The following is a 112,633-nucleotide window of genomic DNA, read 5'->3' on the forward strand; positions in this document are numbered from 1 at the left end:
GCCTTTCTTCATTGTGAACCTTAGCTTTCCTCACTTCATCTTTACAGGCTTGGGCTATTTGCTGATATTCTGCATTAGTTATGTCCCCCTCTTTCCACTTTTTGTACTTATCTTTTTTTTGTCTTTCAATTTGTCAGAAAGTTCTTTATGCAGCCATGCTGGTTTCTTTTGGGAGTTGTTATTTTTCTTCTTCATTGGTATTGTGCTAGACTGGGCTTTTGTAATCTCATTTTTTAAAATTTCCCAAGCTTCTTGAGTTGTTTTCCCCTTGAGGATTCTCATCCATGGAATTTTTCCCAAGCTCTCTCTAAGTTTATTGAAATTAGCTCTCTTAAAGTCCAAGACTCTAGTTTCACTTTGTTCTACTTGTGTTTGCATAATGTTGAATTCCAATATTGCATGGTCACTTGCCCTCAGGGTTCCTGTGGCTTCAACACTTTCTATAATTTCCTCTATGTTAGTGAGAATTAAGTTCAATATGGCTGATCCCCTTGTTCCACTTTTGGGAAACAAAGTTGTCTGCTAGGTTGTTGGTAACCTGTTGGATCTTCCACTTGGTGCAGAGTTTGTTTCCCAGTTGATGTCAGGGTAGTTAAAATCTCCCATTACTATTGTGGTGTGCTTCCTACATACCTTAGTTAGCTGACTAGCAAAAAGTTCATCTACAATACAATACAATACAATACAATACAATAGCAGAGTTGAAAGGGACCTTGGAGGTCTTCTAGTCCAACCCACTGCCTAGGCAGGAAATCCTATACGATTTCAGACAGATGGCTATCCAACATCTTCTTAAAGACTTCCAGTGTTGGGGCATTCACAACTTCTGGGGGCAAGCTGTTCCACTGATTAATTGTTCTAACTGTCAGGAAATTTCTCCTCAGTTCTAAGTTGCTCCTCTCCTTGATTAGTTTCCACTCATTGCTTCTTGTTCTACCCTCAGGTGCCTTGCAAAATAGTTTGACTCCCTCTTCTCTATGGCAACCCCTGAGATATTGGAACACTGCTATTATGTCTCCCCTAGTCCGTCTTTCTATTAAACTAGACATACCCAATTCCTGCAACCGTTCTGCATATGTTTTAGTCTCCAGTCTACTTCCTCTGCTTGGTTGGCTGGCCTGTAGTAGAGACCTATGGCAATGTCATTCCCCCGCCCCAACCTTTAATATTGACCCAAATGCATTCAAGGTAGTTCTCATCACTGTTGTGCTCCATTTCTGTAGAGATGTAGTTATTTCTTTCTCCACCTCCTCTTTTATTTGGTCTATTTCTTTTAAATAATTTAAATCCTTCTAGCTGTATGTTCCATTTGTCGGTTTCATCCCATCAAGTTTCTGTAATGGCAATAATATTGTATCTGCCCTCTTTTACTTGAATTTCTAATTTGCCCTGTTTATTCCTCATACTCTGTGCATTGGTGTATAGACATTTGAGTCCATTTTGATTGACCCTGTGTTTACTGTCTACATAACCTGTATTATGCCTGACTGCCCCTATTTTCTTGCCACTTGTATGATTCATGCACATGGTATGGCAATCACTATTAAATGCTTGGTTTTGCTTGACAGCAGGAGCGATAATCTTACCCGCACAAACATCTGTGTTAGATGCACTGATATCCCTATGAATTTTAGATTGCTGGGGACAGAAATGTTCTGTATCTATTAATTCTCTGTCCCCGCTGTTCAGTTTAAATGTTTATACAGAAAATCTGTGAATTTAATGCCAGGTAACTCAGTCCCTTTCTTGGATGGGTGCAAACCATCTCTTTTGTACAGTTTTTCATTGGACCAGCTACAGGCATCATGACTAATAAAACCAAAGCCTTCCCTTTTACACTACTCCTTTAGCCACACATTAAACTCTGCTACATGCTGGTCCTTCCCTTTTTGTTCCTTATATACTGGTAAAACCTCTGAAAAGATAAGCCTACAACCTATACTATTAAGTTCATACCCCAAGTTCTGGAAATCATTCTGCACAGAAAGTACATCTTTCTAGGACAGATCATTAGTGCCAAGATGTATAATAGCATCAACGTCACAGTTCTTACTTGCATTCTTGACTATCTTAAGAATACGCCTCTTGTCTCTGCTGGCAGTAGCAGCTGGCAGACACCTGACTGCTTTTAAAACCTCCATATTCTTTCCTAAAATTACATCCATTATGATTGAATCACCAACCAGAAGGTGACTTCTCTTTCTGCATACCTTGCTCTTCTGCGACTGATGTGTGGTACCTGGTTCCCCATTTTGCCTTTCTGAAGGAAGTTCTTCATTTTGGACCACGATCCCCTGCTTATTTGAGTCATCATTATCACAACTACCTTGGCCTATCTTTTTAGTGTCCCCATTAAGGTCAGCAAGGGCACTATATCTGTTTTGCTGGGTCACTGTCAGCCTCCGCTTTGCTACTGCTTCAGCTGCCATTGAAACGGGGAGGGGGTATGGTATTTGGGAGTGGAATCATTGTTGGGCTGGAGGAAGTTTCTAGACTCTGAACTGACCACCTTACTGCGCATGTGGAGGAGGAGTGTTTCCCGCCAAGGCCAACGGTCCAGCATTCCATCCTGGTGATGCCTTTCGAAGTTATCTCACACCTGACATTTGGGAGAATTATGATTGGACTGTGCATGGGGATGCCAAGGGGAGGGGAATGAATTATACAATATAATATTCGCTTTCGCGCCTAATTAACCAGACTTAGCTTAGCTTTGCAACTGTTCATTTATAATTAGTAAAAGTGCACTTGATTTCAACAAATGGAGTCCAGTGGTTTTCTTTCCTGATTACTGAATGAAGAAATTCTGAAAATAATCTAAGTGTCATTTTTCACCCAACCCGGAGCTACAACCTACCGAGGGGGGTGTCCTCACAAGAAGAAATGTCTTTGCATGTGAGTGACCAAGAAGAAGATAAGGGGGCGATTGAAGGACCATCTTTAACTGAAAGGCCGGCTGGGCTAAGAGTGGAAGAGCCTACTGTTCGTCCCAGATGGACTTTGAGTGTGGGACAAAAAGAGGAGTCGGAGGAGTTGGATGCTGGAGTCACGAGAAGGAGACCAAAGAAAAAGTCAGCGGATTGGGGTGATTCTGGGGAAGAGGATTACAAGCTGTCCCACGCCATGAGACTCCTCGAGGAAGCTTGGTCTGAACGCAAAAGCCATGAAAGAGCAATGGAAAGGGAGCCGGCTGAAGATCTTGAGCAAAGGTACTCGACGCATAGGTTAAGGGAGGGTGAAGAAGCCGAGAGGGGTTGGGCGCAAGAAAACCCATTACCAGCCTCCCCCCTCCAGCTAGGGCCGCTCAAAGAGTGGGGGGGGGCAGGCGACATCGAATGGCAAAAGTCCCTCCCTTAACTGTAAAATACGATGGAGATCCTAAGAGTTTAGGACTTTTTATCATTCAGGTCTGGAATTATATGGAAATCTATGGACCTGATTTAGAGACTGATGAAATGAAAGTAAGGATGGTGTTAATGTCCTTAGAGAAAAAGGCAGCCGAATGGATGGTGGGCCTACACAAATGCAATTCCCCTCTCCTGAGGAATTTTAATGACTTTATGGCAGCCATGAAGAGGAGGTTTGATGACCCGCTGACCGAGAGACCCGGGCACCTGAAATTTATGGCCCTGAAGCAGGGAAATAAATCGGTGGCAGATTATGTCCAGGAATTTCAACAGTTGTCAGCCTATATGAGGGGGTGGTCGGAAGACGCTTTGCTGGATCAGTTCGCTGAGGGATTGAATGAAAAAATATACCAGCAGTGCAAACAGACGCATTCCCTGCCGGGTGACTGCTTGGTATGAACACGCGGCAGATGTTGAGTTGGATTTGGCCAGGCTTCAATGCATGAAAGAGGGAGAAGCGGAGAAATCCCCCCCAGCAGCTCCAAAAGCCCCTCTCCGACCCAGAAGTGAGGGAAAAGGGAGTTTCACCAGCAAAACCAAGCCTTTCACGTGCTTCCGCTGCGGAAAGGAAGCCCATCGCGCCATGAGTTGCCACGTAAAATTGGCTGAGACTGCTCCACCCCCTCCCCGAAAAGAGGGAAGAGCAAGTAAGGCCTCGGGCAAAAAGAGAGAGGCTGCGTGCGCCGCTGAAAATGTTCCCCAGCATTTTCAGCCAGAGGAGGAGGGAGGCGTTAGCTCCAGCTCATCTGACGAATCAGATGAGGAACAGTCTCATCGCTGGGTAAGTTCCAGAAGGAGCCCCATGCTTATCCCAATTGAACTAAGAGTGCCACCTTCTGGCACGACTGAAAAACTTTTAGCTCTCCTGGATTCGGACTGTTCTCGCTGTACGATAAGTCCTGAAATGGTGGAAAAACTTGGCTTAAAGTTAAGGACTTTGAAAACCCCTATTGTTTTTTGCCAAATTGATGGTTCTATTGCAGGGGGTGGTCCTGCTCATTTTTCTACTGAACCCATTGAGATGAGAATGGGGACCCATCAAGAATTAATCACTTTTATTGTGGCACCTTGCATGGACCGGCCCCTTATTTTGGGACTCCCCTGGCTTCGTAAGTGGAACCCTCGCATTAACTGGAGAAAGGGGTGGTTACGTAATTGGACTAGCACACCCCATGAACGGGAGGTTGAGACTCCAGATCCTGCTGATTCTAACCCCACATTGGCAGCCAGAGGGCAGGAGAGGATCGAGGGGGAGGAGAAAATTCCGAAAGAATATTGGGATCTAAGGGGAGTGTTTAGTGAGAAGTCTTCTGATAAACTCCCCCCCCCCAGACCCACTGATTGCACCATTGATATTTTGCCTGGGGTGAAGCTTCCCAAGCCCCAAATATATTCAATGTCCCTTAGGGAAATGGAGGAAATGAGAAGATTCATTGATAAAAATTTGGAAAGGGGTTTTATTGAACCGGCTAGACCCAAGGTGGCGGCTCCTGTGCTATTCAGGGAAAAGAAAGATGGCTCCTTCAGATTATGTGTGAATTTCAAAAACTTGAACTGCATCTCAGCTCAGAACCTGTACCCATTACCACTGATGAAGGACATGCTGGCCCAACTGGGTAAGAGCCGCATTTTCACTAAACTGGACTTGAGGGAAGCATACTATAGAGTCCGTATAAAAGAGGGAGGCGAGTGGAAAACAGCTTTCAACTGCCCCCTTGGCTGTTTCCAGTTTCGTGTGATGCCGTTTGGCCTACAGGGGGCGCCTGCGGTCTTCATGCAGTTGATTAATGAGGTGTTACATGACCATCTTTACAAAGGTGTTATCGTATATTTAGATGATATCCTTATTTACACGGAAACACATGAGGAACACGTAAAGCTGGTTCGTACCGTGCTGAAGAAACTTCGGGCCGCGGAGCTTTACGCCAAATTATCCAAATGTGAATTCCATCAGGAGAAGGTTGACTACCTGGGCTATCGTATCTCCCATGCAGGTGTTGAGATGGATCCCGCTAAAGTCAAAGCGGTCACTGAGTGGGAGGCCCCTCGTACACGCAGTCAATTGCAAAAAATTTTGGGGTTTGCCAATTTCTATCGCCAGTTCATCCCCTCTTTTGCTAAGATAGCTCTTCCTATAACTAACCTTTTGAAGTCCAAAGGTGGGGCGAAACCCAAGCCTAGCAAGCTGTTGGATTGGACCATGGAATGTCAAGCTGCCTTTGAGAAGTTAAAATGGCTTTTTGCCGAGGAACCTGTCCTCAAACACCCGGACATGGACGCGCCTTTTGTGGTTCAAGCTGACACCAGCGACGTGGCAGTGGGGGCCGTATTGCTTCAAGCCAACAGTCAAAGTAACTTACAAGCCTGCGCATACACCTCTCGCAAACTGACTGACACGGAGAGACATTGGGCCATTTGGGAGAAGGAAGCGTTTGCTGTTCGTTGGGCTTTAGCCACTTGGCGCCATTTTCTAGAAGGCGCCAAACACCCGTTCGAGGTGTGGACTGACCATAAAAATTTGGAAGCTTTGAGAACTCCCAGGAGACTTTCTAAACAGATGCACTGGGCTCAGCATTTCAATCGTTTTAATTTCACCCTGAAATACATACCGGGGGGGGGGGAAGAGAATTTTATGGCTGATGCTTTATCCAGGCTTCCTCAGTACAACTGTTCTAAACTCAGCATGGTCCAGCCTGTCATTCCCACGGCGAGCCTTGCTGCTCCAGTTGTTACTAGGAATCAAGCACATTCTAAAGTGGAGATGTCCCAGGACTTTCTTTCCAATCTCAAGAAAGCCCTCCCTGATGATGATTGGTTCCGGCAGCACGTGAATGAATGTACTATGAGGGATGAGTTGCCCTGGATTGGGGCAAAACTTTACGTTCCTGCGTCTCTTCGATTAATTGTTCTTCAGCGGGCTCATGATTCCTGGATGGCAGGGCATTTTGGTTTCGTAAAAACGCTCCATCTTGTAAAGAGACAGTTTTGGTGGTCTTCTTTGAAAAAGGACATTGAACGTTATGTTGCCAGTTGTCCCGTTTGTGCCACTGCTAAACGCCTGCCAGGGAAACCACAGGGACTGCTCCAGACTGTAGCTCGCCCTGTCGCCCCTTGGAAGGAGATCTCTATGGACTTCATTGTCAAACTTCCTGAGAGTCAGGGACACACCATTATCTGGGTGGTTACCGACTTGTTTTCCAAGCAAGTCCATTTCATCCCTTGCTCCAAGATTCCTTCTGCTAAGACTCTGGCTAAGATGTTCATCTCCCACATTTACCGCTTACATGGGGTGCCCGACCACATCATTTCGGATAGAGGTGTGCAGTTCACCTCCATGTTCTGGAAGGAGTTTCTGAAGCGGATTGGCTCCGCCCAGGGCTTAAGCTCCGCCCACCACCCTCAGACTAATGGAGCTTGTGAGAGGACTAATTCTGTTCTGGAACAATATTTACGTTGTTTCATCAACTACCAGCAAGATGATTGGGTGGATTTGTTGCCGCACGCGGAGGTGGCTTATAATAATTCTGTGCATAGCAGCACTGGCTTCACCCCTTTCCGTGTGGTGTTTGGCCAGGATTTTTGTGCCCATTCCTGAGGTTCGTCGTTAGCAGCCCCAAGTATCGTCTCTGTCCGAGTGGAGTGATCGCCTTCGCCTTTAGCTCTCCAAACTTTGGATGCTGCGCATCACGCACATAAGAAACAGGCTGATAAGAAGCGGACTAAGCCATATGATTACAAGGTTGGTGATCAGGTTTATTTGTCCACCAAGTTTCTTCAGACTCCACAAAAGTCAAAGAAGTTAGGGCCTAAATATGTTGGCCCATTTCCTATTATGAAGATCATCAATCCTGTTTCTGTTCGGCTGCAGCTGCCTAAACACCTCAACCAGGTTTACCCTGTTTTTCATGTTAACCTCATAAAGCCTGTTTGCACTTCATCGTTATGTCTGCCTGTTCCTCCACTGCCCCCTCCACTTTTGATTGAGGGTGAACATTTCGAGGTTCGCGAAATTTTGGACTCTCGTAAACGCCGGAATTGTGTCCAGTACCTGGTGGCTTGGAAGCATTTTCCCCCCTCTCACGCCGAATGGGTGGACAGGTTCCATGTTCGGGCCCCTTAATTACTCCGCAAGTTCTATTCTGCTTATCCTGACAAGCCCTGATTTGGCTGATTTCCTGACACATTTTTTTTCTTTTCTCTTTTCTCTTTCTCTCTCCCCTTTCCCCCTTTTTGTGTCTTGTTGTTCATCTGTTTGTTTGTGTTTTCTCGTTTCTGCAGGTCTGACCACCTTTTTTTGGAGGAGGGCCGAATATCAGCCTCCGCTTTGCTACTACTTCGGCTGCCATTGAAACAGGGAGGGGGTATGGTATTTGGGAGGGGAATCATTGTTGGGCTGGAGGAAGTTTCTTGACTCTGAACTGACCACCTTACTGCGCATGTGGAGGAGGAGTGTTTCCCGCCAAGGCCAACGGTCCAGCATTCCATCCTGGTGATGCCTTTCGAAGTTATCTCACATCTGACATTTGGGAGAATTATGATTGGATTGTGCGCAGGGATGCCAAGGGGGGGGGGAATGAATTATACAATATATTTGCTTTCGCGCCTAATTAACCAGACTTAGCTTAGCTTTGCAACTGTTCATTTATAATTAGTAAAAGTACACTTGATTTCAACAAATGGAGTCCAGTGGTTTTCTTTCCCGATTACTGAATGAAGAAATGCTGACAGTCACAGCAAAAGCTTTGTGTTTATGGTTCACAGCTCTCAACCTGCCAGATCCCACGGTTGTCCAGACTGCTCTTCTCCTGCAAGATCTTTGTGGTAGAGGGGGCTGATAGCGTGGCATCTCCATAGAGTGGAATGGCCGAAGTAGACACCTAGTTTCTGCTTGGAGAGCAGAGATTAGAGATTCTAGATAGGTAATCTGTCTATGTAGACTAGTAATTTGTTTACAAAGGGGACAGGTCTAAAGGGCCTTCAGAATATAAAAAGGAATGGGAGGAATCAAATCTAACTTTTGGGGAGGGAGAATATTCCACAAGGGAGCACAGTAACAAAGAAGACACATCTTCTGGGACCAATTAAATCCTTAGCTGAAGCCACAGCATGCCTTCTCTGCCAGATCAGATGGGGTGGATTTATGTAAGCAGAGAAAGGCAGTCCTTCATGTTTCACGTCAGAATTTTTCAATATTTTTCCATACCATACATTCATGTGTTACGTTCACTATTGCTTTCTAAGAAAAGAGAACATATTCAGCATCGACCAAAATCATAGTCATAGCTGTTTTCTGAGGGTCAATAGCTGACGATTAAGATCGCATTTCTCACATTCAGCTAACATATTAAGCCCTAAAATAAATACCAATTACTTTCTCCTAATGGCACCAGGTTAAGCACAGTAACTATTAAATGATATCAAAAACCATAAATGAATGTATGCCTCAGCATGATTTCTAAACATATTCACAACAGTGAGGAAATTTGCACATACAGGTAGCTACTTGCAGATTGCGATCCCAAAGAACTCCATAAAAATGTAGATGCAAGGAGAATGGTCTGCATGACATTCAAGGGAACCAGCACAAAATTATATTTATTCCCTACCAATGGTGATAAAAAACACAGTATGTGCAGACTTCTTTTCAAATACTGTATATTTGAAACTTAGAAATGAAAGAGATAATTAGGATTTTTTGTTCAGGCCTGAAACAACTCTCAATGGGGCTGAAAACTTGCAAATCAATCTCCCATGGTAGGAACAATAAGTTCCTTGTTCCTACCTTATTCTTATCTAACAGCTAGACTTTGAAGGAATGTAGATATTAAACTTTGCAACAAATTATTCAAGGTCTATAATACTAGCCAGGATATCATGTACAAAGTCTGTTATCATTCACAAACAAAACCTCCCGAGTTTGGAACATTATTTCACTCCAAACCAAATTTGCAGCATCATGCAGAATAGTTCATATTAAGGTATTTATTTAATTATAAACTGGAACAGAATAAAAGGATCTGTTGAACTACAATGCTAACAGCTTGATAAAAATTTCTCTTAGCTTCTTCAATTATCACATTAAAAGCAGAATGCTGGCCAAAGTAATATAATTTATAACTAATTTAATCATGAAAAAATAAGCTGGTTTCTCATTTTTATCCCAAATTATTATATATTTTCTAATCATAATTCATTTGCATTTAGTACTATTACCAGACTTCACCACACTTTAATAAATCCCCACAGTACTCCTGTGTTACCTTTATATCAGTAACAGTAGAAAACGTTAAAGAATTAAGTTGCCATAGGGCAGAAGGTACCATCAGAACTGGAATAGTATAGAAACAAAAATATCATAATTAACGGCAGGTATTCTTGGTTTATTTTATATTTTAGCAGCTATAAGTTAAAACTAGTCTGCATTTGGAAGTGACCATGAGAAGTAAATGAAGATATTATCTAAAAACTACAAATAAACTTTTTAATTCTCAGAAAGCGTTGCAAGAAAAGGAGTGAAGGGCTTATTTATATATCTATAATACTGGAAAATTTGTTCAAATAAATTGTACTATATTCTACCATGTTCTTATTTAACCTTTAAGTAAGGTTAAGCACTTTAAAGATCATATCAATTATTTTCAATTACAAAATAAAACCTCCAAAATGTAACATATATTTCACTCAAGTAGCTTGGAATGCATATAATCTACAATGCATTGGGGGGGGGGGAGTTTTGTATGGTTTTTTAATTATATGTTTGGATGCCTACAGGAAAAGATGCCCCATATTTGCAGCATATTAAATATAAAATGCAGAATGAGCCAGATATCAAAAGTATTATTCCATCTATCAAATATCGCAATTCATTCTTGACATGCTTTTAATCCACCAGTACACTTTGTGTGGAGGGGTCAGGGAGACAAAACAGGAAGTAAAGGTTTCAAACCAAGAGTTCCTTTATAAAAGTTCAGCTTTTTATCTCGTGCTTATTTCAGACAGGAAGGAAAGTTTTGCAGGTTACAAAGAATTCTGAAAAAAATGACTCTAAATGCAAAGTATCAATCAATGCAGTGCTGCAATTTTTAGACAAAATTAGACTTAATTGGTATAAAATGTCCAAAATACTCAAGAGTGGCTCCTTTACAAACATATTATTTATAATGAATACATTGATACAGAATGACTTATTTAAAAAAGCAAGGCAATATTTTATAGACATAACAATCAACATTACAATAATTCAGAAAGTACATTTGTGCCGGCTGTTTTACACGCTTTTATTATTCAATTCACAAATTATTGTGGACTCAGAATCAGGCAGAATTATGTATCATTCTGCTTAAGACTGCAACATTGAAACAATAAACAATTTTTTCAGATCTTTACTGAATAAAAAAAGCCATCAGGTTTTTCTTGAAGATATTATCATTAGCAATTGTCCCATGTATGCCTTTTAATGTTGGTATAGTGTGCAAATTACTGCCAAGTGTATACCTAATTAAAAGTAAGTTCTGACATGCTGATTAAAGATACAAAGCTAGTGCAATATAGGCTTTATAAATGGTCTTTTGCATTCCGGATTTTAAATAATCAGAAAAAAGTCCCATGTGTCCCACCTCCCCCCAGATATGTGAAGAATATAAAACCATTACAAGGTTCAGTTTCAAAAATTGTCCAAATGAAAGATTTGATTTTAAATTCTCCTTGTATTGATTGCAAGTAGATCTCTCTTCTTAGAAATGTCTGGCAAACTATTTTAGGGTGCAAAATTCTCTTCCAAAACCTGTGGTGGAATTCAATGCTGTTTTTCTGCTGATGGCTGTCCTCCAGAATTAGGGGAGAATTATTAATTACCTTGAAGATCTCACTCATAATCAAAATGTCCTGAGATGGGGATGCACTCCAGAGGAGCAATGGGAGTTCTGGTGGAGATTGGCGACAGCAGTGGAGAAAATCCTGTTTTTCCAGCAAAAATTCATTCATAATCATACAGCATCAGATTTGCAAAGATAAATTTTAAGAACTTCAAATGATTAACCAAATGCTTAAATAGCCATCAAGGAAGTTGAGGAAAACCTTTTAAGACAATGACACTGTTTAATTCTGGTTCCACCACAAAACCGCGGAGGACAAAATCGCGCTCGACGAAAGCGTGCATTTGACGTCATCACAGCGTGACGAAAACATCGCGCTGTGATCGAAAAATGTAAAAATAAAGCGAAAACCTTACCCTAACCCCCCCAAACCTAACCCTAAACCTAACCCTTAACCTAACCCTAAATCTAACCCTAAACGTAACCCTTAACCTAACGCTAAACCTAATGCTAACCCTTAACCTAACGCTAAACGTAACCCTAACGCTCTAAACCTAACCCTAACCCTTAACCTAACCCTAACCCTTACCTTTATGTGAATCGGCTTGCTTTAATTTTAATTTTATTTCAATTCTTAATTTTTTTCGTTGCGCTGTGATGACGTCAAATGCGCGCTTTCGTCGAGCGCGATTTTGTCCTCCGCGGTTTTGACGGGTCACGTTAATTCTTTTTCTTTAACTTGTTCCTGAATGTAGCCTATTAGTTTTTATTAAAACTCTAAGTATGATCTACCACAAAGACATATAAACTCATTTTGAAAAGACAGATAGTTCCAATTAGTATTTCAGTGTTCTAATTTATTCCTAGGTAGTAGGACTGAATTTTATATTTCTCAAAGTATCATGAAGAAAATATAACAGCTATAATATTTATTATAATAGCTATAATCGGGAGTCAAACTATTTTCCAAGGCACCTGAGGGTAGAACAAAAAGCAATGGGTGGGAACTAAACAAGGAGAGAAGCAACTTCGAACTGAAATTTCCTGACAGTTAGAACAATTAATCAGTGGAACAGCTTGCCTCCATAAGTTGTGAATGCCCCAACACTGGAAGTCTTTAAGGAGATGTTGGATAGCCATTTGTCTGGAATGGTATAGGGTTTCATGCCTAGGCAGTGGGTTGGACTAGAAGAACTCCAAGGTCCCTTCCAATTCTGCTATTGTATTGTATTGTAATATAGCTATTATATTATAATTATAATAGGCTACTGCAATAGTGCAAGTGAAATTGACATTTCCTTTCTGTTCTATTTGCCATTAAAATCCTATTAGCTACTATAGCAGCCCAACTTAAGACTCATCCAACAAAGTACTGTATATGATATTGACAACTATGCAATTACATGCAAATAGGTGAGACTCATTTTGTTCCATAGGTGTCGAAAGGTGTGGAACCTTATTTTAATCTAAGAGCTGTACTTGACCTTTGAACTATATGTGGAAGACATTGAAGCCAAAACAAAACTGTGATTTAATATATTTAAAGATTTTTGATATGATCATTTCTCATATATTCAATAACCTCCCTCTGCAATATTAAAATTTAATAGCAACTGTTGAAACAGGCTTGAGAATTTTTTCTGATATTTAAGAAATTTAGTTAGACATTCTGAATAAATGTATGGCTGTTTTCATAAATATGAACCATGATTTATTTGGATTAGGAGTTGTTGAACAGATACAAAACATAGTCACTATTCTATGAGTCCAGTTGATTTCTTTTTGTCAATTTCTTTCCAAAAACCAGAAAAATGGGTAAACTGCAAAAAAAAAAAAAAAAAAAAAAGGCAAGCCATAGGAAGTGTGAGCTTTAAACTCAAGTTCAATTTCGAATTGTATTTTGTGGAAAAAGAAAGTTGCTGTTTCTTAATTGAGATGGATTTACAAAACCAAAAATTAAATCCAGCTATAAAGTTTATTATTATATACAAACCTTATTTAAAAAGTTGAACTAATCTTCATTATTGGAAGATATGTATTGTCTGCTATCAGAATCTTTCAGAGAGACTTAATTGAATACATCCTAATGTTTTACCAAAAGGTGGATGAGTATTATTATAAAATCTACAGGTAGTCCCTGCTTTACAACCATTCATTTAATGACTGTTCAAAGTTACAAGGGAAAAAGAGATGATTAGTTGTCACACTTATGACCATTGCAGAATCTCTCTGTTACATGATCAATATTCAGGTGCTTAGCAACAGTCACACATTTACCATAGTCTCAGCATCTTGCAATCATGTGATCACCATTTGTGAGCTTCCTATCTGGTCTATGACAACCAAAATCAATGGTATAGCTGGATGGAGGTTGTAAGTTATGGTCATATGATTTCTTGCTTAATGAATACAAGTAATTTGCTTAACAACTGCAGCAAAAAGATCAGAAATTGGTTGCAGTCGTGTGATGCTTCACTTAACAACTGCACGGCTTAACAGCATATTTTCAAATTCCCTATTGTGGTTGTAAATTGAGGACTACCTGTATAGTAAACAAGGGAAAATAAAATTCTCTACAGATATAGCCTTAAATGTTTCAGTAAAAATCAAATAATCATAGAATTTCCTCTCAAATCCGATGGCACCATACTTTTCAGGAATCATAAATTCAATTTGTAAAGTAAAAATTAATTTTTTTGCTATATATAATGCTATTTAGCCAATAATTATATTTTCTTGTAAATTTATTCTCATTTAACAAAAACTAAATCTAAGCCAGAATTGGGAGTATTATGATTTCTGTTCCAACTATCAGAATATATTTCACAATATATTCTAACATATGAGTGATATTAATCAATTATACTATACTGAAACAGGTTTTTCAGTTTCACTGGTTTTTTAAAGCTGATTTCAATCTTTTTTATAAAAAAAATCAGTGAACAAGTAAAAATAATTTCTAACATGCAAGTGATTTTTTAAAGAAAAATAGTCAAGTAAGCCTTTCAACATGAACAATTACATCAATATATTTACAGATTAAATTATACATTTAATCTGCCACAATTCCACTAAGTGGTAGGTGAATCCTGCCTACTATGAGTGTACTATCCTACTTTAACTCTGTAAAAATTTACTGAAATATCTTCAATCTTTCCTAGAACAATATTTTAACACATGGCTAAACTCTGATTTTAAAAAGTAATAAAAGCAATTCATTGGAAGATGATTATTTCCACCTAAAATAAAAGTGCATGTGGGCAACATATTAAATATACACATACTAAATAAAATGGAACAAGTTTACAGCTTCAGCAAAAAGTAGATTTTAATCTTTTAACCACCACTATAAGCATCTTTGTATTTTAACACTTCAGTATTCAGACAGATTACTTATAGTTATCTGCAACTATACATCATTATCAACAAGTATCTAGGTTAATTATATATTCATATATTTACTTTAAAATAAGTGGTGGAAAATCAATGGTATGAATTCAGCTATATTGTTTAATAGAACTGATAAGATTGGATTCCTTTTTCCACATTAGTTTCCTGTTGACCTCTGGTCTGAGTTTCTCCATGGAGTTTCCCAATATCTGAGAGACAAAGGAGGACACTCTTATGAAAGACACTGTTATCAATTATCTTCTTTTTTAGCAAACGATCCCAAAGACTTGTCAAATTCAGCAATTCCCTTGATGAGAACCTTTTAAGCCTGCTTCTATCAGCCCAACTAGATATGTGTTTAGTCTGGATCCAACCCAATATTTTGCAAATCCACTGACATCTAAAATAGCCCTTAAGGTTTTATATCTGTACCTGCCTTTCTTGGAGAGTTCTTACTTGCCATAGATCAAATTAATGAATGCTAAAATTAATGTTACAGATGAAGGTATAAGTTATGCCTACTCAATCTAAAGAAACATCCACAACCATTAAAATCAATGGCTCTTACAAAACAATCTTGAGAAATATTTACTCAAAGCGTATAGGTGTTTATGAGTGAAACCTTCAGTGAATTGTGTTGATTTCAAAAGGATAAGTAAGTATATCTAATGATCTCTGGATTGTGCCTATCAAATAGACATTAATAGCAAAATAAAAAATACAAAACCTTTTTCCATAGATGAAAAAATTCTCTGACATCTATGATGTATAATTTAAAGAACATCCCCTTTTTAATTCTAGTATCCCTTAAGCAAACCCATCATAATCAATTGACAATGAAAATAAATTTATCTCAAATGTAATTGCTATGTGAGCATCCAATTCGAAATGGCAGTAGCAATCAAGTGCAGGAGCAAAAATCACTGCAACATCATTAGCCCTTTGTACAGCCCTGAAATAAACCGCATGTTTTCTATTCAATCACTTAATGGTTTTCTACTGAGCAATCACATTCTAAATACAAATGAAAAAAGTGTCCTTTTTTTCCAAACACCAGTCTTTAATACTGAGATTGATAGGATGAGGTTAAAAGAATAAATCATGGTACTGAACTGATTATTTTGAAGCAAGTGTCCCATCTTTACAGGGAAAAGTGCATTTAGTTCAGCAGCAAAACAGCACAGCATGAAGATATTGTGCTTTGATGCAGACACTCCAGAATAATGGGAGGATGTACAAGGCAAGGCAAGATATAAAACCAGAGTAACATTGTCAACCGACCATAAATTTTACGTATACTGCAGGGTTTCAAAAAAAGACACATTCATTAATTGCACAAAGACCAGGAAAAACCCTTACAATTATTTGTTGCATTTCAGATCCATCATTGACGCAATACTAAATCTTAACAGAACATGATATTTTTTTTACAAATTTGTCACTTCTTTAAGTGAAAAATGTTGCTTATGCTAAATGAGACAACCATAAAATAATTGCTTCTTCAGTATGATATGCTTATAACTGATGAATTCAAAGGAACTCAAGCTTCTGTTGGACTTATTTTTTTTCACGAATTGCTTATATTTTTGCAATAATACGAATCAGTCAATAAAAAGCCCTCAGCAGAAGAATACAACTTGTAGATTCAATAAAACAGAGTAAATCCCATCCCACCCCAATCCAGTGACATACCCTGACTGTAAACATACAAGACCATTTGTTTTAAAACTTAAAATAAGTTAAATGACTTTCCAGAATAAAGGAAAATACAAATAATTCCAATATTTTTTTTGTCACAAAATGTGATCCACAAGGAATTACAAAATAATTTGTGTGACTAAGTTGCTTTTTATCCAACAGGAAAAGGCTTGGTTTAAAAATATTTTCCCTTAAATTGATCAGCAGTTAATTGACATTATTTTCAGTGAACTGGTACCCCAAATTATCCAGATAACCATCAAATTCACTAAAGAAAACTTTAACAAGCATTTATAATGAAAAAAAATCTAAATGGCTATGTTTCCTCTATGAGCAGGAACACATACGTATGGTCTGAAATTTGCCTGTTTTATATTATTTATGTTTTATAATATAATATACAATCTATATATTATATTATATATACACACATACACAATACTAACAGCGCAGTTTGCATTTAGTAGAGTGTATGGGACAATCAATTTTTTATCCACACTGGGCACCATGTAGCCTAGATACTATATACATAATGACACCACAAAAGCCATTTATATTTTGTACATCATCGGGGAAGTTATCAGTCAGACCATGGCTCGATATGGTCCTTGCATTTTGAGAAACTGGATGATAAAGGAAGGTCCACCTGCAACAATCTGAGCTGGAAGGGTACTGAGCGGACAGTTCTCAATGCTCATTATAGATAATTTGCTGCAAAGAGCCAGTTCAAAAGGAAGGCTGTTTAGATGTGGATTATCATTTAGATACAGTTCTTCCAGATTTTCCAGTGTACCTGCAAAATAATGAGAATTTTTGAAACCAAATATATTAATCATAAAATAACAATAAGTGACAAAGAAATTATTACTGGGTTGTTCTTCTGTCCGTTAGCAAGAACAGCAAACATATCATCCTTTGCATCTAAACAGGTTCACTGAATTCAAAGCACATTTCTAAGTTTGCAGCAGTTTTTAATGCTGGCATGAAAAGAGACATTAATATGAATTTAGAAGGGATAAAGCCAATGGTGTGCTGGAACTGGCTTATACTGGCTTATGAGAAGAGATTATTAAATTTTGGGGAATTTGCAAAACATTTGACAGCAGATGTGAGATATAACACCTAGTGTGCCGATCAGTTGTTTCACAGTTAGTGGGACAGTGCAACAATACCAATGAACTCTTATTATATTTCTTCAACAACCTAAAGCCACTTTCCGCTAGAAAAGTATATTTCTTTCCTTACTGACATCCCAACTTTGAAATCTTACTTTAATAGACCATATTAGGACAAATGACAAAAATTTTCAGACTTGCAAATTCTAACTTACATTTTCAAAACATTACAATGAAACAAAATCATGCCTGTGTTTGGGAAACTTGAGGATATTAAGCTGTGCTAAATGCCAGAACTGATATTAAATGAATCTTAAATATCATGATTATTTCACATTCTGTGTGAGAAGTGCAAATTTTTTTCAAGGACTGTTAATTGATGATGCATGATGAGACTAGAAGTCTAGCAATACCAATGGTTTTTTTCCCCTGAAGACTACTACAAATGATGCAAGTTGTTAGCAAAACTACTCATATGCAAAGTGGAAATAAACAGCTTGGCAGGCATAGTAGAACTTTAAAATACAACCTTTGTAGTTCTTACATTCCAAAGATTGATCTTATGAGTGGAAAATAACTTAAATATAATAAATACTGCCAGATGCTGATTTACATTGATATATTTCAGCAACATCTCAACTTCAGCAACTGTGGATTTCATTTCTCAGGATTCCCTAACCATCACCCAATGTTCACTGGGGAATTCTGACAGCTGAAGTCCACACAGCTTAAAGTTGCTGAGGTTGAGAAACACCATATCAGAATACTAGCTTATGGATTTATGGATCTTACCAATTTCTTCAGGAAGTTGTGTAAGAAAGTTTTCTCCCAGCCCAAGATGTGTCAGATTGATAAGGTGACCAATTCCTCTAGGAAGAGTGCTCAATTGATTATTTGTTAGGATCAGCCTCTGTTTAAGGAATATATAATGAATCATAAAATTAATACCTCCCGCCAAAGAATTAACAAAAGCAGGTATCTTTTTATCATTAACACAACAGCCTTTTTCTCCAACTGTCAACAAATAATGGCTTGGGGCTGCATTACTCCAAAATATTATTGAACATGACATATGAACCAGAACTGTCAAATATTCTGTAATCTTTCTCATTTTTTATATATTACTTTATTACTGAGTATAAATTCTTAATTTTTCACCTATAGGGCACTCAAAGCAGCTAAGTTTACAAAAGCACTAAACATGAAAGTAACATAAATTAGAAAAACCTGCTAAAATTTCTGATGAAGAGAAAGGCTTTAATTTCTTTTGTAAGGCTGAAAGTCTGGGATTACATTTTATGCCATTCTATTTTTAAAAATATTTTTTTTACATGTATACAGTAAATGCATTTAATAGGGAGCAATTGAGCATCTTTCTTAATTCTCTTACTTATGTGTCAGGAGGCATTCCCACATAACATAACAGAGTGTGCTCAGCATCAAATGGCAACTAATTTATACATGGCAGTTTTTCTTTAAAAAAAATACATGAAATCCAGTATGGTATAGTGGCCAAAGATACCAGGTGAAAAAAAAAATTGACACAAAGGCAATCAATCAATCAATCAATCAATCAAGAAGGCAGGAAGGTATTTATATACACTTTGAATTGGACAAAACATGCTATATCATGTAATTATTTTACCTGTAGATCTCTAAGGTATGCTATTTCATTTGGCAACAATTCCAGCTTATTTTCCTCTAGATCCAATTCTCTCAGTTTCCTCAAATTTCCAATGCCATGTGGGAGGTTTCTTAGAAGATTATTTGACAAAACAAGAACCTACAATAAAAGTAACAGAACATTTAATGAACTGACAGCTATACATTAAGTAATGGCAGAATTAACTAACTATTTTTTAAAAAATAAAGAGCTAGAGACTGTTCACTATTAAACTTTAATGCCATATTGGCTCCAGCAAATATGACTTGTGAAGTAAATAAATATTCTTTATTGGGCAAGAATGAAGAAAACATTTTTGGGAAACTATACAAGATCTATGGAAGTATCTAGATTTTTACATTCCTGTCAACAGATTTACACACACACACACACACACACACGCACACATATATACACACACACACACACACACATATAAAAGAAACAGACATTGTGATCTCCGGAACTTTAAAATATGTTAGCCACTGCTAACATTGTCAAAGTGTATTTATTTATTTATTTATTTATTTATTTATTTATTTATTTATTTATTTATTTATTATTTATTTATTTATTATTTATTTATTTATAAAATTTATAATGTACATTATTTTATATAAAAGCCATTAAAGAGATACCTGCCTCTATATAATGTTAATCAATTTGGGCATTGCGCATGTGATAGGCCCATCCACCCACCTCCCACCTGTAATTAGCTTTGATGTTTCTACATCAGGCATGTTAATCGATTCTCCTATTCCCTTCCTCCCTTATCGAACATAGCTTAAGGCTGTTCCTCCCCAGGAGATAACTCTGAGCTGTCTGATGTTGATTTAACAGCATTCTCTCTGGCTTCCTCCCATACTTCCTCCCTCTTCTTCTGTTCTGGCACATCTGATATATTAACCAGCTTCATTTGTTGTTTTGCCTGTGATCTTGTAACTGACCCAGTTCGTTCCTCATTGTTCATATCTATTATAGCTTGAGGTAATTCTGCCAGGCTCCTCGGCATTCGACCGAGGCTGGCTATGTCTCATAGTGCATATCTGCATGTCCAAAGGGGTGTGTGTGCTGTCGATCTCCACTCCCAGATAGAGGTTAGTCTCTGCTCATCCTGCTGGATCTTTCCTGGTGCCTGGAAATTGTACCTTGTTGAGCCCTTTGACTCAATTTCCCTCTCTATTTATCCATCACTACTGAACATTCAGAACAGCCTGAAAATGGCTGAAAACGGCCAAAAAACCCAGGCCACACACACACACACACACACACGGATTACTGAACTTGCAGGTTAAGATAATATAATAGCTATATCTTCTCTGTCCTAACATAAAACTAAGTCATAATGTGCACAGCAAAACAACTCTGATGTGAGACAAATCTGGTATAATCCTTCCAAAATTAGGTTGTTTCAGAGTATATTTGTTAGTTTAATTATTAATTATCAATTATCAATAAATATATCAAGATTGGTCAGGTTTATTAGAATTTGTTTAGCTGGTCTTTTATATTCTATTTTTTACCACCTCAAGAGAAACAAGTCCAGATACATCCTCAGGAATTTTGTTGAGCTGATTTGTAGCTAAATTGAGTTCCACCATACTGGTCCATGTCCCAAAATCCAGGGGAAGTGATGTCAGCTGATTGTCCTGCAATTTAACATAATAACATAATAAAAGTTTAAGGTTTTTTTTTTTTTTTAAATTAAGGATAATAAATTGTAAATGATATTCAGTTAAATAGATAAAGAACATAAATGTCACTATATTCTCACAAAGAAATAATCATTACAAGAGTTTGGAGTTGTTTTTTGAAGAAACATTCACAATGCAATTTAGCCAAGGAGAGTATGCATTCTACATCTTCAAAAAAGAAGGCATGAGGAGTATCAATACTGATTCTGAGAAAAGAACCAGTTTAATATAATTGCAGTCTTATCACTCATATAACTGCAACTTGTCTTTGTTAGCTTTTCTACTTTCAACCATCAACAATTTAAATTAAATATGTGCTGCAACAACTTTTAGCTAGATTTAATTAATAAATAACCTAAATACCACTTTAATATTTAATTCATTTGTTTTTAGTTTTAAGCAACAGACATTTCCAAAATGGCAATCTAAGCTTTGTACTTTTATGGAAAATACTCTTGTATATTTGCAACTCCCTAATTTTAACATCATTTATCACTTACGTTACTACATAAGAAAGCCTTGATACTAGTTTTATAAACAATCCTAGGAAAGTTATCCTACAATATCAGGTATACATGGTATCTGGCACAATTTTCTTTGGCTGCACTTTCATACAATATTTTATTTTACACTAGAAAATTCATATTCCTGAAACAAAGCCTCACCTTCATGTTCAGCTTACTTAATACTTTTGCTCTAGAAAAAATTCCAAAAGGAATTTTGTTAATGCGGTTATGTTCCATATTGAGAGCGTAGATAGTAGAGAACTGTGAAGGGCCACCCACAGGGTAAGATTGAAAACAGTTCCTTGCCAGAGTTAGACTAGTCAGATTCACAAGACTGGATAAGAGACCCTGCGAGAGCAAAGTGAACAAATCAAATTATATACTTTATGTACTCTAATCTCTTTGTACGTGAATAGTTACTTTTCTCTTATATGCAGCCTAGCTATCACGATCTGTTCAAAAAGAAATGTCTTTAAGAGTGATGCTGTCTGCTTTTGAAAATACTTTTAATAGCTGTAATGTTTGCATTTCTGACAAGTCATACCATATGTTAGCCATTTGTTAAGCATTTAAGACAACTCAATCTCTGACAGAGTTTACTTTACCCCCTTGCAGACAGGTAAAGTTTTATGAAACAAAAATTAATTAAGTCATTCTCCAGGGGGAAAAATTAAGCTTCAATGTCCCATATAAAAAAGGAAGAGGTGACATGCCACTCTTTTTAATTGTCACGGGATTCTTGTTCCAGTTCTAAGAAATCTGAGGCTACTAGGGAAGGTGTAAACCTTTAGCCAAGGAAAACAGATTATCCTTGCTTGAATTTTAAAATGTATAACTATAAAGGGTGCAGAGATATTAAGCATATGAAACACCTATCATTTATTTATGTCATTTTTAAGGAGAAAATATTATTCACTCCAAATGCAGGGTAGGCTATCCAGCTGTTCATTCCAAAACTACAGTGAAGACCTTGCTTAGCTGACATTCAGGAGATCTTTAATGTTTCCCAAAACTAGCTCAAGGCTATCATACCATTTTGAAATGCACAAGTATTTCGATGAATGTATTTTTGTTAAAAGAATCCCAATATAAACAATTTATGAATAGAGTTGGACAACCACTTTTTCCAGCTAATATTTTAAGACATGTTTACTCGGTGGGCATTTCATCATTAAAAATTTAGTGTTTTTTGCAATTCTGCAGTTTTCTTTAGAAATGCATTTTCTTTCTTCTGCAGCCAAAGTGATATGCTTTAATGGATTACACTACTTCACTAATAAGTGGCTCTTTTCAGCGACAGTTATAAATTATATACAGATCAGCACTTAAAAATGCAAAATTCTATTTGTTAAGAGTGTTTTAGACTGGGAGCCCATTTATAAAGCAATCTGATTTCCAGTCAGTTTCTTTTGTATGTTTAATTACATACACTTAAGTAACTTCCATAATGTTCTTGGGAGGGGACATTAATTACTAAGCAACTTTATCCCATTAGCAAAGTCTACAAGCAATATTTACTTATTCCCAATCAGTTTTAGTATTAATAATTTATATTATATTTGATGGATTTCAGTGCCTTATTTCTAGATCATTTCTTATTCAATGCCAATTCCAATCATTCATATCAACATTATATATCACTTTAAACTGAAATATTAATCCATATTTATTTGCATTATATAGATGTGTAAGTAACTTTACAATTGTCATGTCAGATTTCTTCCCCTTCACATTATTTTTTGTGGAAATTGAATGCAAATAAGTGAATTCACATATCTGTACTTTCTGATTCTGTGCAACTGAACACCCACAAACTGAACAATTACCAGTTCTATTCAAAGAATCATATGTTTGTAACTAAGAAACAAAAAATTATATCTAGGGTCAACAACACAGAGTTCCTAATGCATTTGCAGAATAACCTAGTCAATTCTTGTTTTATATATAATTATTATTTTTATTGATGTATTTTTTTTAAAAAAAATTAATATGAGTAATGCTTTAAAGTGAAGATGATGGGGACATGTCCAATCTCCAGAATAAAGCTGTATTATTTGTAATAATAATATTCCAAAAACTAATTTGGAATAATAATATTCCAAATCTTGGTTTATAATTTGGAAGTATTTGCTGATTATCTTGATTTATTTTAACAAGCATTTAATATTGCCTTTTTAATGTTTTAATGCAATTTGTACATTGTCAAGAAATCTGCATGAAGTCGAGGTCAACTCATGAAGATGATTATAAAGGCTACTAAATTTGAAATTTTTTGTAAATTTGATTTAGTTTCATTTATCACATTTAGAAACTACCTATCTTCCTAACATAGAAACCTTAAGCAGTATAAATCTTTATATCTCAATCATTCAGTGTCTTTTGGCAATGTTAAATAAATCAAAAGCTTCTTCCCTCACGCGCTCCTGTTTACTTTTCAAGATTAAACTAACATAATGAAGCCCGAACAGAATCAAGTATTCATTTTATTAATAAAATAAATAAGCAAATTATGTCTCAGACCTTAATTTAGTATTATAAAATTTATGATGAAGAAGCTTTCCTTTACTTTACTCAAATTGAATAATTTATTTTTATTACAGGAACTCCTACTTCTCAAGTGTCTTACCTCTGGCAAAGTAGAAATAATGTTATTTTCCAAATTTAATTCATCAAGTTTACTGCACTGTGCTAGAGTCCTGGGTATTGCTGAGAGACGGTTATATCTCAGACCAAGGCTTTTCAAAGTAGATAGATTTCCTGAAAACAAAACAAAATATGTAAGAATCTTATGTTTAGAAACTCCTACTAGCTGTATTTATTCTTGGGTAAGGATAAGTCCCTCTTTTTCTTTTATTACTGTTTATTGGAAAAGGCATACACTTTTCACACAAATATATTAACATCTTGAGCACTAGGATAATTTTCTAACATATAAATATACAACTCTAACAAATTCATCAGTATTTCAACAATATTCCATTAGTAAAGATAATTTTCCACCATTGTGCTTTGCTTTCATTTCTGGCTTCCCAGCAATACTTTAAATGCGTAAATCTAAATGCTTTGTTTCTTTTTAATCATTACTGGCTGTCATCACCACAATACTTTAGAGCAATTTACACATTTTTAGATTACAAGATAAGCATTTCCTTATGAGAGGAGGGGCAACATTAATAGCTTTCAAAAGCAGTGAGACTAAAAACCTTACAAGTGAACTTCATACCAAAAGCTAATTAATAAAAGATCTTCCATTGTCTCCTGAAAATTTTTGCATACACAGAAAATTGCTTCTGAGTGTATAGATATCATTTCGTGCAATAATAACTCCTGGGGAAACACTGTCAAAGTAAACTATTTTATGTACAAAAACCTTAGTTTCACTCATGTGACTCAGGTAATAAAAACTCAAGGTATTAATTGGTTTTTAAAAGTGTACTAATGCCAGGTACATTTAGACACACTACCTAAAAATGGTAAATTCTGGAAGCACAGCTAAAATTAGGGGAAAAAAATTAGACCTGCCAGTTCATAGCACAACTTTAACTTTAAAATATGTCTGCAGATAAAAGCTGCACTAAAGCACAGAATACATATCGGTAAATCCCCCCACCCCATTGGGGGTTGGAGAAAGGACAAGCAAAGAAAAAATACACCCAGAATCTTAACAAAAGGATGTTCATGACACATTGAACAGACCTTGCCTATTTTGACTATTTATGACTGGATTGTCTGCCAAGATCACAGATAAAAGTCTAAAATACAAATGAACTAAACCACATATACATGAATATAGTGGAACTTAATTTTAACAGACTAATGGGGAGGAATGGTTTGTTGTTCATAAATGTGCACTAAATATGAAACCATCATTGCAGCAACTTACATCTGTTAAATACAATATTCAAATGGTATCCTTTTAATTATTTGTACAATGAAATAATCACCCAAATGCCATAACCTGGTGCAGTGCATGAGAAGGTCTGCTAAATCAACATTTTGTTATATTGTTTATGCCTGAACTAACTTATCTTACCCTTTCTGTTAACAGGGAATGCTTCAGAGAGTATGGGTAGTAAATTAAAATTAAAAATTAAAGCAAGTATAGAAGGTTTTCCTTCTTTTACATAGTTATTTTACTAACTTTGATTCAATTCACCAAACAATGATGGCAACAATGATCAATATTTATGGGCCCATAAATATATGGGAAACCTATTTAGAATGTAAGAGAAGTAAATGCTAAAATGAATGAATTTATGCATGCATGATTGAATTAATTAATTAATCTGTATTGAAAGAAATGCAGTTATGTCTTAGCTTGACAATTAAAAAAAAAGGAGGATATAATCAACAATGTTCAGATCTAGTGGACTGATAAACACACTTGATGAAAAGATTCAGTGGAAAAGTGGAAAATACAAGAGTGATGTTAATTTCTGTATGAAGGATAGATTCAGACAAAGAAAAGTGAAAGAAACAAGACTAAAAAAGAACAGCCACAGGAACAGATAACTCCATGTAAAAAAAAACTGTTGCAAATGTATGATGAAAGATATTCTATGCTTATGTATACAGAGAAAAAGATAAGTGCAAAGAATGTAGTCAAAGAACAAGGAACAATTTTAAAAGGCACAACAATACTGAGAAAGTTTGATGGGAGTTTAAAAAGTTTCAGAAATGGAGGAAAACAGCCAAATGAGAAGGCTCCACTAGAATGAATGGAATGACAACTAAAAATTATGAGATGACTTGGGGTTACACTGATATGAGGAAATGCTGGAAAGAGTATTGTAGAGATTTGCATAAATGGATGATTTGCAGAGTGGAATCAAAATAAAACAAAATCAAAGTTACTGTCCTTTAGAAAAAGAAATGCTGCTAAAACCCTGAAAAACGCTAACGTTGCAGCTGGCAAAATGTTAAAATATGAATGTGGTTTGTTTATAGTAGTTGTGATGCTTGTTTAACAGGATTGTAAAGCCTTCTCCTATGCCTGGAATGAGAAGAATATAATTACTGTTCTCTTATACAAAGAAAAAGATAATAACAGAACAGAAAACTTACAGACGAATTAGTCTTGCATGTGCTAAGGAAGGTATTTTGTAAAATTCTCACCAAAAATCTATGAGACCTAACAACAAGCAACAATTTGGAAAATTCATTGAAGCCTTATTCTATGGAGGGGATATACAGATCAGATTTTTGTAGTCATTGCTATTTGTGACAAATGTATGAGTGTGAGAATTTTTTTTTTTTGAAAGAGAAATATAGTATAGTTGAAAGTACATATTTGAAAGTTATATATAAATGGTGAAAAATGAGAGCAAGAAGAAGGCTTAGTTCTTGGGCAAGATCATCTACTCCATGTAGTATATTCTTGTTCAAAGTAAGCCAATGGACAGTCATTTTCTGAGGCTCCATTCTTCAGGAGATATATCCAAGGAACCTTCCCAGTTATTGTATTTTTCAGAGTATAAGACACACCTTTTTCCCTCAAAAAAGAGGCTGGAAATCTGAGTGTGTCTTATATACTGAATACAGCATTTTTGGCTTCCCAAAATCACACCCCCGTTTGCAAAAATGGCCATGCATAGCCTTTAGGAGGCTTCCAGAGTGCTGCTGGGGCTGGGGAGGGCAAAAATGAGTGAAAAATGGCTTCTCCCCCAGAGCACTCTATCAGCCTCCTAAAGGCTAAAGGACAAAAAAGGGTCATTTTTGGGAGGTCTGCAGAGTGCAATTTTTTTTAAAAAATTGTCTCTTCAAAATCTTGCTGCATCTTATACTCTGAAAAATACTGTATGTTTTATGTGTTTTTATTTTATTTTAAATTATTTCATTCAGATTGCATTTTTAGTGTGTTTCATTACAAACCATTCAGAGAGCATCAGTTTTTAGACTGTTTTCTTTTTTAAAAAATACATAAGTAAAATCACTTTTTGAGTTGGACATCTCACTTTCCTGGAAGCATATGCTTTTCTGTTCATGAAAATTAATATTTCCTTCACTAAAGTCTTAACATAATTACAAAGAAGCCATCACCAAGGAAAAGTTTCTACCTCAAAGAAGAGAGACATGTTTAAAAATACAAGTAATATTACAATTTCAAAATCATTTACATAAAATATCAAGTAATTTTATTACTATTACCATATTAACTGTATCAAATATTATATTTGCAATACATGGGAATGAATATGGGATCTATATATTTATCATAAATACAAAAATAAATTGATTCTTGTTCAGAATGAAAGGAGGAAATGATAAAGTATAAAACAGGTAAGTATCTAGAACAAAACAAGCAAAACAAAACACCAGAGAAATAATACTTTAAAAAGTGAGTAATATCCCTAACCCTAACCCTAACCCTAACTTATATACCCAAATCCTAACTTTGGATATATCTGAATTTAACAATTCTAACCAATAAAACAATCCTTCTATATTGAAAAAAGAGAGGGTGCCTAAATGACTTTTCATGCTACTTGCTTCTCATTGCCTTATGTTTACTACATACTATCTGTGACAACTTCATTAAGGCTGCGAAATGGCTTATTGTTTGTTAAAATATAGCAAGCAATACAGGTAGCCCTCGACTTACAGCCACAATTGAGCCCAACATTTTGGTTGTTAACTGAGACATTTGTTAAGTGAGTTTCGTCCCATTTTACAACCTTTCTTGCCACAGTTAGTGAGGTGAATCAGTGTAGCTGTTAAGTTAATAACCTGGTTCTTAAGTGGATCTGGCTTCCCCATTGACTTTGCTTGTCAGAATGTTGCAACAGATGATCTGTTAAGTGACTTTTGTCAGTGCTGTTGTAACTTTGAAAAGTCTCTAAATGAACTGTTGTTAACTCAAGGACTACCTGTACATAATGCTTATCTATCTTTATATACAATCATAACAATTTTTCACATTAAATAGCTCTTCAAACACAAAAAATAGCCACTTCTACTTTTACAGACTCAGCAACAATCTGTCCAGTCTGGTCTTGTTTGTCATATTATGGATACTTTGAGAATCAGAGCCTGAAACATTCTTGCTATGACTATAAATGTTTGCTGCTGAGAAAGAAATGTAAATCCTTGTCAACTGGTTTCCAAATCTCAGCATGTTGCTGAAAATATTTTTTCATATCATTCTCAGCCTGAGGGATGTGTCCATTAGTATCTGGTAGTTATTTTCTAGGAATACACAGGCAAAGTATTATTTAAAGGGAAAATACCTGTGACCTATCTATCCTCTGTATTGTTTTAGGATTTAGGGGGGAGGGGAGAAAAACCAGAAAATCCTGATATTGGCAGGATAGTCATAACAAACAAGCTAAGCTACTAGTGAAGACAAGGAATTGTTCATACAAAATTAAAAATTGTATTTGGCTACCTAGCATAACATTAGTAATTCAGAAAGAGACTAGGTACTAAAATAACAATGAGGCCAAAGCAACATTTTGCTCAAGTGGTTTAAGAGGTATCTCTTTTCTATTTGGCCTGGATTTGTTCTGAAATAAAGAGCTCTTTTGTCATTTTTTTTTTTAACTTAAAGATTCGAGGTAAGTATAATTAGGAATCGGGCTCAACTCCTTGTGACTGAACTACATGTTTCTTGATGCTGTTTTGCCTTCAACCACTTTTGGGAATGTTTTTCCAGGTCTTACTTCTGCCGAAACGCCTAATTCCTAGAAACCTTCTTTGAATACTAAAACTAACCCTGCATGGCTTCTGATATTACAATTCGTATACATAGCTGCTAAAAACATCTATGTCCAGGCCAAACTTCAAACAAAAACAATGAATTGTTTTGTATTCATTAGTTTGAAAATACTGAGATATAAATTCTCCATTCCTCACCATTGGCAAGAAATGAATCTATTTGGCAATATTTTATATAAATGTGCATATTATTGTTTCCTCAAAAGAAACAAAAATACTCTATCAACCTCGTATGAAAATGAATTGAAAATATTTTAAGTACAGAAAAAATATCCAGAAATTGAGAATTGAGTATTTTCCAATCCTATTTTGCAATCACTACATCTTACTATATAATTTATAGATTTTCCTACATTAACTGCCTTTTCATATATGAAAACTGCAATATTTTAAATGGATCTTACAATGCAAATCCATGCATGTCTACAATAATAACTAAATTTTAAATGAACTTATTGCAAATGATCAACAAGACACCTATGATCAAATTGCTCATTTACATAATTATAGGCATATATGAATTGTTAATTTGTTTATTTAAATTTTAAATCTAGAAAAGAGCCAGTTTGGTGTAGTTACAATATTGATCTAGAAACCAGGCAATGGTGAGTTCTAGTCTATCTCAAGGCATAGAAATCCACTGTGTAATTTTCAGTCGCTTTCTTAGCCTAAACCAACTCAGGGTTGTTGTTAGAAAATAGGAAAAGAAGTATGCCTTGAGTTGTAAAAATAAAGGGAGAATATAAATAAATGAATTACTGATATTTTTACTTACCTATAGTGTCTGGAAGGTCCAAAAGTTCATTGTGCTGTAGATCAAGTTTGGTGATCTGTGTGCAATTGCCAATCTCCTTTGGAAGATGTTCAAGCTGATTGTGGGCTACATCCAGCGTTATGAGGTTACACAGCTCACCTGACAATGAACAAAGTCACATTGCTTGACATTTTGTAATAAAACGGGATAGAAGCTTTTTCATTATTTAAATAAATAAGTGTAAATGTCTAATATTGTCATTTCATCTGATAGATCATAAAGGATTATGGCTAAGATTAAGAAAACACAAACAATATAAAGACAAACATCAAGTAATACAACTTTTTAACATTCTTGAATTTTATTGTTTGCTTTTTACATCCCATTCTATTGTATGTTTTGCTTGCTCATTTTATTAGAATTAAATAAATAAAATAATTAGGCATTACTAGAATTTATTTTAAAAAATCCAATGCAGCAGAGGTTGTTGTTCGAACCCAAACACTTCAACTGAGTTTTAAAACTCTGTACTATAGAGAACTTTTGTAGGAAAAGACATGTTATTGTGTCCTGAAGTTCCAAGATATATCTCCATAGTTTCATAAATTCTTGTAATAATGAGGAAGTTGTATACAAATAAATAAAATGAACATTTATATTTGTAGTAAAAGGAAATATTGGGTTAGAGAAATGCTGCCATGTTCAACTTATATTCCACTTTTAAATGTATAATTTTAAAAATTAAAGTAATTCATATTAATGGCATAACAAAACCAAAAAAATACCTACCTTATTTTATGTTAACTATTATTATTGTATTTTTATTATGTAATTTTTTTATCATTTAAGATTTTAAAAAGAACAACTAAGACAAAAGCATCTTGCAGTGTTCTTTTCTTTTGAAGGATTGCTTGAATAATTCAGATGATCCCCAAAAAGTATTCTTAAAAAAGATATCCAAACAAGAGTACAAACAAGTTATATAATTAGAAATTATATAGACCAACTTATATTCAGCTATACCAAGCATCAATAAAATAAACAGAAATCCTGTGTCAGCTATTAAACACAAAAACTAATAATCACTTGGCAATACCTGATAATTTAGCCTTTTTAAAATTGTTCTGCAGAAAAGCAATAAGAATTGTATCTAACAGAAGAATTGGCCAATTAGCTGGAATCCATCAGAGGCCCAGGATAAGCCAAGTCAGGAATAAAAATAATGTGCAATTTGACACTTATGGCAAGGGATCAATGATATTATTCCTCATTTTCAGATCTTGCACCATCTGATCCAAAGTGAACACTAAGTCTAATCCATCCAAGAATCAAAGTTGAATAAAGGCTGAGATAGAAAGGTAATGGAAAGTGAACTCTGGAACCTGACATCTCCATGTCACTAGCTCTTATTTTTCCTCGATTTACTTCCTCTTCCTCTTTTTTCTTGGTGCACATTTTCTCACATTCACCCCACACAAATCCACTTCTCAGACAGAATTTCTTCCTGCAGCAGTTTATTTGATGCAAAATAATTCAAAACTTCATAAGCAATATGTAAAATATCCAATAGTCTTGTTTGTCTGTAAATTTGGTCTGTTTATCTTAATTTAAAATTTTTTAACCAGAGTGACATTTTAATGTTTCTCATGATAAAGCCTGTACTAAATCATATAGGGGAAAAACAGACTGTTTTCAGAAGCAAAATAAGTGAACACAAACAAACTTGAAGTAGACAGAAAAACATGAAATTAAGCCAAATGTATTAGTTTCACAACAATGACTGGAAAAACCAGAAACGATTTTTCCACAATACATTAGGATTAGAAATTAGCAGAAATACTTTTACAGTCTTAAAGTTTTAACACCAGGTATTATATTAATTTTCTATTCCTGGTAATAAAGATCAAGGCCCAAGGGTGGGTTTCAAAATGTTTTACTACGGGTTCGGTGGGGGACATGTGACTGAGTGGGGTGGCCAACCTGTCATCACTCATGCTATCTGCTATCGAGGGCAAGTGAGGGAAGGAGAGGGATCGAAGAAAGAAAGAAGGCACACTATAAAGCAGCCCCAGCTACCAAGGGCGAAGGAGAGCACCTTTGCCCTGTGCTATCGTGTGCCTCCTTACTTTCTCCGGCCCCTCTCCTTCCCTTGCTTGCCCCGGCGGCACCCTGGCGATAGCAGCCAACCGAGGAAGGAGATGCGTGATAAAGCAGCCGCCACCACCAAGGACGAAAGGGAGTGCCTTTGTCCTGTGAAATCGTGCACCTTCTTTCTCAGGCTCCTCTCCTTCCCTCGCTTGTCCTGGTGGCACCCCGGCAATAGCAGCTGAGTAAGGAAGGAGGTGTGCAATAAAGCAGCCCCCGCCACTAAGGGCAAAGGGGAGCGCCCCAACGAGGGAAGGACGCACCAGCCAAAAACCACCCACCCGCATTCAAACCAGCCTGCTCCTCTCTCCAAATCAGCCAGCCTCCTCTCTCCCCGCACAGGCCTTCTGGAGGGAGAGGGAAGGTCTTTCCCAAGACCCACTTCCCTTACCGTTGCCTGCTCACCCATCACTTTCCCAGTTGACCAGTTGTGCCCTGGGTTGCAGCCGGTGGGGAGGAACCCCACCAGCAGAGGCTTCGCATGGATGGTGAGAAAAGAGCGTAGCAGCGGGAAAGGCTGACTGTCCCCCAAGCTGGCTCTCGGAGGAAAGAAGCAGGGATGCCAGCCCGGGGCTCGCTCCCTTATCGCTCTGAACATACACTGAATACACCCATATTTCTTTCTTATTTTTTCATGCTTGGTCTGTTACTCGCTATAATTTATTATTATTCTATTCCACTCTTCATTTTTGCTGTTTCAACATAATAGAAAATTTCATACACAAATATGGAAAACATTAGATCTTAAAAGAGGGAAATTTTGTCCATTTTTTTCTTAAAAGAAGCCATAATTTTTATTGTAACCTATTGTCAGGATTTTTAATTTTAAACTATTCTCCAAACTATACATAGAAGAGAAAAATTATGCTATCTGTGCTATCAAATAAGTTAGTTAGTACAATTAGCTAGGTAGTATTAAATCTATTTTTCCAAAAGCAGCAGCAAAACTACTCAAGCAATCTCAAGGTTTGCAACTTATTTCACATGCAGTTGGCTGATACAATAAGAATATGTTATGGTTTTTAAGAATGGTTTCTTTATTTCTCAACCAAATAGTCTACCTGTGTGAAATATTACTCTTCTCCGCCTACCTATGTTTCCTTAGTTCACTGCAATCTTTTCCTAAACTGCACCCTGCTTCCAGCACAATTTTTTCCCTGATGCTTCTAAAGCTTTGGCGAGTTCCACTCTACTCCCAAACACACTGTGCAAACTTAAGATGGCTATGGCATCTTACGATAGCAAAGTGCAACTATGACTAGAAATCATAGTTGCACTTTGAAACAAATCCATTGCAATGATTATCTTTTACTTATAAACAGGGTAAGTTGGGTCACCTGAAGGCTGAAGATGTGTATAAGAATAGACCTGTATTTATGGGCACAGCATTGCTGACTTCTGAGTTAAGAAATAAGTATTTTCAAAAGGAACTACATATATAGCAATGACACAAATCCCAAAAATATCCCACAGTTTTAATTTATGTCGTTCAATCCTAAAGTAAACATTAGCTTCAAAATCAATTTTAAAAAAATGGATATGTATCATGGGGGAACGTAATGGCTCAGTGGTTAAAAATACTGAGCTTGTCAACTGGAAAGCTGACAGCCTGGGTTCAAGACTTGAGTACCACACAACGGGGTGGGTTTCTGTTAATTCTCCAGCATCTGCCCACCTAGCAGTTCAAAAGTATATAAATGCAAGTAAATACAGTGTTTCCCCGAAAATACAACCTGTCCTGAAACTAAAGCCTGGCCACATTTTTCGCGTGGGCAAAAATATAAGCCCACCCCTGAAAATAAACCCTTTGGACAAACACCTCTCCCCCGCCTCCGGCGAGGTAGAGCACTGCTCACCAACATAGCGGTTTCCTGAAGGCGCCAAGCCGCAGGAGCGGGGGGGAGAAAGGCGCTCACATTGCTTGCCGCCTTCGGGATACCACTAGGTTTGGGAGTGGTGTTCTGCCTGGCTGGAGGGGGGAGTTGCCCAGCTATCCTTGCAGCAGCAGCTGCTGCTGCCGCCGCGCTCCAAGCATCTTCTCCGGTTCCAAACTCCCAAAGTCGGCTGCTGAGTCTTCCAGCAGCGGCCGCTCTAGGAGTGCGCTCTATGGTTGTGGGCTGGCTGGTGGAAGACTCTGTAAGAGAGTCTTCTGGACAGAGAGTCTTCCAGCAGCCAGCCCACAACCATAGAGCGCACTCCTAGAGTGGCCACTGGTGGAAGACTCGGCAGCTGAGTTTGGGAGTTTGGAACCGGAGAAGACGTTATGCTTGGAGCGCGGCTGCTGCAGGGAGAGCTGGGCCCGGACAGGCTAGGAGGCATGCCTGCTGGAGGCAGAACAGCGCTCGAGCAACCCCCTTCTTCAGCCCGGCAGAGCTCCATGCACTGACCTAGGGGGTATCCCTAATGTGCCAAGCCCCGAGAGCTGGGGAGTGGGCAGAGCACCACGTGTCTTGGCACCTTAGGGATACCCCCTAGGTCAGTGAATGGCACTCTGCCTGGCTGGAAAGGGGGGTTTGCCGGGCAGTTGCTCATGACCTTGGTCACCTCATGGCTGCTTCACCCCTGAGGCTGTGCCCGGCTCTTCGGGAGCTAGTTCGCAAGGGAGCAGCCGCCCAGCAACCCCAAAATAATAAGCCCTCCCCTATAATAAGCCCAAAGCCATATTTTATAAGTAAAAAGAAAATAAGACCCTGTCGTATTTTCGGGGAAACGTGGTAAATAGGTATCACTTTGATGGGAAGGTAGTGGCATTCCGTGCACATCAATGTACAATCACACTGGCACATGGCCACAGAATGTTTATGGACAATGCTGGCTTCCTTGGCCAAGAAACCATGTTGGTTCCCTAGAATCGGATACAACTAGACAGTGAAAACTTTTACCTTTACCTTTTTATGTATTATTTCAAGTGAAATAAATCTATAAGACAGGTTAAAAATTGCCATTCATTATAAATCGAATATTGAATGTGCGGTAAATTTTACAAATCTCAGGAGGATGGAAGGCTGACTCAATCTCGAGCCCCATCAGGACGATCTCCAGTGTGGGGGCAGAGTTAGTCTGCAATACTGCATTCCAACCACTGTACCAGGCTTAATTATTATCAATATGTTTTAATTGCTACAACTTTTTTTCATTAATAGCAGACATACAATAATACCAATGTATACAAGAAATAAGCATTTCATACAGGATTTTAAAAAATCTTACCAATTTCTGCAGGGAGTTGTTTGATTTTGTTCTCCCGTATGCTTAGCATGGTGAGATTGGACAAGTTCTTGATATCCTTTTCCACTGAAGTGATACGATTAAAGCGCAGATAAAGTGTAGTGAGGGAAGTTAGCCTATACACCACAGGAGGAATCTCTCTCAATTTGTTATGCCGTAGATCAACCATACGAAGCTGTTTCAAGTTACCAAGAGAGTCTGGAAGGCTGGTGAGTGAGTTCTCACTTAAGGCCAAAGTTTCCAGATTCACAAGACAGCCTACCTCAGCAGGTAGTGACTGTAACTTATTTCCATATAAATAAAGTTCTGTCAACTGGGTTAACTCTTTGATAGATGATGGGAGCAGATGTATAGACCTCTTAGCCAAGTCCAAACGTACTGAATTTTCTTCCCGACATTTGTTTAGCTCTTTGATCACCTCAGCATTACTGGATTTTTTACGGGCACCTGGAGCTGGGTTGGGCCTTTTTATTGTGTTGTCTACTGAAAAAGCCACACCTGGCTGTGCACTACTAGAGTCCTTCTTCCCATCTTTGGCTTCCTTCCCTTTGGTCTTAGATTCTCTGTCTTTAGTTTCTTTCCCAAATCCACCAGAGGCCTTGGCCTCTTTCTCCCTTTCTTTTGCTGAAGACACTTTGGGATCTTTCTCCTTACAATCTTTTTCTTTTCCAAGACTACTACTCATTGTTCCTCAGTTTAATTAATACCACTTGAAATCCAACTTGAATTTTAGTTAACAAAATCCAAAAAAGGAATTAAGATGATTCATTCACGGTTGTTATACAAGGAGGTTTAAAAGACAAAAGTGTGGTATAGAAGTAGCATAGTATTTATCTGCTACATGTTGGATCCAGACAGCTTCAATATCAGAAAACTCGGCTATTGTTGGTTAGATAGTCAAAAAAATCTTCATTAGAAGTTCTGTAACATAAGAAGAGAAAAGAGACAATAATGCATAGATGCTCTCAAAACCACATATCAATTTGCTCTGCAAAAAAGGATATAAAATCACAGTTCATAACAATTCTTCTTTAATTGTTTATAAGGAATGAAATATATATTTCCCAAAACTGCACTAATGTAAGTTAGAATTGCTATTTTAATTGCATAAAAACCAAAAATCTTCACATAAGTAATCAGCTGACAAGATATTTCAATGAGGCTCCCCTACCTTGCTCTAAACTGGTCTTATTTGTTAGAATGCTCTGATATTCTGGAATGTAGCTGTACAACAATCACTTTAAAAGTACCGTAAGTTGAAAATCTGGAAGAGTAATGCAGATTTGGGGCCCCACAATAACTCTTGTAATTAAAAAAGCATGGAAAATTTATAAAGCTTAAAAAAAAAGAAGTTTAGCATTCCCTAATCCCACTTAGGTTTTAAACTAGTGCATTTCTTATTGAAAATATTTTAATTCAAATACAATTTCAGTAAGTAATGTATTTGAAAAAGACATGGCGGGAGAACAATAATTATTTTCTATTATTTCAAATCACAAGCAAGGATGTGGGTGTATGTATGTATGTATGTATGTATGTATATATTTATTTGTGCTGATAAATAAATAAAGGGAGACTAGTATAGATCTATTTCAAGCTATTTAGCTCTCATCAGCTAAATCCCACCCTTACTGGGATTTGAACCTGGGCTATATTACATACTAGGCAGACTTCTTAGCCATTAGGCCACAGGCTCTAATACATACATACATACATACACACACACACACACACACACACACACACATATATAAACCCTATAAATAGAACTGGATATAATATTTAGTGAGGTCTACACACAAGCAATGGATAACAAGTTAGAAAAGCAGATTAGAAAAGCAGATGATCTATGTGATCATCTCTGAAAGAGGTTCTTTTGTGAGCTACCATAGAATTGCTTCAGATATCATAGTCTTGTATTCATCTCAAAGCTCTGTAGGGATGCATGACACTGTAAGCTCCTACAGTATGAGAAACATCCATCAGAAGAGTAGCTCAACTTGAAGATTTTTCTTTATTTTTAAAATATAAAGACACAAATAAAAAGATACAGACCAGAATTTCTAGAAGACAAAACCATATTACTAACAGACATATTTAGGCATTACAATGTAACATACTGATAGCACATTCTGTGTTTTAACATAAAATGCAAGATTTTTCCTGGTATTTTTTTTAAGAATATAACAAGTTATTTTTCATCTACAATAAGCTGGTCAGGTCATTAAATTAATACATGCTACACAAAATATTATAGTCCAAATTCTGTTTCTGAATTTGCAATTCCAAACTTAAACTTCATCCAGTTACCATATTTTTTGGAGTATAAGACACACTTTTCCCCCCTAAAAGAGGGTGAAAATTTGGGTGCATCTTATATACTGAATGTTGCCCCACCCACCCACTGGCCCCCTTACTCTTTTGCCTCTGCCTCCCAGCAATTTACCTCCTTGTAGCAAACAGGGGCTTGCGGAAGCGGGAATAGGCTATAGCAATCCCTGCAGCCTGAAACAGCTGATGATCGGGAGAAATTGAAATTGAAACTTGCTGTTTGCTCCATAAGGCAAATTGCTGGGCAGCAGAGGCAGATATTTTTTTATTTTTAACAGCTAATCAGGCTGTTTGCTACAAGGAGCTAAGTCAGTAACTATAAATGCCTATAGAATGTTCAAATTATTAGACTTATTTTTTAAAGACTGCTTTATTATTGTTCTCAACAGCTTAACAAAATGAAGAAGCCTTTTAAAATAAATGCTTGATCTGCAGAGACCAAGTACTATTGTATCTTCTTTTAAATAGCAGAGAATAACTATAATTCCAGAAAGCACCTCAATTTTAACAGCATCTATTAAAGTATAGTCTGAACTGTAACACTACAAACAGTGTATATTGTCTGTACTGTTTGCTGTTTTTTGCAAGGAGGGAAATTGCTGGGAGGCAGAGTCAGATATTTTTCCCTTGTTTTCCTCCCCAAAAGCTAGGTGCGTCTTATACTTCAGAGCGTCTTATACTCATAAAAAATACGGTACGTCTTTGGTTTCAGTTAGTGTGTCACAGAAGGAAGTATACAGTCTGGTCCTAAACAATTTATTTCCAGTTTAGACTTAGGAACTAATCTGAGAAGTATTTAGAGTGCAATCCTTTTATTCTGCATTACCTCGTTTCGAGCAATTGGAAACAGTTTGTACACCATCCCATGTGGTTTCTCAGCACGTACCATTTTGAGTTCTTTATCACAGTTGTCATGGTAATCTGTGCTGCATTACAATTTTGCATAATCTGTTAAATCTTGAAAGCCATAAATTGCTATGAGTGATGGTCTTATCTACCATATGATAACACCCACATTACAAAAATGCTAGCACTAGTGACATATTTGTTGATGGAAGGGAGTACATGAAAAGGTTGACTAGAAGCCAAGTTGCACCAATTTGAGTTTTTTAAAGCAGACACATTCAAGAATATGATTAGCAAAATGAAAAACTGACTCACACAAAGAGACTTCTTCCCTAATATGCATTTCTAGATTCCTGGTCACAGCACAGTTGATTTCATTTTTCTCTTTATTCCAAGGAGATAAATATAAAAAAAGCCAAGCTAGTTCAGAGCAAAGACTTATCCAGCACAATATTCTTTAGTTAATTAGTTAACACCCAGGTATCTCTATTAAGCCCACAAAATAAGGAATGAACACCACAATGAACTCTTGCTTTCTTTTCGACCAATATGTTACATGAAACACTTGAGATTTGAGAGATTTGAGAAGTTTATTTATATGCCACCCTTTTCCCTGGGGGGACTCAGGGCGGCTTACAACTCGAAAAGGGGGGGGGAAACAAACATTTAACACGTAGGACAGTACGTCATTAAAAAACACAACATTCATACCATTCGGGTGGGTTACAGTCTTTAGCCCGAGGCCTGACGGGATAGCCAGATTTTGGGGGCTGTGCGGAAGGTCTGGAGGGTGGTGAGGGTACGAATCTCCATGGGGAGATCATTCCATAGGGTCGGAGCTGCCACCGAGAAGGCTCTCCTCCGCGTGGTTGCCAGTCGACATTGACCGGCAGATGGGACTCGGAGGAGGCCTAATCTATGGGATCTAATAGGTCGAGTGGAGGTGATTGGCAGTAGGCGGTCTCTCAAGTACCCAGATCCACTACCATGAAGGGCTTTATGGGTGACCAGTAGCACCTTGAAGCGTACCCGGAGATCGACAGGTATCCAGTGCAGCTCGCGGAGGATAGGTGTTATGTGGGTGAAGCGAGGTGCACCCACAATCGCTCGCGCGGCCGCATTCTGGACTAGCTGAAGTCACCGAATACTCTTCAAGGGCAGCCCCATGTAGAGCACATTGCAGTACTCCAGCCTAGAGGTCACAAGGGCACGAGTGACTGTTGTGAGAGCCTCCCGGTTCAGGTAGGGGCACAACTGGTGCACCAGGCGAACCTGGGCAAATGCCCCCCTGGTCACAGCTGACAAATGATGTTCAAAAGTCAGCTGTGGGTCCAGGAGGACTCCCAAGTTGCAGACCCTGTCTGAGGGGCGTAGTGTTTGACCCCCCAGCCTGAGAGGTGGAATACTTGCCGAATTAGTCGGAGGGAAACACAACAGCCACTCGGTCTTATCTGGGTTGAGCACGAGTTTGTTAGCCCTCATCCAGTCCCTAACAGCTTCAAGGCCCTGGTTCATCACGTCCACCGCTTCATTGAGTTGGCACGGGGTGGACAGATACAACTGAGTATCGTCCGCATACTGGTGGTATTTTATCCCGTGCCGCCGAATGATCTCGCCCAGCGGTTTCATGTAGATGTTGAAAAGTAGGGGGGACAAGACCGAACCCTGCGGCACCCCATATGTTAGGGGCCTAGGGGTCAATCTCTGCCCTCCAACTAACACCGACTGCGACCTGTCCGAGAGGTAAGAGGAGAACCACTGCAAAACAGTGCCTCCCACCCCCACCTCCCGCAGTCGTCGCAGAAGGATACCATGGTCGATGGTATCGAAAGCCGCTGAGAGGTCAAGGAGAACCAGGATGGAGGCGTAGCCTCCGTCCCTGGCTCTCCAGAGGTCATCGGTCAATGCGACCAAAGCGGTTTCTGTGCTGTAGCCAGGCCTGAAGCCGGACTGGAATGGGTCAAGATAACTAGCTTCCTCCAAGGACCGTTGGAGCTGAAAGGCCACCACCTTCTCAACAACCTTCCCCACAAAGGGGAGGTTGGAGACTGGACGATAATTGTTAAGAACGGCTGGATCCAAAGATGGTTTCTTCAGGAGGGGTCTCACCACCGCCGCTTTAAATGCGGGGGGAAAGACCCCCTCCCGAAGGGAGGCGGTAACAACCGCCTGGATCCAGCCCCGTGTCACCTCCCTGCTGTTAGCAACCAGCCAGGAGGGGCACGGGTCCAGTACACATGTGGAGGCACTCACAGCTCTCATGGCCTTGTCCACGTCCTCAGGGGCAACATCCTGAAACTCAACCCAGGGATGGTCTACCAGATTATCCCCTTGTGCCTCGGCTGGATCTGCGGAATCGGAGTCCAAGTCCGACCGAAACCGAGCAACTTTGTCCGCTAGAAACTGGACGTAATCCTCAGCCCTACCCTGCAGGGGATCCCCCGTATCCCTCCTATTTAGGAGGGAACGGGTTATCCTAAACAGGGCGGCTGGGCGCGACTCAGCGGAGGCAATCAAGGTGGCAATATAAGTTCTTTTCGCCGTCCTAATTGCCCTGATGTATTCCTTGATGCAAGATGTTAGAAGTGCTCAGTTCGATTCGGATTTATTGGATCTCCATAAGTGCTCTAGGCGTCTCTTCCGGCGCTTCCTCTCCCGGAGTTTCTCGGTGAACCAAGGGGGCCTCCTGGATCCGCTGCCTCGGAGCGGCCGTAGTGGCGCAATCCGGTTAAGAGACTCCGTCGCTGCCGAGTTCCAGGCAGCAACCAGAGTCTCCACCAGACTGTGGGCGAGGGTATCAGGAATAACCCCAAGCTCCGTCTGGAACCTCAAGGGGTCCATAAGTCGCCTGGGGCGGAACCATCTGGTCGGTTCCTCCTCCCTACAGTGGGGGTTTGGTCTCCGAAAGTCAAGCCTCAGTAGGCAGTGGTCTGACCACGACAGGGGTATGATCTCACTACTCCTCAGACCAAGATCACAAGTCCACTGCTCCAAGAGAAATACGAGGTCGAGCATGTGACCCGCTGACTGGGTTGGGCCCCGAATTACTTGGGTCAAGCCCATGGCTGTCATGGAAGCCATGAACTCCTGCGCCCCATCAGAGTGTTCACCGAGCGAAGGCAAATTGAAATCCTCCAGAACCATAAGCCTGGGGAACTCAATTGCCAGCTCGGCTATTGACTCCAGGAGCGAGGGGAGGGCTGCTGCAACGCAGTTGGGAGGCAGGTACGTTAGCAGCACACCCACTTGACCCTTGAGGTCCAACTTCACCAGCAGGGACTCACACCCGACAAGCTCCGGAGCAGGGATCCTACGAGGTGCTAGAGACTCTTGGATAACAATGGCCACACCTCCACCCCTTCCCTGGGCCCTCGGCTGATGAAGCACCTGAAAACCCTCTGGGCACATCTCTACGAGGGGGACTCCTCCTTCCGGGCCCAGCCAGGTTTCAGTAATACATGCCAGGTCTGCCCTCTCGTCTAAAATTAAGTCCCGGACGAGGGGAGCCTTGTGAACAACAGACCTGGCATTTAGCGACAACAGCCTGAGACCAGGGTCCTGGTTACTCGCGCCATCTGGCCTTGGAGTGGGACTCATAGGGCCAGAAGGAGGGATCTCTGTAACGTAGCGAGCCCTCCTTCCCCGGTAATGGCTAGCCCTAAAGTCCCCTCCCTGTTACGACCGTAATGCTCCGGCCCACTCCCGTGTCCGCAATTCCCCCATCCACCCCAATGGCCTCCGCGTGCCTCGGCAGGTCCTCCGAATCAAACACACTCATTCGTTCACCCAAGCAGTCCCCACGTAATGATTAAAAACACAAAAAATACAGCAACAATAGGTAATAAAAAAGTGGGATCATTCACTCAATCACATGCATATCAGATACATATCCCATAGAAGAGAAGGAAGGAAAGAAATACAAGAAAAAAGAGAGGAAAAAGAAAGAAAGATTGCGCAGCTGTTAAAAGTGCAAGTTCAGGTCGGCGTTTGAGATGGTTGAAACAACTGAAGTCCAGCTAATGATGGCCAAAGCAGCTAGAGTAGCTGAGATAGCAAGTCCAGCCTCCCTGGGGTTGTGGTTAGATAAAATTTGATGTTTAAAGGCCCAGCTGAAAAAGGGCCAGATGACCAATGGGGGAGATAGATAGAGGATCCACAATGTTATTAACAGGCAATAGGATAAACTCTCCAAATCCGCCAAGGGAAAATGTCCAGACAAACAGGGCTCTGAAGAAGGCGAGAGTAATGTTAATTTAAGGGCTGAGCCACAAGGGAAGGGGGGAGGAGAGCGCCCGGAGGGGCTATGGTGGCAGCAGTTGCAATCAGCCATCCAAATCCAAGTCACCCAGTCTTTACGGGTGCCCAAATCGTCTCCACCTCCTCCGGAATGATGGCAATCCAGGAAAGTCCCCAAGAGTTTAGCGAGCCGGGCGGATATAACCACAAGATGTTGCAGGCGCCCTAAGGTGGAAGAACTTGCAAGTTAGGGTTCCAAGTTATCTTTAAAGGCATTGCCATGTGGATTGTGTTGCAATAATCCAGATAGCTGATGATAAATAAAGGCATGAATCATTGTAGCAAGGTTGTATCATCCCAGGTGGAGTTGCAACTGGCATGCTAGTTGAGGCAAAGACAAAAGCCAAACAGCTTCTGCCAACTGTTTCAAGAAGACACTGAAGTCGTGGATTTCCTGTTTCAGGGATAATGCTTACCTATACCATTGGAGCCACCAAGAAACCCTAAAATGAACAAACAGTAACTCTTTCTTGGTAGAATTGAATTTTAGTCTGTCCTGGCCTAGATTAATAATTTATCAAGTAGCAAACTGATGGAATCAAACCCTGAACTGCAGGTAACCATTCTCAGTGGCTTCGTGTATTTATTAAACAAGGAAACTGCCTCCAAGCAATTTCTCCTCTCCTACGCCAATTGATGGGAACCTTCCATTGAGGAAGGAACAATGTCACTGCAGAAATTGTCTTCAATCTTCAACCCCAAGTTGGTCTAAAAGGTTACCATGAGCAATGCTTCTAAAGGCCACAATTTAATATATTTTAGTGCCTAAAAGAAACAGGTTAGATGCACCTCCAATCCAAGTCTACAAAGATTATCCACTGTGCAACCAAAGCTCTTTCCATCCCATGCCTAAATTCTGATAAAGATGCAAATACACCACTTCCGAGAAAAGGAAAGGTTGAAGACTGACAATAGTTGTATAAAATCACTATGAGATGTTTTGGGAGTTGATAATATACCATGAAGCATGTTTCAGTAAGTCATGACACATTAGAAAAAAGTTGATTAAATACCATTTCTTGAACAGTAGCCAGTCTAGTGCAACAAACCAATAACAATCCATTATCATGGATGCCAAAAGTGAAATGGAATGTTTCTGTCTTCAGACTTCCACAAAATCACACAAGTCAGCACCTTACTGTGAAGCTCAGCAAATTCAGATTTATATCTTAGATGCATAGACATGTATAGGACTGCGCTGTAATCAATCACATTAACTGCCTTTCTAGCTGCCAGTTGTTTGCTTCAGTGAAAAAGTGCTTTTAACACATGTCAGATCTGCCCCCTCAGCAATGTAAAATTTCATACTTTCATCACTTCACAAATTCTATCCATAACTGCTAAAGAATCTGAAAACAGATTGATTTTATTTCAAGAAACAAGAAAGACCCTCCAGTTCAAATCTGAAAGAAAGACAATATCCTTCTATTAGCATACAGCCAAGTACCTAGACTAATATACAATTAGCAGTTGTGCCAATTCAGGTATAGGCAAAATATACTTTTTCAAAAAAGGACAGAGTTTATATAGAAACATAAATTAGTAAAAAAATCCTGTAGAATTTTCTTACTAGGAAATTTTTGGATCATAATTTGTAATAAAGCATGGTTTTTACACACGCTATTCAATTTTTGCTTCAATAAACCAACATAACTATCATTTTTGAGAAAAAAATAACTAACTAAATTGCAGGAGAAATGTTGTTTATAAAAATCAAAAGAATAAAAACAAAACAAAATTATAAAATTATAAAATCTGTATTCTTTCTAACTGTTTATTTTACACAGCAGTAATGGTGAATAAATAGAAATGTTAAAATGTTGATATCCATCACAACAAGGAGTGGACAAATGTCAAGAGAAAAAAGAGCCTATAACATATGCAACTATTAAGCATTATTTGAAAATGTGTATCTTTACAGCACAGATATTCAACCTGTGATCTGCATGCTAGTATTCCTCCGTGTATAATACATATACATTGTAGGGAGACAGTTATGTTAGACACAGTTCAGAATTAAAGAACATATAACACTTGGAAAACATTATTATTGTTGCATGAAGTAACAGATATTTTTCCAGTATTGTTATAAAGGCAATTTTAATATATAAATGTCCAAATAATTTCTGTTACTATTGTCAGGTTGAGAAATGTTTTTAAAAAGCACAGAACAATATACAAAGTGCTCCAAAATGATGCTGATATAAAACTGTTATATAAATAATACACACAGTTAAAATCCCTCTACAATAAAAACATATTCAATTAGTGACAGACATTTAAAATACACATAAACAGACATGCATTCTACCAATTGCTGTCATTTAAAATTTAGAATTTAGATTTTACTTTTTTTTAAAAAATAAGATTGCAACATACAAAAGTGCAAGATTTGAATTCCTGACTACATAATTTTGCTATGTAAAGATCCAAAGACCATGAGAAAAATCACAACTTTATCAGAGATATTGTAAATAAAGAGAGGGATGCCTATAAAGGGATGTTTATAAATAAATAGTTCTTCCTTACAAAAATACTGAACATAATAAAATTTGAATATAACTGAAGCAAGCATGTGCTTGCAGGCTTTTTATTATGTAATTAAATTTATTACTATATGAAAGGGTGAGAGTGAAAAAGATGCAAATTCAGCTACAAATTCAACTTATATTTGTTTCCCTGGATAAAAAAACCTGCAGAATGAATTGTTTTGAATAAACCTGTCCAAAAATGAAGATACAGTGGAACCTCGGGTCACGAACACTTCCAACCACGACCAAATTGGGTGCCAACCATAAAATCCGCTAAATGTTTCACTCTGGTCGTGAACACATCTTGGGGTGGGGTGGGGGGATCAAACACAGCTACAGCAATTTTCCCTGCCGTGGCAATTTTACATTATGTGGCAATTTTTGGGGAGGTTGCGCATGCACAGTCAGTCTCGCTTCTAGTCACAACCAAATTGGGTTGCGACCAAAGTCCTAAACGGATTATGGTCGTGGCCGGAGGTTCCACTGTACATGAGAAGGGACACTGTTAGTACACTAAACAAGGAGTGTTGGTAATGATATTTTAAAAACTTGAATACTGATTATTATAATGCCACATTTAAAAATTCCAATCAGCTTCAGTATGTTCCTTTTGTAATAGAATTTTCCTTATTTTACTTGCCATTTTCTTCAGGCAGTCCTCAACTTATGATCACAATTGAGCCCAAGATTTATGTTGCTAAGTGAGAAATTTATTAAAAGAATTTTGCCCCATTTTAGCATTTTTCTTGCCACATTTGTTAAGTGAATCACTGCAGTTGTTAAATTAGTAACAGTTGTTAAGCGAATCTGGTTTCCCCATTGGCTTTGCCCATCAGAAGATTGCAAAAGGGGATCACATGACCCCAGGTCACTGTAACCATCATAAATATGAACCAGTTACCAAACATCTGACTCTAAATCACATGACCATTGGGATGCTGCGATGGTCATAAGTGTGAAGTCATAAGTCACTATTTTCTATGCTGTTGTAACTTCGAAGATCACTAAGTGAATTGTTGTAAGTCGAGGACTACCTGTATCTGGTGTTTATAAAATGATGTCTGGCATCTGTGGAAACCAAATAAGCAGACTTTAGAAGAGCCACATATCTTAAGAACTAAATGACAAAGATTTTAAATTCTGTAGATCACAGAATCAAAGAAAATGTCATTATTTTTACAAATTTATTATTTTTACAAATGTATTATTTTTTATTTAAGTTTATTGTTTTTTATTTAAAGTTATTATTTTTTATTTAAATCTATTGTTAATTTTACAAATAACTCAGGGTGGCAGATATATTCAACACACTTTCCTCCTATTCTCCCCACAACAAGCCTGTGAGATGAGTTGGCCTAAGACTGACTTGCACATCACTTTTAGGGGGGAGGGATGCAGGAATAGGGAACTAAAAGTTTTTTTTTTAAAGAAAAGGTTAAATAACAATTTAACAATGATTCTTAATTTCAAGTGCATCATTCTGAAATAAACAAACAATGTATTCACCTGAAATTAAGACAAACATGCATATGAAACCATTTTTGTTTCAAACTCTTACCAAAATCTATTTGTCTGCTTTTCTGTATCTCAGTGAATTTAGATTCTTCAGATATTTTAAAGGTAGGGTCATTGGGAAACAAACCCTTAGTCTTTCTTTTAATATAAATTTAATATTATATACATTAAATGTTAATATTCTGCAATCAAAAGAACTCTGAAAGGATCTACCAAATAATCTAATCTTTCTCAATCATTAATAATGGTTAAGCAATGAAAGATGTAATAAATACAAGGTTGTTGACAGGTGTCCATCCAGGTCTTGATTACATGCTGCCTCTTGTCTTTCACTTGTTCAAACAGCTCTTACTCTAAGGATCTCTCTTCCAGAGTTTAACTGAAAATTAGTTTCCTGCCATTTCTTTTAAGATTCTTAGATCATTTTCTTATTTACTGTCACAAGTCAGACTCCTTTATCCTTTATTATGCATATCTGCACATTTCTCCTTGTATGTGTTCCTCTGGACAAACTGCAGACATGTTGATTCCATCCAGCTTTGGGTCTCCTGGTTTTCCCCCCCTAAAGTGGAACCATTTATAACAATTTTTAACAGTAGAGGCTTAAGGCAGAATAGTACAGCAAGCACTGAGACTTGTTAGCAGTTTGGTCCATTAATGAGCACCCAGTGAATACAGCTGCTCAATGGCACAGAATCAGTTTTCTTCAATCACACTTAGTTCTGTCTATTTTCATTCTCTACAAGTCCATTCAACAAGTCAAGGGAAATTAATTATGTAAAAGGGTCAGAATTCTGTCATATATCTGTGTATCACCAAGATATAGTGATGAGAGAAATACAAAGGGTTCACAAACTTTCCCTCATCATTATCACTATTTGAAATTTGAACAGCCACGAAATGAAGATCACGTTCAAAAATGATCTGTATGGTGTGCCTCATGGGTGAGTACCAAAATAGTCCAAGAAAAGCTTTTGGAAGCTATGAGATCCTGAACTACATCTAAGATAGTCAAACATGAATGTCCCAACACCAATTTGAAAAACACCTGTTGCAGAGAGATAGCTTCCTTAACTATTACAACATCCCCTCTCACTGATGTACCTAATAACTAGTTGATGATGTGGATCTGACTGCTCCCATCATGTCCTGGCAGATCTACGTATGAGGTCAACATTTAATTTAATAAAAAGTTTTTAAAAATAGAATTCTTTTATTAGACAATCATTTGGCTTTTAACAGATCCTTGTTCAGACACCGAAAACTAATTTCTGTAATATAGACAAGGGCTACAGAACTCATGCTCATTGACTACATTATTAAAACTCATAATATCAAATGCATCCTAATTCCCCCACTCTACCCACACTAATTGAAAAGAGGCACCAAGTTTACTGGAGGAAGGTATGAAACTTCCAGATCTTCTTACTATTATTCAGAAACTAAAACAAAATTAAACAAGTCAGTGATTGTAATGACTAACTTAACAGCAAAAACTCATTTGCAATTAAACAGATTTGTATCTTTGCACTTGCTCATAAGTAGGTGTATTTGAACATTACCATATTTTCATTCTTTGTACTTAGACATTTAACTATAATTTGTACATTTTCATAGAAAAACACCTAAGCATACTTCAAAAGCTATATTTTCACTATGTCAACATAATTTCCATTAAGATTGTATCTTATATGAAATGTATTTCAGCCCTTGGAATTTCATGACTTGCATAAATGTATATTTTATCACAGGTTTTTTCAATTAAAGCACATCACAACATGCTACCCCACAGCATTACCAGCACAAATTGCTAAGTAACTGTCTCAAACCAAGTTCATTTCATTTATTTCTTCCACATAATGTAAGTTCCTAGGGCAATTCTTGCTGTCTCTAAATAACATAGGAACACAGACAGAACAATGGCATTGAATTAGAAGCTAGATTCCTCTTCCTGTTCCACAAGCCATCAAGAATGAGAGTTCCTCAAGCCATCAAGAATGAGACAAATTGTATTTGTCTCCAACAAATACAATTTGTTTGTAATGAAGCTGAACAGTAAAGTGTGATTCAATTTCTAAAAAACATTACTTTAAAATTAGGAGTATAACCCCCCCCCAAAAAAATTTTTAGAAGTTTCATAGGGAGGAGTCTTGGGGGCGCAGCAGTTAAAATGAAGTACTGCAGGCTAAGTCTGCCCACTGCCAGTTCGATCTTAACAGGCTCAAGGTTGATTCCGTCTCCCCATCCTTTCAAGATCAGTAAAATGAAGATCCAGATTGTTGATGCAATATGTTGACATTTGTAAACCGCTTAAAAGTGCTGTAAAGCACTGTAGAGTGGTATCTAAGTCTAAGTGCTACTGCTACTGCAATTGCTTTCATATTCTGAGAGTTCCTTTGAATTGCGAGATGAGTCACTCATACATTTCATAATAAAAATCTGACAATATTCTTTTTTTTTCTTTAGTGTTTAACATTTATATCAAACCTAAAAGACATTACAGGTAGTTTTTGACTTATGGCCAGTCATTTAATGACCCTTTGTAATCGCTATAGCCTTGGAATGAGTGCTTTACTAGCCACCATAAAATGTCACGCTGAGGGTGCCCGTCACATGATTGCATTTTGGGCACTTGGCAATCTGTTTGCATTTACAACCGGTTGCCAAGTGCCCTACGATCATGTGATCACCAATTGCAATTTTTCTGCCACCTTCCTCAGAAAGTCAAGAAGCCATAAGGGAAAGTTGCAAGTAAAGAGGATACTGAATTTGAGGTTCATTCCTCCAGCACTTCAAGAGATGTCCCCTGTCTTCCATGCAGGGAGGAAAATCCTTCCACATCCTGAAGGAGACCTTAAATCTGGCAAAAATGCTAACAGCAGGGTTCTTGTGATAATTCTCCCCAGTAAGGGAGAATTAGCCTGCTGAACGACTGCAACTGGTACAGTCAGGATGGCAACTCTTGAGTAAAGTGGTCATGTGGCATCTCATTTAACAACTGCTTCATTCAACAAACAAGACTGTGGTTGTTTCAGTCCAACTGTGGTTGTAAGTGGAGGAACTACCTATGCAAATTCTTAGTAATCCTTAAAATTCCATAACTTCAACCAATATTATAAATATATTTATCTATGATAAATATACATTGATGTTTGGCAATAATCTTCCACATTTTGCATTTCATGTGTTTCTTTCACATCACTTTTATTTCAATTCCATTTCTTGTCAAAAATTCTAAAGAACTAATATTTTTCAAACAAAATCTTCCGCCATTACAGCCTTTTTAAAAGCTGTTATCCATTCAGAATTCAAGAAACTAACATCATACATAGACATTTTAAGTAAGTGAGCAAAGATGCTTATCACCATGGAGACCTTTGCACAGTTTCTTATGTTCCCATCAGACCTCTGTGACATACACTGAACTAAAAGCAGCATTTTTATATATTTTCAATTATATTCTCCACAGAATCATCATGGCAAAATAAATCTGTTCTTATAACTCCATGTCCAGTTATTTCTGGACTAAAATAGCACTTGGTATTACCTGAACTGTATTTCTCATAAGCTTGTGGAAGGGTCCAGGATTGGGTTATTCTCACGTTCAATCTGCCCAGAGACTGAGTTAAATTTGAAGCCACGCCTCTCTGCTTCCTGTGCCTGGCTCCACTTTCAACAAAGGTCTCAGCTCCATGGAAAACCTGTAAACAAGGCAGAAGGGAAAGGTCCCTACATCCCCAGACTCACTCACTACCCCTAAGTCCTACAGAAGCTACATCAGGGTGGGACCTGGACCCTTCCACAAGCCTACAAGAAATACAGTTCAGATAAGACCAACTGCTATTCTCCGTAGGAGCTTGTGGAATGGTCCAGGATTGGGAGATGCCAAAGCTACCTACAAGGGAGGGAACTAAGAAGCAGAAGGCAGGGCTTTCAAAACCCTTTGCAAAACCCTCCGACTGAATGAGGCTTCAGCTGAGGAATAGGCATCAAGCTGATAGTGCTTAATGAATGGCAAGGGAGATCCAAGTAGCCGCCTGGCAGATGTCCTCAAACTGAGCCTGGGAAGATCAGGCAACCGAAGTTGCAGCGTTCCTTGTAGAGTGCGCAGTTATGCCGGCTGAAACCGGAATGCCCCGTGCCTGATAGGCATTGGAAATAGCTGACCTGATTCAACTTCCAATGGTTGATGGGGTGACCATAGCCCTTAAGGAGGAAGGACGACAGGAGACAAAAAGCTCCTCCATTCGACAGAATGAAGCGGTACGCCTAAGATAAATGCACAGCGCTCGCCTGACATCCAATCTATTCCAAGAATGCTCCTTGTCCCTTGAAGGGGCTGGGCAGAAATCCAGCAGCACCACTTCCTGCACCCTGTGAAAGGGCAAATTAATTTTTGGCAAAAAGGAAAGGTCCAAACGAAGAACAACCCAATTCATATGAAAAACACAGATATCAATTTCTTGTTGACGGGAGCTGGTCATTTCGGCTCCAGAATCTTGGACACGTTTAACTGTCAGATGAGCCATCTATCAGCCATCTGACAGCTTGTTTACCTTTTTCTTCGGGCCAGAAAATAAGGTGAGCTTTTTGCCGGGCATTGTACCAGCCAAATCCTCGCAGATTGCCTCTGGGAGGGGGGGGTGTGGCCAGCCGACGGCAGAATTGCCTCCGTGCCAGGAATTCCAGCTGCATTAGCAGCACAAAGCAAGACTCAAATCCTCAGAACAAAACTTGATTTATTGATTCCAAGACGAGCGGACCCCGTTCATCTGGATCTTTAATTGTTTGTATCATTTCTTAGCTTCAGTTTTTGTTTTTACAAGAATTCCTTCTGATATCTTGCTTTCTAAAGAGATACCCAAAATGGCGCCGAGCAGCTTCGTAACACTGCTTGAGTTTTGAATTTCTACGGAGTTTAAAACCTCAAAGGGAAGGAGTGATTTAATACTAAATTAATCAGTAACAGCTGCACAAACTAGCACAGACTTATTAATTGGTTGAAGAAGATTAAGACCTGGAATGGCTTTTAAGCAACCCCCCCCCCCCCGGCTGCAAAAGTTCGTCTGTCCCTGGCACGAAACTACAGTCTCCATTTCCTCCCCCCACAGGCGAGCTACTGACTAAAGAATTTTTTCAGAACGAGCTGGCCGAGGCATTTAAAAATTTTGCAGCTACGATGGAAATAAAACTTAAGGAAGAGATATTGGTTGCGCATAAAGATCTGTCTGATAAATTTGAGACTCGGGTTTGAAAGATCAGGGAGGATATGGTGGGGGTTATAATTTGTTAACAGACTATGTCTCGGAAATTGAAGACAGATTAGAAGATCTTAATGATGCCAAGACTAATATGGTATCGAAAATAGACGTGGTGCAACAAAAAGTTGGAAATGCTGAAAAAGAAATTATTATGCTACAGTATAGACAAATGGAGTTTGCTTTAAGAATAAGAGGTTTGCGTGAAAACAGTCAGGAGAATTTGAAACAGATTCTCTCAGAAGCCTTTGATAATCTGTTGGGAAGGCCAGGGGGAAATTATGATTGGCAAATTGATAAGGTTTATCGTCCTAACTTCTGGCTGGCGAAACAGAAGCAGCTCCCAAGGGACATTGTAGTTTACTTTACTACAAGAGACATGAGGAATATGATATTGCTAGAGTCCTATAAAACTAAACTTCAAATTGGGAGTCAGGAAGTGATTGTTCTGAAAGAGCTTCCACCTCAAATGTTAAGATCCAGGAAAGACTATGTTTTTTTAGTTGAAGAGCTTAAAAATCGTCAGCTACAGTTCAGATGGGAGGCACCAGTTGGACTTTCATTCACCTTTGAGGGGCAAAGATACCGTCTTAAATCAGTAGGGGAAGCTCGGGACTTTTACCATAATATCTTGAAGGTTGGACATCCTGCCCCACCTGGACCTAGAGAAAGAGAACAAGAAGGACAAGATAGACAGCAAACTACACAACTATCAACAAGGATGGATCATCTCTCTTCCTGAGAAGTTCAAGGCGCCAAGGAACAAAGTCAAAACCGTGTGATTACCAGACGAATGGATCAACAATTAAAAAAAACAACAATCAATTAATTACCAATGATTTGTTTTCTAGAGTGAAGAAGATAAAGATATGTGCCAGATTTTCATCAGTTCATAACCCAGTTTGGATGGAGTTGGGTAGGGTGATGCAATCAAGAAGGGGTTGGGAGATTGAATGAAAATTTATTTAGACATGAGAAATATATTAATGAATGTAAAAATTGTTAGCAGAATACTTCGTTTTTAATATGAATAAGGGTACATCTATGGACTGAATGTACAGCTATAGAGATTAATTTGATTTTGCACTTAATAACTTTAGTTAGACTGTCACTGGCGCAATAATGGAAGAAGGAAGACTTCCCTATAATTCAAGAAAGGACACTGAAAGTCACAAATTTAGCCGAGGGGGCTAAAATACCTGCATATCTTAAGCACTAATTAAACGAGAGATATAAATGAGACTGGGCAAAATGGACTCATTATATACAAAATAAATATGGATAAACGAGATGGGGAAAAATGGATTGATTATATTCAAAATAAATAAGAAATTCCAGATAGCTTATGATTAACACCAGGACTGATATAAATTGTTTAAAATTAGTTTAGCAAGGAGGAGCTAAGCTCAATATAAAGAAGTTATCAATTTTTTTTACTCTTTTTTCCAATATATTTTAGATTGTTTTTGTTAAAGATTTATACCGTGTATGGGTTCTGGGAAGTCGGGGGAGGAAAGGCTGGGGGGGTTAGGGGGGAGGGGAGGAGGGGAGTTTGACGAGGGGTGTTAGACTTTAATGTAATATGATTGCACATGTATACTGTTTTTTCTTTTTCTTTTTTCTTTAAAACTACGATATGTCAAGTATGGAAGTATAAATACTATCAACATAGATTGGAGTTTGCTCAGAAGCGGAAATACACCAATGAGAGGAAGAGTGGGAAACAGAGGGGAGATGGAAAGAGAGGGAGGGGAGAGGGTGAGGGGGGAAGATGAGGAGGATAAGGAGGAGTGGAATGTAGAGAGAAAGATGGGAAGAGAGGGATAGGAGAGATGGTGAGGGGGGAGGATGAGGAGGATGAGGATAGGGAGAAGTGGAATGCAGGGAGAGGAGAGGGAGAGGGGAAGGGGAAGTAGAGTGGGAAGGGATGATGGAGGGAAGATAGGAAGTAGGAGAGAGGTAGAAGAGGGAGGTGTATGGAGAGCAGAAGAGCTAATAATGGGTTTTCATTTTTTTTATTTTTTTGGGTGTTGATGACAAGAGGAACTGATGTGATCATTATTTGTTACTATATGATACTGGCTATGTATAGTGTACATGTGATTGTATGTTGTGAAAATGGAAATTAAAAAATATGTTTAAAAAAAGAAAAAAAAAGAAAAAAAAAGAAAAACACAGATATCAATCCTTGAAGACAAGGCACTCAACTTCAAGATGCATCTGGCGGTGGTGACCGCCTCTAGGAAGACCACCTTGAGTGTGAGGTACTGTGTACTAACTGTCCTCAACAGCTCAAAGAGTTCCTTTGTAAGGGGCCGGGCAGAAATCCAGCAGCACCAGAAACAGATCCCATGTGGGAAACTTGTGGATTGCCGGTGGCCTGAGATTAGCGCCCCCTTGAGAAAACTTTTATCACTTGATATTGAGGCCTGCTCCCCTCACCCCTTAGTACTGTGGAGAGGGCCGCCACCTGCCTACACATGGTATTGTGAGAAAGGGCTTTCTCCAACACATTCTGCAGGAACTCTTAATATCTGAGGGGCCGAGGCCAAGGCAGGGACCACATGCGCTCCCCTGCAAGAGGCTGCTCCCCTCCCAGTTCCTGAAGGTGGTCCACATGGCGTTATAGATATGCATGGTGGACTGCCTGTGTGATGCCTCAATTGTTCCGATTACCCTACTGGAGAAATTGGCTGCCCTAAGTTGTTCCCATTTAAGTGCCAGGCTGTCAACTGGAGCCACTGCAGCTCCTGATGAAACAGGACCCCCTGACACAAGACAACCTCCCCCTTGGGAATTCTCCAGTGGGGGGGGGGGTATTGAGAGGTCCAATAGATCTGCAAAACATGGTCTGCGGGGCCAAAAGGGTGCTATCATAACTACCTCCGCTCCCTCTGTTTCCACATTCCTCAGGACCCTGGGAATGAGGGTAATGGGTGGAAATGCATGAAGGAGACCCTCCACCCACCGGCAGCACAGTACGTCCATGTCCTCTGCTCCCTGAGCTGGTAAGCGGAAGATGAACCTAGGAAGCTGGGTGTCGGTTATTGACACGAAGATATCCACGATCGATTGTCCGAAAGTCCGGGAAATTCAGCAAAAAAACTCGGCCTGAAGTTGCCACTCCCCGTGATCGACAGTGGCCCTGCTGAACCAGTCTGCCTGCTCGTTGTCCATGCCGGAGATGTGTTCCACCATCAGAGGTAGAAAATGACATTCCACCAAGGTCCCCAGTCTGAATGCCTTGTGCCACCGATTGGGTGCCCCCTTGCTTGTTTATGTGACACTTGGCAGCTACATTGTCAGTGTCAACACAGGGCAGCTGGTGACCTGTGTCGTGAAGTGCCTGAGAGCCAGGTGGACCGCTCTCAGTTCTAACGAGTTGATATTGTGTTTTAAGTCCACCAGCGACCACTGACCTTGTGCCAGCTGAGAGTCCAGCAGAGCTCCCCAGCTGAAGAGGCTTGCATCTGTGGTCAGAGTGAGGCACATCAGATCCTTGAAGACTGAGCCCTTCTGAAGAGCTGGTGACAGCCACCATCACAGGGACAAGAGGACCTTGATCTTGAATGACGCATCACAGGTGCCGTGGCGTTGATGGGGAAGCAGCAGCTACTGCAGTGTCCGACCATGGAGGCGAGCCCGTGGCACTATAGCAATGCAGGAAAACATTTTCCCCACCAACTTGGACATAAGGAGAACAAGAACAGGCCATTCCCTATGGACCTGCCTCACCAACTGGATAATGCTCTCCCTACGCTCGAAAGACCGGTAAACCTTACCCTCTGCTGCATCAATAATAGCACCCAGGTGTTGTAGCCTATTTCAAGGAACCAAATTACTCTTTGCAAAGTTTATGGAAAACCCATGCTCCTGCAAGGTTCGAATGGTTAAGGCGAGGTGCGACCCTGCCTGCTGGGATGAAGACGCCTGAACTAAAGTATCATCAAAATAACACTGAATTCTAATTGGTACTGATCGTAGGTGTGCAGCCAAGGTGGCAAGAACCTTGGTAAAGGTCTGAGGAGCTGAAGTGAGGCCAAAGGGAAGAGCCCTGAACTGGTAGTGGATGCCCCTAAAGGAAAACCTCAAAAACTTCCTATACTCCTGAAGGATCAAAATATGAAGGTATGCCATTGTAAGGTCCACCAAAGCCATAGTCTTCTGGCCTAATCAACGCAAGAATAGTCTTTAAGGAGGCTATTTTGAACCTTCTATATACAATGTGCGAATTCCAAAGTTTAAGATCTAAAATTGCTCTCCACCCCCTCCCCAAACTTTTAGGAACCACAAACAAATTGGAGTAGAACCCCAATCTCACCTGGTCTTTGGGAACCAGCTCAATAGCCTGAATCTCAAGAATGTTTTGAATGGCCACTTTCATGAGATTCCACTTTACAGGATTCCTTGAAGAAGAGAAAACCTGAAACCTTTTTGGGGAGTAGGAGATAAATTCCAGATGACGGCCAAATTTAATAGGGCCCACTGGTCGGTAGTAATGGAATCCAACTGGGGGATTCCAAGCAGAGGCAGCTGCCAATTGGAGGATTTGCTCACTTGCCTCTGCGAAAGGAGTAACCACCTCCCCCACGAAAGGGCCTCTTGTTCTGGGGTTGGTATCTGGACCTATCTTGAGGATATGCCCTGTATGTCTGCCTAATCTTTTTTTTTTTCATTTTATTTTTTATTTTAACAAATATTTATTTTATTTCTTTTAAAAAAAAACACAAATATTTCATCATTTGTCAATCATTAAGACATTGAAGTACAATTTTTTTTGTGTGCCCCTCCCTCCCTCCACCTCCCCAACCCCCCTCCTCCTTCCCCCCCCCCGACTTCCCAGAACCCGTACACGGTATGGATTTTTAACTAACACAGTCTAAAATCTATTGAGAAAAAAGAGATAAAGAAATTAATGACATTCTACATTGACCTTAGCTTCTTCTTACTGAACTAACTTTTAACAGTTTAAATGATTTCTGCTTAACCTTTTGGCAGGTCCACCATATATGATAATATGTAGCATCGAGAAAACCACACCTCCCTTCCTTAACCTTTGTATCGTCTGGGTTCATTGTTAACTCCAGCTCTTTTCTCTTAATTTCCTCTTCCAGTTCTGTTCGTTTTAACCCTTGCTTATTTCTATGTGTTTTATTTATATTCATCAAGACTCCTCTCATATACGCTTTGCTTGCATCCCATACAAATTCCATAGATGTACCCTTATTCATATTCAAAACAAAATATTCAGATAGTAATTTTTTACAATCATTAATATACTTTTCATATCTAAATAAGTTTTCATTCAATCTCCAAGACCTTCTTGCCTGCACTACCCTTCCCAACTCCATCCAAACTGGGTTATGGTCCGAAAGGACCCTAGCCGCAATCTTTGTTTTCTTGACCCTAGAAAGCAAATCATTAGTGGTTAGAATAAAATCAATCCTTGAAAGGGATTGATGCCTGTCTGAGAAGAAAGTGAAGTCATATTCCTCTGCGTTTCTTTCTCGCCAAATATCTCTCAATTCAAAATCATCCATAATGTCAAAGAAAGGTTTGGGTAACTTTGCTCGCATCTTAGTATTTAGGCGGGAAATCTTCTTATCTCTCTTAGTATCTATCACTCCATTCCAGTCACCCAATAGTATACAGCTTTCATATCTTTTCTTAAGTATACAACTATACCATTCTTCTTTTCCATAGCGGAAGCTACAAAATGTTGACCAAGTTTTGAGTTGATCAAATATTTTTGATCAGTTGACTTGATATGAATTTCTTGCAAACAAATTACATTGTTCTTAAACTGTTTGAGATAATGAAATATTTTCTTCCTCTTCTGTGGAGAATTCAGTCCGTTGACATTCCATGTTAAAATCTTAGTTGTCATCTTTGGTTGGTTGAAACATTTTTAGAGCTTCCTGCATGGCCTATTTAACCTTAGGTCTAGCTCCTCCCACTGCTTCCAGATTTGTTATTGTAGTTCCTTGATCGATGGCCGATGATTGTTGATGCTGTTGCTTTTTAGCTTGTTTCTCCATACGTCTAGTAGTCATACGGCTAGGTTTTTGTTCCTTGTCTGGTGGTTGTGTAGTTTGCTGTCTATCCTGTCCTTCTTGTGGTCTTTCTCTAGGTCCAGATGGTGCAGGGTATCCGACCTTCAATATATTATAATAAAAATCTCGGGCTTTCCATACAGAGTTGAGGCAGTACCTTTGCTTATCAAATGTAAATATGATGCCAAATGGTGCATCCCATCTATACTGTATCTGACGATTTCTGAGTTCTTCGACCAAAAAAGCGTAGTCTCTCCTGGCTCTTAACATTTGAGGTGGTATCTCTTTCAAAACAATCAGGTCTTGACCACCAATTTGAAGCTTAGTGTTATAAGACGCTTGCAGTACCATATTTCTAAGCTCTCTTGTAGTAAAATATATAACGATGTCTCGAGGAAGCTGCTTCTGCTTTGCCAGCCAGGAGTTAACGCGGTAAGCTTTGTCGATTTGCCAGTCAAGGTTGGTCCCTGGTCTTCCCATCAAGCGGTCAAAAGCTTCTGATAGGATCTGTTTCAGATTCTCCTGTTTCTCCTCACGCAGCCCCCTTACTCTTAATGCGAACTCCATTTGTCGGTACTGTATCATAATAATTTCTTTTTCAGCATTTTCCACTTTTTGTTCCACCACCTCTGTTTTCAATGTCAAGTTAGCATTGGCATCATTAAGAACCTCTAGAGTATCTTCCATTTCAGAAATATGTTCTGTTAATACAGTTACAAGTCTCAGCATTTCGTCTCTAATTTTACCAACCTTAGCGTCAATTTTCTCATACAGCTCCTGTTTAAGTCCTTTTATTTCACTTTTGATTTCTTCTTTCATTTCTTTTATTTCCTCTTTTCTCTCCTGCTTTACCACCTCTCTATTATCTCTAAACTTATCTTCCATTTTAATTGTCAGTGCATTAAGAGCCTCGCTTAGATTGCTCAGGAAAAATTCTTTCGTTAACACATCCCCAGCAGGGGGCATAGGAAGCGGAGGCTGCAGCTTTGTGCCAGGCACTGAGGATGTGCCCCTGGAAGTAGAGTGTGACGACTTCGAGTTAATATTTGGTTTTGAAGCTATTTCAAAATTTATCTGTCTGCAGTTAATAAAACTCTATTGCCTGAATATGCAGCTTTAAGTAAAGAGGCTGAGTTCCCCTTTTATTTTGAAGTTTAAGGCTTGGCAAAACTTTCAGTGAGTAAACATTGTAACAAGACCGTTCAGCAGATTCATCACCATTTAACTTCCAGATAAGCAAGATTAATGAAGGAGTGAAATTCTTGTAAAAATGAAACTAATTAAAAAGCTTCTGCTGGCCTATTGTGAAACCAAAACAAATGATAAGCAATCTCTTTTGTTTTGAATTCTTGTGAGAATTAACAAAAAGTGTTCGTTATTACCGGAGAAACCAGCCTGCTCGGCGCCATTTTAAAAGCCTCTAAGTAAATAATTTTTCGGAGGAGAAAAAGAAAAGAAGCTAAAATGTTGATAAACAATTATTGTCCACGCAAACGGATTCAGCTCGTGATAAAATTAAATCAAACAAAACTTTGAACTGAGTGGGGGAGACCTACTTTGTCCCGCACAAGGCAGTTTGAAGTTCCCAGCACGGATAGCCGTTCTGCCTTGGGCTAGCCCCCTTTTCCCTGCAAGCACAAAAGCTGCAAAAATCGAAGAGCATTTGCCAGCAAAACAATTTCTTCTTTCCTTCTTGCCTGAAGGATAAGAAAACCTGATAAGACGTCAGATGGAAGATCCTCTAAACAGGTACGTAGCCAGGAATTCGGAGGCAGCTGATTTTTTTCTGCCACCACCAGCAGGCTCCTCCCAGGAAGTCCTATATCTGCCTAATCTGTTGTCTATCACTATGGGATGGAAAATATCTGGATTGCTGGTCCTGTGATCAAAACGAAGGTCTACAGTAGTATGGGGCTGGCCTCTGGTCCAACCGCTTGGCCGCTGTAGGAAAAACCTTTTTTTATTCTTGTCTTCCATAATAATGGGATCCAGAGATGCTCCGAATAACTGGGTCCCCATATAGGGAGAGGTTGCCAGCCGCCACTTAGTCTTGGCATCTGCCTGTCAGTTGCGAAGCCACATCTGAAGGTCACCGAAGTCGCCAAGGCCCTGGATGCATACTTCACTGCATTGAGTGTGGCATCTGAAGAAAACTGAGTAGCAGCAATTAATTTGTTTAAGTCTTGCTGCAACCTTTAATCATTTGGGGGAATATGCTCTTGCATCTGACGCAGCACAGCAACGTGGTTCGATTAAAGAATGAATCTGAGGCCGCTGACTTAATGGCCCAGGATGCAGCTTGAAAGGTCTTTCGCAAGGTAAGCTCAGCCTTTTTATCCTCAGACTTGAGATTATCGGTGATATATCCTGAGACAAGAGAAGGGGAAGTGGCCAGTGCAGCCAGAAGAGGGTCTACAGCTGGCATTTGCAGTGCCTAAGAAAATTCTAGTTCTAAATTGTAAAACCGCCCTTTATTACCCCCTGGGGTGGGAAACGCACCTGGTTTCTCCCATTGGTTTTTTAGCACATCAAGAAAAAGTTGAGCGGGAATCTCCTCCTTTGCAGCCAGAGGCTCAGAAAAGAGATCTCCTCCCCCCTTCTTTGGTAGCTGAGAGGTAACTGGTTCAGAAGATTCCTCACCTAAATCAGCAGTGGCCTCAGCCTTGCTTAAGAGAGATATAAAGAGCTCAGGAGAAAACAGCCCTGAAAAAGCTGGAGGCTCTGGGACTCACTCTTCATCATCAAGATAAATCTAGGTCAGGGAGAGGTCCCTCACCCCCCACTGACCCTTCACTGGCCAATAAAGGGGAGGCTGGACTATCCTGAGTCAGGTGTTGAGAGTGTGGTTGGTCTATAACACCTCATGGGGTCGTTCAGGAGAGGGTTGCGGCCTCTGCTGTAGGCCTGTGGCAATGCCCTGAGATATAGCTTGGGCTATGAGTTGCTTGAAATAGTCCAGAAGCTCAAGCAACATTGGAAAGCTGGCAGAGGAGGAACTCCCAGAAAAAGGAGCCTGTAGTGCCAATCTGGGCCTAGTTGGGACCAAGTGAGCAAAGGGATCCCCAGCCCCCTCCCCTGGATCCCCTGAGGAAAGAGGGGGAGATAATGAGACATCATCTCCAATAGACCCAATATTGTGTCCAGGGGACCTATTAGATGGGCCTGGAATGGGTGATTTCTTGAGAGGGGATCTAGATCTAGGTGAAGAAGGGCTAATCCTGTCCATTTGGGATTGTCTCTCTGCCCTCTCCACCCTCTTCCCCAAGGCCTTGTGCCTTCTAAGTTCGTCCTTTTCCAAGGCCATGGAGGGACGCTTAGGTGCAGTCTTCTTGGCCCTAGGCGAGGTCGTGGGCCTAGATCTGCTGCCCAAGGTGGAAGGAGCCTCCTCTCTCTCGCTTGCAGAGTCCGCCATTTTGTTCAGCCCCATGCCACATGGTACTCACAAGATGCCCAAAATGGCGCCCGGCTGCCTCAACGACATTAACTTCTCCTTGGACGGTGTCCGGTTCTCTAATCGTCTGCGGAGCTTGTCCCCTGAGGCTTTCCAAAGCCTCCGAAGCTCCGACACTCCACGTGGTCTCTGATGCCAATTTCCACTTCGCCTGCTTGCTGGTGGCTACCTGCAAGCACCAAGGCCGTCTCCCGTCACACAGGAGCTCAGCACTCAGCAGCAGCTGGAAGAAAAGTCTCTTGTGCGGCTGCCAGCCACCCAACAAGGTGCTGTTCCACAGCGGCGCTTAGCGGCCTCCACATGGCCTTTAGGGAGCCAAATCAGGCCATCCACCAGTGCCTTTGACTCCCTACCTCCAATGGCTAAGATCAACTGCCGCACTTGCAAAGAGAAGGCCAGGAGAGGTAAAGAGGGGAAAGGATAAAGGGTCCAGGAATGAGGTAAACTAGTCCAACTCTCAGGAGCCAAAAGAAAATGTGTCTCTCTTGGGCCAGACTGAGTTGAAAGTGGAGCCAGGCACAGGAAGCAGAGAGGCATGGCTTCAAATTTAACTCAATTTCTGGGCAGATTGGACATGAGAATAACCCAATCCTGGACCCTTCCACAAGCTCCTAGGGAGAACAGGAGTTGTTCTGAATGATAGATTCCTTCATCAGATTCCTCCATATGTCTTCATTAATGCATCACCTCATGGTTTACTAAATATTGGATTTGCATGTTAAGTCACTGATTAAACAGAATAGAATAGAAGGGACTAATATATTTATGCTTAAAATAGTATGTGGTGCCTTCTTTTCATTGGCAACCAAATCTAAGAACTTTAGTTAGCCTTCAATTTTCTCAACCATAATTATTTTGCAGTACCTCTGATTAAACATAGTGAATGTCCTTGTCAAACAGTCAAGGAAAAGTTTTCATTAAAAAAAAAACTAAAAGAGGTTGGTCATGCTGGATGTCATAGCTGGTCAAATCTTTTTAACTGGGGAGTAAAGAGGAGGGAACAATTTGCCAGTAGAGCAAAAAGACAACAAAAGAAGGAGCAGGGGCACAAAAGATCAGCTCCTAATTGATAAAATGATATTAGAAAATTGTAAGAACAGAAAAACGAATATGGTCTGGATTGATTACAAAAAGGCATTTGACTTACTGCCACATAGTTGGATCATAAAATGCTTAGAAACAACTGGCATTAGCAAAAATATTACATCCTTTACTGAAAAGGCGATGAAACAATGGAGAACTGAGTTGGCAGTAGGGAATGAGATCTACGGAATGGTTAATATCAAGCGAGGAATTTTCCAGGGTGATTCACTTTCACCTCTTCTCTTCATCATCGCATTGATCCCACTATCAGTAATCTTTTAAAAAAAAATGAAATTAGGCTACCAAACAGCCAAAGAAGCTGAAAAAATTTCGCATTTACTATATATGGATGATTTGAAACTGTATGGAAAGTCAGAAATAGAAATCCAATCATTGACAAACACAGTCCGAGTATTCAGCACCGATATTTCAATGCAGTTTAGCATGGAAAAATGCGCTACTGTATCCATAAAAAGGGGCAAAATCACTACATGTGAGGGAATTGAAATGCCCAATGGCCAACTAATTAAATGCAATGAAAATGAAGCCTACAAATATTTAGGCTTTCTGCAGTTGGATATCATCAAGCATAGGTACTTACCTGATACGCCTCTTATCATAGTGGGGGGAGGAGTATCCAGAATGGGTTGACCTTGTCCTCTCATGATTGGATGAGTCAGATAAGCTCTTTGGGCAATGCCCCCTGGCCAGCAGATATTCCCCATATTTGACGAAGAGCTCTATCTGACTCATTGCACCATTCACTCCAGACTCTTAATTCAGTTCTTAGCTTTTATCGTCTTCAACATCAATATTTATATAACTTCATAAAACAATGAACATAACACTTAGTTGTACAAACATAGTCAGGGAGGGACTGGATACTCCTCCCCCGACTATGAGAAGAGGCGTATCAGGTAAGTACCAACGCCCTTCCTCCATAGTGAGGAGGGAGGAGTATCCAAAATGGGACGTACCAAAGTCTGCACGTCCCTAGGGAGGGAGACCCTGAGGCCCCATGTACCCCCCTCATGCCAGTTGAGGCATGGGCCCCGCCCTGTGAACCGCCTGCAACACCCTGCGGCCAAAGAGGCTTCTGCCGAGGCAAAAGAGTCCAGTTTATAGTTCCTAGCAAAGGGAGAGGGGAAAGCTGATGTGGATGCCCTGAAGATTTCGGCCAGGGATGTCTGTGTGGCCCAGGCCATGGATGTGGCTGCACTCCGCGTGGAGTGAACTGTGATATGATTGATGTCTGTAAGCCCTGTGATTGGTATACAGTGGCGATGCAGGTTCGCAACCACCTGCCTATTGTGGTGGAAGTCACCTCGTTACTGGTTGGAAGGAGACAAACAAAGCTTCGGATTTCCTGTTCGCCTGGTTCTCCTGAGGTAAATCCCCAGAGCCCTCCTTATGCCCAGAGTATGCCACTTCTTCTCCAACGGGTGGGAAGGGTCTGGACAGGAGTTGGGCAAATCAGTTCCTGGGCTCGATGGAAGCAGGGGCCCACCTTGGGGATGAAGGACGGATCCAGTCGTAAGCCCACCCTGTCTTGGTGGAAGACACAGAGATCCTCCCTGGTGGACAGAGCTTGCAGTTCGGATATCTGCCTGGCGGAGGTGATGGCCACCAGAAAGGCCACCATAAGAGTCATGAACTTAAGGGAAACTGTTCGTAAAGGCTCAAATGGAGCGCCTGTTGGAGCGTCCTCTACCCTGTGTAAGTCCCAGGAAGGGTACCTGAATACCATGTGCGGTTTGGGGTTGGAAGCCCCCTTGAGGAATTGCCTGACCATAGGATGGTGAGTCAAGCTCTGGTTCCTGCCACGCAGGAGAACTGACAAGATGGCTGAAACCTGTCTCCTAATCGTGTTAGAAGCTAACCCTCTGTCCCGGCCTGCCTGGAGGAAGTCCAGAATCTGAGGCACTGAGGCCTGGATAGGATTGTACCCCAGGGAGTTACACCATGAGGCAAAGGCCCACCACATAGAGCCATAAATACGCTCTGTGGAGGATGTGCGGGCAGTCTGGATAGTCTGCATCACCCTGGGGGGGAAGAGGTCTTTCCCCAGGATGCTCCGCTCAAGAGCTAAGCGGTCAGCTGGAGCCATTGAGAGTCTGGGTGCTCCAGCGACCCCTGGTTAAGGGATATCCCCTCCTGGGGGATTCTCCAGGGCCTCTCCCCTGAAAGTGACTGGAGATCTGCAGCCTCTGGGGCCAGTGAGGCAGCAACAGAACCCCTTCCGCCCCCTCCCGAAGGATTTTCCATATGACTCTGGGGATCAGGGGTAAGGGCGGAAAGGCATACCGATGACCCCTGGGCCAGGGGCTTCGCAGAGCATCCACCCCTTCTGCCCCCCATGTCTGGTACCTGGAGAAGCACCTCGGGAGCTGAGCATTGAGGGGCATGGCGAATAAGTCGAATAAGTCGGCATGGGGACTGGCCTGTCTGACCCTTTTCCCCCGGCCATAAGGGTGCTATGATTCTATGGCTAGGATTAGCGCAGAGATATTCTGAATGTAAACACAGACGGAGTTCAATGGTCAGCCACTAGAGTGCGTGTAAAGATGAAGTGAGGGAAGCTAAGGCTCACAATAAAGAAAGGCCTGCCGCAAAGGTAAAATAATAATAATGATAATAACAACAATAACAACAACAACAAAAATAATAATAATAATGTAAAGAACAAAAAACTACTGAAGGCCCAACAGATGAAACAAGAATACAGAAAAGATGTGATAAAATCAAGAATGGAGAGTTGGCAGAACAAAGCACTGCATGGCCAATTTCTGGGGGGAAAAAAGATAAAGTGGACAGTGAACAAACTTGGTTATGGTTAACAACAGGTATATTAAAGAAAGAAACAGAGTCACTAATCCTGGCTGCACAAGAACAAGCTATCCGCACAAATGCCATTAAGGCCAAAATCGAAAAATCCTCTGATGATGCCAAATGCAGACTTTGCAAAGAAGCTGATGAAACTGTTGATCACATACTCAGCTGCTGTAAAAAAATCGCACAGACTGATTATAAATTGCGGCACAATTCAGTAGCACAAATGATCCATTGGAATTTGTGCAAAAATTTTAATATTAAAACAGCAACAAACTGGTGGGAACATCAGCCTGAAAAAGTCACCGAAAATCAGATGGTCAAGATCTTGTGGGATTTCCGTATACAAACGGACAAAATACTGGCGCATAATACACCAGACATCACACTGGTTGAGAAAAACAAGGTTACAATCATAGATATTGCAATACCAGGTGATAGCAGGGTCGCCGAGAAGGAACATGAAAAAATCGCAAAATACCAGGACTTAAAAATCGAAATTCAACGAACATGGCACAAACCAGCAGTGGTAATTCCAGTGGTAATTGGCACACTGGGTGCTATTCCAAAAGCACTGGAATTACATTTAAAACAGTTAAAAATTGACAAAATCACCATCAGTCAAATGCAAAAAGCCGCACTGCTTGGAACTGCACGCATATTATGAAAATACGTTACGAAGTCCTAGGCCCCTGGGTGGGGCCCGACTAGTAACCAATGCCAAATCCGGCGAAACAACTGGCCGCTGTGATACAATTGTATAATAATAATAATAACAACAACAATAATAAAAAAAAAAAAAAAAAACCTCCGCCATTGCCGGTCCCAAGCCCGGATGAGAAAGGAGGAGGGTTGGGGTCAGGTTGGCATCTGGTCCCGTAAAAACAAACCCGCCAACCCATACAATATGGTGAAAAAAACGAATAAGAATTCCATACCGCATCGGTCGTCGCGCGGGTTAACAAGGGCCGCGGCGGATGTTGGGGTCCCTGGACATCCGTCGACAAGTGGGCTACAAGTGGACCAGCCAACAAAATGACAAAAATATAGTGCAGATGAAAACCGTGCCATAATGGCCTGTTACTACAACTCAGAGCCAGAAAAAAGAGGTTATTTAAAGCGAATATATGAATTATGGAAAGAACAATATCCAGATTCAAATGTTAGTGAACAACGACTAGCAGATCAAAGGCGATTTATTATACGGAATAAAGTGTTTAGTGAAGTTGAACATGAGGAAATTCATGCAAATTGCAAAACCCAAAAAACAATATCACAAGCGGAAATAACTGATATTCAAGACACAACTAAAGACATTATAGTAGAACTCCCAGAAGAAGCTCTCGGGATGGAAATAACATCACTGCCACTAGAACCAGTTATCACTGAACCAACTGATGAACTAACTCAAAAACAAAAAGAATTGAAGGATAAGATCATGGAGCATTTTCTGCTTAATGAGGAAAGGCAACGTTTACCATCACTAAAAACTGTGCCTAAGAAAATTTTGGCCCCTATCATGAAAATGGTTAATGCAGTGTTTTCAACAATTGAACCGGGATCCATCTTGGAAACAAACCAGTTAATGTACAGCGCAGCTGTAATAGTCACTAATGAACTAGGCATTAAAATTAAAGTACCTAGTCACACAACAGAAAAAGCATCAAAGCCAAAGTGGAAAATCCGTTTAGAACAAAAAATCAAAAAATTAAGGGCAGATGCTAGTAACTTAAAGAACATGCATGAGCAACGGCTTAAAAACAACAAAATCATAGATCGGCTAATCAGAAGATATAGATTGGATACAAGAAACATCAATGAAGCTGTAGAGATTGTAAAACAGCAGATAACAGCAACAGCTAGAAAAATTGAAAGATACGAGGCACGAATCATCCAATATAAACAAAATCAGCAATTTCGATCAGACCAACGGCGTTTTTATCAAAGTCTTAATGTGAATGGTGACACCAAAAGTGAAAAACCAGAAAAGCAGGCCACAGTTGAATTCTGGAAAGAATTGTGGGGAAATGCAAAGGATTACAACAAGAAAGCAAAGTGAATACATGACTTTGAGAAAAGCATTGGCAACAAACAAATGCAAGTATTAGAAATAACAACTGAGATGGTCAAAAATCAAGTTAAAAAGGTAAAGAATTGGACATCACCTGGAAAGGACCAATTACATGGTTTCTGGCTCAAATATCTGACCAGTTTACATGCAATATTGGCCAGGCAACTGAATGAAATTTTACAAAAGGGCCAAATTGATGAATGGTTGACAACTGGAAAAACATACTTGATTCAGAAAGATGCAACTAAAGGAACAACACCTGAAAACTACAGACCAATAACATGCTTGCCAACAACCTTCAAATTACTCACAGGCATTATTGCAGATAACATGATGGATTATTTGGAAACAAACAACATCTTGCCAGTAGAGCAAAAAGGCAACAAAAGAAGGAGCAGGGGCACAAAAGATCAGCTCCTAATTGATAAAATGATATTAGAAAATTGTAAGAACAGAAAAACGAACTTGAATATGATCTGGATTGATTACAAAAAGGCATTTGACTCACTGCCACATAGTTGGATCATAAAATGCTTAGAAACAACTGGCATTAGCAAAAATATTACATCCTTTACTGAAAAGGCGATGAAACAATGGAGAACTGAGTTGGCAGTAGGGAATGAGATCTACGGAATGGTTAATATCAAGCGAGGAATTTTCCAGGGTGATTCACTTTCACCTCTTCTCTTCATCATCGCAATGATCCCACTATCAGTACTCTTAAAAAAAATGAAATTAGGCTACCAAACAGCCAAAGAAGCTGAAAAAATTTCGCATTTACTATATATGGATGATTTGAAACTGTATGGAAAGTCAGAAATAGAAATCCAATCATTGACAAACACAGTCCGAGTATTCAGCACCGATATTTCAATGCAGTTTAGCATGGAAAAATGCACCACTGTACCCATAAAAAGGGGCAAAATCACTGCATGTGAGGGAATTGAAATGCCCAATGGCCAATTAATTAAATGCAAAGAAAATGAAGCCTACAAATACTTAGGCATTTTGCAGTTAGATAACATCAAGCATGGAGAAGTAAAAACTATTGTCAGGCGAGAGTACACCAACAGAGTTAGGAAAATTTTGAAATCTAAATTGAATGGTGGAAATACAATCAAGGCCATAAATACCTGGGCAATACCAGTTATAAGATACACAGCTGGTATAGTTAACTGGACACAAGCTGATTTGGACCTTTTGGACCGAAAAACCAGAAAACTAATGACAATGCACTACAGTTTACATTCACGTGGTGATACTGATAGACTATACCTGCCACGAAAATCAGGTGGCAGAGGATTATTACAAGTGAAGCAAACAGTTGAAGAAGAAAAACATGCACTGGATGATTATTTAAAAGAAAGTCAAGAACATCTATTAATCGAAGTAAAGAACAAAAATCTACTGAAGGCCCAACAGACGAAACAAGAATACAGAAAAGATGTGATAAAATCAAGAATGGAGAGTTGGCAGAACAAAGCACTGCATGGCCAATTTCTGGAAAAAATAAAAGATAAAGTGGACAGTGAACAAACTTGGTTATGGTTAACAACAGGTACATTAAAGAAAGAAACAGAGTCACTAATCCTGGCTGCGCAAGAACAAGCTATCCGCACAAATGCCATTAAGGCCAAAATCGAAAAATCCCCTGATGATGCCAAATGTAGACTTTGCAAAGAAGCTGATGAAACTGTTGATCACATACTCAGCTGCTGTAAAAAAATCGCGCAGACTGATTATAAATTGCGGCACAATTCAGTAGCACAAATGATCCATTGGAATTTTGCAAAAATTATAATATTTTTTTTTTTGAAGGTTATTTTTTTTTTATTTTTTTTTGTCATCATTTGTCAATCATTAAGACATTGAAATACAATTTTTTTGTTGTGTGTACCCCTCCCTCCCTCCACCCCCCCATCCCCCCTCCTCCTTCCCCCCCCCGACTTCCCAGAACCCGTACACGGTATGGATTTTTAACTAACACAGTCTAAAATCTATTGAGAAAAAAGAAATAAAGAAATTAATGACATTCTAGATTGAACTTAGCTTCTTCTTACTGAACTAACTTTTAACAGTTTAAATCATTTCTGATCTTAAGCATAGGCTAACTGGAATTTCTTAGTCCCGTATTTATTTTGTATATAGTCAATCCATTTTTTCCAGTCTCGTTTATATCTCTCATTTGAATGATCTTTGAGGTATGCCGATATTTTAGCCATTTCGGCTAAGTTTGTTACTTTCAATGTCCATTCTTGGATTGTAGGCAAGTCTTCCTTCTTCCAATATTGCGCCACCAACAGTCTTGCTGCAGTTATCAGGTGCAGAATCAAATTGGTCTCTACCACTGTAAAATCAGTACATATACCTAGTAAAAATAACTGAGGAATAAACTTTATCCTTTTTTTAAAAACATTTTGCATGACCCACCATATTTTTATCCAAAATGCCTTAACCTTTTGGCAGGTCCACCATATATGATAATATGTAGCATCGAGAGAACCACACCTCCAACATTTAGGCTGTACATTCGGATACATAGAAGCCAACTTTTTAGGATCTAAATGCCATCTATAAAACATCTTGTAAAAATTTTCTCTCAGATTTTGAGCTTGTGTAAATTTCACATTTCTTACCCAAATTCTTTCCCATGTATCCAACATTATTGGTTCCTCAATATTTTGAGCCCATTTTATCATACAATCTTTAACTAATTCTGTTTCCGAATCCATCTGTATTAATACATTATATATCCTCTTTATATGCATTAAGCTTTGATCTCTTATTTGTTTAAACAGATTATCCTCAACTTGAATAAAGCCAATTTTTGATCTATTTTCCACCTAGCCTGTAATTGCCCATACTGGAACCATGTTTGAACTACCTTCTCCTCTTTTAATACCTCTAAAGATTTTAATTGTAATACCCCCCTTTCCGAGGTAAGAAGCTGTCTGTAAGTAAATCTGTCCTGTTTTTGTGCTGTATTCATATTTTCAATTGCATGTCTAGGAATTGCCCACATGGGTATCTTGTCATTTAATTTATATTGGTATTTCTTCCAAACCCGCAATAAAGCATTTCTCAAAATATGACTTTTAAAGTTCTTATCCAATTTTTTGTTGAATAACAGGTAAGCATGCCAACCAAATACCAGATCGTGTCCCTCAATGTTCAATATTCTATCATTGGTTAAATGAATCCAATCACTAATTACAGATAATGCCACTGCATCATAATATAGTTTTAAATTAGGTAGTTTCAATCCTCCTCTCTCGCGTACATCTTGCATTATTTTCATCTTTACCCTCGGCTTCTTTCCTGCCCACACAAATTTGTTGATACCCTTCTGCCATTCTAAAAGGTTCGCATCTTTTTTAAGTATAGGTAACATTTGGAAAAGAAATAAAAATTTTGGTAAAATGTTCATTTTCACTGCCGCTATCCTGCCCAGCAAAGATAAGTGCAATTTCTCCCATTTTTTCATCTCTGTCTGTATGCTATGCCAAAGTGGTTCATAATTATGCTTATATAATTTCCCATTTGAAGTTAAAATGTTAACTCCAAGATATTTGACTTTTTTAACTACCTCACATCCTAGCATCACTCCTAATTCTTCCTTTTGTTTAATATTCATATTTATAGCTAATATTTTGGTTTTTCCTAAGTTTATTTTAAAGCCAGACACTTGACCATATTGATTAATCGTATTCATTAAAACCATACTGGATTCCTGCGGTTGTTCCAATATTATGACCAAATCATCCGCAAAAGCGCGGACTCTATATTCTTGCTGCCTAATCTTGATCCCTTTTAAACCATCCAAGCCCCGTATTTTATTCAACAATACTTCCAAAGTTATAATAAACAATAATGGGGACAAAGGACAACCCTGTCTTGTACCTTTTCCAATTTGAAAAGAGTCTGTTAAACTTCCATTGACTATGATTTGTGCTGTTTGCTGTTGGTATATTGCTTTAATTGACTGTAAAAAATTATCTCCTATCTGCATTTTTTGCAATATCTTCAGCAGAAATTGCCAGTTAACTCGATCAAAGGCCTTCTCAGCATCCAAAAATATAAACGCAGCAGGGATCTGGTTGTTCTTTCCCAAATATTCTAATGCATTAATAATTAATCTGACATTACTTTTCATCTGTCTCCCTTGTATAAAACCTGTTTGGTCCGTATGTATCAATTGTTGAATGACCAACATTAACCTATTTGCTAATATTTTAGTAAAAATTTTATAATCTACATTCAGTAATGAAATGGGTCTATAATTTTTGGGTTGAGTAGTATCTTGATCTTCTTTGGGTATCAAAGATATAAACGCTGTCTTCCAAGATGGAGGGACTTTACCTTCCGTTTGAATCATATTAAATAATTCTCTAAGAGGTTCTACCATTTCTAACTGTAAGTTTTTGTAGTAAACCGCTGTCAAGCCATCTGTACCTGGTGCTTTCCCTGGCTTTAATTGCTTAATTACCTGCAGGATTTCCCCCGAGGTTATTGGTTGATTCAATTTTTGCCTGTGTTCTTCTCTAACTGAAGGTATTTTCTCCTTGTCTAAATATTTGTCTATGTCTAAACCATTAATTTTATCCCCTTTATACAGTTCTGTAAAAAATTCCCAGAAAGCCTTTTGAATCTCTTCCTGTTGGAACACCTCCTTCCCTCTGTAAATCAGTTTAGATATATTTCGAGTTTTCCTTTTTTTCCTAATCTGATAAGCTAACCATCTGCCAGGTTTGTTTGCATTACAAAAAGTATTGTGTTTTGCATATAATAAATTAGTAGCTACCTGGTCAGAGATCAACATGTCAAATTGAGATTTTAATATGTTAATAGCTTCCTTAACCTTTGTATCGTCTGGTTTCCTTGTTAACTCCAGCTCTTTTAACTTAATTTCCTCTTCCAGTTCTGTTCGTTTTAGCCCTTGCTTATTTCTATGTGTTTTATTTATATTCATCAAAACTCCTCTCATATACGCTTTGCTTGCATCCCATACAAATTCCATAGATGTACCCTTATTCATATTCAAAACAAAATATTCAGATAGTAATTTTTTACAATCATTAATATAGTTTTCATATCTAAATAAATTTTCATTCAGTCTCCAAAACCTTCTTGCCTGCACTACCCTTCCCAACTCCATCCAAACTGGGTTATGGTCCGAAAGGACTCTAGCTGCAATCTTTGTTTTCTTGACCCTAGAAAGCAAATCATTAGTGGTTAGAATAAAATCGATCCTTGAAAGGGATTGATGCCTGTCCGAGAAGAAAGTGAAGTCATATTCCTCTGCATTTCTTTCTCGCCAGATATCTCTCAATTCAAATCATCCATAATGTCAAAGAAAGATTTGGGTAACTTTGCTCGCATCTTGGTATTTAGGCGGGAAATCTTCTTATCTCTCTTAGTGTCTATCACTCCATTCCAGTCACCCAATAGTATACAGGAACTATAGTCCCACTGTACTAATTTAGCATGAAGATTTCTATAGAATCTATCTTGCTGTTGATTGGGAGCATAAATTCCCAAAAGTAATGTCTTTTTCCCTTCTAAGATTAAGTCTAAAGCAATATATCTTCCGAAGGGATCTGCTTCTATTAATTCAGCTTTCATATCTTTTCTTAAGTATACAACTATACCATTCTTCTTTTCCATAGCAGAAGCTGCAAAATGTTGACCAAGTTTTGAGTTGATCAAATATTTTTGATCAGTTGACTTGATATGAGTTTCTTGCAAACAAATTACATCGTTCTTAAACTGTTTAAGATAATGAAATATTTTCTTCCTCTTCTGTGGAGAGTTCAGTCCGTTGACATTCCATGTTAAAATCTTAGTTGTCATCTTTGGTTGGTTGAAGCATTTTTAGAGCTTCCTGCACGGCCTGTTTAACCTTAGGTCTAGCTCCTCCCACTGCTTCCAGATTTGTTGTTGTAGTTCCTTGATCGATGGCCGATGATTGTTGATGCTGTTGCCTCTTAGCTTGTTTCTCCATACGTCTAGTAGTCATGCGGCTAGATCTTGGTTCCATAGCACCTTGCACTTCTAGAGAAGAGAGATGCTCCATCTTGTCTGGTGGTTGTGTAGTTTGCTGTCTATCCTGTCCTTCTTGTGGTCTTTCTCTAGGTCCAGATGGTGCAGGGTGTCCGGCCTTCAATATATTATAATAAAAATCTCGGGCTTTCCATACAGAGTTGAGGCGGTACCTTTGCTTATCAAATGTAAATATGATGCCAAATGGTGCATCCCATCTATACTGTATCTGACGATTTCTGAGTTCTTCGACCAAAAAAGCGTAGTCTCTTCTGGCTCTTAACATTTGAGGTGGTATCTCTTTCAAAACAGCCAGGTCTTGACCGCCAATTTGAAGCTTAGTGTTATAAGACGCTTGCAGTACCATATTTCTGAACTCTCTTGTAGTAAAATATATAACGATGTCTCGAGGAAGCTGCTTCTGCTTTGCCAGCCAGGAGTTAACGCGGTAAGCTTTGTCAATTTGCCAGCCTTGGTTGGTCCCTGGTCTTCCCATCAGGCGGTCAAAAGCTTCCGATAGGATCTGTTTCAGGTTTTCCTGTTTCTCCTCACGCAGCCCCCTTACTCTTAATGCGAACTCCATTTGTCGGTACTGTATCATAATAATTTCTTTTTCAGCATTTTCCACTTTTTGTTCCACCACCTCTGTTTTCAATGTCAAGTTAGCATTGGCATCATTAAGAACCTCTAGAGTATCTTCCACTCCAGAAATATGTTCTGTTAATACAGTTACAAGACTCAGCATGTCGTCTCTAATTTTATCAACCTTAGCCTCAAATTTCTCATACAACTCCTGTTTAAGTCCTTTTATTTCACTTTTAATTTCACTTTTAATTTCTTCTTTCATTTCTTTTATTTCCTCTTTTCTCTCCTCTCTATTATCTCTAAATTTATCTTCCATTTTAATTGTCTGTGCATTAAGAGCCTCGCTTAGATTACTCAGAAAAAATTCTTTCGTTAACACATCCCCAGCAGGGGGCGTAGGAAGCGGAGGCTGCAGCTTTGTGCCAGGCACTGAGGATGTGCCCCTGGAAGTAGAGGGTGACGACTTCAAGTTAATATTTGGTTTTGAGGCCATTTCAAAATTTGTCTGCCTGCAGTTAATAAAACTCTATTGCCTAAATATGCAGCTTTAAGTAAAGAGGCTTTTATTTTGAAGTTTAAGGCTTGGCAAAAGTTTCAGTGAGTAAACGTTGTAACAAGACCGTTCAACAGATTCATCACCATTTAACTTCCAAATAAGCAAAGTTAATGAAGGAGTAAAATTCTTCTATTGTGAAACCAAAACATGTGATAAGCTATCTCTTTTGTTTTGAATTCTTTTGAAGTCTTGTGAGAATTAGCAAAAAGTGTTCGTTATTACCGGAGAAACCAGCCTGCTCGGCGCCATTTTAAAAGCCTCTGAGTAAATAATTTTTCGGAGGAGAAAAAGAGAAGAAGCTAAAATGTTGATAAGCAATTATTGTCCTCGCAGTAAACGGATTCAGCTCGTGATAAGATTAAATCAAACAAAACTTAGAGCAGAGTGGGAGAGACCTACTTTGTCCTGCACAAGGCAGTTTGAAGTTCCCAGCACGGACAGCCGTTCTGCCTTGGGCTAGCCCCCCTTTCCTTGCAAGCACAAAAGCTGCAAAAATCGAAGAGCATTTGCCAGCAAAACAGTTTCTTCTTTCCCTCTTGCCTGAAGGATAAGAAAACCTGATAAGACGTCAGATGGAAGATCCTCTAATCAGGTACGTAGCCAGGAATTCGGAGGCAGCTGATTTTTTGCTGCTTCCACCAGTAAGCTCCTCCCAGGAAGTCCGCAAAAATTATAATATTAAAACAGCAACAAACTGGTGGGAACATCAGCCTGAAAAAGTCACCGAAAATCAGATGGTCAAGATACCAGGACTTAAAAATCGAAATTCAATGACTATGGCACAAACCAGCAGTGATAATTCCAGTGGTAATTGGCACACTGGGTGCTATTCCAAAAGCACTGGAATTACATTTAAAACAGTTAAAAATTGACAAAATCACCATCAGACAAATGCAGAAAGCCGCACTGCTTGGATCTGCACGCATATTAAGAAAATACGCTATGACGTCCTAGGCACCTGGGTGGGGCCCGACTAGTAACCAATGCCAAATCCGGCAAAACAACTGACCGCTGTGATACAATTGTATAATAATAATAATAATAATAATAATAATAATAATAATAATCTGATGAAACTGTTGATCACATACTCAGCTGCTGTAAAAAAATCGCGCAGACTGATTATAAATTGCGGCACAATTCAGTAGCACAAATGATCCATTGGAATTTGTGCAAAAATTATAATGTTAAAACAGCAACAAACTGGTGGGAACATCAGCCTGAAAAAGTCACCGAAAATCAGATGGTCAAGATCTTGTGGGATTTCCGTATACAAACGGACAAAATACTGGCACATAATACATCAGACATCACACTGGTTGAGAAAAATAAGGTCACAATCATAGACATCGCAATACCAGGTGATAGCAGGGTCGCCGAGAAGGAACATGAAAAAAATCACAAAATACCAGGACTTAAAAATCGAAATTCAACTACTATGGCACAAACCAGCAGTGGTAATTCCAGTGGTAATTCCAAAAGCATTGGAATTACATTTAAAACAGTTAAAAATTGACAAAATCACCTTCAGTCAAATGCAAAAAGCTGCACTACATGGATCTGCACGCATATTACGAAAATACGTTATGACGTCCTAGGCCCCTGGGTGGGGCCCGACTAGTAACCAATGCCAAATCCGGCGAAACAACTGGCCGCTGTGATACAATTGTATAATAATAATATAACCCCACCACTACCACCGCCAACAACAAACATTTATATCAGTCATTTAATAGGCTCTATTCCACTCTGGGTTCCCCATGCCCACAGGCAGAACATCTTCAGGACCTTCCAAAAGAGTGTTAGAATGGGGACCAGTCTAATTTTCAAAGGGATTATATTCCAGAGGGAGGAAGCCATCACGGAGAATGTCGTTCTTCTGGATCCCGCTAGATGTATCTCCTTAAGGGATGGGACCCACAACATTTCTTGCCTCCCTGCTCTAGTGGGTTGGATAGATATGACTGGCAAGAGATGATCCCTCAGATAACCTAGCCCAAGCCACAAAGGAAGGGTTTTAAAGTTGACAACCAGCACTTTGAATTGCACCTGGAAACAAATCAGCAACCAATGTAGCTCCTGCAGGACAGGTGATAGATATGCACAACAAAGTCTGCACAAAACCATGCAGGCCACTACATTTTGCACCAACTGGAGCTTTCAGGTGCTTTTCAAGGGCAGCCCCATGTAGAGCGTGTTGCAATAGTCAAGACGGGAGGTGACTATTGCATGGGTGACCCTGAGTAAGGATTGTTGGTCCAGGAAAGGGCATAACTGTGCAATCTGCAGTTGCAGAAAGGCCCTTCTGGCCACAACTGCCACCTGCTCTTCAAACATGAGTCACGAGTCCAGAAGAACCCCCAGCCTACACACTGAGTCTATTTGGGGCAGTGCCACCCGCCAAAATCAAAAGTGGCAATTCTCCATGGACCAAAGAACTCCAAACCTAAAGCTACTTGGTCTTGCCATGGTTCAGTTTCAACCCATTACTCTCCATCCAGCCGCTAACAGCCTCCAGGCACTGCGAGAGAGGTGTCATGCCAATGCTTAACTCACCACAGGCTGACAGATACAGCTGAGAATCATCAATATATTGATATCTCAATCCATGGTGATGGATGATCTTACCAAGTGGCTTCATATAGATATTGAATAGGAGTGTAGAGAATACCAACCCCTGTGGGATCCCGCAAAGCAGTGGGCAAGGGCCAGATCTCTCACCTATTAACACCAACTGAGAGTGGCCATGAGAGCAACCACAGAGGAAGGAAATGCTCCAGGATAGCACAGATTTGGTATTAAATTTAGTGGTCATTATTCATGACCACTAAAACTGAGCAAAAAACAGGATTGGATGAAAAAGAAAGCAAGATCCATTGCCACATAGAAACTTGCTTGTGCAACAATGGATAAAGATCAAAATATAAGAAATCAATTTTCAATTTAAACAACATAATAAAAGATCTGAAAAAAGAGAAATGTTATGAAAGTATGCTTAGCACACTGATTAATAAGTCAAAACAAAATGGAAGTTTGCCAAAAGCAGCAGAAAAATTACTATCCTAAAATGCTACCTAAACAAATAAAGAGTGCATAATTCTTATAAACAATTCAATACATTTGATATAAAACTAGTCTGCAACATTCTAGTATTACATGAAGGGCAGACATCTGGATTGCTCAATTATGAAGTATCTTCATAAATTAAGTTTGTATTATTCACACTGTGTTATTCTTAGTGCTAATTTCAGATTTTGACTGATGTAGAAAAGAATGAAGAAAATTCTGTACCATCTGCATGCCAGGAACACACAAGTATTTTGACAGACATTTCAACTAAAAAGGTCCCAGAACATCACCTGAATGAATCTAATGTAATGAAAAAAATGACAATCTATAATTTTTTAAAGAATTCTTATCAACATTTATAAATATGTAACAAGAAAAATCCAGTTACTTTTATAAACTGGATTACAATATTATTTTTGTCCTCACTATAATCACTATTTCATGTTTGCATCTATACAACCAGTTTTTACTCAAAAATATTACCAGAGGAAAAAAGAGCTGGAGAGTTGTCTTCAAAAGCTACATGTACCAGTAGTAGTTACACAAGTACTGTTGAAGAACAATTGTAGCTAACACAAATACCACCTAAGATGGGATGAAGTCATCATGTGTTATGCAATGCTTCTATGGATAGCCTGCATAAATAGCATCAAAACATTGGATTTGATACTTGCTTAATCAGGCACAGAAATTGTACATGTGATAAAAAAAATTGAACTAAAGTAATGATGCTATTGGACAGAATGCAGTAAAAACTAAAAATACATAATTATGGCTTTCATCCAAAACATCAGATAACTAAAACTACGGTATATAGATTTATATATGATAGGACATGGTGAAGGGACTTAAGTGGCAAATTAATAATAGATGCCCAGTTAAAGGATACTTTGTTTACCCAGCAAAGCAATTATTTTTTCAAAATGTTTCTGTTGTTTTATAGTTTTCAATATACAGATAGTCCTCAACTTATGGCCATAATGGAACCTACCCATTACAAAGTTAAGTACAATGCTAATACATGACTACTCATTAGACATACAATTGGTCTCAACAGACTTAAGAGTAGCTTCCAATGTAGACTAAAAATCTAGCGTCATACATTTGAATGCCAATAAAGTCAAATTTTGCTTTTCCCAACTTTTTATAACAGACTGCTTACTTTCCATTTTCACACTGCATCTGGCCTTTATTTACAAATTGTTCTATTTGTTCCCAGGTTCCTTTCCCATGTTTCTAATGCAGTCTTTATAAATAGTATCAAAAGTATCTTTTAAAAGTACACCTTAAAGAGACTGCAGAATCAGAAGAGATACTTGCAGAACACTTGGAAGAGACTAACAACTCAGTACCATGTTTCCCCGAAAATAAGACAGGGTCTTGTTTTCTTTTGATCCCTGAAATAAGCACTTGGCCTTATTTTCAGGGAGGTCTTATTATTTTTGAGGTGCAGGAGGCAGTAAGCGTGGTCATCTCATGGCTGCTGTGTTGCAATATTTTTAGGGAGGGCTTATTTTTGGCGGGAGACCTTATTTTAGTGCATGTGCTCAAAAATCCGATTGGGTTTATTATCCAGGGAGGTTTTATTTTGAGGGAAATACGGTATATATTTTGAGAAAATATGTTATTACTTACAAGAATCCTTCAACTTGATTTATAATTGTTTACCTGAAAAATTCTATTGAAACTAAATCCCAGTTAAAAATACAGAGGATTGGAGCCTAATATTTGTGGGTAGCAGATTCCAAACTAAATACAGAATTTTTTTATGTAAAGGACCATTGACTTACCTGAAGGGTCGTTTTCAGGGCGCTGCGAAGGAGAGTCCAAGCAAGGGTTAAATACAGCCAAACTGCCCAGAGCTGAATTAAAAATTTAAGCCACGCCTCTGTTGCTGATTATCCTCAGATTTTTCAATGAAGACATGGAACTGTTGCGCGCTGAGAAGTCCAACATTGGATCAACAAGAAACACAACTGGAACAAGTCCAACTGGAACATCCAAGGAAACAAACGCGATAACAGTGGAGCCAGACGCCAGGGTGGGGTGGACTCTCCTTCGCAGCGCCCTGAAAACGACCCTTCAGGTAAGTCAATGATCCTTTTCCAGGGCGCTGCTCAGGAGAGTCCAAGCAAGGGACATACCCAAGCTAAATGTCACTAGGGCGGGAAGCAGAAGCAGACAGGATCTCTCCACTGGAATGAATACCCTGCAACACACGCCTCCCAAAGGCCCCTTCCGCTGAAGCAAACTTGTCTAACTTGTAATTCCGCACAAACGGAGATAAGGAAGTCCATGTGGCCGCCCTGCAAATCTCCTCAATGGGAGCCCGCGTCGCCCAGGCTGCAGTGGTGGCAGCACTTCTGGTCGAATGTGCCATGATGCAACTGGGTGCCGGTCGAGACTGCAGAACATGAGCGAGAGCGATGCAGGCCCTAAGCCATCCGCCAATCGTAGACGAGGAAACCTTCCTGCCCTGAGACGACGGCTGGAAGGATACAAATAACGACTCAGAACGCCGAAAACTGGCCATACGTTTGATGTGACTGTGTAGCATCCTGCGAACATCCAGTTTGTGCCAGCGCTCCTCGCGAGGATGTCTCGGATGCAGACAGAAGTCAGGAAGGATGACCTCCTGGGCCCGGTGGAACCAGGAATTAATTTTTTGTACGAAAGAAGGATCCAGACGAAGGACCTCCCTCAGCTCCAACCAGTTGATGCTGTGCAATGCCTCTGCCGAGGACCACCTACCCTGAGCTATCTGGTTGCGGAAGTGGGCCCCCCAACCGTACAGACTGGCAACCGTCGTGATGGTGAGCTGGGTTGGCTCCTTGAACGGAGACCCCTTCGTCAGGGCAGGAGACAACCATCACCCGAGCGAGCGACACACCTTCACGGTGACCGGAATGAGTCTCGGTGAGCTGCTCTCGTTGGCCTTTGATAGGGCAGCAGGAGCCACTGGAGGGGATGAGAGTGAAGACGCGCCCACGGAACGATGGATAGGCACGATATTATCTTGCCCAGGAGCTGCGCATGTGCGAGATTAGAGATGGCTGCTAGGCGTTCTTCTCCGTGCAAAATACCAACTTGCACCTTCTGTGAAGGGGTCCTCAGGGACGTCCAGAGTCTGGGGGATCCGAAGAGTCCAGACCTTTGCGGGGGCCGCCGTCTTCGGGCGGCCCTGGTTTGTTCAAACGCCAGAGGTCTGTGTGCTGCCTGTGCTGCTCGGCGGTGGGGGAGGCGATGCCACGCTGGGAGCGGCGGTAGCGTGCTTCGGTGTTTTCCTTTTGTGGCGGCGTCCTTCAGCGTTTTCCAATGGCTCCGGTGTCCTCGTTCTGCTCGCTGCACCTCCTGAGGACTTTGTTTGTTTGCCATCGCCCCGGAGTGTGAGCGGACGGACGGAGGAATCGTTGGGACTGTTGGCTGCGCTTCCTGGGGGCTCTGCTCGGCCGCCATCGCCCCGGAGAGAGAGCGGACAGATAAAAATATTGCTGAGGGTGAGAGTGCTGGCTGTACCTCCTGGGGGCTTTGCCTGGCTACTATCGCTTCGGAGAGAGAGTAGATGGACAGAATTATTGCTGGGACTGAGAAAGTTGGGCGGCTGGCTTTGCCTGGTGCCGCGGCAGTCCCTCCGGATGGCTCTCCTCCTTGTTTGGCATCGTTTTCGCCCCGCCATTGCCCCCCCTCCCCCGCTCTTGTTTGGTCAGGTGGCTCCTCAGAGGCGACTCCATCTTTGCCTGTCCCCACTGCTGCGAAGCTTCCCCCTGTGTTTTCTGCCTGGCACTGGACTACTCTTCATTGTGGCATTCTAACATCCGGCCTCTTCTTGCCACGGCCTTTGGATTCCTAGGCTTGCTGGCACACCTCCACCTGGCTCTGACTATTGCCACTATTACCATCTGTTACTACCCTTGGGCATTGCCCTGGACAGTGCCTGCGCAAGAAAGCCCTTTGCCATCTTTGACTGTTCCGGACTTGTTGGACCTTTCAAACTTACAGAAGAAGAGGGGGATATAAGACACTCCCCCATATATCTTACTTGAACTGCAACTGGTCTCCAGCTATTCTAACCATCCTGAACGCTGAGAGCCAGTTATGTTATCTGATCTTGCACTTTTAATCAACTGCGCAATTTATCTTCTTTCTCTTTCTTTTCTTTCGTCTTTTCTTCTTTCTTTTTGTACAGGATATGCATGGGATATATATGTGATGAATGAATGTCCCACTTTTTACTATTTATTATTGTTGTAATTTCTGTGTTTTTAACTGCTACGTGGGGATTGCCTGGGTAAGTGCATGAGTATGTATGATTCGGAGGACCTGCCAGGGAATGTGGGGGGCACGGGGGTGGTTGAGGGGACCAGAGACACGGGAGAGGGTCGGAGCATTACGGTCGTAACAGGGAGGGGCAGATATGGCGGGGACTTTAGGGCTGGCCATTACCGGGGAAGGAGGGTTCGCTACGTTACAGAGATCCCCCCTTCCGGCCCTATGAGTCCCACTCCGAGGCCAGATGGCGCAAGTAATCAGGACCCTGGTCTCAGGCTGCTGTCGCTAAATGCCAGGTCTGTGGTTCACAAGGCTCCTCTCGTCCGGGACTTAATTTTAGACGAGAGGGCAGACCTGGCATGTATTACTGAAACCTGGCTGGGCCCGGAGGGAGGAGTCCCCCTCGTAGAGATGTGCCCAGAAGGATTTCAGGTGCTGCACCAGCCGAGAGCCCAGAGAAGGGGTGGGGGTGTGGCTATTGTTATCCGGGAGTCGTTAGCACCTCGTAGGATCCCTGCTCTGGAGCTTGTCGGGTGTGAGTCTCTGCTGGTAAAGTTGGACCTCAAGGGTCAAGTGGGTCTGCTGTTAACGTACCTGCCTCCCAACAGCGTTGCAGCAGCCCTCCCCTCGCTCCTCGAGTCGGTAGCCGAGCTAGCAATTGAGTTCCCTAGACTTATGGTCTTGGGGGACTTCAATTTGCCGTCGCTCGGTGAACACTCTGATGGGGCGCAGGAGTTCATGGCTTCCATGACGGCCATGGGCTTGACCCAGGTAATCCGGGGCCCAACTCACTCAGCGGGTCACATGCTCGACCTCGTATTCCTCTCGGAGCAGTGGACTTGTGATCTTGGTCTGAGGGGTAATGAGATCATACCCCTGTCGTGGTCAGACCACTGCCTACTGAGGCTCGACTTCCGGAGACCAAACCCCCACTGTAGGGAGGAGGAACCGACCAGGTGGTTCCGCCCCAGGCGACTTATGGAGCCGTTAAGGTTCCAGACGGAGCTTGGGGTTATTCCTGATACTTTCGCCCACAGTCCGGTAGAGACTCTGGTTGCTGCCTGGCACTCGGCAGCATCGGAGACCCTTGACCGGATTGCGCCACTACGGCCGCTCCGAGGCGGCGGATCCCGGAGACCCCCTTGGTTCACCGAGGAGCTCCGGGAGATGAAGCGCCAGAGGAGACGCCTAGAGCACCTATGGAGGTCCGACAAGTCCGAATCGAACCGAGCAATGTTAACAACCAGCACCAAGGAGTACATCAGGGCACAGGGCAGCGAAAAGATCCCACATTGCCACCTTGGTTGCGTCCGCTGAGTCCCGCCCAGCCACCCTGTTTAGGATAACCCGTTCCCTCCTAAATAGGAAGGATACGGGGGAACCCTTGCAGGGTAGAGCTGAGGATTATGCCCAATTCTTAGCGGACAAAATTGCTCGGTTTCGGTCGGATTTGGACTCCATCCCCGCAGTTCCAGCCGAGGCACAAGAGGATGAGGTAGACCACCTCTGGGTTGAGTTTCAGGATGTTGCCCCTGGGGATGTGGACAAGGCCATGAGGGCTGTAAGTGCCTCCACCTGTGTACTGGACCCGTGTCCCTCATGGCTGGTTAACAGCAGTGAGGTGACACGAGGCTGGATCCAGGCGGTTGTTACCGCCTCTCTTCGGGAGGGGCACTTCCCCGCCGCGCTAAAAGCGGCAGTGGTGAGACCCCTCCTGAAGAAGCCATCTTTGGATCCAGCTGTCCTTAACAACTACCGTCCAGTCTCCAACCTCCCTTTTGTTGGGAAGGTTGTTGAGAAGGTGGTGGCCTTCCAGCTTCAGCGGTCCTTGGAGGAAGCAAGTTATCTCGACCCCTTCCAGTCAGGCTTCAGACCCGGTTACAGCACAGAAACCGCTTTGGTCGCATTGACCGATGATCTTTGGAGAGCCAGAGATGGAGGCCATGCGTCCATCCTGGTTCTCCTCGACCTCTCAGCGGCTTTCGATACCATCGACCATGGTATCCTTCTGCGACGACTGCGGGAGGTGGGAGTGGGAGGCACTGTGTTACGGTGGTTCTCCTCCTACCTCTCGGACAGGTCGCAGTCGGTGTTAGTGGGGGGGGCAGAGATCGACCCCTAGGCCCCTAACATATGGGGTGCCGCAGGGTTCGGTCTTATCCCCCCTACTATTCAACATCTACATGAAACCGCTGGGTGAGATCATTCGAAGGCACGGGATAAGATACCATCAATATGCGGACGATACCCAGTTGTATCTGTCCGCCCCGTGCCAACTCAATGAAGCGGTGGACGTGATGAACCGGGGTCTTGAGGCCGTTATGGACTGGATGAGGGCTAACAAGCTTGTACTCAACCCGGAGAAGACCGAGTGGCTGTTGTATTTTCCTCCCAACAATTCGACCAGTGTTCCATCGCTCAGGCTGGGGGGTCAAATTCTACACCCCTCAGAGAGGGTTTGCAACTTGGGAGTCCTCCTGGACCCACAGCTGACTTTCGACCATCATCTGACGGCTGTGACCAGGGGGGCATTTGCCCAGGTTCGCCTGGTGCGCCAGTTGCGACCCTACCTGAATCGGGAGGCTCTCACAACAGTCACTCGGGCCCTTGTGACCTCTAGGCTGGAATACTGCAATGTGCTCTACATGGGGCTGCCCTTGAAGAGCATCCGGCGACTTCAGCTAGTCCAGAACGCAGCCGCGCGAGTGATTGTGGGTGCACCTCGGTTCACCCACATAACACCTATCCTCCGCGAGCTGCGCTGGCTACCTGTTGATCTCCGGGTGCGCTTCAAGGTGCTACTTGTCACTCATAAAGCCCTTCATGGTAGTGAGTCTGCGTACTTGAGAGACCGCCTTCTGCCAATTACCTCCCTGCGACCAATTAGATCACATAGATTAGGCCTCCTCCGAGTTCCATCTGCCAGTCAGTGCCGACTGGCAACTACAAGGAGGAGAGCCTTCTCAGTAGTAGCTCCGACCCTTTGGAACGATCTCCCCGTGGAGATTCGTACCCTCACCACCGTCCAGGCCTTCCGCACAGCCCTTAAGACCTGGCTAGCCCGTCAGGCCTGGGGACAAAGATAACTGCCCCCACCCGAATGATGAATGAATGTTGCTTATTATTTTACTTTATGTTTTGTATGTGTTATTGTTTGTATATCCCTTCCCCTCATTTTATGTAAGCCGCCCTGAGTCCCCTCAGGGAAAAGGGCGGCCTATAAGTGTTAATAAATACTCTAAAAATACTCTGTGATAGCAGAACGATCTTGGCACAAGGAGAGCGCTGTACCTACATGGCCACCTCCCTGAGGCTCTGCACCCTCTCTGGTGACAGGAAGACCTGGCAGGCGACAGTGTTGATGATGGCCCCTAGATGCTGAAGTCTGGTCGTTGGGTGAAGATGGCTCTTTTCCAAGTTGATGGAAAAGCCGTGACTCCGAAGAACCTGCATAGTGTACTGCAGATCCTTGACTACCTGATGGGGGGTATGACGACTGGATGAGCACATCGTCTAAATAGCAGTGCAGCCTTACTGGTCGTGACCAGAGTAATGCCGCCACTCCTGCGAGAACCTTGGTAAACATCCTGGGGGCCGATGTCAGGCCGAACGGCATGGCCCGGTACTGGTAGTGGTGACTGGCGTAAGTGAACCTCAGGTATCTGTGGTGGGCTTTTGCGGATGGGTATGTGGAGGTAGGCCTGTTTTAGGTCTATGGAGGTTAAGATGTCTCCAGGCCTGATGCAGCCCAGGATCGACTTGAGGGACTGCATCTTGAACCTCCGATAGGTGACATGATAATTTAGCTGCTTTAAATGTAGGATCCCCCTCCACCCTCCGGAGTTTTTGGGGACCAGAAACAGGATGGAATAGAACCCTGTCCCCTCCTGAACATGAGGTACCGGCTCTATGGCCTTGATCTCCCTGAGATGCCTTATTTCCTGTTTCATGAGGGATTTTTTGACTAGGCACGAGGGAACAGGACACCTGATGAAATGACGGGGAGGAAGAGAGAGGAATTCTAGGGTGAGACCCAGTCGGATCATTCGCAATACCCACTGGTCCGACGTGACCTGCTCCCACTGGGCGTGAAACAATTGGAGCCGCCGTCCTATGGGAGCTGATTCCCGACAGTCACTTATACTTTCTGAAAGGGCGGAAGCCAGATCCCCCCCGAAAGGGTCATCTGGAGTAATGCAGTTGGCGACCCCTATCCCGAAAGGACTGATGGTCCTGGGACCTGTCTGCCTGCTGGTGGAATGGGTGATGCGACTGAGCAGAACTGGAAGAAGGTTCCGAGTTCCAAAAGGACTGCCTCCTGTAGGAGTAAAAGCCCTTCTTATCGGATTTCTTAGAAACCGACGGCATCACCTTCTTTTTGTCCTTATTTTCCACTAGGACTGGATCCAAGACCTCCCCGAAAAGCTTGACCCCTTTGAAAGGGGCAGAAACCAACTTCCACTTGGAAAGTATAACCACGTTCCAATGCCTCAGCCACAAGAGATGCCTGGTGGTGACATTTGAAGCCAGGGCCCAAGAAGCGAACTTAGCCACACTGAGGGTGGCATCAGCAGTATACTCAGTGGCAGCCATGATTTTATTAATCTCCTGCCTTAACTTGGTATCCTTAACTGGAACCCTCGCCATTAACTGCCTCAACCAGAGGAGAGCGGCCCTGGAAAGAAAGGAAGGCGAGGCAGATGTCTTAATTGCCCCTGCGGCCGCCTGGTGCGTCTTATGACAGGCATTCTCAGATTTCTTATCCTCAGCCTTAAGACCCTCTAACAAATCAGGTGGAAGCACCGATGTTGAGGTGAGGGCTACTACCGGAGGATCGATAGGTGGCAGCTTAAGCAAATCCTCCAGGCTGGCATCCAAAGTGTACAGCTTCTTATCATTGCTAGAGGGGGTAGCCATGGTAGCAGGCTGGGCCCATTGTTTCTGAACCAAATTAAGAAACATCTTGGGAATAGGAATGATCTCCTGGACTGAGACCGGTTCCTCAAATAAATCCCCAGACAAGTCATCCAGTTCAGCAGGAGCTTGAACAGGTGGAGTGGACCCCATACGGGTGGTCAGCTTGGCCTTGTCCAAAATGGTTTTGAAATTTGCAATGTTAAATAGTCCCGAAGAAGAGGGCTTTTGAGCTGCTGCACCTTCCTCCCCTGAGAATTCAGTCTCCTGAACAGGCAGAATGTCATCCCCCTTCTCCCAGTCCGAAGCCTCGGAACCTGAAGCAGAATGGGGGCAATGCAAAGAACGTGGAGGAGAAGCAACCATGGGAACCGGCTGGGGCTCTAGGTGTTTAGTCTTGCGGGTGCGTTTGCCCTTGTGCAACATGCCCGCTTCGATGCCCTGGGAAATAACCCTGTTGATAACCTCCTGCATTTCCACTGAAAGGTCAGGCCCAAGATCCTCCATGGGCTGAGCCCTAGGTTTAGGCCTTGAAGGCGGAAGTTGAGGGGCCAAGGGGCCGGGGGCAGGGCCTTCTTCTAGATCCAAAGGGCAAGCGAAAAGATCAGCTTGATCTATCATCGAGGGCCCTGGAGATACTGCCCTAGACATGGAAGCTGTGGGGGGAAACTCCCGGCCCTCATCCTCGTTGTCTGAAACAGGCCTTGGCTGGGCCGGAGGAACCTCCATGGTGGGCTCCTCAGGAGACACTGATTGGGAGGGCTGCGTTTGGTGCTGGGCCTTGGAGAATTGCTTTTCAAGGGCCTTTTGGCGACGCAATGCATCCTTGTCTGGCCCTGATCCCTGCTTAGGGGCTGGCCTAGAGTATGGTTTGGAACCCCTGATGGCCTCCCTGGCAGCCATGCCAGCCTGCCTGGAGAAAACCCTGGAGGAACCCCCTGCCTGGGTGGAATCCTCAGGAGCCTGCTCAGCCATCCGTAATTGTGGGCCAAATATAATCAGGGGCTACCTCCACTCACCACCCTGCAAAAGCCCTGCAAACCAACAGACGCTCTGAAGAGACGAGGTGGAGTTGCAGAAGCAATATCCAGCAGGTGGAATAAAGCGCGAGTATTAACAGCTCCCAGCACTGCAGGAATGAAGCTTGTGACCAGCGGCCCCAATCCTTGCCGCTCAGGTGAAAGGACGCACGCCAAATTGCCAGCCAGGCCGGACAAAGAGTGGCTCCTTGCGGCTCTTGCTGTGAAACAGGCTGCAGGCAACTGTGGCACAAGGTTTAAAGCAGAAACCGAAACTATAAATAGCTTCAAAATGGTGTCTGGAAAGAAACTAATTACTTTAAAAGTTGCCGCCAAGCAATCCAGAGCTCTGAGGCTCCACAACTGCACGCCGGCCACTCAAGGCACGGACGCCAAGCACAGGAGCCTCAGTGGGGCTTCCCCCTCCCCAGCGAGGGTCGCAACAGCGCTGGTGTCAGAACTCCGACCCCTGCTGCTTGCCCCAGCAGGTTCCTGCGTTCCGAGCGATGCCTGGGAGTTAAACAGGATGCCGGAAGAAGAAAGAGTGAGCCAGAAATGAATTAAAGAATTCTAAATACACTCACTCAGCCTGTTCACACCCTAAATTAAATAATACTCACAATAAATGCTCAAGAGAGTCCAAGCTAGTAAATAACTGAAGAGAAACTTTAAGCGCGTTAGCTGGGCTAGCTGAATTGAAAAATCTGAGGATAATCAGCAACAGAGGTGTGGCTTAAAGTTTCAATTCAGCTCTGGCCAGTTTGGTATTTAACTCTTGCTTGGACTCTCCTGAGCAGCGCCGTGGAAAACAAGAGCTAGACACTAACTTGAAATCTCAGAAGTTAATATCTGTTATTAAAGAATGACAAGAAAAGAGAAGAAAACCTAACCATGAAATCTGTCAGTTGCCCAAATCAATTTACTTTACAGATTGCAAAACATAATTCAGTTTTTCTTCAACTATACAGCACAGGTGTCAAACTCACCATGTCACGTTGCCATCACGTGGCATTTCATGACATTTTCCCCATTCGCTGAGCTGGGGTGGGTGTGGCCTGCATGTGATGCATCCAGCCTGCAGGCCACCAGTTTGACACCCCTGAAGTATAGGCATTAAGACACATGGTTTTTAGATTCATGCAATACTATTTTCAAAGGATTCTGATCTCTGCTGAAATTGGCATCTGCTATGTCAAGAAAACCACCCTATTTTGAATTTAGATAATCTTCAGATTTAGATAATCTTCAGATATTTAGGTCTACAAGCCTCATAATCATGAATATTGGCCATTCTCAAATTTTATGGAAACCAAAATACTAAGGGCACTAGATTCCAGCTTTGACTAGTTTATAAAATTGCCCTTCCCAAGAGTAAACACAATGGGGATGTAGGAAGCCTCTAGAGGGAGAAAAACGGCCCAAGGGGAACCCAGAAGGCCATTCCTAGAAAGCCTCTGGAGCCTTGGGGGGGGGGGGGAACGGACATACTGGGCCCACTGGAAGTTGGAAAAAGGGCACATGGGCAGGGCAGCAGGGGGGGGTCACTCACACATGTGCAGGGAGCATGGCAAAGAAGGCAGTAAATCATGTGGTGGGCATGCAAGCATGCGGGATAGTGCATGCATGCATGCTTTTGGCACCCAAGGCGAAAAAGTTTCATCATCACTGTGCTAAGTAATAGCAGCCTTTAAATACTAATGAAAAATCAATCTCAGATTGATTTTTAATAACATACTATGATTTTAAATAACATACTATGAAAGTCAATCTCAGATATTATAGGTTTGAAATGTATTCAATGTAATTACAACTGATGAAATGTCCCATGTTTGATGGAAATGCCTTCATGCTATCTGCCAAATTCAAATTTCAGGATGTTATACAATAAAACAGAGGTAGCCATGACTGGTTAAAGATGCTCAGCTTGTCAGCCTGGATTCAAGACCTGAGCGCCCTGTTACGCTTCCCCAGCTCCTGCCCACCTAGTAGTTTGAAAGCAATTGAGAGATCGGCAAACTGAAACTTGACAATCTCAAATTTCATAGACAATTTTCAAAATGGGGTGGAATAAGCTTCCTCTAATCAACCGGTTTCAGAGAGGACTTGCTGAGAGACTAAGAAATGAATTAGTGAGACAAAGCATTTTTACCATTTGTATACATCTCTCCTGATCATGGACCTTGGCAATGGTTTTGAAGCTCATTCCAGATTTATCAACATTGGTAGCCCTTTTCTGAGGTCCTTAGAATATTCTTTTAATTGGGGTATGATTTATTTGCATTAAACTTGTCATGAAAACCAGAGTTTGATAATGAGAATCTTCAGAATTTTTCTTTAAATAACAGAGAACTCTTTAGCTTATGCATAAGTAACATCCAATTTATTTCATTAAGAAAAATTGTTATCTTTGGGTTACACATATTTTTTCCAAACAAAGACTATTGGCTCAATATATTGGATAAGGTCCATTATACTGTTTTGGCGCTGTCCATTTAGCAGAATCTATTAATGTGATGTTGGGATGTAAATGAATCTCTGGCTCCCCTTTTTTTAAATTACTACAATCAACAGTACGGGGAAGTGTCTTTATAAACTGAATATAAGTTATAGCTATCCATGTATCAATTTATTTTTTGTTACATAGGATACGCAATAAAATTCTGTGTTTTGAAAAACTTATAATATTTTAAAGTTGCTTTCAATTGTTTTCAGAACATATATTTCCAAGAAAAAAGTGTCATAAACAATTACAACTGCAGGCTGGTAAAAATCCAACATTAACATTGTATTCTTCAGTACAGATTAGTCTAAGTTGAAACAGTTCTGTAACAGCAGGAATACTTCATGACATGTAATCAGTGATAAATTGTTTATAAACAAATGTATTATTTCGCAGTGCTCCCCGTACTATTAGACATAAAGGTCCTTTTCCAGAAATTCTAAGCATCTTTTATAATTTTGAAAGAAAATATACTGTTCCTCCTTCAATATAAATAGTATTTCCACTAAACCCATTATAGCTTTAGATATACAAATTACTGCCATAAGTGATAAACATTTAAATTGGATTGTAAAGTAACTTTGATATCACTTAAGAGTTTTGCCTAAATGGATTACTTGAAAATCAACAGACCTCCAACATTACGGACTGCAGAAAGAGCACTGCTAGCTTTAGTTTTCAAAGAACTTCACTTTTACTATGGCTGAATTACTATGAAATATCTAGACCTCACAGTCTAACACAAAAAAGTTAACTCAGCTCTGTAAAACTTGTAAGGGGAAAGGACCACTTGATAAATTAAAAATAATTGTGGGCTGCAAAGGCATATCTCTACCACAACAATCAACTGTTTGGCAGCTACCATTGGAGGATCTTGGCACTATGTTTTTCAGAGTGATGGCAGATCCTTCCTGCCAGCAATATTTAGTGGTCATGATTTTTAAAAAAATTGCTGGCAGTATACAGAAGGCCACTTGGTGGACAGCATGTGGTCAGCGGGCTGCATATTGCACAGGCCTGGATACTCTTCCTGAAGAGAGAAAGCAAGGCTCAGAAAAACTATTACTGTACACTGAAATTCCTTCGTAAGAATTTTAACTGTATGGATTTTGTAGGGGCAAACAACACATTGTTTCTTAAGCATTCTTTCTCGCCCAACTAAGAACCTTACTAAGTAGAAAAATTGCTTCACAATATGTACTACAGCAGTATTGTTTCAATGGAACCTATTTTTTTTTAAAAAAATTGCAAGATTGTGTGGCAAAAGCCACATCTTAAAATGCCCATTTGTTTAGTGCCTCCGAAAAGGCTAGGCAAGGTCTTTTAGAAGTACACTAAACCAGATCTTTTAGAAGTACTCCAGATGTCCTAGGGCTGCTAACAAGGCTTCCCTGCCACTGAATAGCTTCCCTGCCACTATTTTGACTACTTTGCTGAATAGCCAGCAAAGTAGTCAAAATAGAAACTTGCCTATAGAATTTGCTTGTTCTCCTCCCCCCAACTCTCTGCAAAGCAGAAAGAATGGAGAGAAAGAGATTTCAAGAGAGTATATCAAGAGCAATGTGATCACACCAAACAAAAGAAAAGGATCAAGAGCAATGTGATCACACCAACAAAAGAAAAGGATCCTGTTCAGCATTCCCTGCCACCAAATAGGTCACAAAGGACCAGGTAAAGGAGAGATTGTCTACAGAAATTGCCTTTTTCTGTCCCCTTCTCCACAGAACAGAGATAATGGAAAGAAAGAGATATCAAGCAAATACAGTAAGCTGTTTGCATAGTTCACCAATGACTCCCAATGGGCTGTCAGCACAATCTCTAGATATGAAAGATCAAACATCTTACTCTCTGCTAGAAGAGAATATTTGTAGGGTTAAACTGTGGCATCCTTGGTGCTCTCTGAGCTTGTGGTTTTCTTGCAGACATTTCATTATCAAACTAGGTAACATCATCACAGCATTGGAATCAGTTCACAGATTCTTTAGATTCTTACTCTGAAGCTGTTGCTTTACAAGCTATACTTTAGATTATCACATGTTCATTTCTCTTGTTAAATCAAGAGAAAGCTTATAAAACACTAAGGACCCCCACATCTTACTTTCTTATAATCCCTTTCTCTCCAATCAATATTTTCTGCAAGGGGGTAGGGGAGGGAAAAACACAATCCAGGCATAGGACAACATGCACTAACTGTTATTGGAAATTATGTGACTAAGAGATACTGCAAAGGCCATAAATAAGCCGTAAACTTGTGTTTTCAGCATAGTAATAACTTCAAATGGGTTAGGTTCAGGCTTTACAGAGTGGTACAAAGCAGCTGCCTTGGGAGAAGCTCAAAATTCCTGAGAGACTCCAAGGGCGAGTAGTAATCACCTTTTCCAGAAAGCCCCAAACACCTTGGAAGCTCCATCCCAGCCACCCTCAGTGGTCTGCACTGCACTATGTCAACTGACCTTCACCATTTTCCTCCTCCCACAAGGTTGGCCAACCTTGTGCTTTTTATAAAGAAGAAAAAAATGCTAAAGCCCTCACTCAGCTACAATGTCTTAAAATACCTCTTTTCCCATGCTCCTAGGTGGTGCTAGAGCACTGGAACTGGCTTTGTAGTGTTCTCACTTTCCCAAAGCTCTGTGAAGAGTACAGCTATTCCAAAGCTGAGCAGAGCACCCTAGGTTCCAAAAACAAAGTAACTTTCTTTTTTATTATTCTTTGCAAAGGGGCAGGCTGGCATGACTCCTAATCTCAACAGTTTTAAGACGTTTTGGCTTGATTTTTGTGAGTTAAAACTATCAAGCACACATTCCCACAAATCAGCTTCAATGGAAGAAGCCATTTCCATTCATAAGAATAGCTTTGCTTAACCACCATGTGATTCACTTAACAAATAGTTTCTTGCTTTACAACCATTATAAAATGAAGTCTAGTCTCATTATGCCTCCACCAAAATTTTGTTGCACGAGTAGAAAACTACCTGTAGTTTAAAGACAATGACATCAACAGCTCTTATTATTGGAAAATTCCTCAATACATTTAAGATTTTACTTGTTTCCATATATTTCCAATGGAAGATACCTAATTCAAATTATAAAACTACTGATGCCTTAAATTCAAATTTAATCAGGAATGATCTTACCACTGTTTGAACTTTTCTACCTTCAGACCATCTTTACACACAGGTAAAAGACCAAAAGATTGTTTTGTCTTATGTGTGAAATAGTCCAAAGATGGTTCAGAACAGCCTCTTTGTTATCAATGGAACCATGAAGTCAATATCACAGTATTCTCAATGTAAATGGCAAAATCTTCTAGAAATATCTTTGATGTTCAAGCATCACTCTTGAAGACATTTCGGCTAGAAGACAGATGTGGAGTAATTATTTTATTCACAAGCAATTTTCCCACAAGTGTCCTTATGGATTGCTACTATGTGCAAGCCCTCAAACCAACTGATACTGAAAAGTGATCATGAAAACCCAGACACAGACAAAGAAATTCACTAAATGATTTTGGATTAGAGATTGTATTTAAACTGTACCTTGATTGGTTGTGCTGAAAATATTAAGTGTTTATGCGAGGTGGCAATACGTCTCCTCTCTTGACATACTTCACCCTAAATTTAGGAACCTGCTTATTGCTGTTTTATTGTAAAGACAGAAGGCACATAGGAGCAAAATGTCTGACTTCTGCAGAACCTAAGTATGTATGTCTACTCTGATATATAAATTCAGTATCTTTTCCTCCAGCCTTTTTGAACGAATGAAAATTTGCCCATATTTCTTCTAGGCTTAAGATCGTAAAACAAAATATATGCTCAATTATTGCATAAAACTTCGATAAAACATAAGAAACACTGCTTTTTACCTATTTAGCTTCAGCTAGAATATAAAGTACAATGCCTAAAATTATGGAGCAAAGACAGACTAGAATATTATAAAATATTCTATAAAATACTATAAAATATGAACCACATAAAAGCATTAATAAGTCACAGCTAAATCTTTCAACCTTTCTTGGTGTGCAACAAGAACTTGGGAGGTACGGTTTAGTAACACCAACTACTCCTAGTTCTCAAACTTAAACCTAGATTTGGAGTTGAGTCAACTTGACTTCCTAGTCTATAACAAAATAATGAGTTGAGTTTTTTATGAGGCACCCTTGTGTTCCATTGCTGCACCACTCTGCTGGAGGATAAAATGATAAAAGTTACTTCCCAAGATAATAAATCTCTAAAAGCAAGAAAAAAAATAGTACTAAGAACAAGCACAAAAGAGAACTTGCTCAAAGTTTTAATATGTTATGATGGCACAAATATGAAGACATTTCAAAATATCTATGAATCGTTTTAAAAGGCATCATTTCTTCCTAATATGTAGTCTATTGTGATAGAATCATAACTGACAAATGAAAACCCTGTAAGTGCCAGCAGTAAGATTATCTGCTGACCCCAGCACATTGTAGGGGAAATTATTAGTGCTCTCTGTCTGGCAGGTTGTCTTACAATTCCACTTGAAGCCTCCTCCGAGTATACAAACCACCTACACCAAAAGCACATCTCAAATAAAAATGTGCAAGTTGCACATCCTACTAATTTCATTGCAAGAATAGAACTGCTGGTGAACCATCTGAAAACCCATTAGAATTAACACGATACATTTATATGCCTTCAGGCATTTCTGAACAATGATCTGTTTATGTTTGTCATTTTAAGTAGTCCCTCACACAGTAGAATAATCTGATAATATAATCATGAGAAAAAAAATTAAAAACTTCTTCAATAATAAAATGCAAGTGCAATAACTATATTATGTATTACCCAGGAAAAGTGTACTATAGATACACATGCTAAGTGATTTTTTAGATTGCAAAATGATAACACTATTGCATCTAGCTTACTCTAAATACACCTGCAAGAATCATGTTACATATTGAAGCAAAGTAGTAATACTGTTGTACTTATGGATAATATACTTAAGCCATTTTTCAAATCAAAAGTTCATTCCTCATCCATCTAACAGCGACATGAGGTGTTCAAGAGAAGCTTATTTGTCATTAATATTTTACGATTAAGCTCAATGTAGGAATATAGCTAAAAAACATGAAATTCCCCATTTTTTAAAAAAGCAGAGCTGCTGATTCTTTCCTCTCATTTTAGATTTTAAGAGCAAACACTGGAACCATATTTATGATATTATCAAGATTTTTTCACAAGATTATCCATTTGGGCCCATTTTCTCCAATAGCTTTTTTTAGGGTGTTGAAAATTATAGTGTATACTTTAACTGTTGGCAATTACCTTATATGATATAAGTCATCAAATTAATTATATACAAAGACAGAGTAAAAGAATTATGAAACAAAGCTACACTGACATTAGGTATATTCACAAATAGAAATTTTCCACAGATTAGTGCATTGAGGTACAGTTTCACAAATTATATGCTTATGTGAAGATCACTTGCAATCATAAAGAACCAACTTAAGGTCGTAATATTTCTTATTCTACATTTACAAAATCAAAAAATTATAACAAGGCATAGTTTTACATGCATCTTAGAATATTAACAAACTTTACTTCTGTCTGATCTTGACTCACAGATGAGAAAAATAATTATCTGCTTATAAACTATAAGAAATGCATACTCTTGTAATTTGGAAATTGCTTCTGTTTTTATTTTATTGCAAAATACTCAATGCAGAGTCTTACCCGAAAGCTGTTGCTTTTCAAACTATTCTTTATAGATGATCACATGTTCATTTCTCTTGTTAAATCAAAATAATATCAATAGATTTATAAAACCAATTTGCATATTAATGTAGTGGTTAAAACATCCAATTAAAAACCAAGATAGTGAATTCTAGCCCTGTTTTAGGCTCCAGATAACCTTTAGGCCAGTGTTTTTCAACCACTGTGCCGCGGCACACTAGTGTGCCGTGACATAGTGTAAGGTGTGCCGTGGGAAAATTACTTTATATATAGTCAATATAGGCACAGAGTTAAATTTTTTTAACATTTTCTAATGGCGGTGTGCCTCGTGATTTTTTTCATGAAAAAAGTGTGCCTTTGCACAAAAAAGGTTGAAAAACACTGCTTTAGGCTACTGAGGTAACCTTGGCCCAGTCACTCTCTCAACTGTAGCGGGAAAAGGTAATGGCAATCATGTCCAAAAACCTTGCCAAAATAACTAAAGGGACTAGAATAGGAAAAAATATAAGGTCACAACCTCCCCTCCCACCAACTAATTCATCTGACATACTGTAGATATAATAGCTATTTTGTTGCATGTTTATTCTTCAAGATATAGCAACACATTTAGTTGTGTAGTTAGTTGACACATTTTCAAAATTCATTAAAAAACAATCACAAGCATGTTTTTTGAGCCCTTGACAAAAATCAGTAGAAATCCAGGTATCATTGAAGTATTTATATTTAAGATAGGGCTAAATATGTTGTATAATGTCTAATATTAGAATTTAATATAAATTAAAATTAAGGCAAAACAGAAATGACATTTTTTCCTATTGAAAATTACAAAGAACTAATTGCCAACTCTGGAAGTCCCCAAATTATATTTAATCAATATTTTTTCTAAAGCAGGCCATGAGGTGTATTTAAAATATATTGTAACTACTATTTTCTGCAAAGTACTATGTATGTAAGTACTTAATAAAAATGATTACTTCAAAGTCCACTTCAAGTTACATTTTACAAGTTACATGATACTGAACTTTTGAACTTGAACTTTACATACAAATGATTATTTTTAAATATATATACAGCATGCATTCACAGATTGCTACAGGGGCAATATCATAAATATGTGCTTATTTATATATACAGCATGCATTCATACATTGCAATCTGTGTAATATTATAAATATATGCTTAATTATTTCAAATTATTATTAGTTATTTAAGTCTATAGCTGCGTGCGTTTCAAAATTTAAAAGAGGTCAAAAACTACTACTAAATATCCCAAGCAAAACTGATGAAAGAACTACATTAAAATTGAAAAAGATTTCTAAATCTCTGAAAGGATAAGAGTTGGTGTTAAAAACTGTTCTCTTTAAACAACTGCCATTCAAAAACCCTAAAATAATTTATTATGTTTCCAGCTTTCTGTAGGATGAGATACAAACTATCACTCATAGTTTCCTCCGGTATCAGCGTCTGAAATTATATATAATATAGGTGGACGTATTATGAAACAGTGCACTCATCAACAAAGCATCTGCAATAATAAACCAATAAATGTTGCAGAAATCCAGTACACCAATTAACATGCTTGCTAGGACAACTAAAAATTAAGCTGATGAAAAAAGCAATATAAAAATAGCATGTCCAACATTAGAGGGAAAATTAAAATAAGCCTGCCTCTAGCAAAAAAAATAGTGAATAACAACAATGCTAGTATAAACCATGTCTTACCACAATTGAAGAATAAACATACCAATTTATACTATCCTTCCTCAATCTGATATCTTGATCACAAGGTCTCTATGCTTACCCATGGAACCTATTCACTAGCATCCTTCCGAGTTTTCTCTCCTCCAGCCCTAGTCTTCATATATGCCCTTTGCCAAATAAGAACATCCTCATGCTCTTTACCTTGTCCGGACCAGTAAGGACCATGGGTGTTTGGTAGCAATGTCTTTTCTTAAATCCTAAATTGCCACTGAGCTCCAACCCTGCCTATCCTTAGTGTCAAGCCTGGAATTACAACCACCGAGGCCTCCAATCAGCATGGGAGCAGCAGGGCCTGAGACTTAATAGAGGCCCAACACAATCGAGGAGTTGGGAATGGAGAAACCTAACCAAGGTACCTCACACGATAGGTGCCACTTAAAGGCAAATAATCTAGCTCTGGGCAGCCTGAGCTTGGGGATTCCTGCTTCTGCTTCTTCTCGTAGCCACCTCCTCCATTGTTATTGTTGTTGCTACTACTCGTTTTGCCCTGTGCCTCGGAAGCCCAGCCCCTGCCTTCGGTTGTCAGCAGCCACCGCCTCTCAGTCCAGCCTGGATCAGAGGCTTCTCCACCTACAGGCTTGCAGCAGGCAGGAACGCAAAACGGCAGGTCGCACGCTGGAGGGGGGGGGGAGGGAACCCACCACATTCCTCCACGACCACCACCGCCGCCTCGCATCTCGGGGCACAGGTGCAGAGAGCAGAAGGGCCCGGCTGTCCCTTTGCTCTCCCCCCCTTACCCAAGCCTCTAAGCACCGCCTGCCTCGTTTGCGCTCTCCCCCTTTTCAGCCCGAAGATCGCCTCGCTTTTGTTTGGCTTTTTTCCTCCCCGGCCCTAGACGGAGCCGCGTCCGTCTAAAAATCGTTCCAGCCCGGCCGATGGCCGAGCCCATTGTCTCCTTTCGCTCCGGGCCCAGCCTCAGAGACCCTCCCAGCACCCAGGAATGGCTTACTCTCCGTGCACCCGCGCCTTTCTTTTCGTTCTCTCGCCCGACCTTCGCAGACGCGCTGGCTCGGGTTCCGTTGGGTCGCCCCAGACATTCCTCCGCTCCGCTCCGCGCCTGGGCCCAAACCTCCCTCTCCGTCTCCTGCAATCGCTTGGCGGCGACTCCCACACTCGCCTCCCGCCCTCCCCCAGCTGTTAATCCGCCAGACTCGCCTCGCCTTCCCTCCACCAGTCGCCCGCCCGCCCGCCTCCCTCCATACATCCTAGTCCTTCCAACAGCCTTACCCCTCCGACTAACTTCTCTCCAGTGTTTCCTCCCTGCCTCGGTCGCCTCACATTCCAGCCGCAGCTGAAGAGCTACTGCCTTCGGCATCTGCTCCTACCGCAGGCCTCTTTCTCACTGCCCAACCCTTCCTTACCAAGGCGGCTCCGGTTTTTCCTGCCGGCCACCGTCATCGCGTACCCAGCCACTCGTCACGGGACTCCCTGCCTACAGACCTCCACGGAACCATAGAAAACGAGGGCGGTGAGTCGGATTTGAAAGCCGGGCGCCGCCATATTGGTTAGGGGCGGAAAAAGACTTAAAAGTAAGTTGCTTTGTGACAACGGGCGAGCACAACTGCGGAGACTACTGAGGGTAAACGTCGAAAAATAAAAGTTGTAAATGTATGCGTGAAAGAAGCTTTTGCACCAGAAGTGGCAAAAGTGGAATGTGATAATAAAATATTTCTCTACTCTTAACTTGAAGATAAATCTAACGCCAAAAGACTGCAATTTTTCTCCGTCGGGTGCCCGTAAAAGGGAACATTTATTGCACAATGCCGCGAAGACCGTCGTGCCAAATGCAGACGGATAAACGCCCTCGGCTCGCGCCAGAAAAGGCCAGATCAGGGCGCCCTCCGGCCTCCCGTGTTCATCGCCCGGTTTGGAAAGACCAGGGACTCGAGCCGGGATTTCCAAACCCCATGTTAAGGGGAGCGAACAGCATCGCTTCGACTAGGTGCGGGATTCGTTTTTATCTCGAAGCAGCGCCCGTAAAAGAAGTGGGCGTCGCTGCCGACTTCAGATCGGATCGAGAGTCCTAAATAAACCGTTTGGAAGGGAGAGGTCGTAGCCTCCCCCTTCCAATTCGACTCTTTAGAATAGAGCTGGAAGAGACTTTGGAGGTCTTCTAGTCCAGCCGCCTGCTCAAGCAGGAGAACCTATGACTTTCTAGCATTCTTACACAGACTGATCGTTCCCTCTGCCTTATCCTTACTCTCCTTCTGCTGCATCTTTTGAATATCCATCCAATAACCTTTCATTATTTTTGAAAAATCTTCCTTTTTCTCTCTCTATTCTATTATAAGCTCTTGGGGAATTTTCTGTTTGATTTTTAGTATTTATTATTGCTTTCTTTTTAGTGTTTTTATCTGCTTTTAACCTATTTTTATCTTTTTGTAATTTATTTTGCTTTGTCCCCTCCACCACTCCTAATTTCTCAGCTGTCTTCTTTGTGATATATTCATCTTTTCCTATCATTTGTTGAGAGCCTTTTACTTTCACATATTTATCTTTAAACATTCCCATCAAGTTCTTATAATTATGTCGCTATTTCTAACATTTCTTCATAAAACTTTATTGTCTCCTGCTGGGTCATTTTGTAACAAGTTAATATACCGCTAATATCCCCTTATCCAAATATCTGAAAACTCCAAAAGAAATCAGTGGTTAATAAGATTCCCCAAGTAATTCCTCCAAGTCCCCTAAATTTCTAATCCTTAGATGCTATAAATTTGTGTTTTTCAATCTTTATAATTTCCAATTTCTCACCTTTCCAATTGTCCAGATTTTAAAGTCTTATTTATCTTTTCTCCCCCCCCCCATGATGTTGATAACCCAAATCCAACTTAGCCTACCAAGTTTCTTCAAATCTTTCAAATCTGCTTTTCAGTGTACAATTCCAATAAAACTCAGAAAACATTTCCCAGCATCCAAATTGCCTACTAAGATAAAAATCAAGGTCAAGTAGTTTTCCACATGTTTACTTTCTCTCACTGCTTTCCTTTGAATTTTATACATTGCAGTAATCTTCCTCCAATAGATGGCTCCCCTGTTCCCAATTCCAAGTTCCACAAAGTCAAAAACAGCTGATTGTCATCCAGGTTAGGGGAGTTAGATAGAATTTATAAAAGCAATTTCTCCCAATAGTCACTTTTCACAATATTGTTTGGCTTTTCCAGGCTTTCTATGTTTTAAATCATTCTTTAAGTTTTTCTTTTACTTCTAAACCTTTAATCTTCCGCTTTAGTTTTGAGTTTTAATCTTTCTCCTTAAATTCAATTGCCACTTTTTTAACATTTGGAGATCATTTTTTGGAACTTTTAATTTAGGTTAAATCTCTAAGGTAACAGTTGGAAATTTTCTCACTCAGTTTCACTGCTCTGTCCACATACCACTCCAGCACAAGATCTTAGTGTCCCAGTTGTCCCAGCTTGTGACTTACAAAAAATGGCCATCATTATTGCTGCCATTCGGGAGAGCTTTCTTCGGATCAACGAGGAAATTGCAGTTTCCTCGCAATTGACAAAGCCCCTCTCCTTTCTTCACCACCCCTCCAGGGCGGCTTAACCCCGCAGGGTGTCCCAGCAAGCAGTTGCCAACTGCATTTCATAGAGCCCGATGGGGCGGCACTATATTCCAGCCGTTCTCAATGTGACACCAACCAGAAGTCCCCCAAATTTCTGTTGTTCAGTGAGACATTTATTAAGTTCATTTTGCCCTATTTTACAACCTTTCTTGCCAAAGTTGTTAAGTGAATCACTGCAGTTGATTACTTAGTAACCTGGTTGTTAAGTGAATCTGGATTCCCCATTGACTTTGCTTGTCAGGTCTTGGGGCACAGCAACTGTCATAAACATGAAATCAATTGCCAAATATCTGAATTTTGATCCCATGATCGTGGGAATGCTGCAAAGATAGTAACTGTAAAATTGTTACAAGTCACTTTTTCCTATGCCATTGTAGCTTTGAGCAGTCACTAAATGAATTGTAAGTCAATGACTACCTGTACGTCTCTACATTTCTCTTTACATGCGATTTATCGCCACAACATTTAGGAAGGCCACAACCACTGTTTTTATCACAGTTTGTCATATTCATAAATGTTTGTTATATGAATGTTTTATATACATGGATTTTCTTAGTACAGGATTGTAAGAATAATCACCATCACTGTGTACTGTTTCAAGGCTTTAAGAAATAAATGAAGGAGCAAAGGAAATGTGTTCTACTTTAATTGATTTTACGAAAGTGCAGAGTACAACAAATAATCTTGGATTGTATATGCTGATCTAAGATCAAAATAAAATTTCTTCTGATCTTCTTGGATTGTAAAATGTTTTGCATCTCCAAGGGTGGAGTTGTACATTAGTTGTTGGATGCAACAAAAGCAATAGGTGATAGAAGTAAAATGTGAGAATAAATGAAATAGAGTTTAGAGTTTTAGAGTTTTATTGGGATTTATAGGCCGCCCTTTTCCCTGAGGGGACTCAGGGCGGCTTACATTCGTAGGGAAAGGGGAAGTGCAATATAACACAAAAACATGTGACTAAAATAAACAGTAAAAAACACAACTTTCATTCAGCATTCAACACTCGGGCGGGGTGAATTAGAGACTTATCCCCAGGCCTGGCGGGATAGCCAGGTCTTGAGGGCTGTGCGGAAGGTCTGGACGGTGGTGAGGGTGCGAATCTCAACGGGGAGGTCGTTCCACAGGGTCGGAGCTGCTACAGAAAAGGCTCTCCTCTGTGTAGTTGCCAGTCGGCATTGACTGGCGGATGGGATTCGGAGGAGGCCCAGTCTGTGTGATCTAATTGGTCGGAGGGAGGTGATCGGCAGGAGGCGGTCTCTCAGGTATCCAGATCCACTACCATGGAGGGCCTTAAAGATGGTGAGTAATACCCTGAAGCGCACCCGGAAATCGACAGGTAGCCAGTGCAGCTCGCGGAGGATGGGTGTTATGTGGGCAAACCGTGGTGCGCCCACTATCACTCGCGCGGCTGCATTCTGGACTAACTGCAGTCGCCGAATGCACTTCAAAGGTAGCCCCATGTAGAGCACATTGCAGTATTCCAGCCTAGAGATCACAAGGGCTCGAGTGACTGTTGCGAGTGCCTCCCGATTCAGGTAGGGTCGCAACTGGCGGACCAGGCGAACCTGGGCAAATGCCCACCTGGTCACAGCTGACAAATGATGGTCGAAAGTCAGCTGTGGGTCCAGGAGGACTCCCAAGTTGCGAACCCTATCTGAGGGGTGTAAAATTTGACCCCCCCAGCCTGAGCGATGGAACACTGGCCAAATTGTTGGGAGGGAAACACAACAGCCACTCGGTCTTGTCTGGGTTGAGTACCAGTTTGTTAACACTCCTCCAGTTCTTAACGGCCTCAAGACCCCGGTTCATCACGTCCACCGCTTCATTGAGTTGGCACGGGGCGGACAGATACAGTTGAGTATCGTCCGCGTATTGATGGTATTTTATCCCGTGCCTCCGAATGATCTCGCCCAGCGGTTTCATGTATATGTTAAATAGTAGGGGAGATAAGACCGAACCCTGTGGCACCCCATATGTTAGGGGCCTCAGGGACGATCTCTGCCCCCCGACCAACACCGACTGCGACCTGTCCGAGAGGTAGGAGGAGAACCACTGCAAAACAGTGCCTCCCACCCCCACCTCCACTTAAATATTTAAGTGAATGGTCAAAACCAAGCAGGGAATAGCAATATCATTTAGACTTATATACCGCTTCACAGCGCTTTACATTATTGATGAGACCAGTTTAACAAAATTATGTTCTTCCTATTGTAAAGCATAGTTTTAATGCACATTCTATGTTTCAGTATTATAAATTTCCTGTGTTGTATTCTCATTGATGATAGCAATAGCACTTAGGCTTACATACCGCTTCACAGTGCTTTATAGCCCTCTCTAAGCAGTTTGCAGAGTCAGCATTTTGCCCCCAACAATCTGGGTCCTCATTTTTATCCACCTTGGAAGAATGGAATAAACAAGATTAGGTAATCTCTTGGTTGTTTAATGGGCAAATGTGCAGGAATGTTTGTGGTAATTTTAGGAGTTATTTCATATGTCTGGAGCTATGCAAGATACAAATCTTAATAAATCCCATAACAGTAGAAGAAATATTAGCAAAGACTGCTAAACTGGTTATAAATGCACTTCTAAAAATCATGCCAAGTTAATCTTACATAAATTAGTATAAAATTGCACATTTATTAACATTCTTATGCTTTATGTTTTTAAATAAAAAGGGAGGGAATTCTTAATGAAAAGAAAAAGTTGAAAACAAAACAACCTTTTATAAACTAGTTTGTGATTATTTGCTTGTTTTAAAAACTTGTATTATTCTTCAATGTGATAATATAGATAACTGTTGTATCTGAGGCCACAAGCTAGAAATACATTGGAGCTTAACTAAGATTCTTATTATATAGGGGTAGGGTTTATATAAGGTAAAATAACTGTTTTTCTGCCTGCAGAGTACATCAAATGATTTAGTTAGAAAGCTTTTTACAAATTGGGGCTCTGGATAAAACCAGAAGGAATTACTAATTCTGGGAATTTTTGATGTTTGAGAATGGATGGATCTAAATACTAACAGCAATCTTTACAGAAATGTATTTTTATTATTCAGGTATGTAAATAAGCTGCCTCAAATTCATTTTAATAAAATAATTTGTACAAATAGATATCTGAAAATATATTTTTTTAACATTCCATTTTTCCTTATATTTGAAAAAAAAACAACCTTGATTTACTAGCATCAAACAAACAAGCAATTATCCTCCAAGGAAGAACACATTTATTATAACTTGCCACAATATTGTTCCAGGAGTTCTTAGTGTAATGACAGCTCTTCAGCAGATCTGGATGTAGAATGTGTGTGTGTGTGTTGTGTATGCTTATATGTTCCTGAATTATGTGTATTTTGCATGGCAAGAAAAAAACTTTTCTCAGCTATCAGCAAATGTAAAATATTATTAAGTATTAATGCTATTGGCTTTGCACTCAATCTCTTAAAAGATCACTTCCTCAACCTGTTCACTAAAGGCGCTTTGTTTCTCATACAATTCTCTGGTTCATGCAACGCAGTTACAGTATAGTATAGTCTTTATTGTCATTGTACATCATGTATACAACGAATTAGTTTTACAGAACTATTATGTAATTCTCTCTTTAAAAGACTTTGACGCCAAAGTGCTGTCTTTTTAAAGAAAATAACTTAAAATATGCTATTCACCCAGGCATTTGTAGATTAAGATTGTCCGTTAGATTTTCTCCTCTTAATACCATTATTTTTTAAATGAGCCTTGTTTTGTTTCTGTTGTTTTTAAAAATTGTTGGTTTAAAATTTTAATATTTTCAGAAAATATATTATTTGTTTAGAACATTTTATGTGGTTCTTTAATTCTGAGAATAACTTTACAGAAACGCAATTCCAAATTAATGAAGGAGGATTTGGTTTTCCATATCTGGAGCTATGTCTTATACTTAGCTAGGTTTTGAGGGAAACAAGTAGAAACAGGATTGTGCGAGAAAAGCTAAATTTTTCAGAAAAACTTTTCTTGAATTATATACCTAGTACATGGAATTTGACAACTGGGTAACATAAATGAATTATCTCCATGCCTTTATTATAGTTAAACTGATATTGCAACATTGGAAAGATATATGTATGGCCCCATTTACTCAGAGGACCTCTAAAATTCACTTTAATGATTTTATTTCAGTTTGTGACTAGGTGAATACCAACTAATATTTAATTAACATGTACAATTAATACATTATAGAAATGCATTATAAATGCACTTATGCTACCAGAGTTATAAAAGAGACCTTTGGAGTTATAAAGAAAGTAGCACTGAAAATTTACTTATATTTAATAATTAGCCTGATTGTCATAGGTGATCCCTGTCCCATTCACGTCAGAAGCACGAAGTTGCTTTCACGTTGAAAGAATTAGCCGGTAACATCACTGTTGTCTGCGGGACTCCCAGTTGGGGGCTCCTTTCATGTCCCTGTTAATGTGCCCACCAAAGTGGTATCTATTTATCTACTCACATTTGCATACTTTTGAACTGCTAATGGCAGGAGCTGGAGTGTGTGATGGGAGCTCACCCCATCACACAGCAGCACTCAGGTCTCATATGTGGGTTTGTTGATTGTCTACCCAGAATTCTAACTATGTGAGCCACTGTGTCCCTTACATCACAGATGATTAGAATGCTACACATGAGTAGTACCAATAAAGGAGGTTATTTGTAGCTCAGGGTTGAAATGAGGGAACTTAGTGCAGACGTTTTATTACCCAATCTAGGTAACATCATCAGAGTAGCATTGATGAAGTTACCTAGTTTGGATAATATGAAAGAACCTCTCACAAATGTTGACTATTGAAACTGGAACAGTTTTTAGCATTTCTTCTCAACAAATCATTTCAATTTCCATCCTGGATGTGGAAGAAAAAAAGCTACCTCCTCAGTTCGACCCTTCCTCTACTGTACAGACTGGTAGAAGGATTTTTACTGTTATTGCCTACTCAGAAACTATGTGTAATGCAATGTTCTAGTTTAAAAAAAGAAATTGCCCACTATTACTGGGGCTCCATATAGTCTGGTATGCAACAAATAAACAGTATCTGAATTCTAATAGTTTGCAAACAATATGTTGGCTGGAAATAATGAGAGTTTTAAGTTGTACACCAGGATCTAAAACACCATTGTCTAGTATATCTAAGAATCTTTGTTAAGAACTAGCAAAAAAACTTTTTGGGATGACTTACTGGGGAAATTGCAATAAAATTTAGAGGCATCTCCAGAAGTTCCTGTGACATAGCTAAAGTATTATGTTTTCGTTGCCATAAATAGTTTTTAAAGTATAGAAATATTGTTGCAACAACTTTTAAGAATGTTTAAATTTTATAGCAAGTGGGTGTTGGCAGTGTTGGTTAATCTTTCTCTTGTGTACCCTGAGTTTACCACTAACTGAATAAAGACAGGAAATAAATGTTTGACCTCACCCTTTTCCAAGTTGCCTTAAAACTGCCACAAATGATTTTGTGGGCAACTTCAAAAGTAAAATGGAATCATTCTGAATTGAAAAGACACTGCTAGGAAGGGAAAGTCAGATTTCTATCATTAGCCTTATCAATTGACTTGTTTGAAGAAACAAGACAAAAAAGTGATATTAAAAGAGTTGATTAATTTATTACATTTGTATTCCTGAGTATATGAATTTGAATGTTTTGATTTTTTTTTGCCCAGGTGTCAAATGCCTTAGGGCATTACTATTTAATCTAATACCGATGGAAGAATATCTGATGAATTATTAATTATTATTAACTTGATTTTTATTTTGAATATAGCAATGGCATTGAGACTTATATACCGCCTCATAATGCTTTACAACCGTCTCTAAGCAGTTTACTATCAGCATATTGCCCCAGCAATCTGGATCCTCATTTTACTGACCTTGGAAGGATGGCAGGTTGAATCAACCTTGAACTGGTGACGTTCGAACTGCCCAACTGCTGGCAATCGGCAGTCAGCAGAATTAGCCTAAAATACTGCATTCTAACCACTGAGCCACCATATATAGTACAAAATCATAATTTACGTAGGATGGCAAGGTGTAATTTTTGTATAAAAATGAAATAACAAAATATTTTGGGATATTGCAGAACCAAAAAGATTTATCAATACTAAGAGAGAAACGGTGCTGTAGATGATTATATAAGCATTTGCTGCATGTTTTAATAGAATGCTAAAATTTACTATGGATCTGGCAGTATCATTTAAAGGATACTTTTAACATAAGACAGAAGCCAAGCTGGATTCTTGGGCAAGCTTCCTGTATCAGAGTGTTCTTAATTTGGCAGGCAGTTAATCAGCATTCAAGCATATTGTAAGGCTTGGCAGCAAGTTAATTCCTTTTCAAAGAACTCCCTTTAGTTGGGTTCATTTAACCAAAGATGAAAAATGAGTACTTCCACTATTTAAGAAGATTATTGCTAATTCTATGCTTCTTGGGCAAAATTTAGTAAATTTGATCAAAACAAATTTACTGCAGTACTGTGCATAGGGGACTTAACTGAATTATAGGGTGGTTCTATCTGTCTGCATTTGAAAGAACTCTCCTCACTCCCACTCCCTCACCATTGTCTAGATTTTACTAGATATGGTTAGAATTCTCTGGCATGCTAGAATGATGTTAGGTATGAAAGTTACAAGCAATTGCCTTCTCCAACTTTTAACACCTTCTATGTTGACTTTAACATATTTCTATATCATATCCATTATTGTACACCTTAAACTAGAATGATTAAAGTATAACTATGAACATGTCAGGTTAAAAACTGTATAAATTATTATTTGTAATTATAGAGAGTGCATCTGTTTATATTATATTTTTTTATTTTAACTGAGATCCACATACAGCAAATATTTAAAATAAATATATACCAGGATCTATAGAACAGATAACTCTGCTGTCAGTTTCAAACTGTGGCCTGCCTCTTCCTGTAGCTATTTCACAGCTGTTAGAAAACATTAGTCAGACTTGAATCTATCATAAGTAGAACCATTTGGATTGTGTGCACGTGACACTTATAAGACCTTATATACATGGAGTCTTCAACTTATGACCACAATTGAGTCCAAAATTGAGGTTGCTAAGTGAAATTTGTTAAGTGAGTTTTGTCCCATTTTACAATTTTTCTTGCCATATTTATTAAGTGAATCACTGCAGTTGTTAAATTAGTAACACAGTTGTTAAGTGAATCTGGTTTCTGGTTTGAATTTGCTTATCAGGACACAAAAGGTGATCACATGACTCCAGGACACTGCAACCGTCATAAATGTGAGACAGTTGTCAAGCATCCAAATGTAAATCAGGTGATCATGCAGGTGCTGCAATGGTCATAAGTGTGAGAAATGGTCATAAGTCACTTTTTCAAGTGCCATTGTAACTTCAGTCACTAAGTGAACTGTTGTAAATCGAGGACTACCAGTAATATGGATTACTCTATGGTATATAGTAATCAGCTGGTCTTTGCTGTTTCCTTTTGCAAAGATATGATGAAGCAAAAGATAAAAAGAAGTGAAATATGAATATGTTGTTGGGGATGTTAAACTCACATGCCACGTCCAGCTTATGACATTTTGGTGGCAAGCAACAATGAAAGATAAGCCCTCTAGACTATACTTTTCTTGGCTGGTGAGGTTGCATGCTCCCTACCCATTTCTGTGGGTGTAGGGAGAAGCAAGAGCAAAGTAGACAGATGGTCTAGACAGAGACAAAGAGGGAAGAAAGGGGAAAATATCATCTGTAGCCCAGAACAATAGAGAGCTCCCACTCATTGTACCTAGCAAGAGAACAACTGCCAGAATTAAGCAGAAGGTTGCCTGTCATGATCAAAAACTTGATCCTCTCTGGGAACATAGTTGAGTCACTGAGGCCAACGTATCCAAGCTAAGAAGAAAGCATGGTTCTGCCCCAGGGAAGATGAAGAATGGCCCTACATTGAGACACCACCACAACTAGACCCTAGGGCAGCACATGTTTTTTTGCCCTTGCCTGTTCCCCCTGCCACCATCACCACCATAGCTTCTCCTTATCTGGAAAGACTGCATTCTTTTATTTTTTAGGCTGATGGAACTAATCATGCAGCATTTATAACCACAACCCCTATCCTAAAATACAGAGGTTAATGAAATTATTCATGTGGACTCTTAGTTTGGAGCTGGATTTTTAAATTCTATGACTTCAATATTCTATGAATATTGAAAACCCATGCAGATTAATATAACTTTTTAGATTTTTTTGGAAAACCTGGATTTGGTCCCGGGCCCAGATTAAGGTCTATTGTTTGTTCAATAGCCTGTTTTTTGTTAGTTTATTTGTTTGTTGTGTTGATGTTGCTCTCTGTGATATTTTGGTCTGGGATGCTTCATTTAATATTGTCTTTTGTCTAGTTTTGTACCTCACCCATAGCCCACTGGAGTTGGGCTGCCAACAATTTTAAATTGATAAATACTATTCATGAAGATTGTATAAACATTTTTATACTATTTTTTATTATTTTATATTTTTCCCCATAGGGAAAGATGAAAAATAAACTGATCTTCAGAACCTAATTTCCAAACACTAGAAACATTTTTCATAGCATAAATCTGTGCATCTCTATTGACTTCAGAAATACTTTCTCCCAAGCAAATATGCACAGGACTTCAGCCTAGCATTTTTTATTTTTATATTTACAAGTATACAAAAAAGGAGGTGGAGTTGGTAAGTAAAACTAAGACTTTTGAAAATGGAACAGATTCAGAATCATGGCATTCATACCTCTCTGAGCTAAATTAGGGAGACTATATTAACTTTGCTATTTTGGACATGAACTGTTTGTATATCTTAAATTGATCTATTTCTACAAATGTTTTCAGGGGGAAAATCCTCAAGTTATTACATAATGGTCCTCTTCTGATTAATTCCTAATGATTTATAAATAACTCTTAATTATATCTATTAATAAGACTGAAAGGCTTCACTTACTAGTTAACAGTCAAAATGCATATAGCATAGGACAGGTTTTTCATACACAAAGCAATTACTGGCTTGATAGCATTAGCAAGTAATCATGTTTTGCTGCACTTATGCAATAAAATACCTGCAAGCTTTAGCTTTATCCCATTATCCCTCTAGAAAAGATCAAGGGTCAAGCTTGTAATTGCAGGATGGACAGCTATATAAATTCACAGCTATGTGTTTTTCCTTCAACACTTTGGCAAGAGGATATCAGGAAAAACAATGACTACAAAGGGAGAGGAGCAAACACTCTGCTTTAAATTTGCCCATAATGTAGTCCAAAACAATTAGCCTGTAAGACTCTGCAAAGATTCAGATTCAAAGGGCAAAATTAGATTTGAAGCTTTGCAGATACATAGGTACCTGTCATTGATAACCAATTCCATCTTTCTCATGATATCATATATTTTGTTTAAAATTGTGTGCTTGCTTTGCCTATTCCCAATCTTTTTTTTAATTCTTCAAATCATGAAGAAGCCTACAATACCACTGTGGATAGGAAGAAAAAAAGTTGCTTGCTTTTGTTTCATTTGAATTGAACAGCAATTCATTCAAGCTACTTTTCTACAACGTGTAATAAAATATTTGCTTCTTGAAAGCTATGGAATAGCCTACCTTCTTGCTCATTGTTCCTTCCAAAGTGAGAAAAGGAAAAGTATGAATTCTAAAAAGAGTTTCAAGATGTCAACAAATTAATATGAACTATAAATCTATTTACATGGACACTAAATGGCTCTTTAAAAATGTTTAGACGATTAGATCTGTCCATTTCCAAGCACAGAATTAAAAGCAACAAAAGGAGAAAGATAACAATGAACTATCTAATAGAACAATAGCACCGGAGGATAATCTAAATCGGTTCTTTTTAAACTTGGCAATTTTAAGATGTGTGGATTTCAACTCCCAGAATTCCTCAGCCAGCCTGCTGAGTCCACTTATCTTACAGGCACCAAGTTTGAAGAACACGGATCGAAGTCAAACTATACAAAGCACAAAGTACGGCGATCGTACGTTGCCTTTAACTTTCTCTTTGGTTAAGATCGGGGGTCCCCAAATTTGACAAATTTAAGACTTGTGGACTTCAACTCCCAGAATTCTCCAGCCAGCTATGGTATGCTGGCTGGAGAATTCTGGGAGTTGAAGTCCACAAGTCTTAAAGTTGCTAAGTTTGAAGACCTCTGGTTAAGATAAACATCTCCAGCTTCCTTAAGTAGGCCTTGGTAGGCATTTTCTGAGTTGGCTCCCCCTTCTCCACGTTTATAATCCGTAATGCGGGACTCGGACTCGACATCGTACTCAACTGCGGTCTAAAGTAGGATAATCTGCCGTCTTCTCGCGATGCCGATGTGATAGCTCCTTTCCTCTCTCTCTTTCAGTCATCGGCGGTGCTCATCTGTTGCTAAGAGCAACCAAGCCTTTTCCGCTTCTGGCCAATATGGCAGCGCCCTGGCTGAGTTTGGGGCGCAGGTGCTTTAGCTCTCTATCGTTCCCGTGGCGGGCAAAGAATTCCGTTGACAGCAGCTGATAGGAAAAAGGAGAGTGCTGCGAGACAAGGTTATTCGTAAGCGGGCAGATCGCTGTCTACGGTTAAAAACTTGGGGAAGGTTTCCAAGGCCAAGCCCGGTGCCCGGAGGGAAAAGCCAGTAAGGCGGACGAATAATCGCGGAATAAGATAATAAGGGGACGAGAACAAAGAAAGAGGAGAGGGGAGGGGGTGGCAGCGCTTAGCTACCTTTGAACTAGAGGCTTCCTGCTTTCCACGCCAAAAGGGAGCCCAAAGACGGGAGTCAGAGAAGCCGCGGACCATATGAAGTGGCCAAGTATTTAGTTTCTGGCTGCTGTAAGCTTGAAGCCTCGTTTCTAGGCATTTGAATTGTGTAATTTTTCAGATGAAATGCCAGGCCCAATTGATTAGTTGGCGCATTTTTTTTAAAGTTCTGAATCATGTAATTTAATTTTTAATAATGATACTAAATGAATAATGCAATTTATCTTTACAGGAATTTCCTTAATTGTAATCAGAAATTTATACCACACCATTGTCACCTTCAGAATGTCTGAATCAAAGTTTCGGGAGGTTTTGCCCAAGCACGGTAAGCAGCATTTATTACTAGGAATGAAAAAAAAAAAGCAAAATCCACCTTAATGTTTTCTAGAGTCCTTTGTAAGAATTCTGCACTTATTCTTACTTTAAATTAAAGGTGGGGGATTATGTGGTAAATTTTTAAATGTTGTAAACTGTCTGG

General features: G+C 40.1%; 1 protein-coding gene across 5 annotated transcripts; it reads right to left on the bottom strand.

Moving 5' to 3' along the window:
- Positions 1 to 13,317: 13,317 nt before the first annotated feature.
- Positions 13,318 to 99,268, bottom strand: SHOC2 (SHOC2 leucine rich repeat scaffold protein). Of its 5 annotated transcripts, none has more exons than XM_032225357.1 (9): positions 99,169 to 99,268; positions 35,110 to 36,048; positions 29,776 to 29,913; positions 23,914 to 24,044; positions 21,447 to 21,635; positions 20,614 to 20,736; positions 19,070 to 19,207; positions 18,217 to 18,334; positions 13,318 to 17,102 (listed from the first exon to the last, which is right to left on the bottom strand). In XM_032225357.1, the coding sequence occupies exons 2-9, from the start codon at positions 35,810 to 35,812 to the stop codon at positions 16,894 to 16,896; spliced, it is 1,749 nt and encodes a 582-aa protein (XP_032081248.1). In that variant the 5' UTR covers positions 35,813 to 36,048; positions 99,169 to 99,268; the 3' UTR covers positions 13,318 to 16,893. The 5 variants fall into 5 exon arrangements, with proteins under 5 accessions (XP_032081248.1, XP_032081245.1, XP_032081247.1 ...); XM_032225354.1 differs by lacking the exon at positions 99,169 to 99,268 and adding an exon at positions 99,035 to 99,162; XM_032225356.1 differs by lacking the exon at positions 99,169 to 99,268 and adding an exon at positions 98,799 to 98,973.
- Between the last annotated feature and the right edge of the window lie 13,365 nt (positions 99,269 to 112,633).

The sequence above is a fragment of the Thamnophis elegans genome, chromosome 10 (assembly GCF_009769535.1).
Source record: "Thamnophis elegans isolate rThaEle1 chromosome 10, rThaEle1.pri, whole genome shotgun sequence".
NCBI lineage: Eukaryota > Metazoa > Chordata > Lepidosauria > Squamata > Colubridae > Thamnophis > Thamnophis elegans.

Coding starts and splice junctions, on each gene's coding strand:
- SHOC2 (XM_032225357.1), bottom strand. CDS start 35,812: ATGAGTAGTAGTCTTGGAAAAGAAAAAGATTGTAAGGAGAAAGATCCC. Junction 20,737..21,446: donor TAAGTAAGCTGAACATGAAG/GTGAGGCTTTGT, acceptor GTTAAATTGCAG/GACAATCAGCTGACATCACT. Junction 18,335..19,069: donor CATACCTTAGAGATCTACAG/GTAAAATAATTA, acceptor TTCCTTAAACAG/AGGCTGATCCTAACAAATAA.